The sequence below is a fragment of the Salmo trutta genome, chromosome 13 (assembly GCF_901001165.1).
Source record: "Salmo trutta chromosome 13, fSalTru1.1, whole genome shotgun sequence".
In the NCBI taxonomy this organism is placed as follows: domain Eukaryota; kingdom Metazoa; phylum Chordata; class Actinopteri; order Salmoniformes; family Salmonidae; genus Salmo; species Salmo trutta.
The window spans coordinates 3012541-3120504 of record NC_042969.1 but is presented as its reverse complement, the minus strand read 5'-3'; the positions used below and the strand labels follow the sequence as shown (position 1 = coordinate 3120504).

At 42.5% G+C, this 107964-nt stretch overlaps 9 protein-coding genes and 1 non-coding gene across 16 annotated transcripts; 6 read left to right on the top strand and 4 right to left on the bottom strand.

The window, feature by feature from the left end:
- Nucleotides 1–1393: 1393 nt before the first annotated feature.
- Nucleotides 1394–9387, bottom strand: zbtb33 (zinc finger and BTB domain containing 33). Its single transcript, XM_029770641.1, has 2 exons — nt 9306–9387; nt 1394–3475 (listed from the first exon to the last, which is right to left on the bottom strand). Exon 2 carries the CDS (start codon nt 3471–3473, stop codon nt 1554–1556), a length of 1920 nt encoding a protein of 639 aa, XP_029626501.1. The 5' UTR covers nt 3474–3475; nt 9306–9387; the 3' UTR covers nt 1394–1553.
- Nucleotides 9388–13370: 3983 nt separating this feature from the next.
- Nucleotides 13371–19505, top strand: nkap (NFKB activating protein). The gene is made up of 8 exons (XM_029770640.1): nt 13371–13885; nt 15888–15968; nt 16086–16150; nt 16351–16446; nt 16543–16579; nt 18254–18439; nt 18642–18791; nt 18900–19505. The coding sequence occupies exons 1-8, from the start codon at nt 13521–13523 to the stop codon at nt 19072–19074; spliced, it is 1155 nt and encodes a 384-aa protein (XP_029626500.1). The 5' UTR covers nt 13371–13520; the 3' UTR covers nt 19075–19505.
- Nucleotides 19506–34291: 14786 nt separating this feature from the next.
- On the bottom strand, nt 34292–35031 carry LOC115205062 (NADH dehydrogenase [ubiquinone] 1 alpha subcomplex subunit 1). Its single transcript, XM_029770638.1, has 3 exons — nt 34753–35031; nt 34511–34600; nt 34292–34393 (listed from the first exon to the last, which is right to left on the bottom strand). The coding sequence occupies exons 1-3, from the start codon at nt 34852–34854 to the stop codon at nt 34373–34375; spliced, it is 213 nt and encodes a 70-aa protein (XP_029626498.1). The 5' UTR covers nt 34855–35031; the 3' UTR covers nt 34292–34372.
- Nucleotides 35032–36728: 1697 nt separating this feature from the next.
- Nucleotides 36729–41560, top strand: LOC115205060 (regulator of nonsense transcripts 3B). Its single transcript, XM_029770636.1, has 10 exons — nt 36729–37009; nt 37406–37512; nt 37595–37701; nt 38682–38780; nt 38879–38989; nt 39132–39175; nt 39278–39466; nt 39578–39735; nt 39827–40157; nt 40367–41560. Exons 1-10 carry the CDS (start codon nt 36896–36898, stop codon nt 40475–40477), a joined length of 1371 nt encoding a protein of 456 aa, XP_029626496.1. The 5' UTR covers nt 36729–36895; the 3' UTR covers nt 40478–41560.
- A 165-nt stretch (nt 41561–41725) lies between these two features.
- Nucleotides 41726–46349, top strand: LOC115205061 (60S ribosomal protein L39). The gene is made up of 3 exons (XM_029770637.1): nt 41726–41843; nt 42199–42302; nt 46096–46349. Exons 1-3 carry the CDS (start codon nt 41841–41843, stop codon nt 46142–46144), a joined length of 156 nt encoding a protein of 51 aa, XP_029626497.1. The 5' UTR covers nt 41726–41840; the 3' UTR covers nt 46145–46349.
- LOC115206897 (small nucleolar RNA SNORA69) lies at nt 42399–42532 on the top strand. Its single transcript, XR_003880876.1, has one exon. It is a non-coding gene; the product is annotated as a small nucleolar RNA SNORA69 (small nucleolar RNA).
- Nucleotides 46350–52926: 6577 nt separating the features above from the next.
- pttg1 (PTTG1 regulator of sister chromatid separation, securin) lies at nt 52927–54548 on the bottom strand. The gene is made up of 6 exons (XM_029770635.1): nt 54443–54548; nt 53977–54064; nt 53615–53754; nt 53417–53498; nt 53166–53327; nt 52927–53084 (listed from the first exon to the last, which is right to left on the bottom strand). The coding sequence occupies exons 2-6, from the start codon at nt 54059–54061 to the stop codon at nt 52999–53001; spliced, it is 555 nt and encodes a 184-aa protein (XP_029626495.1). The 5' UTR covers nt 54062–54064; nt 54443–54548; the 3' UTR covers nt 52927–52998.
- A 5233-nt stretch (nt 54549–59781) lies between these two features.
- On the top strand, nt 59782–87473 carry LOC115205057 (septin-6). Of its 6 annotated transcripts, none has more exons than XM_029770632.1 (13): nt 59782–59872; nt 62094–62208; nt 64165–64360; nt 64971–65116; nt 65331–65397; nt 65812–65998; nt 69591–69752; nt 72103–72199; nt 72823–72991; nt 75982–76114; nt 76311–76501; nt 79470–79518; nt 83077–87473. In XM_029770632.1, exons 1-12 carry the CDS (start codon nt 59843–59845, stop codon nt 79471–79473), a joined length of 1497 nt encoding a protein of 498 aa, XP_029626492.1. In that variant the 5' UTR covers nt 59782–59842; the 3' UTR covers nt 79474–79518; nt 83077–87473. The 6 variants fall into 6 exon arrangements, with proteins under 6 accessions (XP_029626492.1, XP_029626493.1, XP_029626490.1 ...); XM_029770633.1 differs by having other exon boundaries at nt 81801–87473; XM_029770630.1 differs by lacking the exon at nt 79470–79518.
- A 2999-nt stretch (nt 87474–90472) lies between these two features.
- On the top strand, nt 90473–95599 carry LOC115205056 (NF-kappa-B-repressing factor). 2 transcript variants are annotated; one of them, XM_029770628.1, is made up of 3 exons: nt 90473–90816; nt 92347–92471; nt 92661–95599. In XM_029770628.1, exons 2-3 carry the CDS (start codon nt 92381–92383, stop codon nt 94922–94924), a joined length of 2355 nt encoding a protein of 784 aa, XP_029626488.1. In that variant the 5' UTR covers nt 90473–90816; nt 92347–92380; the 3' UTR covers nt 94925–95599. The 2 variants fall into 2 exon arrangements, with proteins under 2 accessions (XP_029626488.1, XP_029626487.1); XM_029770627.1 differs by having other exon boundaries at nt 90473–90857.
- Nucleotides 95600–96522: 923 nt separating this feature from the next.
- On the bottom strand, nt 96523–100646 carry LOC115205055 (ubiquitin-conjugating enzyme E2 A). The gene is made up of 7 exons (XM_029770625.1): nt 100585–100646; nt 100176–100219; nt 99800–99880; nt 99490–99515; nt 98176–98265; nt 97929–98017; nt 96523–97724 (listed from the first exon to the last, which is right to left on the bottom strand). The coding sequence occupies exons 2-7, from the start codon at nt 100217–100219 to the stop codon at nt 97596–97598; spliced, it is 459 nt and encodes a 152-aa protein (XP_029626485.1). The 5' UTR covers nt 100585–100646; the 3' UTR covers nt 96523–97595.
- Nucleotides 100647–107964: the final 7318 nt, after the last annotated feature.

Sequence of the window (107964 nt, the reverse complement as noted above, 5' to 3'; positions counted from 1 at the left end):
CAACGCTTAAAAAAATATAAACGATGAAATGCTTACCTTGTACCTATGTTTGTCCTCTGTGGTTGTGTGCCTTTCTTTGTTTTCTGAAATCCATACTTTTTAATAAAAGGTTAGTCAAATACAACCATTGACCGTTTCCTTGTTGAGGTTCATCTTATAGCAACAGAAATGAGGAAACAGTCTGTGGTTGTTTTTAATTAAAGTTTTTTTTTTTTAAGTGTGGATTTCAGAAAACAAAGGGATGAATGACATCCATCAATATCCAGCATCCTGATCCAATCTCTGTTCAAACAACAAACATCAACTGTTACCATTCAGCACCACTGTACATTTTATCTTCCCAAAGGCATAAGGTAATTTGACTCCTGATAACAAAAATATATTTCATAAAAAATAAAGATCTAACAATAAATAAATGCATATGCCTAGATTTAGGGTCCTTCTGTTGAACTGTATGAGCACTCCAGACAGAGTACTCACAAATATTGACCATTAAAAAGGGTAAGTAGAAATACAATGAGCGCCAATACATAGTTCAATGACAAGCGCTTGATAAGAACAAAAGTCACATTACACTCCAGATGGGCTAGCTAGAGCACATAGGAATTTCCTAAAAACAACTACACTTAACAAAAATATGAACACAAGATGTAAAGTGTTGGTCCTGTGTTTCATGAGCTGAAATAAAAAATCTCAGATATTGTCTATAAGCACCAAAAGCGTATTTCTCTACAATGTTGTGCACAAATTTGTTTACATCCCTGTTATTGAGCATTTCTCCTTTGCCAAGATAATCCATCCACCTGACAGGTGTGGCATACCAAGAAGCTGATTAAATAGCATGATCATTACACAGGTGCGCCTTGTGCTGGGGACAATAAAAGGCCACTTTAAAAATGTGAAGTTTTGTCACAATACCACAGATGTCTCAAGTTGAGGGAACGTGCAATTGGCATGCTGACTGCAGAAATGTCCACCAGAGCTGTTGCCAGAGAATTGAATGTTCATTTTTCCACCTTAAGCCACCACCAATGTCGTTTTAGAGAATTTGGCAGTACGTCCAACCGGCTTTACAACCGCAGACCACATGTAACCATGCCAGCCCAGGACCTCCACATCCAGCTTCTTCACCTGCCAGATCATCTGAATGAGGGTGAGGTGGGGGTGGTCACAGGGTGCTGAGGAGTATTTCTGTTTGTAATAAAAACCTTTTTCTGAATGGCTGGTCCTGGCTCCCCAGTGGATGGTCCTGGCTCCCCAGTGGGTGGGCCTATGCCCTCCCAGGCCCACCCATGGCTGACCTTGCCCAGTCATGTGAAATCCATGTATTAGAGCCTAATGAATTTATTTCAATTGATTGATTTCCTTATATGAACTGTAACTCAGCACAATATTTGAAATGGTTGTATGTTGCGTTTATATATTTTTTTCAGCACAGTTTAGCTAAAACAACTGTTTAACATTTGAAAAAGACAACATTTGACGTGGACCCAGGAAACAAAATTCAAATAGGGGGACCCACTGACAAGGCATAGATCACAGAGCCACCCTGCTCAGTACGTCTCTGGTATGACAAACTCAAACTCAGAAGAGCCTGGGGGAGGTTGGATAGGGCGGCTCCCTGGCCGGTGGGCACCTGATCCAGGCTGTGCCTCTGGCTCCACAAAGATGTCATCCCAGTTCAACATCTTGCCCTGGGTGGACTGTAACTGTATTGGGTTGGCCAGGTGCCCCCTTCCAGGGTTAATGTGCTGGACGCTCCCATCCTCTTGGATAATAGGGACCCCTCGTGAATCTGAATCGTCTGTCTCATATGAGTAGGTCTTGAACTGCACCGTTTTGCAAGGGAGAAGGCGGTACAAGTTGTTGTCAGTGTCGTCCTTTTGTTTCCTCCCGGATGGGTCCTGGTTGTGGGCCTGTTTGCAGTGAGTCGACAGTAGCTGGTAGTTGATTAACATCTCGTTGCACAGCAGGCACTGGTACCGCCGCTCCCCTGTGTGGTGGATCTCGTGTTTGGTCCGATACTCGGCCAGGGCAAACACCTTGTCACAGTAGTGGCACGGGTACTTCTTCTCCCAGGAGTGGGTGTTGAAGTGGCGCCGGAGGCTCGTCAAGCACACGTAGGGACGCTTGCAGACCATGCACACAAAGAAAGTCTTCCCGTCCATGATGAGCTCGTAGTGATCTTGCTGCTCTGTTTTGGTCTTCTTGATCGAGGCACCCTGTGGCAGTGGAGCGGTGTTGAAAGGTTGAAGAGGGGTAGCCATCAGAGACCTCTTTCCCCCTCTACTGTTTTTAGAATCTCCCTCCCCGGGGTCGTCCTTCATGGGGACAATGTCATATGTGTTTTCCCCAATATTGGCATACACCTTGCAGCCTGGAGAAAACGAGTCGATCTCTGAGGCTTTATCTAGTGTTATCGTCTTTTTTGTGGTTGCGGACATTTGGGGAATGTTGAGGCCTGCCTCGTTGATGAATCCGCCGGGTGACTTGACGGCCGAGAGCTTGATTTTTAAGTCACTCTGTCGAGCTAGTGAAACCTGCTTCTTGTGGATTCCTATTATCTTGTGGTTTTCTGAGGGCAGGGAGGTGCTGATGGGTTCGGGGGTGAAAGTGCCAATTCTAGCCGGCGTAGTGGGTGTGCTGCAAGAGGAGGCTCCAGTGGGTGAAGGTGGAATATCTGAGCTTGTGTCAGGGGACACCATGGGTCTGATCAAAGGACTTTGGCCTCGCAAGGTCTGCGAGGAGCTGTTGAGGTGCGGGGCTGCTTTGACTGTTTTCTCTTGGTCCTTTGTCAAAGCGAGTCTGGCCTCTCCCGGTTGCTTTGTCACAGAGTCTTCCTCTGTATTGGGTCCATCCAAATCGATGATTTCGCAGGGCTTGCATTTCTTGGTGGCGTCCGTTTTGGATACAAACATAATGTCATCATCGTCTGAGTCCTGATTCTTGTTTGCACTTTTGTCAGTTTGACTGAACTCCTCTGCAGACAGTGAAAAGGACTCGGTGACAATGGGCATCATCATCCCCATTGAGTCTGTACTGCTTTTCTCCACGGAGCTTACTTCATTGTTTTCTGTGTCTTTTGACAGACCAGGTAGGCCCTTGACTTGTGAGAGCGGTACGCCTAGATTCGCAATGAACTTCACGCCCAACACCTGCCCAGCATTGATAAGCTCATTGAGCATGTCGGAACGAACGCGGACAATTTTGGAACTGTAAATGTAATTCAGGACTTCCTCAAAGATTTCCGCTTTGATGAAATTCAACTCGATCACCTGTCCAGCCACTGAGAAGAGTTGGTGGAAATAAGTACTTGACGCGGACAAAATGTTTTTGTGTGCTCTAAATTTACGGTCCTGTATAATTATGGTGACATCACAGAACAATCCATTATTTCGCTGTCTATTCATCGACTTCAGCACCGTTCCTGAATACCGGGTGTCAGTTGCAGAGATCAGCTTTAGGCCCGACATCCCTGTGGAGTGAAGACAAAAGCAATGAATGACAAATGCATTCACTTGACAGTCTTTCTATCAATATAAAACATTCCCCCCCCCCCAGTAAGTCTTACAGTTGCTTGACTGCACTACTACCAGTAAATGTAAAATCGCCTTTCACTTCTTGTTGGGTAACCTAATCATGCATTCATAGTAGCCAGAGAGGAAGAGGCGAAGCGAGAGGATTCACGCTCGTCAGAATCTGTCCAAAATAAGCACAATGCGTTTCTATGGGCTTATTTTGGACCTAAGGTTGTCGCATGCCTTCCTGCCTTTGGGACAACGACTCCCATTGTTAGGGTGGAGACATCAGTATCTCGTCATCATTTAATGATCTCTGTAGTAGCTCATTGTTTTAAAGGGCGACTACACTTCCTTATTTGGCCTCATTTTAGATTTGGTTCATTAAAGGGTAACTCTCAACCCCAATTTAGCATTTGTCCAACCCCTTCAAATGTTAAAAAAATGCATTCAGGTGAGAAGTTGTGGGTGAGGGGAATTGCTAATAAATATTAACTTTGGGGGGGTGTGGGGCACAAAAAATATATTTGAAATATGGACTCACGTTTATTGCAGTATTGTGTTGGGAAGAAAAGTGCAATCATCCCCTTGAAAATGAAGATTAGAGGCTCAATTCAATCCAACTCGCATTGCAGTATTTATGCAGTAGCTCTTTTCCAAATGGTCAAATTAACTCACAGATTAGTCTTACTGTATAAAAACCTACAACTACTACTACCACCAGGGTGACCCCTTCTCACAGGTATGATTTCACTCTTTTGACTTAGAAGTGTGTGGGCATTGGATGAATACTGTAAAGGATTTGGAGAGAAAAAAGATATCTGCCCCCATGTGGAATTAGAACTCACATCTATTTCTTGTTACTTTGGATGTAGCTACGAATATAAACATATAATCCTTATAGCCTACATGTTTTTTTTTCTTTGTAAAAGCACAGATGAAACGGTAAGCAAAAACGTTGAATTTGGTCATAAGCAGAAATGTGATTTACAGCCATTTTAATTTTGTGTAACGTCAGTTGTCTTGTCAAGGAAGCATCATGCAAAAATATATTGGCACACTCCACTTATCAAGACCATTGACAAATAAGGCGCCCTGTCACCTGATTTTATAGTAAGGCTTGAGGTGGTACCACCCAGTACATCCAAAACCGAACCCTCCCTTGAGATGACGTAACTACATCATGATTTCAATGGTAGAGTTGAACTGCTAGTGGCAAAGAGCTAGATTTACAACTAAAAGACCAAAATATATCACTTTTGCAACAAACTGTCAAAATTAAGACCAGAATTTACGTGTTTCACTATAACTAAGCGTAAAACATCTGTGTTTTGATCATAAAAAATAATAATATTAAAGGCTAGCAGCCTTGACCGAATTCAAACGCGAGTTGGTTTCGGGGTGTGGTTTGATGTGGATGTCTCGTGTGTTTACAGGTGGGAAGAGTTAGCCAAATTATTTAGCCAATTAGCTTCAGCTGGCTTGCCGTGGCAAAGTTAGTTTGACTATGGATAGCCTTTCTCTAAGGCTAGTTAGGGACCGTCAATGAATTACAAAATGGAAATCTGACGATATTTTCATCTTTTAGTTGTCTCAAATGCTTCAATATTTGTATATGAATTATTACATTTTATAGTTGGAGGTTTTTAGGTCATTAAAATTTGGAGCTACTGACCTTTAAAAATATTGTCCCATGTACATTGTGTGATTTACTGATGGTCCCTATCTAACCCCATAGGGATATCGAATGTCAAACCAAATTGACCATGGACATTACAGGTCGCATGAAGCTGCGCTCCAAATGTATGATTACTTGGGTGCTGCCAGCTGTGGACAGGATTAAAATAAACCCAACCCACGGAAAACTGTTATGGTAACCTTCATTCCGTGACAAACAATTTTTTCCTATCATTTCGCAAATCTCAGTTTTAAACAAGACTGACTTTATGACCAAAAATGCTCCTATTTACACTTTGTAGTCAATTTTGACACTAGAATAAATGTTTCTGACTCATATTGATGGCATATATGCCATTTTCAATGTGAGAAGTTACTTTTTAGGGGCAGTCACTCTTTAAAAGCAGGTAGGAGTCAGCTACCTATTATACTAGCTGTTCTACAAGCTAGAGTGGTAAATAAAATATTTGGCAAACTAACTACACTGCTAGCTAGCTAACTAACTATAGCCTTAATTGAAAATAAAAGTCAAGATCGATACAATAGTGAAGTGCCGTTCGAGAACGATTCGTTATTTTTGAACTACTCTTTTTACTGACTTGAGAGTCATGATTCGTTTTACTGATTTGTTTTACTCAATTTAGTCGTTTGTTTGACCTGCTAGTGGTGGCTGCAATGAATCCTACAACAGAATGAATACACGCCCCTCTGGTTCAGCGACTCCTGAGACGTGCTCCGACCACCAACTGTAATTTTTTTACAGACGCACACATACATCCACGATATCACCCCTGCCCAGAACCACCTGCTCACACCCCCATTTCCAGCACCTGTATCACTCATGCCATGTCTTGAAATATGCAGACAGACAGATTAATAGTAAATTTACATTGTAATACAACTTTCTAACGCTGCCCATAACTTTGGACTTTCCAGCATTCCCAGACAGCATGGATTATTGAGTCATTGTTATTTTTATACTTAAGACCTGACTGGCGATGTGTTGTAGAATTTGTGAAATTTGTCTTGTGTAATAAATACTAGACAGTTTGTACTGGATTAAGTGTACATTTTCGTTAACTGCAATTTCGTTAGTTATGTTCCAACATTCCCTCCATCTTGTGCCAATATCAGTTATTTTCAAGTCTTGGTTCCAGTAGTTAATTTTTTTGTAAGAAATTGTTAGTTTTCTACACTACCGTTCAAAGGTTTGGGGTCACTTAGAAATGTCCCTGTTTTTGAAAGAAAAGCACTTTTTTTTGTCCATTAAAATAACATCAAATTGATCAGAAATACAGTGTAGACATTGTTAAATGTTTTGGGGCAGCAGGTTAAAGCGTTGGACTTGTAACCGAAAGGTTGCAAGATCAAATCCCCGAGCTGACAAGGTAAAAATCTGTCGTTCTGCCCCTGAACAAGGGGCTCCAGATACTCAACTAGTCTAAAGGCCAGTTTTATTGCTTCTTTAATCAGAACAACAGTTTTCAGCTGTGCTAACATAATTGCAAAAGGGTTTTCTAATGATCAATTAGCCTTTTAAAATTATAAACTTGAATTTGCTACCACAACGTGCCATTGGAACACAGGCGTGATGGTTGCTGATAACGGGCCTCTGTAAATCAGCCGTTTCCAGGTACAATAGTCATTTACAACATTAACAATGTCTACACTGTATTTCTGATCAATTTGATGTTATTTTAAATGGACACATTTTTTTTCAAAAGCAAGGACATTTCTAACACGGAACCCAAGCCGGCTGCGCGCATAAATGTATTTTGTCCCCCTACACCAAACACAATCACGACACGTAGGTTAAAATATCAAAACAAACTGAACCAATTTCATTCATTTGGGAACAGGTCAAAAAGCATTAAACATTTATGGCAATTTAGCTAGTTAGCTTGCACTTGCTAGCTAATGTGTCCTATTTAGCTAGCTTGCTGTTGCTAGCTAATTTGTCCTGGGATATAAACATTGAGTTGTTATTTTACCTGAAATGCACAAAGTCCTCTACTCCGACAATTAATCCACACATAAAACGGTAAACCGAATCTTTTCTATTCATCTCTCCTCCTTCCAAGCTTTTTCATCTTTTAACTTATATGGTGATTGGCATCTAAACTTTCATAGTATTACTACACCGACCGGCAACACAGTTCATCTTTCAATCACCCACGTGGGTATAACCAATGAGGAGATGACACGTGGGTACCTGCTTTCTATAAACCAACGAGGAGATGGGAGAGGCAGGACTTGCAGCGCGATCTGCATCAGAAATAGAAAGGACTTCTATTTTAGCCCTTGGCAACGCAGACGCTCGTTGGCGCTCGCGAGCAGTGTGGGTGCAATAATTGAATAACATCGATTTCTGAATTTATTTTGCAACGCCCGCGAGCAGTGTGGTCAGCCTATTAGTGACCCCAAACGTTTGAACGGTAGTGTAGGCTCTCTGCAAGGTTTTGTATATCCAGTGGTGGAAAAAGTACCCAATTATCATACTTGAGTAAAAGTAAAGGTACCTTAAAAGAAAATGACTCAAGTAAAAGTGAGTCACCGAATTAAATACTACATGAGTAAAAGTCTAAAAGTATTTGGTTTTAAATATACTACAGTATAAAAAGTAAATGGAATTGCTAAAAGTACAAATAATTTCAAATTGCTTATATTAAGCAAACCAGACGGCACCATTTTCTTGTTTTATTTACGGATAGCCTGGGGCACACTCCAACACTCAGACATCATTTACAAACGAAGCATGTGTTCAGTGAGTCCGCCAGATCAGAGACAGTAGGGATGTTCTCTTGATAAAAGTGTGTGAATTGAACCATTTTCCTGTCCTGCTAAGCATTCAAGCATGCTAGGCTCCCGAGTGACGCAGCGGTCTAAGGCACTGCATCTCAGTGCAAGAGGCGTCACTACAGTCCCTGGTTCGAATGCAGGCTGATTCACATCCGGCTGTGATTGGGAGTCCCATAGGGCGGCGCACAATTGGCCGAGCGTCGTCCGGGTTTGGCCGGGGATAGGCCGTCATTGAAAATAAGAATTTGTTCTTAACTGACTTACCTAGATGAATAAAATAAAAGTAGAAATGTAACGAGTACTTTTGCGTGTCAGGGAAAATATATGGAGTAAAAAGTACATAATTTTCTTCAGGAATGTAGAAGTAAAAGTTGTCCGGAATATAAATAGTAAAGTACAAATTCCCCCAAAAAACTAAAGCAGTACTTTCTAGTATTTTTACACCACTGTGTATATCTTACCTATCATACAAATATCATTTTCTGACTCAAATAGGGTTCCCTCAAGTTGCTCAGATGTCCAAAAGATTTTCAAATAAAAATGTATTGATATTAAAAACTTTTAAGTTGCATGTATTTGAAAAGATCAAATTCATTTGAAATGTTGGCCTATCATGAAATAATGTTATTTGTATGCCTAGCAATCAACAAATGTTAATAAGTCTCAGTCACAAATGACCACTCCAATAAGGCCCCTATAGTGAACGAGAGGCATGTAGAATGTAATCCTTCGAGTTTTCAGTTCATCGTTCGCCGGTAGGGGGTCCTGCGTGCTCTGGGCATTACTGACTCAAATTAGCGAAATGAGTCGAAAGATTCGTTTGTTTGTTTTTTACTTTACGAGTCAAAACGATCCGAGTCAGTAATGAGCCGAACTGCTCATCACTACTGCAGAATCAATTTTGTAGGAATGAGCGAACGAGAATCTGCATTGTTTGTAGCTTACTGGCTAGTTAACGTTAGCCTAACACCATTCACTAACACAAGGCCGGTCTACACAATTGAGTCTTGCATGCCAATCACATAAATGTGATTTAAAGCAGCCTAGTATCTATACAATCTATTCGCTCACATGCATATTAGGGGAGATACAACTTAGTATTGGTTGATTATTGTGGATAACTTATATGAAAAGGATCTACAGTAGCTTTAGCTTAACGTTAGTTGGCTACTTATTAGCAGGGGAGGGATGTTAGCTTCCTGGTTCGCGGCAGGTTGCAGCGTTTTTGCTAAACGCTGATCCATCATGACAACATTTTTGGATGAGGCCAATATACGAGGTTGGCTTCTATAAGTTACACTTGTTATTTACCTGCAGCGCCAAGCCTTATGATTGATTGTTCTTCCCAAACGAAGTATTTTCTTCTTTTATGGTATTATTGCGGTCCCCAAACAGTCCTTAGAGGTGCCTGCCGCCACCTACAGCACGGGTGGTAAACTATAGAAGAAAATCCATTGTAGGAAGGGGATAAACCAACATCATCAAAAATATAAAAAATATGGCACATAAAAAAAACATCCCACTCCTTCAGTCACATTCCAATTCAAGTCACATCCCTATACAGGCTCAGGGGCCTGTGAGGGCGGAACATCCTTTGACAGGATTTATTGCAATGCCTCAGCTGTAAACTCAAAATAAGCCCACTTCTTGTTACTCTCACTGATGCCACTTCAACCAACACACCCATGACATTTAACGAAACTTCCAAAGGATCGTCCAGGTTACGTTGGTCCAAAACCTTCACTCAGAAAAAAAAGAAAGTCTAGGGGTTTCCTCCACAACTTAGACTTTCCTTTCCGCCAGTGTAACCCATTCATTCTTACTCTCTGTCCTCTCATCTTCGCCTAACTCGCCAACAGTTTCAAACAATACATCTGTTTCCGCCATCTTTCTTCCACTCTTCTCAGAGGTCATGTCTAGATGCATGGAAGAGTATTAGGGCCAAGTGAAGAGAAAAAAACGGTTCAGAGTTTGTTTTGATATTTAAACCTGCATGTCCAGATTGCGTCTGGTGTAGGTGAACAAAATCAACATACGCGTAAGCGGTCTGGTCATACAAAACAATTTTCCTTAAATTCGCAAAAGGCTGAATGTATATCTCACCGGAGAAAGCATACGAGCAAGCAAAACAGTGCCCCACTGTCACTATATGTGTAGGCCATCTATCTGATGCTGTCTGGTCCAAACGAGTATGACATTGTTGCCGCCCGTAGCGTTGAATGAAATACTAGGGAAGCCACCGAGCATTTGGCCTCCCTTGATAAAAAATGTGCCAATCAGCGTTGAGCAAAACTGAGCGAGTTCAACTATGAATGGTCTTGGCACACCAAAACAAAGTGTCAAGGGAAGCCAGCTTGGATATTGGCTTCACTCCTATCAAAATCGCATTTTGAGCATACGTCATTGATAGAAAGAACTTGAATTCTTGTATCTCGTTGTGTTGTCTTCCGGTGGCTAGCTAGCTAAAGTTGTGCCTTTACTAAATTAGCCATGGTTGGAGATAGGGATTTGGACTTGTGGTTTTACTTAATTATCTGTACTGGCCAATGATTATAACGGCGATTCTGATCCAACCATTAATTCATACATTGTTGTGCCCCTGGCCTGAGAGGATGGAAGTTCAATATGTAGCTAGATGTAAAAGGCTAATGTTAACTAGCTAACGTTGCCCATGAATGGAAGTTAGGCTAACAAGCAAGCATTTTAGTCTAGGACAACTAAAAATAAAAGTGTGTACTGTAAGACAGAGTGATAGACCGTTTCGTCAACATGAAAGAGAGGAGGAGGACATTGGCGTTTTTCTGCAAGTAGGGCGAGTCATCATGTCAAATCAAATTTTATTTGTCACATGCGCCGAATATAACAGGTGTAGACCTCACAGTGAAATGCAACTTACAAGCCCTTAACCAACAATGCAGTTAAGAGAAATAAGTGTTAAGTAAAAAAAATGTATTAAGGAGCAGCAGTAAAATAACAGTAGCGAGACTATGTATAGGAGGTACCGGTACATTAAGTTTACCGTCTGCAAACTTAATGATGGTGTTGGAGTCGTGCCTGGCCATGCAGTCATGAGTGAACAGGGAGTACAGGAGGGGACTGAGCACACACCCCTGATGGGCCCCCGTGTTGAGGATCAGCGTGGCAGGTGTGTTGTTACCTACCCCTACCCTGGTTCGTCGGAGGGCATAGCGGGATTTCTTATAAGCTTTCAGGTTAGAGTCCCGCTCCTTGAAAGTGGCAGCTGTACTCTTTAGCTCAGTGCGGATGTTGCCTGTAATCCATGGCTTGTGGTTGGGGTATGTATTTACAGTTACTGTGGGGACGACGTCATAGATGCACTTATTGATGAAGCCAATGACTGATGTGGTGTACTCCTCAATGCCATAGGAAGAATCACGGAATGTATTCCAGTCTGTGCTAGCAACACAGTCCTGTAGCTTAGTATCTGCGTCATCTGACCACTTCTTTATTGACCAAGTCACTGGTGCTTCCTGCTTTAGTTTTTGCTTGTTAGCAGGAATCAGGAGGATAGAATTATGGTCAGATTTGCCAAATGGAGGGCGAGGGAGAGCTATGTACACGTCTCTGTGTGTGGAGTAAAGGTGGTCTAGAGTTTCTTTTCCTCTGGTTGCACATTTAACATGCTGGTAGAAATGAGGTGAAACGGATTTAAGTTTCCCTGCATTAAAGTACCCCGCCAACTGGGAGCGCCGCCTCTGGATGAGCATTTTCCTGTTTGCTTTTGGCCATATACAGCTCAATCAGTGAGGTCTTAGTGCCAGCATTGGTTTGTAGTGGTAAATAGACACCTACGAAGAATATAGATGAAAACTCTCTTGGTAAATAGTGTGGTCTACAGCTTATCATGAGATACTCTACCTTAGTTGAGCAAAACCTCGAGACTTCCTTACTGTTAGATTTCGTGCACCAGCTGTTGTTTACAAATTTACACAGACTGCCACCCTTTGTCTTACCAGAGACGGCTGTTCTATCCTGCCGATGCGGTTTAAATCCCGCCAGCTGTATGTTATTCATGTCGTCGTTCACCCACGACTCAGTGAAACATAAGATATTACAGTTTTTAATGTCCCGTTAGTAGGATATTCGTGATCGTAGTTCATCTTTTGCTATCCAGTGATTGTATGTTGGCTAATAGGAATGATGGTAGAGGCAGATTACCCAATTGCTGTCGGATTCTTACAAGGATCCCCGATATCGCTGTCTCTCATGTTTTTCTACTTGCACACACAAATTCAGAAATCAGAACGATGGACAGCCACAACATATTTGCTTACATTGATTGGACTAAATTGTTTTTGGTATCTTTTAGTTGGCACTGTATTAGACTAAACAGAGGTGATTTGATGATGTTGCTATCCGGTTTTGTGATAAAACAAAGGTGTGTTTGAATTATTGTCTCAGCCTTTAGGTTTATAATTCATATGAATTGCGACCGCGGTATAAGAGGTTATGAAGCAAACAACGCAATTATCAAAACGCTTAGGTTTTAATATGGCTTTTTTCTGGCTTCCCTAGTGATTTTACCCACGAATCTCGAATGGGCTTCAGCCTGCCCTCCGAATTCGCTACAACATTCTGCTGCGTAGCCTATGCGAACATCTTGCAAACAATCTGTGCATAGTGGAAACTATTACGTTTCAATGTCACATGCACAAGTACAGTAAAATGCCTTTCTTGTAAACTCAAAACCCAACAATGCAATAACCGATAACAATGTATTACTAGAAGAACAAAAAAACATAAGAAATACACAATTAAGTAAGCATACTAAATACAGGAAATATTTATAAAGTCAGTTCAAATAACATATTTACATGTGCAGGGATACTGGATTGTTGGAGGTAGATATGCATAGGGCCAAGGGGACAAGGCAACAGGATATAAGATACAGAGTATCAGCAGCTTGCATGTGAGTGGGTGTGTAGAGTCAGTATACACAACTTTATCCGTGGTGCAGTAATATGTCCCCGTTATGGCAACTATCCTTCTAACGTCTGTAAGCTACGTGAGCACACCCCATACAACGAATTCTCTTGGGATCCTGGAGACCGGAGGCTATGGGTGTGTCCCATGTCAGCTGCTCTCCAAATTCGGGACAAACAACCTGCTGCTAGATCATACATGGCCAACAGGAGTCGTAACATTTGTGTCAAAACAGTTGCATCTGGTGTGATATCTACACATTTGCCTCAGTTCAAAACGTTTCAAACTAGATATGTTCAACGGCATTATTTGACATAATCAATACAGCCCACAATTCAAATGTTTTAAGACAGCAACATTGGCTCGAGCGTCTGCTAACTACGCGGAACTAAAGAGCATTGTGCTGCATGTTTCAAGGGGGACCTGTTTACAGTCCCACTGACCCAATCATTTCCCGTTTCTTAACTCACGTAGAAACAACGCTGTGTGGCCTAAACAGTAGATTAGGTAGCTCGTCTTGTTTATTCTTCACCCACATATAGAATTTAGGCTGTTCGTATTAGTGGACATAAAACGAAAGCGATGCCTCTGTCCGATCAAGAACAGAGAGGCCCCAGAAGACGACGACGGAGCCGATCTGGCAGCGGCAGTCGATCTCGCGACTCCAGTCCAGTCTTTGGGCCCATGCCCAAGGCCCCCAGATATGAAGAAGAGCTTAAACCTCCCCGAATGTCCGAGAGAGAAAGAGAAATGAGAGAGAGAAATGCCAAAAGGTTTCGTACGGAAAACCCCCGCAGTCGTTCTAGATCTCGAGAGAGGTACAGTAACCACAGCTGGTCCGATCAGCGCGGTGGCGGCGCTGGTCGATACGGAGGTGGTGGTGGCAGGAATGATTACTACGAACGGGATGATGCTCAACGCCAGAGACAAGACGCCTTCATCTCCAGGTAAATGGAGTTAGCGCGCACAAGTTAATTGGTTACAACCGTGTCTCAGCTGTTTAGATATTTGTGCACAGCTAACTAGTATCCGTGCAAATGCAACGCTTGACCCACACTAGCTAGCAAACGACAAATTGTTTCAAGGGTTTGTGAAGTCCTGTTTAAAATGAGCCAAATCAGAGATGACCCCCCCCCCCCGGGGCCGCAGATTGTTGGCTTTTGTTCCAGCCCAAGATGCCAATACACCTGACTCAACTAATCACAGCCTTGATCATTTGATTCAGGTGTGTTAACTCTGGACTAAGTGGAGTCCACGCTGTTGGAACTTGCACATCCTGTGCCTCTAGCCTGGGACAAAGATTGTCTATTATATTGACAAAGTATTCGATTAGATGAGTTTATTAGTCACATGCACAGGGTCGCAGATGTAATTGCAGGGTACAGTGACATTCTTAAGCTATTCGAGCGACCGCTCTAACAATGATGGGAGGAGGCAAGATCTTTTTCTATGGTATATTGGCAATCACACAATTTAATGTGCATCCCGCCACCTACTGTGCAGGATGGAAACAGGATTCCCAAAAATAAACAATAACACAACCAATAAACTACATCAAACTTTTCTGTTAAAATTAAAACAGATCTGATACCTACACAGGCTCAAGGGGAACCTGGGAGGGTTCGATTGACTGCTCAAACTTTTGCCACCTCAATCTCCTTCACCCTTTCAGGGCACTCCAGGAACTCAGGATCATGATTCCCCCACCACAATTGCAACACCGTCGTCATTCTACACACCGTTCTTCAATATACTCTGTTTGCACACACTTGAAACATGGCCAAATCCTTTACAATTCTTACACTGCAATGGTTTGGGGACGAAAGCTCTTACAGCGTATCTTACATAACCAAGCTTCACATCTTTATCAAAAAACAACAGGAGCGAGAGACCTTCTTTTTCTCCATTCACCCAGCGGGTCAGACGCCGGGCACCAACCACACCAGGAATTCTCTTCAGGTATTCAACCTGAACATCTGTCATCACCCATGAGATGACTCTTTTGATGGGTGCTCTACTCCGAAGTTCAAAACACAACTTCTGTTGTTCGGATTCTTTTGAGGCTCACTGCAATCTGCAATTAATCGAAATAAGACCACTCCTGGTCACTCTGACAGACTCCACTTTTCCCAGCGCATACTTCACCATTTAACACCTCAAACGGGTTTCCCACATGCATCCTTACTCAACAAACGCATCCCAACAACAAGCAATTCATTATCATTCATACACGTATCCTCCACTCCAATTTTAAACAATTCCCTTTTTGTTCCAGTTTTCGCTACTACAGTTGTCCATTCAGAACATTAGTCTTTACCAACTTTGCTCGGCTCAAACTCAACATCCACTTCTACCATATTTTTCCTGAACCGGAACCGTAGTCCCAGGAGGCGAGATCAGGTGAGACCGTTCTAGCCAATGAGAGGGCAGATAGTGTGAACAACAGGCTATACAGAGAGAGGAATCATCTTTGCAGTGCATTTTCTTCTTCTTTCGCTAATTGCACCCAACTCAGAGCAATCCCCACCCAGTTGACTACTTTAAATGGTGGAAGCTCTCAATGGCAATGTCCATGCTAAAGCAGGTTATATCCATGATGAATCCTATCTATCTCTTTGACAACAGGCAGAACTCGAATATAAAGTTGTTTTTGGGTAAGTTGCGAAGTGCCACATGAGTCCACTTATATCAGTACATTCGTAACAACCTAACCATTACAAACCTTCTATTAGATTAAATAAGCCTCACACAGCAAATTAGCAATTACATTTTTTGTTGACCAAATTCGACCTCCATACAAAATTTCCTCACTTCGTGGGCTTGTTTTTGTGGACAGATTTTGGCTGGTGAAAACTTCTCGGTTCGCCTCTTCCTCTGCCTAGGACTAGAATTGGTCACAGGGTTTAATGTATTTCTTGTATATTTCTAATGATATGAATTCTATTCCAGGCGGCTACAAGAGAGGGAGAGAATTGGTGAACTTGGATCACCTGAAGTCTGGGGCTATTCACCAAGAGTAATGGCACCAGAGTAAGTAATTGTGCATCTGATCTGACTAATCAAGTACAAGAGTTCAAAGAGTTGGGCTATACACACCAACTACCAAATTATCTACATTTAGATCATTTTGTGTCCTTTTTCAATAAGCTCTGATGAACATACCCCAGTTGAAGAGGATGTGAAAAACAGCAGCTCAGATTCAAGCTCATCCGGTGAGTATGCTGAATTAGCTTAATAATCCTTCTATAAAAGTCTGTTCTCAGTTAGCCTACATCTGACTGAATGACATGCATTGACTAGTCAAGAACAAAGTGTAACCTGGGCATACTATATTACGTAGTAAGTCAAATGTATGTTCTGATTACACCCTTGAATTGGTGAGAGATCAAGACAAGTGCACTATAATTCATAGATGATAAGAAGAAGAAAAAGAAGAAGAAGAAGAAATCCAAAAAGAAGAAGAACAAGAAACACTCCAATGACAGCGAGTCAGAGTCGGACTCTGGTGGTGAGAAATGTTTCACCTTAAAAAAAAAAAAATTCAAGTACAAAGGCTGCTTGTCCAGCTAAGTTTATTTCACCCTCTAATTTAGTTGTCTTTCAGACGAGGAAGTGAAAAAGAAGAAAAAGAAGAGCAAAAAGTAAGTTCACTCATATCTACATTCTACCTCTACAGTCGTGGCCAAAAGTTTTGAGAATGACACAAATATTAATTTTCACAAAGTCTGCTGTCTCAGTTTGTATGTTGAAAATTTCCATATACTCCAAAATGTTAGGAAGAGTGATCAGATGAATTGCAATTTATTGCAAAGTCCCTCTTTGCCATGCAAATGAACTGAATCCCCCCCAAAAAATTCCACTGCATTTCAGCCCTGCCACAAAAGGACCAGCTGACATCATGTCAGTGATCCTTTCGTTAACACAGGTGTGAGTGTTGACGAGGACAAGGCTGGAGATCACTCTGTCATGTTGATTGAGTTCGAATAACAGACTGGAAGCTTCAAAAGGAGGGTGGTGCTTGGAATCATTGTTCTTCCTCTGTCAAACATGGTTACCTGCAAGGAAACACGTGCCGTCATCATTGCTTTGCACAAAAAGGGCTTCACAGGCAAGGATATTGCTGCCAGTAAGATTGCACCTAAATCAACCATTTATTGGATCACCAAGAACTTCAAGGAGAGCAGTTCAAATGTTGTGAAGAAGGCTTCAGGGTGCCCAAGAAAGTCCAGCAAGCGCCAGGACCGTCTCCCAAAGTTGATTCAGCTGCGGGATCGGGGCACCACCAGTACAGAGCTTGCTCAGGAATGGCAGCAGGCAGGTGTGAGTGCATCTGCATGCACAGTGAGGTGAAGACTTTTGGAGGATGGCCTGGTGTCAAGAAGGGCAGCAAAGAAGCCACTTCTCTCCAGGAAAAACATCAGGGACAGACTGATATTCTGCAAAATTTACAAGGATTGGACTGCTGAGGACTGGGGTAAAGTCATTTTCTCTGATGAATCCCCTTTCCGATTGTTTGGGGCATCCGGAAAAAAGCTTGTCCGGAGAAGAAAAGGTGATTGCTACCATCAGTCCTGTGTCATGCCAACAGTAAGCATCCTGAGACCATTCATGTGTGGGGTTGCTTCTCAGCCAAGGGAGTGGGCTCACTCACAATTTTGTCTAAGAACACAGCCATGAATAAAGAATGGTACCAGCACATCCTCCAAGAGCAACTTCTCCCAACCATCCAGGAACAGTTGGTGACGAACAATGCCTTTTCCAGCATGATGGAGCACCTTGCCATAAGGCAAAAGTAATAACTAAGTGGCTCGGGGAACAAAACATCGATATTTTGGGTATGGCCAGGAAACTCCCCAGACCTTAATCCCATTGAGAACTTGTGGTCAATCCTCAAGAGGCGGGTAGACAAACAAAAACCCACAAATTCTGACAAACTCCAAGCATTGATTATGCAAGAATGGGCTGCCATCAGTCAGGATGTGGCCCAGAAGTTAATTGACACATGCCAGGGTGGATTGCAGAGGCCTTGAAAAAGAAGGGTCAACACTGCAGATATTGACTCTTTGCATCAACTTCATGTAATTGTCAATAAAAGCCTTTGACACTTATGAAATGCTTGTAATTATACTTCAGTATTCCATAGTAACATCTGACAAAAATATCTAAAGACACTGAAGCAGCAAACTTTGTGGAAATTAATATTTGTGTCATTCTCAAAACCTTAGGCCACGACTGTAGTCAACCGTCCATAACGAATACATGACATACCTATACACAATTGTTTTCCTCAACCGTGTTTTGGCTTCTCCTCACAGGTCCAAGAAGTCCAAGAAGAGGAAGGCGAAGAAGAACCGCAAGCAGTCAGCGAGCGACTCCAGCAGCGACGGGTCGGAGGAGGACGCCAACGGGGATCTGTGGGTGGAAAGGACCTGCATCGACGAACACATGGTGGGCCCTGAGGCCCCACTCACTCACCTGTCCCAGGACGACAAGCCTCTCGAGTGAGTATCTTTTTTTACATAGAAGGATCTTTCTTACATTCAAGAATATGACCTGTTTTAGTCTGTCGCTTGGTATATACGACTGGCTTCCACATTTGGTCAGGATATTACCACACTATATTCAGCTTTTAAAATTCAGTTTTATTCTTTATTTTTCATTATCAATGAATGGCCAAATGATTTACATACCTTTTCCCACTAGTTTTGGTCATGCACTGCTGCCAGGTGAGGGTGCCGCTATGGCAGAGTATGTGAAAGCAGGTAAGCGTATCCCAAGAAGAGGTGAAATTGGATTGACCAGCAACGAAATCGCAACCTTTGAGATGTCTGGGTTTGTGATGAGCGGTAGCAGGTACATTAGTACTCTTCTGTTTACATTTTGGCATTTCAAATATTTCATCATATTTTACACATTTGGTTGACGGCTTTGTAACGCTCATTGCAATATTGCAACCCCCAGACATCGTCGTATGGAGGCTGTGCGTCTGAGAAAGGAAAACCAGATCTACAGTGCTGATGAAAAGAGAGCCCTGGCATCTTTCAACCAGGAGGAAAGGAGAAAGAGGGAGAGCAAAATCCTCTCTAGCTTCAGAGAAATGGTGTACAGGAAAACTAAAGGCAAAGAGGAGAAATGAACCCTTTTGTTTCTCTCCTTTCAGAACTTTCAGCTTCGGAGACCATTTTTTTACCAACATTATCTTTTGTTGTTTAGTTTCCCATCGTTTCATGATTTGATAATGTATTTTTTTCCCCTCTTTGTATTGTGAATTAGGCCTATATTTTAAGCATCTGATACAGTGGACTATTTTGTTTATGTAGAAAGTTGTCGGAAAATGAATATTGGAATGGGCTTGTTTTCCTGTTTCAAAGCAAACACAAGAATGGACCAGGAAGCTATACTTAGCCTAATACAAAATGTTTCTGTACACTATTACAATATTGTGCATCCCAACATAAATCCAATCCATCCCTGAACCTTCTACCTATTGATGTAACTTTTAATGTTGGAAAAGTGCCTGTAAAATCACAAGTTACGTGTTCAGGATTAATAAATCAATTAAAAATAGTGGGGTTTTATGCTTTATTTAATAGGTACATTTAGTTGTTTAAAATTAGGTTTGATTTTCTCTGGGAAATGCATTTTAGATATTGGTTATTCTATCTTGACTTAAAATCGTTCCTGTTATTATTCTAAACCTTGATGCCAGGGAGATGTGCATTTATTTAACTGGCACTGGCTTCAGTCAATACAAAGTCTATAGACTGGAAGAATTGTAATTCTTTGGCACGATGTGCTTTAGGAAGCGGAAGGAAAATGGGGTCAATATAGCAATGAGGGTTTGTTTAAATGCAAGCTTCCAACCCTCTCTTGTCTAAGTATCCTACTGTTTCGTTAGCTGCAGCCCAACTGCTGGCAAAGGCCTAGCACTGAAAACCAAACCAAGCCATTCATCTTGTAAACAACATTCAAATGTCCTGGTGGTAGGAGACTAGTTCATTGTTTTACCCTATTAAACAAATTTGCTTTGCTATATTTCTACAGAAGTGCATTTCTGTACATAAGACACTGTTGGTATGGCATTTCAAGGAAACCACAAGGCATAACACCCTCATCTCTAACAATTAGATGTTTTATTTTTTTATGTATTTGTCCTGTCATACTGAGACCATGGTCTCTTTTACAGATGAGCCTTGAATTACAGAAATTACTGAAAATACACACATCAAAATATAAATACAAAATGCAAGCAGAAAGAAAAACATTGCCATAAAAAACAAGCACATTCATTAGTAATAAGGTCCTCAATCAGCTCTCTGAATTGCCCTAGAGAGGCACCATAACATCAGATTTAAGGACATTTTGAACATTGTTCCACAAATAAGGTGCAATAACTAAAAGCTGATTTACCTAACTCAGATACCAAAGGAATTTCCAGAGTGAGCCATCCCCGAGACCGGGTGTGGTAACTCATGTCTAAAGTTTAGTAATGATAGGTACAGCGGGACTTTTTGTAAAAGGGCTTTATGAATGAAAACATAGCGATGTATCAACCTATGTGACTTCGAAGAGGGACAACCAACTTTATGGTAGAGCATGCAGTGATGAGTACTAAAACTGACTAATGAAGTGGCAGCCATAGCCTAGGACAGATGGGAACGTCGACTGAATACTCAACTTTCTACTATTTAGCGAGAGGCATGACCTATTTCTATTGAAGTAGCCCATTTTTATTCTCAGCTTCTTAACTCATGAATATGCTTTTCCTCAAAAAATAGCTTTTCCTCAATCCAGATGCCCAGATATTTGTAAGCAGGGACACAATCAATATGTACACAATCCAAAGTACATATTTCTAAATCATCAGTTATTTTTATGCGCTCTAGAGAACAACATATACTTAGTTTTACCTGTATGCAATACTCATTTCAGGTCAAAAAAGTTTTAATGTAATACAATGAAGGCAGATTGTAGTTACAGCCTGGTCAACCGTGGGGACAATAGCATACACAACAGTATCATTGGCATACAAGTGCAGGTTATATTTATTTTACAGACAAGTCAATATTGTTAATGTAAACAGTAAAAAGTACAGGACCCAGAATCGACCCCAGCTTTCATAATATCCAGGAAACCTGATTTAACACCATCAGTAGATACACATTGAGTTCTATCTAAGTCATTTTTAAAGCAGTTACATGCAGCCTGGTCTAGGCCAATTGAGAAATGCCTCTGAATTAGCAGTGAGTGATCAACAGTATCAAAGGCCTTTGACAGGTCAATGAAGGGAGAGGGCAGCACTATGTTGCTTTTTATCCATACAGTTAAGCACATCATTTCTAATTAGGGATGCAGCAGAGATAGTGCTGTGACCTGGTCTAAAACCCGACTGATGTACATTTAGAATAAATAAGATAAGAAAGGTCTTACCTGAGAATGAATCAAGGTTTCTAATATTTTAGCTCAGCAAGAAAGTTTAGAAATAGGGAGATAAAGATTCAGGTCACAAGGGTCAACACCTTGGGAAGGGGGAGTATATGGGCCACCTTCCCACCCTTGGGGATAGTGCCAGATATAATTGTCAGGTAAAAAATATGGGTTAATGATTCAGCAATCAGGGGGGCAAAGAACTGCAGCAAATATGGTTCTAGAATATCAGCCCCAGTGAAGGCATCTAGCTCATCACAGGTAGTAAACTGTTGAAATGAAAACAAAGATTCACTAGAAGTTGACGGGTTAACTCCCAAGTCAGCGAGAGGCTACCAGAGGGAAGAGCAGTTGATTGATTGACCAGGGTCAATTAAACCACAGTTTCTCTCAAATAAAAGCCTGCCGAGATAAAATTATGATTAAAAGCATCGCTGCATTAAAAGCATAATTTTCCAGCTATTTTCATTTCATTGTTGGCCTTGTGGAGGTCTGTGTGCCAAGCATTTGGATGGTCAGTGTAGAACAGAAGGTCTGATTTGATTTCCTTGTTTGATTTCAGGATAAAGTCTGCCCTCAGTCTCAGTGGATTCACTTAGCACTTTACTTTTGAATTTATTTCTTCCTGACAGTTGTAAGATTTTTAGGATAAATTATAACAAGATCTCTGAAACAATGGATGCGGTAATGGAGTCAATGGAACACAGACCGTTCCATTGACCAGATTGGCGCACATTCAACAAATCTGATGTTACAAAGTGGATATTCGTCAATTCCGTCATGGTTCATGTATTGTAACAGGGCCACAATGTGGTTACTTAAGTCCGATTTGGATATATTTAACTCTTTTCGCAGCATAACATTTAAAAGTTGTCCCTTTTCAGGTTTAGAATAAGTGACTGCTAAATGCTAACTCCCGTTCGTATAAGCTGGTTAGCATAGCTAGCATACAGAAATTGTTGGTGGTAGTAACAAAGTCATTTTTAACTGTAATGCAGTTGATTGGTGACGATGACATGAATGTGAGTTGGGGTTGACATCCATACAAGCATTATACTCTGATTTCTACCTCAACATAGTGTGAAACACACATACACTGAGTGTACAAAACATTAGGAACTCCTGCTCTTTCCATGACATAGACTGACCAGGTGAATCAAGGTGAAAGCTATGATCCCTTATTGATATCACCTGTTAAATCTACTTCAATCAGTGTAAATGAAGGGACAGCCTTGAGACAATTGAGACATGGATTGTGTATGTGTGCCATTCAGAGGTTGAATGGGCAAGACAAAATATGTATGTAAGTGTCTTTGAACAGGGTATGGTAGTAGGAGTCAGGCACAACGGTTTGTGTCAAGAACTACAACCCTTCTGGATTTTGCACACTCAACAGTTTCCCGTGTGTATCAAGAATGGTCCACCACCCAATAGACATCCAGCCAACTAGACACAACTGTGGGAAGCATTGGGGTCAACATGGGCCAGCATCCCTGTGTAACGCTTTCGACAACTTGTAGAGTCCATTCCCCGATAAATTGAGGCTATTCGGAGGGGAAAAGGGGGTGCAACAATATAGAGGGCATGCAGTTGACGTACAACACCTCCTGGCCATGTTGGCATGAATTCTTCTGACAACAACAGCCGAGTGGCACCCGAAACTGCATGATAACAAATCAAATCAAATTATATTTGTCACGTGCGCCGAATACAACAGGTGTAGTAGACCTTACAGTGAAATGCTTACTTACAAGCCCTTAACCAACAATGCAGTTTTAAGAAAGAAAATAAAGAAATATAACATAATTAAGGAGCAACAATAAAATAACAGTAGAGGGGCTATATACAGGGGGTTCCGGTACAGAGTCAATGTGCAGGGGCACTGGTTAGTCGAGGTAATTAAGGTCATATGTACATGTAGGTAGAGGTAAAGTGACTATGCATGGATAATCAACAGAAGAGCAGCAGCGTAAAAATTGAGGGTGGGGTGGGGACAATGCAAATAGTCCGGGTAGCCATTTGGTTAAGTGTTCAAGAGTCTTATGGCTTGGGGTAACAGTGCCTAAAACTAGTTGATTCATCACCATGGTCATTTTCTGTAGCGTATTTGGCTGCTCTAACAAGGTAGGAAAGACAACAGTAAAAAATATGTTTACAGATTACCCACAATCATGAAACACCATTGGTGATACCAATGAGATAAGACTCAAGACCTGTCAGAAAAGCAAAGAAACCTTTTCGCCCGTCAACCTGAACCCAGACAGCTGTCAGTAAAGGGTCTGCTACGATCATTTCATCACTGGTAAGTCAAGTCTAATCGATTTTGAGTTTAGTTTAGCTGTTATGCTAACCAGGTGTAAACAACAAAACTACAGTAAGTTAGCCAACATTAGCTAGCTAGATACAGTTGAAGTTGGAAGTTTACACACACCTTAGCCAAATCCATTTCAATTCCTGACATTTAATCCTAGTAAAAATTCCCTGTCTTAGGTCAGTTAGGATCACCACTTTATTTTAAGAATGTGAAATGTCAGAATAATAGTAGAGAGAATTATTTATTTCAGCTTTTATTTTTTTCATCACATTCCCAGTGGGTCAGAAGTTTACATACACTCAATTAGTATTTGGTAGCATTGCCTTTAAATTGTTTAACTTGGGTCAAACATTTCAGGTAGCCTTCAACAACCTTCCCACAAGAAGTTGGGTGAATTTTGGCCCATTCCTTCTGACAGAGCTGGTGTAACTGAGTCAGGTTTGAAGGCCTCCTTGCTCGCACACACTTTTTCAGTTCTGGCCACAAATTTTCTATAGGATTGAGGTCAGGGCTTTGTGATGGTCACTCCAATACCTTGACTTTGTTGGACTTAAGCCATTTTGCCACAACTTTAGAAGTATGCTTGAGGTCATGTCCATTTGGAAGACCCATTTGCGACCAAGCTTTAACTTCCTGACTGATGTCTTGAGATGTTGCTTCATTATATCCACATAATCTTCCATCCTCATGATGCCATCTATGTTGTGAAGTGCACCAGTCCCTCCTGCAGCAAAGCACCCCCACAACATGATGCTGCCACCCCCGTCCTTCACGGTTGGGATGGTGTTCTTCGGCTTGCAAGCCTCCCCCTTTTTCCTCCAAACATAATGATGGTCATTATGGCCAAACAGTTCTACTTTTGTTTCATCAGACCAGAGGACATTTCTCCAAAAAGTATGATCTTTGTCCCCATGTGCAGTTGCAAACTGTAGTCTGGCTTTTTTATGGCAGTTTTGGAGCAGCGGCTTCTTCCTTGTTGAGCAGCCTTTCAGGTTATGTCGATATAGGACACGTTTTACTGTGGATGTCGATACTTTTGTACCTGTTTCCTCCAGCATCTTCAAAACTATAGTTTGTTAACAAGAAATTTGTGGAGTGGTTGAAAAACGAGTTTTAATGACTCCAACCTAAGTGTATGTAAACTTCCGACTTCAACTGTACAGTAGTTTGTAGTCTTATCATGTGTCGCGTAAGTTTCAAGTTTTGGTGAAGCAATTTTTTCAGCATAAAAATGATTTATACAGTGGTGGAAAAAGTACTCAATTGTCATACTTGAGTAAAAGTAAAGATACCTTAATAGAAAATGACTCAAGTAAAAGTGAAAGTCACCCAGTAAAATACTACTTGACTAAAAGACTAAAAGTATTTGGTTTTAAATATACTTAACTATCAAAAGCAACCAGACAGCACTATTTTCTTGTTTTTTGTTTATTTATGGATAGCTGGGGCACACTCCAGCAATCAGACATCATTTACAAATAAAGCATTTGTCTTTAGTGAGTCTGCCAGATCAGAGGCAGTAGGGATGACCAGGGATGTTCTCTTGATAAGTGTGTGAATTGGACCATTTCCCTGTGCTGCTAAGCATTCAAAATGTAACGAGTACTTTTGGGTGTCAGGGAAAATGTATGGAGTAAAAAGTACATACTTTTCTTTAGGAATGTAGTGAAGTAAAAGTAAAAGTTGTCAAAAATATAAATAGTAAAGTACAGATACTCAAAAAAACGACTTATGTAGTTCTTTAAAGTATTTTTACTTAGGTACTTCACACCACTGCCTTTATAACAAAGGATTGCATGCCTCCATCATCACATTTGCAAACTAATGTAAGCCTACTATTCCTAATGTGATGAGTAGACTATTAATAAGCACGTGTCACACTCTGATCTGTTTCACCTGTCTTTGTGCTTGTCTCCTACCCCCTCCAGGTGTCGCCCATCTTCCTCATTATCCCCAGTGTATTTATATCTTTGTTCTCTGTTTGTCTGTTGTTAGTTTGTCTTGTCTTGTCGGGTCTTACCATCATGTTTTCCCGTCTCCCTGCTTTCTCAAATTCTGTTTCCTAGTTTCCCCGGTTCTGACCATTCTGCCTGCCCTGACCCCGAGCCTGCCTGCCGTTCTGTACTTGCCTGTCTCTGACCCATTTACGAACCTCTGCCTGTCCTGACCCCGAGCCTGCCTGCTGTTCTGTACCTTTTTGACTCTGACCTGGATTACGGACCTCTGCCTGCCTTTGACCTGTCTTTTGCCTGCCCCCTGTTTGGGTCAATAAACATATGTGACTCTATCTGTCTGCACCTGGGTCTTATCCTGAGTTCTGATGGTACGAACTGGCCATGACTGACCCAGCAGACTCAGACCAGCTCCACAATGCTGTCTCCCTGCAAGGAGCCACAATTTGAAGACACGGGGAGTTACTGCAATGTCTTATTGAGGGGATCCACACCCTGGATGAACGCCATGACCAGGCGTTCGATACATTGCTGGAGACATTTTTTGTATTCCCCACTGGGCAGCAGGTCACACCCGTAATCTCCCAGCCTACCCCAGTGTCCCAAGAACCCCGCTCTGGGAGGTGTTCAGTAAGGCCCGGGCCACTTCGCTTCCGCCACACCGACCCTATGACTGCGGGATCGACCTTCTCCCAGGCACCACTCTGCCCCGGGGATGACTGTACTCTCTGTCAGGTCCGGAGACCAAGGCTATGGAGACCTACACTGAGGACTCCCTAGCTGCAGGGTTCATCTGTCCTTCTGCCTCCCGCGCCAGCGAAGGATTCTTCTTTGTGGACCTACAGAACGCCTACCACCTGGTGCGGATATGGGAAGGGGACCAGTGGAAGACTGCCTTCAACACGGCCAGAGGTCACTACAAGTATCTGGTCATGCTATTTGGCCTTACGAATGCCCCTGCTATGTTCCAGGCAATAGTGAATGATGTTCTATGTGACATGTTGAACCAGTTCATCTTCGTCCACCTCGACGACCTTCTCGTCTTCACCCGCTCCGCCCAAGAACACACGCTCCACGTCCGACAGGTTCTCCAACACCTCCTGGAGAAGCAGATTTTTGTGTAAGCAGAGAAGTGCGAATTCCACTGCTCCACCATCCCCTTCCTGGGTTACAACATCGCTGCAGGGAGTGTACAGATTGATCCTGAGGGCGGCGGTGGATTGGCCCCAGCCTATGTCCAAAGTGCAACTGCAACGTTTCCTGGGATTCGCCAACTTCTATCGCCTCTTTAACCAGGGTTACAGCACCCTGGATTCCCCCCTGTCTGCACTCACCTCTCTCTACATTCTGTTCACGTGGTCCCCAGCTGCTGACCGGGCGTTCAGGGACCTCAACACTATTTCACCACAGCTCCCATCTTGGTTCATCCTGACCCGTCCCACCAGTTCGTGGTGGAGGCCGATGCTTCGGAGTTAGGGCTGTCCTGTCCCAGTGTTTTGCCCTGGACCTCAAGTTACATCCCTGCACCTTCTTCTCACATCGCCTCAACGCCACAGAGAGGAACTACAATGTGGGGAATCGTGAGCTTCTCGTGGTGAAGATGGAGTTGGAGGAGTGGAGGCACTGGCTGGAGGGGGCGGAACTTCCGTTCATTGTGTGGAACCTGGAATATCTCTGCACCGCCAAGCGTCTCAACTCCAGACAAGCTAGGTGGGCCCTGCTTTTCACACGGTTCAACTTCTCCATCTCATACTGACCGGGATCCAAGAATGTCAAGCTGGATGGACTGTCACGCCGCTATAGCCCCATGGCTACACCCCCTGAACCGGAGACCATCCTTCCCACCTCGTGCCTGGCGACGGCACTCAGCTGGGGAATAGGGAAGCAGGTTTGTGAGGTGCAGTGTTCCCAGCCAAACCCCCGGGGGGGGGGGGGGGCCTAATAACCGGCTGTTTGTTCCTGACGCAGTCCGCTCCTCGGTTCTGGAGTGTGTCCACTCCTCCAAGCTTGCCTACCACCCGGGCTCCCGTCAGACCCTGGCCTTTGTGCGACAACGCTTTTGGTGGCCGAACATGGTTCCTGACATCTCCGTATTTGTCGCCGCATGCACGATCTGTGCGCAGAACAAGACTCCCCGGCAAGCTCCGGCTGGTCTCCTTCAACCTCTGCCTGTTCCTCACCGTCCCTGGTCTCACATCTCCCTGGACTTTCTCACAGTTCATCCCGTCTGATGGCAATACCACCATCCTGACAGTAGTGGACCAGTTTTCCAAAGCCGCCCACTTCATTCCTTTCCCCAAGCTACCCTTTGCCAACGAGACGTCCCAGCTCATGGTGCAGCACGTCTTCCGGATCCATGGACTCCCAGTGAATATGGTCTCCGACCAGGGTCCTTAGTTCTCATCTTAGTTCTGGAAGGCGTTCTGCACACTCATTGGGTCGTCGGTCAGTCTGTCCTCCGGGTTCCACCCCCAGTTCAACGGACAGTCGGAGCGAGCCAACCAAGACCTGGAGACGACTCTTTGCTGCCTGGTCTCTGCCAAACCCCACCACCTGGAGCCAGCATCTAGTGTGTGTCGAATATGCCCGTAACACCCTTCCTTATTCTGCCACGGGTCTCTCGCCCTTTGAGTGTTCCCTGGGTTGTCAGGGAACCCCTCAGGGTGGAGTCCCGCAAACTTTCCCCCCGGTTTATCGGCCCTTTCCCCATCTCTAAGATCATTAGCCTCTCTGCTGTTCATCTTCTGTTGCTCCGTATACATCCCACTTTTCACGTGTCTAGGATCAAACCCATGTCTCACAGCCCTTTGTCTCCTGTTTCCCACCTAGAGGACATTATTGTCCAAAAAACTCCAGTGGTTATCATGTATTCATATAATAACCAAATGATAGTTTGTTGAGAAATGTATTCATAAGAGGAGGGAAAATATATGGACATAGGCCAAAGGCCTCAATGGGATGGGCAACCTGCTGTGTTGACTATTGGTTGTTCCAGCCCAACAATAGATGTAATCTTTATATGACACTAAAACACATGAATTAATTAAACACAACCAAACACTTAAGTGCCCTGGTGGTATAGGTGACCTAAAGAAGTGATGTTCTAACATCAGGAGTGCTTTTAATTTGTTTATGTACTACTATAGGTTCACCAGCTGACCTCTATCAAGACACCCATGTTGACTGGATTCCCCCTGTGAAGATGAGCAATGCTGCAGTAGCATCAGATTGTACTTCTACTTTGTTCTTTTCCAGATATGAAAGGAGACTTCCCTCAGTTTGGACTATCTGAATGATTCTGTTGTGCCATTTGAGTAGAGAGCACCTTCACCTTGTCATCATGACAAAAGTGCCACCTTAAACCGTTTGAATATATAAAATGTAATTTGGAACGTATAAAATACTATTGTTTGATATTGTAAACATACTGTACTTTAATAATAGGCTATATTATTGTATGGGTGAAATGAAAAGTATCTCTGCTTTGCCTAGCCCCATTGAATACAGTTTTTTTCTTATAGCCTAAATTTTCTTTCTTTGACAATTTAAACACATTTCGCATAGACAATGTAATTGTTGTGGTAGTCTTAGGCAAACCATGTTCATTATTACAGTAGCACCTCCGAGTGCCACTCAGAACGTCTGTATGTTTTAAGCTAAGGATCCCATGTGTTTGATGTATTTGATACATTCCACTGATTGAGCTCCAGCCAATCCTCCCCTGTCCTTCCCAATTAAGGTGCCACCAACCTCTTGCGGTCTACTGGTGTTGTTTTTAAATTAAGAACATATAGCTGAACAATATGTAAACAACGTGTGAGTTAAGCTATTCTCTGATTCAGTTGCACAATGTCAAGGGGTGCATTGCAAATGACATCAGACTGTAGGCCAGTGGTTCCCAACTCCGGTCCTCGAGTACCCCCAACACACCTGATTCAACTTGTCCGCTAATCATCTGTAAAGGTTAGACATTTTAGTAACAAATAGGCTATTATTAATAAAGCAACATTTCAGGTGAGCAAAAGAAAGCCTATCATAGGTGGCTAACCTTGCTCCACTGATCCCTGATCTATGGGGGGAGCAGCCTTCTGTTACATCCCAGCAATAGCACTCTTGATAATTAACTCATTAGGTTTGACACATTGAATCATGTGTGTTAGTGCTGGGCTGGAACAGAAGCCTGCACACCCAGCAGCCTCCTGCATCCACCCAGGCTTGGCCTGCTGCAGTTGTAGTAGGTTTATACATTGTGTGCGACTTTTAAACTGTATTTTTGTTCACAAAATGTGCTAACATACAGTGCATTTGGAAAGTATTCAGACTCCTTCACTTTTTCCACAATTTGTTACGTTACAGCCTTATTCTAAAATGGATTAAATAAAATAAATTCTCATCAATCTACACACAATGTCTGCAGCATTGAAGGTCCCCAGGAACACAGTGGCCTCCATCACTCTTAAATGGAAGAAGTTTGGAACCACCAAGACTCTTCCTGGAGCTGGCCGCCCGGCCAAACTGAGCAATCGGGGGAGAAGGGCCTTGGTCAGGGAGGTGACCAAGAACCCGATAGTCCCTCTGAAAGAGCTCCAGAGTTCCTCTGTGGAGATGGGAGAACCTTCCAGAAGGACAACCATCTCTGCAGCACTCAACCAATTAGGCCTTTATGGTAGAGTGGCCAGACGGAAGCTACTCCTCAGTAAACGGCACATGAAAGCCCGCTTGAAGTTTGCCAAAAGGCACTTAAAGGACTCTCAGACCATGAGAAACAAGATTCTCTAGTATGATGAAACCAAGATTGAACTCTTTGGCCTGAATGCCAAGCGTCACATCAGGAAGAAACCTGGCACCATCCCTACGGTGAAGCATGGTGGTGGCAGCATCATGCTGTGGGAATGTTTTTCAGGGCCAGGGACTAGGAGACTTGTTAGGATCAAGGGAAAGATGAACGGAGCAAAGTACAGAGAGATCCTTGATGAAAATCAGCTGGAAAAGGTCACGGCCAACAAATTGGTGTTACGCACTCTAACACAAGACTACGCACAACAATTTTTACAGAGGCCTTCCACTCTTGGTGCTGTTGAACCCAATTGAAGCCTCATGTTGTAAGTTCTAGCTTTCAGCTTGCTTGTGAATACGGTAGTATAACACAGTTTAAATTCTGTGCTACCCTGTTGGCTAATTATATTATGTTGCATCCTGTGGTGGATACAAGGAGGTTGGACGAGATGGAGACCCGCACTGTCGAAAAAAGGAATAAATCCAAAACTGAGGGACGAATGCAAAATAAAGATGATTATTAAAAAAATCATATTGCAAGAAAGTGTACCATTGATGAGACCTCAACCAGAAGGAATACAAGTAAGAAAACCCATTAATGTGTCTGTACCACTACATATTCTCATTTGAGCGATGACATCAAGGGAGAGATTTAGAAACATTGGAATGTGCTCATGGCTGACCCTCTTCTCTTTTCACACTATAGGGCCAGGAATGTCAGGGACTTCATTGTTCGGGCTGACACTCATGTCCCTCGGGGACAAAATGATGGAAGACTGGATGTTGTGACGGGCTTCTACCCCTGCTGCCGTAGTTGTGTGGCATGTAGGGATTCCTGTAAAAAAAGTGAGTGTATTCAACAGCTCTGCCACTGGCATACAATACACTATCAAACAGTTCCTCACATGCAGCTCTTCTAACGTCATATACCTTATCTCTTGTCCTTGCAATAAGCAATACATGGGCAAAACCAGCAGACAGCTAAGAACACGTATTATAGAACACAAGAGTGCTGTTAGGAGAAATGACCCTAAATCCCCTATTGCACGTTATTTCTCAGATGCTGGTCACCCCATCTCCTCCATGTCCTTCTGTGTTATACAGCAGATACAATGTTCACGTAGGTGTGGTAATCTTGAACTTGGTTTTCTCCAGACAGAATGTAGGTGGATGTTCTGTTAAAAGCTCTCCACCCATCAGGGATGAATGAAGAATTGGTATTGAAGTGTTTTCTGTAACTAGTATATTTATTTTTATTGGTGTAAGATATACCACTAGATGGGTGTCTCTCGCTCACTACTCTTACAATCCTGCGTTATTTATCCTGAGGAAAAGTTCACATGGTAAATGTAAAAGCAATAATTTATGATATTTCTCTGTCCGCTTCTGTATATACTGTATGTACTGATTCAATAATTTTCTGACGTTTTCATGCTTGATCATCTGACATATGCAGTTAACAAGAAGCCAGGGGTGTGTGCCAACGATTTACACTGATGAAACGTTTGTGTTTTGTTTTCACCTTTCATTTATGCACTACGTTTTAAAAACATCTTTCTCTTGCATGCAAGCCTCAGTTTTGGGTTTATACATTTCTTCGTCAGTGTGCCGGTCTCCATCTTTTCCAGTATTCTTATTTTGACTCCTATGTACCTGAAACAGACACTGATCAGTAGTAAGGACCTTAAAATAGCGCAGACAGCCTCTTATCATTTTTGGATACAAGGCGGTCCCAGGGTCTCATCTGGATTAAGTTAAATGGTGAGTTATCCCACTCTGTTGTCCGAACAACCCCTTTGGTACAGCCTCTCCCATAGGTTGTTTGGCAAACCATTACGAAACAAAAGAGACATTTGGGTTATGGATGTAACCTTGGTTCTCTGAGTAGAGTAATAGTCGCCAAGCTTTCATATTGTTCCTCCACCTCCATGGGATTCGAGTTTAGTAATAGACAGTAAACATCTTTGATATTAAGCATGCCAAATCACATTGTGTGAAGGGGAACGAGTTCCCATAGGTCGTTTGGCAATCCGTTACTCTACACAGAGAACTAAGGTTACATCTGTAACCCAACGTTTTGTATCTCCTTATGTCCGCTGTTAGATCATTCGCAGGGTACCAATCCAAAAACGACTAATATCTCCATATGTAGGTTACATATGGACATTGCACAAAAGTTTCCCATCTTGAGTGCAGATTCATTTATCAACTCAAAATCGATGAGTGTGTTCATGTTAAAAAGACAAAACATTTTATGCTGTAAATATATTGTGCTTATATAAAAGGTAGTATGCCTACACTTACCTAGCATAATAAAAAAATCCCCATCAAAATCCGTCTGCTAGAAATATCATACTTTTTGCATTGGATGCGTCTCAATAATGTAGTAACCAAAAGAGTGATAAACAAATCTAAATATATTGTACATTTGAGATTCTTCAAAGTAGCCACCCTTTGCCTTGATGACAGCTTTGCACACTCTTGGCATTCTCTCAATCAGTTTCATGAGCTAGTCACCTGGAATGCCTTTCAATTAACAGGTGTGCCTTGTTATGTTCATTGGTGGAATTTCTTTCCTTCTTTATGCGTTTGAGCTAATCAGTTGTGTTGTGACAAGGTAGGGTTAGTATACAGAATATAGCCCTATTTGGTAAAATACCAAGTCCATATTATGGCAAGAACAGCTCAAACAAGCAAAGAGAAATGACAGTCCATTATTATTTCAAGACATGGAGGTCAGTCAATCCAGAAAATGTCAAAAATGTGCAGTCGTAAAAACCATCAAGCGCTATGATGAAACTGGCTCTCATGAGGACCGCCACAGGAAGGGAAGACCCAGAGTCTGCTGCTGAGGATAAGTTCATAAGAGTTACCAGCCTCAGAAATCGGCAATTAACTGCACCTCAGATTGCAGCCCAAATAAATGCTTCACAGAGTTCAGCAATGGACATTAGACCGGTGGAAACCTGTAATTTGGTCTGATGACTCCAAATTTTAGATTTTTGGTTCAAACCGCTGTGTCTTTGTGAGACGCCGAGTAGGTGAACAGATGATCTCAGCATGTGTAGTTCCCACCGTGAAGCATGGAGGAGGTGTGATGGTACTTTGATGGTGACACTGTCAGTGCTTTATTTAGAATTCCAAGGCACACTTAACCAGCATGGCTACCACAGCATTCTGCAGCGATACGACATCCCATCTGGTTTGCACTTAGTGGGATTGTCATTTGTTTTTCAACAGGACAATGACCCAAAACACACTTCCAGGCTGTGTAAGGGCTATTTGACCAAGGAGGAGAGTGATGGAGTGCTGCATCAGATGACCTGGCCTCCACTTTCACCTGACCTCAACCCAAATTAGATGGTTTGGGACAGTTTGGACCGCAGAGTGAAGTAAAAGCAGCCAACAAGTGCTCAGCATATGTGGGAACTCCTTCAAGACTGTTGGAAAAGTATTCCAGGTGACTACCTCATGAAGCTGGTTGAGAGAATCCCAAAAGTGTACAAAGCTGTCATCAAGGCAAAGGGTGGCTACTTAGAAGAATCTCAAATATATTTAGATTTGTTTAACACTTTTTTGGGGGTACTACATGATTCCATATGTATTATTTCATAGTTTTGAGGTCTTCACTATTATTCTACAATGTAGAAAATAGGAAAAATAAAAACCCTTGAATAAGTAGGTGTCCAAACGTTTGACTGGTACTGTATATACACATCATTGGTTCAGACAGACATAACATGTTATGAATATCAGTGAATAGGAGTAAATCCTTAGGAGTAATAAATGTTACAATAGCCTATTGAATACACTGAACTGTAAACCCAATTTGTTTTTTCGTCAGGTTTTCAACATAATGAGTAGTAACTACAAAAAGAAAATGATTAATTCGGACAATATAGAACTTTATTAACGTACAACAAATTAAGACAGATTAGAATTCCATTCATAGGTGAGATCTGGGATTAGTGGATGTTCTCAAGTCCCTGTAAAGAAGAAATAGTTAGTTAGGCCTAAGCAATGGCTGACTGCTGGTCAATTGTAATAACGTTACAGTACTAAATTACTGCATTGACGTTTGAATTAATCGCGTCGCTATTTACCTTCGATTTGTAATACAAATCCACTCCCGACACTCGTCTGTCTCTCTCCATCAGATACCACTGGTATGGAACCCTGGCGATTCTCTTTTCCTAAGCAAAGGTTAAGGATAATACCTGTTAACGCAGCTAATTTACTGCTAGTATACAAAACTAGTTAATTGTATAACTTCAACCAGTTTAAAAATGAATATTTAGCTAGCTACTGCATTAATTCATAACATTGGTAAGCAACATTCTCTCACCTTCCCCCCGTTGGTCAATTTATGGATCTGTGCAGTGAAAACCCCAGGAAGGATGAGACAAGCAGTCATGACGCCAAGACCGGGAAGAATTTCGTACCACATAATTGTAATGTGGGTGAAGCAAGTGACAACCACGTTTATTTGTCAAACAGTTTTATGTGAATGTCTGGCGACCAAATACGCCAGTTTATTTTGCTAACTTCTGGTAGCCTTAAGAAAGGCTAAAGGCTACCAAAATGTTGACGGTCATTCGTTCATTTCCGGAACTTGAAGCTGTTTTTTGATTTTCTATCACAGCGCCATCCTACGGCATTGAAGTTTCAGTGTAGTACATACAGAATATAATACTTTTCCAATAAATTACATAGCTAGTCACATATATTGAACAAAAATATAAACCCAACATGTAAAGTGTTGGTTTCATGAGCTTAAATAAAATATCCTATACATTTTCCATATGCACAAAAAGGTTATTTATGGGGCAATAAAAGGCTACTCTAAAGTGTGCAATTTTGTCACACAACACAATGCCACAGATGTGTCAAGTTTGAGGGAGCGTACAATTGGCAGGAATGTCCACCAGAGCTGTTGCCAGAATTTAATGTTCATTTCTCTACCATAAGCCACCTCCAACATCATTTTAGAGAATTTGACAGTACGTCCAACAGGCTTCACAACAGCAGACCATGTGCAGCCACACCAGCCCAGGACCTCCACATCCGGCTTTTTCACCTGGGGATTGTCTGAGATCAGCCACCCAGACAGCTGATGAGACTGTGGGTTTGCACAATGAAGAATTTCTGCGCAAACTGCCAGAACCCGTCTCAGGGAAGCTTATCTGGGTACTCATTGCCCTCACCAGTGTCTTGACCTGACTGCAGTTCGGCGTCACAATTGACTTCAGTGGGCAAATGCTCACCTTCGAATGTCACTGGCACGCTGGAGAAGTGTGCTCTTCATGGATGAATCCCAGTTTCAACTCTACTGGGGAGATGGCAGAGCGTGTATGGCGTCATGTGGGAGAGCAGTTTGTTGATGTCAACGTTGTGAACAGAGTGCCCCATGGTAGCGGTGGGGTTATGGTATGGGCAGGCATAAGCTACGGATAACAAACACAATTGCATTTTATCGCTGGCAATTTGAATACACAGATACCGTGACGAGATCCTGAGGCCCATTGTCATGCCATTCATCCGCCTCCATCACCTCGTGCTTCAGCATGATAATGCATGGCCCCATGTCACAAGGATCTGTACACAATTAATGGAATCTGAAAATGTCCCAATTCTTCCTTGGCCTGCATACTCACCAGACATGTTACCCATTAAGCACGTTTGGGATGCTCTAGATCGACATGTACCACAGTTTGTTCCTGTTAATATCCAGCAACTTTGCACAGCCATTGAAGAGGAGTGGGGCAACATGCTACAGGCCTCAACCAACAGTCTGATCAACTCTATGTGAAGGAGATGCGTCAAGTTGCATGAGGCAAATGGTGGTCACACCATATACTGACTGGTTTTCTGATCCACATCCCTTTTTTTTAAGGTATCTGTGACCAACATATGCATATCTGCATTCCCAGTCATGTGAAATCCATAGAGTAGGGCTTAATTTATTTATTTCAATTGACTGACTTTCGTTATATGAAATTGTTGCACGTTGCGTTCATATTATTGTTCAGTGTACTTACACCTACACTGCTGTTATTTACTTGGTACTTTGCATCCACTGTCTTACATTATATGTAAATATTTGTGGCCAAAGTAAACCACATTGTTGCCTATCGACCCCCTCTTCTTAAATTTAGATTTTAAACCTAACCCTAACCACACTGATAATTTAAGGTTAAGCATAAGGTTAAGACAAATAAGCTAATTTTAGTTTTTCATACATTTTTACGATATAGCCAATTTTGACTTTGTGGCTGTGGTAACTAGTGGACACCACCCCGCACCATCACTGACGCGACACACTTTCCTTTCAAGTGTCGCAGAACGTCTTTCCCAGAGTCTCCTAGCAGCCAATCAACAAGCAGTTTTTGTTGTTGACGAATAGAAGGAACTAGCTAGCAGCAAGTTAGCAATCAAGCAATTAAAAAAGTTTATACAGGTCTGCAGATTGCTTTGTTTATGGCATAAATATGAAAGACGATAAGGAAAACACTCGTCAGAGGGAGAAAAGGATGGAGATAAAATGCGAAAACATTGAAAAAACGGAGAAGCCAAAGCAGGAGAAGAAAGAATTAATGACCAAGGTAACGTTACGCCATCTATTCTATTTTGCTAGCGAAACCAAAATGGCTAGCTACACGGATTTAATCTGGCAAGCTACTCCTGTATTGCTGGCTAGCTAGTAGATCAGGTGTAATTAGCCTGTAATTGAATTTAGCTGGCTAGTTATCTTTTGAATGTTGCCTATTGAAGAGTAACGTTAACAGATATGTCTAAGTTAGTGAACCTGTTATAGCCAGCTAAACTAGCTAGTTACCGTTATTTTTTTTTATTTCACCTTTATTTAACCAGGTAGGCAAGTTGAGAACAAGTTCTCATTTACAATTGCGACCTGGAAACCAACGCTTAGAGGCTGAATCTGCTATTTTAACTATCTGGCTTGGATATTATTTTCATAAATTAACATTTGAGTGCCACAGATCATTATCCGACGTCTGCCTCCAAGCATAACCAAGGAGGAACTGGAGGTGCAATTGCAGCCACTTCCAGAAGTGGACTACTTAGAATTTTTCTCCAATGACAGCAGGTGCGTTAGTCTGCTGAACGATTGTCAGTCAGAATCACATATTTGGTACCCTGGTTACTTACTTAGTTTTTCTTCTATACAGCATGTACCCCCATGTCTTCGCCAGAGCATACATCAACTTCAAGATTCAGGAAGATATTGTACTTTTCAGAGACCGGTTTGATGGATATGTGTTCGTTGATAATGGAGGTGTGATGCATTTAATTTCATTAAGCTATTGACATCTAATAAGTGCTGAGCGATTAAACCAACATTGCATTTTTTCCCCTGGTTATTAAACGACTAATTGACTGACGTCTGTTAAATTACTTTAATTCCGTTTTGTTTTTTTGTGAGCCCAACGTAGCGTTTCTCTAGAGAGAAGTCAAATAATTCATGAGATGGATTGTCAAACTATTTGGGACACTGGGCGGAAGGGAGTTGTAGTTTTCATCAAGCAAATATTCAACCTATCTCAGCGCAGAAATGCCGTAATTTAATACAATGACCATAATCCATTGCGCCTGTCTTTTTCCGGTTCAGACAGTGACAGATATCCTTGCACCTGCTACTTAGGTTAGATAAACACAGACCGCATGAGAGAGAAATGTACACAACGACGAGGGAGATGGACAGTTTGTGAAAGCACGTCTAATCTACTTTAAAGCACTTGTAAAATTATTTCGTCAGACAGCTATGCAGCATACTTACAGGCAAGCTAAATAGGATGACAAAAGACAGTACAGTATAGAGAGCACAGACAGAGATTAGATGGTCAGGGCTGCTTCTGCTTGAGATGATGACTTTTTAAGGAATTAAAAATAATAGCCATAAACTAAATAATATACACAACCTAAATATTTTATTATTTCCTATTTTTCTATTGATGTCTACCCAATGTGGACCTGACAGACAATGAAATATTTTCAATGTTTTGACAATTTAATGTTCATTGTTTTTGTCTTTGGAACTTCAATTTGAAAGATTTAAAATAATTGAATTTCATAATGCATTTAATGTCTTAAAATGTTTTTATCAAAATGGAAAACTGTGATTCTTTAAAATAATTGAACCGACCTCAAAGCACTAATAGCTTAGAACTAATAACGACCACGCAATATTAGCCTAGGCTATTGCAACAGCTTCTGATTGCCTTATGTGTTAATGATGTGGCTTATTTTGTTTAACAGGGCAGGAGTATCCAGCCATTGTTGAATTTGCTCCTTTTCAAAAGATTGCCAAAAGAAGGAGTAAGAAAAAGGATGTTAAAAGTGGAACAATAGATGAAGGTGAAAATGTTACATGAGACATTTTATGGTTGGTTGCAATTGCACACCATTTAGATCCTCTAGCTCGAACGTACCACTGAGACACTTTGTTCTTTTAGATGCTGACTATAAGAAATTCCTGGAGATTTATAATGGCGACGATGAAAAGTTTACATCCACCCCTGAGACTCTACTGGAGGAAATAGAGGCGAAAACAAAGGAACTAGTAGGTATGTAAACATATTTTCTGGTTACATTTGGTTGACATCAAAGCCAGTTGAAACACTCTAGATGCGTGTCAATGTGAAATCAAGTAGTGTTCCATGTGAAAGGGATATTTCAGTAATGGATGAGGCATGATTCCCCCCCCAGCTAAGAAAATGACTCCCCTCTTGGACTTCTTAAAGAACAAACAGGTATGTGTAGCCTGTAGGAAATAATTATATATTTTAGCTGTGTTCTTGCATGATATGAGGCTGGATAGACTATTCATGTGGCTTTTGTCTGCTGATGGTCAGAGAATCCGTGAGGAAAAGAGAGAGGAAAGGAGGAGACGAGAACTCGACCGTAAGCGCCTGAGGGACGAGGAACGTCGCAGGTGGAGGGAGGAGGACAGGAGAAAGCGCAACGAAGCAGAGAAGTTCAAGAAAGGAGACAAACCTTCCGAGAAGGATAAAGACCAAGCGAAGGAGGTGCCAAAAATCAAGGTATGGAAAGGAGAAGAAATCCTGTCAAACTACTGGACTGTATGATACAGGTGATCCCGAAGAATAACAGACTGCTCTTTTCATGTTTATGCGGTTTCTGTCTCCGTTCAGCTCTTGCGAAAACCAGACAGAGGAGATGATGTGGAGAAGCCTAAAGAGAAGTTAAAGAAACCTGAGAAGGACAAGATGAAAGATGACAGAGCTCCAGGGTGTCCTGATATGACAAAACGCCAAAACTTCGAAACCAGGGAGGATAGGGTATCGCAGAAGTGAGGGGTCATCACCATTCATCTCTTAGATGTTACAGGTCTTTAACATAAAGGCTTGCATTGTATTCATGTAAATGTTCTTGTCTTTCAGAGCTGATGAAGATGGACACAAAGACTTCAGAGAGCGTGACGTAGAAAGGGACAGAAACCGTGAACGAGACAAGGAGAGGGAGCGGCGGCAGAAAGAGAAGGAGCGCATCAGACGACAAGACGAGGATCGACGAAGGAGGAGGGAAAGGCACGATGGAGAGAACTCCTACAGAAAGCGAGAGGAAGAAGGGAAAAAGAAGAAAGGAGATCGTGTCTGGGAAAAGAGAAGGGGCGAGAATGCCGGGGACTCCGCAAGCCATACTGATAAGCCTAAAAAGTCGGAAGAAACCCTGAGGGAGGAGAAAGCTAAAAGAGATTGTTTAAGAAACAAGGTAATAACTTCAGTCTTTCTTGGTATATAGTCAAATATGCATTTTTCCAGATCAATCAATTCCTTGGGTTAATCGGGATATTCTATTACATTTGTTCCCTTTTCTCCTGATTTCTTATGTTGATCTGATCACATTCCTCAATAGTTTTGTTGTATTTATTTTTTGTTGTTGTCTCTTAACCACAGCCATTTCGTTCCCTTGTACATCAGGATCGGCCTACCATTCAGCTATACCAGCCAGGTGCCAGGAACCGAGGAGGAGAATCTCATGCTGGGGAGCGGAAGTTGGAGCGAGACCAAGAAAAGGGAGTTGAAGGATAAAAAAATGACCACAAATAAAGAATGTTAAAACGATTGAGAGGAATCTGCTCTGAGCCAAGCAAACTGGTGCCAGAGAGGCTGCTGCAGTAGTGCTTCTCCTGCAGAGCCACATCCCGTCTTCCCACTCCCAACCAGAGGAAGGGATGTGACCATGGTGTCCCCCCTCAGTGCCTGAAGGTGCCCCTCTTTTAGTTTTGTTTATGGAGAAAAGCAAGGGAAAGTTGGCGCTTTAATGTTTGCAGGAGTTTGGCTATGGGGCAGCAGGTAGCCTAGTGGTTAGAGCGTTGGACTTGTAACCGAAAGGTTGCAAGATCGAATCCCCACGCTGACAAGGTAAAAATCTGTCGTTCAGCCCCTGTTCCTAGGCCGTCAATTGAAAGTAAGAATTTGGACCACATGAATTTAAAGTGACCTTACAGTATTGGTCTGCTACGCAGTTGCAGTTCTTATATTAAATGGGCTTTCACCCTCATTAGTTGTTCATATGTTAAAAATAAATCACATACAATATGTTATTTAATTTAGAAACAGTGTAGGAGTCTACTGGTTTTACACAGTTGCGAAGCACAGTTCTTATATTAAATGGGCTTTCACCCTCATTAGTTGTTCATACGTTAAAAATAAATCACATACAATATGTTATTTCATTTAGAAACAGTGTAGGAGTCTACTGGTTTAACTTCTTTCAAAAACTAGGCATTTTAGGTTTATACTCTGTACATTTAGAAGTTTGTTTTCTATTTCCCCAACAAGTCCTCAATACTCTGTACAGGTAAAAAAATAATATTAAGCTGTTATTTCACCCATTAAACAATTCAGGGGAATTAAAAAGCCATTTCATTTATAAATATAGAACTGTGAGCTATGCCTTGACTTGAGACTGCACGCAACCCCTAATGGGTGACTATTAAGTTGTAGCCTTCTCTGTCGTACTCGTATACATCTTCATACATAAACAATGCTACAGTATGGTAACAACATTCTCATTGGAATAAGCATATATACCTTCATTTTTATTCCTGTTTCATGAGCCTTGCTAAACAAGAGTTACAAATGAGCGCAATAAAGAAAATATTGTTCTAAGTTGTGTATGGTATTTATTCAACACTCCAGATAGTTTTTTTTGGTTTTATGACAAACTACTGTAAATACAATTTGAAAGAACCAATCACTAATACTTTTTGCAAGTGGTACAGAAGCGTCATGTTGATGCAATGCGGGAGTGGTCCACTTGATGACGCTGTGTGCGCGGAGCGCAAGACTTTGCTACACTTTGATTGGTTGGGATTGCCTACATCACCAACGCTTCCCCTCCTTCTTTCTCTTCGGCCTCCGCCATTGTGGTGTAAGGACTGCGGACAAAATGGTAAGGAAAAATCTTATAACATCCTTGTCTACATGAGTGAAATGCATTATTGTTCATGGCATTTGCATAAAGCGTTTTTAAGGGCAACACCGAAAGCTTTTATATTGTCTTCAATACCAGTATTGAATTCCTAAAAAGTAACGTTTTAGTAGCGTGTGGCCGGGTTGTCGGTAAAATTGACTTGACTTATATAAGTATACTTCCTGCCTATAGTAATCTAGCTGTAACTGAAGTGCAACGAGTTAGTTGGCAGGTTTACCTAACGTAAGTGTAGCATGCCATGAAGGAAATGTAGGTTTGCGTGTGATGTATGCTACCCTAGTTAACTAACACAGCCCCATCCTCTTAATTTCAGTCGTCCCACAAGACTTTCCGGATCAAGCGCTTTCTCGCTAAGAAACAGAAGCAGAACAGGCCCATCCCACAGTGGATCAGAATGAAGACTGGCAACAAGATCAGGTATGTGTGTAGCTACATTCCTAGCATCCCGCTATCCCGTACAACGCATAAAATGGTCTAATGTTAACTAGTGCTGAATGGATGCGCTGACCGTCTAAAGCAGGTCTGCAATTACAGTACTCCAATCAGTGGGTGTGCTGTCATTAATCCTGCTGAGAGTAACATTCTGCTTTGGAGTTCACACCTGGTCACATCACCTGTGATGGGGATTCTCTTTAGTATTGACAGTGCAATTAAGACTACAGTATCATAGTTGCCTGACAGGGCTCAAAGCTCCGACCGTTTGACTTGAGTTACAGTTCGACACCAATTTTTGTTCATAATTTGCAATTTTTTTAATATACATTGCTCAAAAAAATAAAGGGAACACTAAAATAACACATCCTAGATCTGAATGAATGAAATAATCTTATGAAATACTTTTTTCTTTACATACTTGACTGTGCTGACAACAAAATCACACAAATTGGATTTCCATTGATTATTTTTATCAACCCATGGAGGTCTGGATTTGGAGTCACATTCAAAATTAAAGTGGAAAACCACACTACAGGCTGATCAAATTTTGATGTAATGTCCTTAAAACAAGTCAAAATGAGGCTCAGTAGTGTGTGGCCTCCACGTGCCTGTATGACCTCCCTACAACGCCTGGGCATGCTCCTGATGATGTGGGGGATGGTCTCCTGAGGGATCTCCTCCCAGACCTGGACTAAAGCATCCACCAACTCCTGGACAGTCTGTGGTGTAATGTGGCGTTGGTGGATGGAGCAAGACATGATGTCCCAGATGTGCTCAATTGGATTTAGGTCTGGGGAACGGGCGGGCCAGTCCATAGCATCAATGCCTTCCTCTTGCAGGAACTGCTGACACACTCCAGCCACATGAGGTCTAGCATTGTCTTGCATTAGGAGGAACCCAGGGCCAACAACACCAGCATATGGTCTCACAAGGGGTCTGAGAATCTCATCTCGGTACCTAATGGCAGTCAGGCTACCTCTGGCGAGCACATGGAGGGCTGTGCGGCCCCCCCAAAGAAATGCCACCCCACACCATGACTGACCCACCGCCAAACCGGTCATGCTGGAGGATGTTGCAGGCAGCAGAACGTTCTCCACGGCGTCTCCAGGCTCTGTCACGTCTGTCACATGTGCTCAGTGTGAACCTGCTTTCTTCTGGGAAGAGCACAGGGCGCCAGTGGCGAATTTGCCAATCTTGGTGTTCTCTGGCAAATGCCAAACGTCCTGCACGGTGTTGGGCTGTAAGCACAACCCCCACCTGTGGATGTCGGGCCCTCATACCACCCTCATGGAGTCTGTTTCTGACCGTTTGAGCAGACACATGCACATTTGTGGCCTGCTGGAGGTCATTTTGCAGGGCTCTGGCAGTGCTCCTCCTGCTCCTCCTTGCACAAAGGCGGAGGTAGCGGTCCTGCTGCTGGGTTGTTGCCCTCCTACGGCCTCCTCCACGTCTCCTGATGTACTGGCCTGTCTCCTGGTAGCGCCTCCATGCTCTGGACACTACGCTGACAGACACAGCAAACCTTCTTGCCACAGCTTGCATTGATGTGCCATTCTGGATGAGCTGCACTACCTGAGCCACTTGTGTGGGTTGTAGACTCCGTCTCATGCTACCACTAGAGTGAAAGCACCGCCAGCATTCAAAAGTGACCAAAACATCAGCCAGGAAGCATAGGAACTGAGAAGTGGTCTGTGGTCTCCACCTGCAGAACCACTCCTTTATTGGGGGTGTCTTGCTAATTGCCTATAATTTCCACCTGTTGTCTATTCCATTTGCACAACAGCATGTGAAATGTATTGTCAATCAGTGTTGCTTCCTAAGTGGACAGTTTAATTTCACAGAAGTGTGATTGACTTGGTGTTACATTGTGTTTAAGTGTTCCCATTATTTTTTTGAGCAGCGTATTTATTCAAACAGCAGTGGGTATGCAACAATGTGTTCAGGCCAGGTATTCAAAGTTTGGTTCGGAGTCTTGGTTGAATACTTGGAAAGTGCAATTCAGTCATGCGCTGTTGGAATACATTTCTGAAGCCCCCCCCCCCAAAAAAAATAACAAATGTAAATGTTGACTGCAAAGTAAGCCTACCTGTCGGAATGATATCATGATTTGTTTCAATCGCTGGACAATTGTTTAGCTAACTCTGCCATCACATGTAGCCGACATTGTACAGTACAAAAACACTACTGGGCAAACACAACGGTCTCTTGCTAGGCTCACAATTTGTATTTAATTTTTTAATTTCACCTTTTTATTTAACCAGGTGGGCTAGTTGAGAACAAGTTCTCATTTACAACTGCGACCTGGCCAAGATAAAGCAAAACAGTGCGACGACAACGACAGAGTTACACATGGGATAAACAAACGTACAGTCAATAGCACAATAGAAAATCTGTATACAGTGTGTGCAAATGGAGTAAGGAATTTACATTTAAGTCATTTAGCAGATGCTCTTATCCAGAGCGACTTACAAATTGGTGCATTCACCTTATGATATCCAGTGGAACAACCACTTTACAATAGTGCATCTAAATCTTTTTTTTGGGGGGGGGGGGGGGGGGTTAGAAGGATTACTTTATCCTATCCCAGGTATTCCTTAAAGAGGTGGGGTTTCAGGTGTCTCCGGAAGGTGGTGATTGACTCCGCTGTCCTGGCGTCGTGAGGGAGCATGTTCCACCATTGGGGTGCCAGTTAAGGCAATAAATAGGCCATAGTAGCGAAGTAATTACAATTTAGGAAGTTAACACTGGAGTGATAGATGTGCAAAAAAGTAAATAAAAAAGCAATATGGGCATGAGGTAGGTAGTTGGAGAGGGCATCTACACTCTCCTTTAATATATTGTTCAGACCTCAAAAGTGGTCTTCTGATGTGGTTTAAGCGTTGTGGACTTTGAGCATCACATTTTTGTAGTTTTGCAACTTTTGAAAGGAACCTCCACAGAATTGACCAAAATATAAAACCTGAATTTTAAAAATGTTTAATTAATAGGGCCTTACAACTGTAGATTGACTGTTCAAAATCGCTAACAATAACGCCCTTTATGAGATTGTTAGAATGTGTATGGAGGGTAGGTTGTTATACGTTACTTGCTTTTCCCGCAAGAATTTAAAATTCCCTTTATAATCAACCGCTTTCCCAGGCCAGTATTCTTTTCATTTGGCGCCAGTAGCTTTCAGTTAGTACTGGCCCAATGTTGCCACTGGCAAATGTACCTTTTAATGTCAAGCCCTGCAAAGGCATGTTACTTTAAAAGCTGTCTAGACATTATTAGCCAGGTTCCATGGAATGCAGGTACATTATGGGACACTGGTCAAGTCATTATTGCCCCAAAATTGGTGTGCCCAAATCACGTGCTGGTGCCATCAACTGAAAGTTGGTAGCAACAGTGCCGCCAGTGGTAGAAGTTAATGTAACTTAATCTGACTGAGGTAATGATGTTCCTATCAAATAGTATGTTTGAATGTCTTTTTGCCATGTTGGGGCTTATTTCTGCTGTGCCTCATTTTCTTGCTTTTGAGCATATGGAATAAACAGCATTTGGTTGATATGCTTTACCAGTCAAATGCAGTTTGTCAGTATTCTCTGGTCTTGAAACGATTTTAATTGGATTTATGCATCTGCTCAGATAAATTGTAAAGAAACAATATGGTGTTTACAACTAAACAAGCCTAAATACAAACGGTCTACTATAGCCCTTGAATGGATTTCAAACTAATGCCACCATGGAGATTGCTTGTGTTGTATTATCATTTATTCCTGGTTTCACTGTGTTCTAGGTACAACTCCAAGAGGAGACACTGGAGGAGGACCAAGCTGGGCTTGTAAATATACAGATCTTCAGATCTCCAGCATCCACAGCATCTTCACCTGCAAAGGCCACCACCTGCTAGAACCTGGAGAGGAAGCCACGCTATCTTGAACGGCAGTCTTTTTGTACAAATACTCTGGTTATGCGCGTGTTTAACAATAAAAGATTTTAGAAGCGAGATGTGGTTGAGTTTGTCTAAACTCAATACGTCCTTTACTCAAATGCTTTTTAAATGCTTCCAGTGCAAGTAAGTGTCTCTTATCCCCAATGTTTGCCTGCCATGTATCATACTGGTGTTACCTACTTTATAACAGGGTTGACATTAGCGCAACGCTCTACATTTGATTACAGGCAGGCATCCCACTCAAGTAAGGGTCACTGGGATTTGACTAAATTACAAACTAGTCGCCCTGTCTGTGTAATTTGTTGAGGATTCAGATTTACTTGGCATAAGCCAAAATGTAAGCTAGTAAAAGATGTATGACCTTGTGAAAGGGTTGAATGGTCCGCTTACTAAGCTCCACCGGAGGGGGAGGAAATGGTGCAATACTTTTTCTGCACTGGTGAGACACATGATGCATTGATCAGTGACTCAGACTTCCCGGAAACAATATTGGAAGCCCAATGTAAAGTCCAATTAGGAATGGGCCGGCGTTAAATGTTAAATCCAAAGGACCCAAAGTGTAACAGAAGTGAAGATTAGTGTTCTGTTTTTATATAATCCTATCAAATGACCACAACACCCTAAGAACAATTAAAAAAATATATGTTTATGCATTATCAAATGTCATTTGTTGCATGATCTGTAAACTGGTGTAGACTAATGGTGAAATATTTATGGGCCCTTCCCAACAATGCAAGGAATAAATACACCATGAGTAAAGGCAACTTTGCTATATACTCAGGGTACTGAGTCGATTTGCAGGAATGTAAGGTAGCTATGTACATTTTAGGTAGGTGTAGAGTGACCAGGCAACAGAATAGATGAGCAGTACCTGCAGCGTATGTGATTTGTCAAGAGTTGGTGCAGATGGTTCTGGTAGCTAATTGGTTAACTATTTAGCGGTCTTATGTCTTGAGTAGAAGTTGTTCAGAATTCTGTTGGTTCCAGATTTGGTGCATCAGTACTGCTTTCTGTGTGGTAGAGAACAGTGACTTGGGTAGTTGACGTCTGACAATTTTTAGGGTCTTTGACACCGCCTGTGACAGAGCTCGGCCCCAGTAATGTACTGGGCTGCACACACTACACTTGAGTGCCTTGCGGTCGGATGCCAAGCAGTTGCCATACCAAGCGGTGATAGTCAAGATGCTCTCAATGGTGCAGCTGTAGAACTTTGAGGGCCCATGCCAAATCTTTTCAGCCTCCTGGGGGAAAAGGCGTGACTTTTTCACGGCGGTTTGTGTGTTTTAAAATTATAAACCTGGGTAGTTCGAGCCCTGAAAGCTGTGGTATATCGGACTTTTTTTTTCTTTTTAAATGACTACTGGTCTAATTACATTGGTAACCAGTTTATAATAGTAATAGAGCTCTGGATTTTATGGTATACAGTGTATAGACAATATACTATGGCTAAGGGCTGTATCCAGGCACTCCCCTGTGTCCTGATTTACAACAGCCCTTAGCCATAATACATTGGACATATACCACACCGCCTCGGGCCTTTATCTAACGTCTCTATAGTTTTGTAGCACTTGCTTACACGACCTGCAGAAGGTGTCAAAATTAGGGTTTCACGAAAGCTTATACAAAATCAGCATAACTCATTTTTGGTGTAGAAACCCTTTTGATCAAAGAGCACACTTGTGCATGCCTTCAATAAAAGTTTAATTTAATGAAATAACATTTTTAAATACAATCAAGTCTAAAACAACACGTTTTTTTGTGCAAGAAACGGTTCCACTGCTGTGCTGCCTATAATCAGATTGATTATTCACCAATTATAAACTGGGTGGTTCGAGCCCTGAAAGCTGAAGGCCGTGGTTTATCAGACTGTGCCTTTAAACAGCTTGGAAAATTCCCGAAAATGATGTCATGGCTTTAAAAGTTTCTGATAGGCTAATTTGAGTCAATTGGTGTACCTGTGGATGTATTTCATGACAGAACATTTCGTTTTACTGGTCTAATTACATTGGTATCCAGTTTATAATAATGCACATTGGGGGCTTGTGATATATGGCCAATATACCACGGCTAAGGGCTGGGTCCTAGTACTCAGTGTTGCGTCCTTCGTAGCCATGGTATATTTGCCATAAACCACACCCCTCGGGCCTTATTGCTTAAGTGGCTTAGCATACTGTGCGTAAAAGCGCAAACGCGTGAAAGTCTTTACAAGCTATGATCAATGTGACTCGTGATAAAGACACTTGCTTTTGCGTTAAAAAAAAAAAAAATTGTGTGGTTATCTGACCTTTAACTTTTGATCACAAAAGACAAGAATGGGGTAAAACAACTTTTTAAATCACCCGCGCCATCTGCCATTCCTCCGAGTCCGATCAAAGTAGACTGGATCGTCTCTCATCACTTAATTCTGGCTTGGGCACTAGCGTGGCACTGCACGCAATGTTGTTATTAGGGGTTTGCAGACGCACCCTACCGTGCGCATCGTCCCAAGTGCTAGGAAGCTCCATCTCCTCTGCGGCGTTGCCCTTCAGATGATTTCATAGTTTCCATCTACAACAGACACCATCCGTACGTGCTGCATGGGGTCCAGAGCCCAAACATCCCATCAACTTCCCTTATTAAAGACGCATTGTAGCATCTTGACAACAGAACACAAATCCACCGGACGAGTTGTTCAATAGTAAGTCTTTCAAGTGTCTTACGCATGGCGGACGAGCGAGCCTCTGCTCCACGGACAACCTCTGAGATGCGTTACTGCTGGTCTCACACACCTCTGGCTGTCTGCTACCTTGATCTTCGTGTCGAAGCATAATTAGCCGTACAGGCAGGGAATGCCCGCACACCCACTCTCTTGTCCATTATCATTATTAGTTGATTCAGATCCAAACTCCAATGCGCATCCGCCTTGTAAGGGTTGGAAATGTGTCGCAGAGTTGTATGCTGTCGTCTTACTGATGGTACTGTTATACACGTTGCTTGACTTACAGTTGAAGTCGGAAGTTTACATACATTTAGGTTGGAGTCATAACTCGTTTTTCAACCACTCCACAAATTTCTTGTTAATAACAAACTATAGTTTTGGCAAGTCGGTTAGGACATCTACTTTGTGCATGACACAAGTCATTTTTCCAACAATTGTTTACAGACAGATTATTTCACTTATAATTCACTGTATCACAATTCCAGTGGGTCATAAGTGTACATACACTAAATTGGCTGTGCCTTTAAATAGCTTAGAAAATTCCTGAAAATTATGTCATGGCTTTAGAAGTTTCTGATAGGCGAATTTACATAATTTGAGTCAATTGGAGGTGTACCTGTGGATGTATTTCAAGGCCTACCTTCAAAGGCAGTGCCTCTTTGCTTGACATCATGGGAAAATCAAAAGAAATCAGCCAAGATCTCAGAAAAATGATTGTAGACCACAAGTCTGGTCCATCCTTGGGAGCAATTTCCAAATGCCTGACGGTACCACGTTCATCAAATCAAATTTATTTATATAGCCCTTCTTACATCAGCTGATATCTCAAAGTGCTGTACAGAAACCCAGCCTAAAACCCCAAACAGCAAGCAATGCAGGTGTAGAAGCACAGTGGCTAGGAAAAACTCCCTAGAAAGGCCGAAACCTAGAGAGGAACCAGGCTATGGGGGGTGGCCAGTCCTCTTCTGGCCACCCCCCATGCCGGGTGGAGATTATCACAGCACATGGCCAAGATGTTCAAATGTTCATAAATGACCAGCATGGTCAAATAATAATCATAGTAGTTGTCGAGGGTGCAACAAGTCAGTAACACAAGAGTAAGTGTCAGTTGGCTTTTTCATAGCCGATCTTTGAGAGTATCTCTACCGCTCCTGCTGTCTCTAGAGAGTTGAAAACAGCAGGTCTGGGACAGGTAGCACGTCCGGTGAACAGGTCAGGGTTCCAGCAGGTCTGGGACAGCAGGTCTGGGACAGGTAGCACGTCCGGTGAACAGGTCAGGGTTCCATAGCCGCAGGCAGAACAGTTGGAACTGGAGCAGCAGCATGGCCAGGTGGACTGGGGACAGCAAGGAGTCATCAAGCCAGGTAGTCCTGAGGCATGGTCCTAGGGCTCAGGTCCTCCGAGAGAGAGAATTAGAGAGAGCATATTTAAATTCACACAGGACACCGGAAAAGACAAGAGAAATACTCCAGATGTGACAGACTGACACTAGCCCCCCGACACAAACTACTGCAGCATAAATACTGGAGGCTGAGACAGGAGGGGTCAGGAGAAACTGTGGCCCCATCCGATGAAACCCCCGGACAGGGCCAAACAGGTAAGATATAACCCCACCCACTTTGCCAAAGCACAGCCCCCACACCACTGTGTGTCATCTGTACAAACAATAGTACGCAAGTATAAACACCATGGGACCACGCAGCCGTCATAGCGCTCAGGAAGGAGACGCATTCTGTCTCCTAGAGATGAACGTACTTTGGTGCGAAAAGTGCAAATCAATTCCAGAACAACAGCAAAGGACCATGTGAAGATGCTGGAGGAAACAGGTACAAAAGTATCTATATCCACAGTAAAACGAGTGCTATATCGACATAACCTGAAAGGCCGCTCAGCAAGGAAGAAGCCACTGCCCCAAAATGGCCATAAAAAAGCCAGACTACGGTTTGCAACTGTACATGGGGACAAAGATCGTACTTTTTGGAGAAATGTCCTCTGGTCTGACAAAACAAAATTAGAACTGTTCAGCCATAATGACCATCGTTATGTTTGGAGGAAAAAGGGGGAGGCTTGCAAGCCAAAGAACACCATCCCAACCATGAAGCACAGGGGTGGCAGCATCATGTTGTGGGGGTGCTTTGCTGCAGGAGGGACTGGTGCACTTCACAAAATAGATGGCATCATGATGGAAAATGATGAGTATATATTTAAGCAACATCTCAAGACAGTCAGGAAGTTAAAGCTTGGTTGCAAATGGGTCTTCCAAATGGACAAAGACCCCAAGCATACTTCCAAAATTGTGGCAAAATGGCTTAAGGACAAAGTCCAGGTATTGGAGTGGCCATCACAAAGCCCTGACCTCAATCCCATATAACATTTGTGGGCAGAACTGAAAAAGCGTGTGCAAGTAAGGAGGCCTACAAACCTGACTCAGTTACATCAGCTCTGTCAAGGAGCAATGGGCCAAAATTCACCCAACTTATTGTGGGAAGCTTGTGGAAAGCAACCCGAAATGTTTGACCCAAGTTAAACAATTTAAAGGCAATGCTACCAAATATGTCTATGTAAACTTCTGACCCACTGGGAATGTGATGAAAGAAATAAAAGCTTAAATAAATAATTCTCTCTATTATTCTGACATTTCACATTCTTAAAATAAAGTGGTGATCCTATCTGACCGAAGACAGGGAATTTTTACTAGGATTAAATGTCAGGAATTGTGAAAAACTGAGTTTAAATGTATTTGGCTAAGGTGTATGTAAACTTCGACTTCAACTGTATATATGGGGCATACAACAATCTCATCTCTGTAGATTTTGCTGCGAAGAGACAATAGATCATTTATTCTGGTATTGCCCCAATGTAGCTTGTTTCTGGTCACAGGTTCAGGAATGAATAAAAAAATTCACTACTTACTTGAAATGAACGTTACAAATAGCAGTGTTGGGCGATTTGGAAAGCCGTAGTCGGTCAATAAATATACTTGTAGGAAAGGTTTATCTTTAGCTCACAATCTGGGGATACTATTGAAAAGGTTCAAAAATTGTAAATCACAGCACAATTGAAAAATACATGGCACATGGAAACCAAAAGATGGTCTATGGTGACAGGTGGGATGGACTGAGGGTTAGGATTATATAGCTTGTGTTTGGTAATGTATTGTTGACTGCTTTATATAAAAGTACCATGTATATGCGCAATATACACTACCATTCAAAAGTTTGGGGTCACTTAAATTGTTTTTGAAAAAGCACTTTAAAAAAAATAAATTGATCAGAAGGACAGTGTAGGAAATTACTATTGTAGCTGGAAACGGCCAATTTTGAATGGAATATCTAGATGGTAGAGGCCCATTATCAGCAACCATCACTCCTGTGTTCCAATGGCACGTTGTGTTAGCCAATCCAAGTTTCATTTTAAAAGGCTAATTGATCATTAGAAAACCCTTTTGCAATTATGTTGGCGCAGCTGAAACCTTGTGCTGATTAAAGCAATTAAACTGGCCTTTAGACTAGTTGCGTGTCTGTAGCGTCAGCATTTGTGGGTTTGATTACAGGCTCAATATGGCCAGAAACTAAGACCTTTGAAACACATCAGTCTATTCTTGTTCTGAGAAATGAAGGCTTTTCTGTGACAATTGTCAAGTAACTGAAGATCTTGTCCAACGCTTTACATAGATTTATGCTAGATCATGTACTTGGTTTAGTTAACTCCTGTTAATAATAGCGTAGTCTACATGAAATCCCTTAGCCTGGCCCCAGTTCTGTTCCCGCAGTCTTGTCAACTCATGGTCATTGGGGCGTCACAATGACCATAGTTACCAACAGCACAGACAAGTCTTGGACCAGGTAAAGAATTCTTGACAGTGCTGCTCACATAGCCATAATGATATGCCTTGAATAGGTACGCAATATTACCAAAATAAGTATCAGATTTGCAGCAGCCAATGCAACACTTATGAAATTAAAAATCAGTAACACTATTCAGGATTTCAAAAATAAGCTTTATTGATAAAAACAGAACAGTAGGTGAGAAACTACAAAGCTATAGACTCAGCATTCATCCATCTCTGGGGGCAGGTCAATGGTCAGCTTATTGATAGTTTGAAGGAATGCATCCAATTCCATAGCACAATTGTCTGAGGAAAATAAAGGAAAGCCACTGAAATGACAAACTGACAATGCCACAGTTTAATTGAACCCCAAATCCTAAAACGAACCTGAGCGTGGTAGGTTCTTCAAAGGAGACAAACATGTGTACGTCCCAAGCACGTCAAAGTCCTCTTCAGGCAGACATGGCATTTCTGGGAGACTTACCAGTCGAGGCAACACAAAATGACTCAGGCAAACCACATCCTCTGGGATGATGTAGTTCTCAAACTCTAGAACCACAAAGAATTTGTAAAAGTTAGTGGGTGGTTATCAGAAAGGTGGTGGGATAGCAAAGGGTAAAACACCAGAGTTGATTTACCAAGTGGGTCATAGGGTATAAACTTCTCAATGTCTGGGTATTCTTCTTCTTTGGTCTGAGGGAGGGTTTTAACTTTTGTTTCCTTAAGAGAGAAAATCATGATTTTCAGTCACAGGGGTTGTCAAGAGCATATATTTTATACAGATCTAGGCACACATCACCTGGCAAAAACAATTTGTGAAATTGTGAGATTATGACCTGTGCCTCAAGGAGTTTGTTCTTCTCTTGTCCATTTACAGCTGGCATTGATGTGATCTTGTTCACTGCCCCCAAAGCCTTGCGACCAGACTGTAAAGGAGCATGAAACTTTTTTCCAGTCACGGGGGTCTTCAGGTTTTCTGTAAGCATACATTTTAAAGGGGTAAATGGGTTGAGCAAAGTATACACTATTGATAACAATCAGGGACAATCGTTTACATTTTACTGTCTCAGATGGTAACAGAAGTGCATGTGTTCTCATGGTTAAAACAACCAATGTAGCCTTGGTTATGAAGCATACAGAGTTCTATCAAAGCAGACGTAAACGAAGGTAAATAATTGACAATTGTAAGGCAGAGTACCTGGAACAGATTGCAACCGCTGGCGCATCTTCAGGGCAGGTGTATGGAGGGTTGCATTTCTCTCAGAGAAGATGATTGAAGCCATTTCCTGTTTGGGCAAGTGGTAATTAGTAAAATCGTGTTAGCTAGCTAATTAGACAGACAATTTGCTACCTAGGCTAGTCATTATCAAATATCAGGGAATCAAAATACGCTTGAGGTTTATGACAACCCGAGTAACGTTAGTGAGGACAGCGTCCAAAGTTCGATCAGATGATCTTCGGTTTGGTTGGTGGAAGGCATGACTAGTTAGCAGCCTTTTTACTCCAGGGATGCCTGTAACGTTACAGGTATCCCGCTGCTAGCTAGCAGGGATGGCTTTTGTCATTCAAAAGCGATAGCAAGATATTTACATTGCTAATAATGTGCAAAATTAGTGTCAATTACTCACGGTTTGCTGGCTAGTGGTCATAGGAGTGCGACTTACCGTTCTCTTGTCCGGTATCTTTAGGCTTGCCCGTTTGTTTTGTTTTGGATAAGCGGAAACGTCTTCGCGGCTTCCTTTTTAAACTGCGCCTCTCGTCGTCCCATTGGTTCACATGCGCACGGGGGAGCCAGTCACATAGGGGAGCGGTAAAAGTGGAATAATGCGATGCCTCTTCTCTCTGCTTGAGATAATAATAAGGCTTTTGTGTAACAGTTACCTCCCAAATGAAAACAGAAACAGACAAACATACATACGCGTGACCAATATTTATATCATTCTTGATCTGAAGAAGTAGCAGCAATTGGGATCAGAAGCTATTTTATAGCTTAGGTCTATGATCATAACGCTATAAACTCAATCACAACAGGCGATGGCTATCAATCAAAATGGTTTGGCTACAAGTCAGACATTTTCAAAAACGTTTCAACAAGACTGGTAATATAACAATTTCATGACAATGATCAGGGCACTACAATGGTAGATTTGCATTCACCTCTACTACAAACAATCTATACATTTTTTCTGTGTGCCTATAACAGTTTATTCACTTATATAAAACAGCCTGATATTATCACTGATGTAAAATATTTTCACTATTTTTTCATCTGTTTCCCCCTTGATATGTCATAATCCTCCTAGTATAAAGTTTAGCATTCGGCGGAATGGCTACTGGCTTTTATGAAAATGCCACCAATTTTAGAAAAATGCCAAGTATTTTATGGCATTTTACTGGTCCAGCCGCTCCAGCCTACCCAGAAGGTTCCAATGAAGGAAAATAGGGGAGAGATCCTATTAGGATGTATGTAATTTTTGAGTTATTCAAACATTAATTGATCAGTTTAACATAGTTTATACTGATATGCCCCACCCTTTTTTTAAAGTTTATATTTCAATTAATTATCTTGCAGTTCTGTAAAAAAAATAAAAAAAATATCGGAGGACAGGTAGGAACATTCTCTCGTGTATGTCTGTTGTACTATGCAGTTTCCATTACCGTTCTCTTGGCAGCGGGATATTATGCTGGCAGCACGATCCCGGATGTTTTTTCAAAAAATAAGAGTCCTACTATAAAGAAATACATGCTACATTTTGGGAATATCGATTTTTGTACTCTAGTGCAGTACAAGTGTGTTTCACAGCATTGAAACCACCTTTAAAGAGTAACTTTCACGAAGAAGAAAAAAATATTCGAAAACAGATGTTTAGGCTTACTTACAGTGAAACACAGTTCGTTGCAAAAGTGATTATATTGCCCTGCCTGTTTCATTACAATATGTTTGTTTTATAGTACTAACTATATCGACCTCTTTTTGCCCCTAGCGGTTCAACTCTACCATTGAAATCGTGATGTTGAGAGAGCCTCGACATCATCTCAAAGGAGTGGTTCGGTATGAAATACGTACACTTCCTTCTAGATGTGCTGGGTGGTACCAACTCAAGGTATTTGGCAATGGTATTGGTCTTTGGAGTGTACCAATATAATCTGCATGACGCTTCCTTGACTAGACTACTGACTGATGTTACACAACATTCAAAAGGCAATAAGGCACTTGACCAGTTTCAACGTTTTTGCTTGCCGTTTCATACACATCTATGTGCTTTTACGAAGAAATGAACCATGTAGGCTATGGGGATTATCGTTAATATTCATAGCTACATCAATCGTAACAAGAAATAGATGACAATGGTGGTCATGTCAACTCGTATTTTTTCTTAACCGCTATGACTGATTGGCGGCACAGACATACTGATCCGCTAAAACAGGTGCCTCATAGTAGAGTGAATGCGGGTCCAGACAGAGATCATTGCAGCGCATTCGGAATATTTCATGCTCGGGTTGGGAGCGGGCGGGTCAGAAAGTCAATTTTGGGATGAAAATATTTTTGTTGTCCCGCAGATTATTTATAAACAGTCATATTTCTGCTTTGTATGTGTTAGCCTACGTATTGTATTAAAAGCACATCTTTGTCGCCTTATTCACACTCAGAATTCGCTGTTTCAAGTTAAGATAACTAAGTGGGACAACCACATATCTCAGTCATAGGGGTACATTTTTCCTCAATAAAGTAGAGATCAGTAAGGTCAGAGCTAGTAGGGGGGGAAAGTCAAGTGCAAGTGTTAGTTCAGGATTATGATTTTTTTGGGGGGTAGGGGTGGGAGGGCCAAGATACCAGAGGTGTCAGAACGGAGTGCTCGGGTTGGGGTGTAGAGTTGGAGCAAAGCCTGAAGTTAGGGAGAGGCAGTTCCTCTTGTTGCTCCTTAGGCAAGTACCATGCATGGTCTTGCGAGCTTTGACTGGAACCTAGTGGAGTGTGCGGAGGAGCGGAGTGACATGGGAGAACTTGGGAAGGTTGAACACCAGGCAGGCTGTGGCGTTCTGGATAAATTGCGGGGTTTTGATGGCACCAGCAGGGAGCCCAGCCAACAGCAAATTGCAGTAATCCAGATATGAGATGACAAGTGCCTGGATTAGGACCTGCGCCGCTTCCTGTGTATGGTAGGGTCGTACTCTATGGATGTTGAAGAGAATGAACTTGCAAGAGCGAGGGGGATGGAAGGGGGATGCCATGGAGTTGTCACCCGTGATGGAGAGGTCTTGGAGTGGGCAAGCCTTCCCAAGGAGGAAGAGGAGCTCCATCTTGTCGAGGTTGAGTTTGAGGTGGTGGACCGACACGCAAGCTGAGATATCTGCCAGGCATGTAGAGATGTGTGTTGCCACCTGGGTGTCAGAACAGGGGAAGGAGAAAAGTAGTTGAGTGTCATCCGTATAGCAATGATCGGAGAGATCATGTGAGGATATAATGGAGCAGAGTGACTTGGAGAGGGCTTAGAGAGGAGAGGGCTTGGAACCAAGCCCTCAGGGACACCAGTAGTGAGAGTACGTGGTGCAGACACAGATCCTCTCCACGTCATCTCGTAGGAGCGGCCTGCCAGGTAGGATGCAATCCAAGTGTGCAGGAGAGGAGGATCTGATGGTTCACAGTGTTGAAGGCAACGGATACATCTAGGAGGATGAGAACAGAGGAGAGAGAGTCAGCTTTGGCCATGTGGATAGCCTCCATGACACAGAGAAGAGCAGTCTCGGTTGAGTGACCCGTCTTGAAGCCTGACTGGTTAGGGTCAAGAAAATCGTTCTGAGAAAGATAGCAAGAGAGTTGGTCAGAGACAACACGCTCAAGGGTTTTGAAAAGGAAAGAAAGAAGGGTTACCGGTCTGTAGTTTTTGACGTCAGAGGAATTTAGTTGGTTTCTTGAGGAGGGGAGTGAATCGGATAATTTTGAAGTCAGAGGGGACTCCAGTGGTCAAGGACGAGTTAATGAGGGAAGTGAGGAATGGGACAAGGTCTCCAGAGATGATCTGGAGAAGGAAGGAGGCAATGGGGTCGAGCGGGGTGGCCGGATGTCACTAGTCGTAAGATTTAATCTGGAGAGAAGTCAAGGCGTCGGGGAGTTCCGTGTGAGTGAGACAAGTGGACTCAATAGGCTGAGTGAATGAGGATGTTGTCAACCTTCTTTTCAAAGTCGTAGATAAAGTCATCCGCATAAACGGAGGAGGGGGGGGGGGGTTGAAGGATTAAGGAGGGAGGAGAAGGTGGAAAATAGTTTCCTAGGGTTAGAGTGATAGAAAGTGGCTTTAGCAGTGGATACAGAGGAAGATAAGGTAGAGAGGAAGGAGTGAAAGGATGATAGGTTCTCCGGAAGTTTAGTTTCCCTCCATTTTCACTCAACTGCCCGATGCCCTGTTCTGTAAACTCACAATGAGTCCCTCAGCCACAGAGCAGGAGGGGAGGGCTGAGCCGGCCGGGAAGAAAGGGGACAGCACGAGTCATAGGATACGTAAAGGGAGGAGAGTAGGGTCGAAGAGGCAGAATCAGAAGACAGGAGGGAAAAGGATTTAGGGAGAGAAGGGTAGGATAGAAGAGGAAAGAGTAGTGGGAGATAAAGAGCAAAGATTGCAACGGCGCATGGGTTACCATCTGGGTAGGGGCTGAGTGGCTAGGGTTGGAGGAAAGCAACACAGAAAAGGGAACAAAGTAGTGATCAGAGACCTGTAGGGGGGTTGCAGTGAGATTACTAGGCAAACAGCCTCTAGTAAAGATGAGGTCAAGCATATTGCCTGCCTTGTGAGTGGGAGGGGACTGGGAAAGGGTGAGGTGAAAAGAGGCAAGGAGGGGAAAGATAGATAGGCGTCGGGAGGTTGAAGTCGGCAAGTATGAAGAGCGGTGAGCCATCATCAGGAAATGAGCTAATCAAGGGGTCAGGCTCATTGTGGAACTCTCTAAGGACACCTGGTGGGCGATTCATGACAACAATGTTAAGCTTGAGTGGCCAAGTGACAGTGACAGCATGGAATTCAAATGAGGAGATTGACAGGGAGAAAGAGAAAATCTCCATTTAGGAGAAATGAGTTCGCCTGTGCCACCACCGCGACGACCAAATGCTTTCGGACTATGAGAGAAAATGTCAGGGCCAAAAAGTCAAGGGACTGAGATAAACTCACCGTTCTTGACCGCAGATCAGTAGTTCCGAACACTGCCAGAGACCAGGAATTCCACATGGGTTGTGCGTGCAGGGTACACTAAATTAGAAGGGTTGCAGCCAAGGGGTGGGGAGCAACTGTAAAGCCTACAGGAAGAGGAGTGAACTGAGATAGGAAACACACACATAGTTGCCAAAGCTACAAAAGAGCAAAATGAGGGCCTCCCGGGTAGCTGTGCCACCAGAGATTCTGGGTTCGAGCCCAGGCTCTGTCGCAGCCGGCCGCGACCGGGAGGCCCATGGGGCGGCGCACAATTGGCCCAGTGTCGTCCTGGTTAGGGAGGGTTTGTCCGGCAGGGATATCCTTGTCTCATCGCGCACTAGCGACTCCTGTGGCGGGATGGGCGCAGTGCATGCCGACCAGGTTGCTAGGTGTACGGTGTTTCCTCCAACACATTGATGCGGCTGGCTTTCGGGTTGGATGTGCATTGTGTCAAGAAGCAGTGCGGCTTGGCTTGGTTGGGTTGTGTTTCGGAGGACGCATGGCTCTCGACCTTCGCCGTACGGGAGTTGCAGAGATGAGACAAGACCCAACTGGGTACTCCCAACCCCACTTTCACATCAGCATAAAGAATAGTTTTTTTTATTTTTTTTACTTTAAGCCCATATTGTCTACAATTCAGTCTGAACATACGCCCCCCCCCCATACATTTCTTCTTGCGTTTGCTTATAAACACCATTAAAATCGACATTGATTAAAATGTTATATATTTTGAATGAGTTATCCACCTTGCGATGTTTTGAAATGCGGGCTTTTATTTTGAACGTTTCGTCATTACCATAGGAAAGTGACGTCATTGGTAGTGTTGCTAGCAGAATAGTAGTGCAGCTTCCTACATAGGGTCTTCATAAAAAAAGAACCATGGCGGCCACTGAAATAGCTCGGCAAGCGGTGAGTACTATAATTAAGGATGATTTTCTAGTTTTTTTGGGGGCTAGGGCACCGTTATAGCTTGCTAAAATTATTCATTTTGATAAGTATTGGGTGAATTTAACTCAAACGGCATGGATAGATATCGGTGGAAAGCCCCACTCGCCATGGTTGTTGCACCGTTTTTTATAGGCTAACTCGATATCAAATTACCTCTATTACAACGTTATTATCGTAATGATACAATGCATCTAGATAAATATCGCTCATTACGTAACCGCATGATTTATTAAAATACACATTATTGGGAACATTCGATAGTCTGCATTCTGCACGCATGCGTTCGCTTTTATGGTTATCGTTGTGATCCAGTATCCTCATAATTTCGCTATTAAACTGTATATACTTCACATTGATATGCTATTTAAGGATATTGTGACTATGTATTTTATTCTGGACATTTCAAATTTCATGCATATCCGCCGTCTATCGTGGGTTCGATTCTGTTAGTAAGTTAGCCTATCGCGTTGTTTCTGGTCCTGTCAGCCCCGTTACTTTGTTTGCTGGGCGTTGTCTGACGTGCAACACGAATCATATAGGGTACAACTGAGTGGGGATGATTCATATTTGTGTATACTATACACCTAAATAATAACGATGGTAATGTGGATTCATCAAAAGGGGTTGAATTAATTTCAGAATGTGAGAGTGAGTAGGCTTGAAAAGTCACCGGGAGAAGGATTGGTAGTAGCCCGATGTCCGGCAGATGGCGACGTTGAGTCGTTTAGACCATCAATACCGGATCAAATATCGCCATCTGCCGGCCTTTGGGCTCGATTGGTAGGCTAACGTAAATCGCCTTTCCGTTTTGTGTGCGGTTAATTCAACCGAAATGTATCAATGAATGGACGAGAACAAACAAGCATTATGTCATTGTGCAACGTAGATGCGTCTTTGATCCCAAGTAGGCCTTGGGTTTGGGAATGCTGCACATGTAGGCCAGCTGAGGAGTGTTTGTTTAGTCAAGGAAAACCATCTGTTTAACTAATAGCCTTTCAGCTGTTTCAACAGAATTCTAACTATACAATTGACAACTGTTTACCCCAGTCTGCTGAACTATTTTCAACCTCTCCCATTTTAACTGAGCGGATTTTGCAGTCTGCCTCAAAGCCACAATATATTTTCAAAACATTTAGGCTTTTTAGTGGTGGGGTTGCTTCAGTTAAGTCACTATTGAGGGCACTCTTGGCAGTTCCATGTAATCTAAATTCCTTGCGTTCCTGCTCACATAACCATCCTGTGCAGTTCTAGAAGCAGAGAATGTGTGATGATGCAACTTCCTTCACGCGCACACACATTTGTTTTACTGTCCTTGTGGGGACCAAACCCCAAAACCTAACCCCTAACCTTCATTTTAACCCAAACCCTAATTGTAACCCTAAGCCTACAGCCTTCTTCCTTGTGGGGACAGGTGAAATGTACCTGAATTTACCTTGTTTTACGATCCTTGTGCGAACTTCTGGTCCTTACAAGGATAGTAACACCAAAAACAGACACATATACACACACATACACACACACATTCATATCCATATTAGACCCTTATGAATTTAGGGCCAGGCCTGAAACAGGAGGATCCATTCCCTCCTGTATCAAGTTGGGTCATTTGTTATGATACATTTATAACATAGAATTGTTACTCTCACACAAACATGCCATCGTTCTACTGTGCATGGTTTGTTTTCAACACCTGTACAGTCTGTAGCTCTTAAAATGTGATGTTTTACTTTCCATATATGGACATTGTGGTTTCAACGGTCTAGACTGTGCTGTATGCAAATATGTTAGCAGGAAACAGGAAGTGTATCACAGCTAGAGTACCAGAGAAATTAGCTGAGGAGTTATCTTCATATAATACAATGGAATGTGTCTGGCAAAAAAAGCTGAATTGTAGCTTAAACCATAGAAGATTGTAGCTATGGTTAACACTTCAGTTTGTGCCTTAAAAACTGCATTACCAGTAGTTGTGGAAGTGAATGTTTGAAATGTCATATTTCTGTGTAGTCTGGTCCTGCATGAAATGTGTAAACTGAAGTGAAATAATAATATTATGGTCAGCCTAAGTTACGATAGCCTTATCCATACCATCCCTGTTTCATATGCATCTGCCATTATACCCGGTGGTTAATGATTAATTACACACTCAGTGTTTCTAATTTCAAAATCATTCTTTTGTCTTTAGGGAGAAGGTGCTCGTGCCGTCCCTCTAGCCGGCCATGTCGGCTTTGATAGCATGCCCGACCAGCTGGTCAACAAGTCTGTCAACCACGGCTTCTGCTTCAACATCCTCTGTGTCGGTGAGTGTGTCGTGCGTAAAACCTCCCTTTTCTTCTCCTCAAGGCAAAATGGGAGCCCTTCTCCGCCGCAATGTAGGCCTATGTCAGGCGTTTCCACTGCAGCTGTAAACCCAATTCATTCTGTCTTTGACCCACTTTGGTTGCTTCTCACTGGTCAGCAGTCAACTGTGATTACCGTAGCTAATTCATCTTCAGTCAGTCAAGCTATCGTCTGGGACTTGGGGTAGAAATGAAGCCCCTAAAATGATTCCAGTCAAGTGTAATTCCGCGTCTCCCCCCAGTAATTTCAAAGCAATAGACAACAGACATGCATGTTTATTTCACTCCCTATATTAGTGTCTGTCTGTTACAGTATTTCAGAATTAAATTCGGATGCCCTAGGCCTCATTTTGAGGTGGTATACAACTTAGCTGAATGGTATTTGGGCATCATTGACAGATAGAGTTGTCATATAGATCTATTATGGTGAAATGGTCTGGTTATGCCTGTCGTCTTTTAGCCTTATTTTGATTTATATGTTTAAACCAAATGGTACATTTTGTAAATTTTTGTTGAAAGTAGGAAACAGAGAATACAATCCCCTCTCCATTTTTACACACTCTGAATTACTTGAAAGCTATCAGTGGCAATCAAAACATTCCAAAGCAATGCTAGAAGCCGAACGATGCTCTATTATTACAGCCTACTCTAAAGTCAGAGAAAGCAAAACAGTTGTAAACTGCACAGACCTACAGCTTAAAGCCCCAGAAATGCGATCCGGAGGCTTGTGGTTGTGGTCTAAACAAAACAGCAAGAACTGAATCGAGAGCAACAACAAAAAATTCAGCGGTAGTGCAGCCCCATTTGGATTCATAACGACTGCAGTTTTTCTTCACGGAAGTTCGATTTTTAAAATGCTGGTACATTCAAATGTGAACCGTTGGATGTCAGGGCCCAATCTTTAGCATGGGGTTCAGCATGGGCCCCTACCAAAGTGAGATGCTCATAGCTTAGTTCAGCGCTGAGAAGTTTCTATAAGGGTGATGAGAGACCTGAGGTGGACGCTCTCTCTCAGACACAGGCACTGTGCTGCTCCATACTATCCCCCTTTGACTATTTAGTGTGCACTGAGTGAAACCCTGATGCGCCGTTGGCAGTCCTCTGCGTGCTCCATGTGTATATGTGGGGTCAGATGAACATAAATAGGCCTGCATCCCAAATGGCACCCTATATAGCGCACTACTACTACTTTTGACCCAAAAGATTTTCTGGCACTGGGAGAGGAAGGCGGCTGACTCACTTGACTCTGATAGCTTTGAACAGTATGAGTTTGTCAGAACGCATCAGGGCAGCCGTGACTCAGACCCATGCTGCCCTTTTTTTTTTTTTGCCATGGTCTGCTCCAGATATCAACCATAGTGAACATAGGATTAGCTTGTTGAAGCGCTGCCCTACTTACTCTTACAGGCACCCGAGATATTAGACGTTTCTTCGGCATATCTTTTTTTATTCCATTGGAAAGCTCCTCTCCTGCCAAAAGAAGCAGACAAGCCAGAAGGGTTCACACGGAACATTTATGAAGATGTGAAAAATGGGAAGTGTCCATATAATTAACATTCTGGTGGCATGGAGAGATCTGCTCTGCAGCCCCCAGTCCAGATTGTAGAACTGCAATCTTTTCAACAGGGATGTACAGTACTTAAATACTGTCATGTACAGTATGCATGCACAGTATGTAATGTGCCTTTTAAGCCCACATTTATTCTGACAATGGCCCAATCTGGGATATTCTCTGCTGTTTAATGGTCATTTCCAATAATGATATACTGTAGCCTAAACCCATTGATTATTGAAGAATAAAGCTTATAAATGCCCAATGAGCTTAGTACAACTGTCTCACACGAACTCAAACTCCAGATACAGAGTCCACAAATTGAAAGGACACAATAGTGAATTAACTGAAGGTGTGTGTTTTAGGGGAAACGGGCCTGGGCAAGTCCACTCTTATGGACACCCTGTTCAACACCAAGTTCGAGGGCGAGCCCACCCAGCACAACCAGCCGGGCGTGCAGCTCAAGTCCAACACATACGAGCTCCAAGAGAGCAACGTGCGCCTCAAGCTGACCGTGGTCAACACTGTGGGCTTCGGAGACCAGATTAACAAAGAGGACAGGTGAGAGACAATGACGTAGATTAACATGAATATAACGTGTGTGTGTGTGTGTGTGTGTGTGTGTGTGTGTGTGTGTGTGTGTGTGTGTGTGTGTGACTTTGGTAAGAGAGCCCCAGGTTCCTCTTCATGTGTCTAAGAGATGTTTAGATTGCACAAGAACTTACGAGTCACATTCATTAGGCACAAAACAGAAGAAAACTGATGAATACGATCCTCGTGTTTCTATACCACTACCAAGAATATGTTATTTTTCACGGCAGTGGTAGTTTGTGAATGTCACTCATTAATTGTGCATGCTTGAGATGCCCCCTATGAAGTGTGGACTTCAGGTCACCCCCTCTGGAGTCTGGTAGAACATTAGGTACCACTCTTATTCCACTTGTGTTATCCCTCTCCCGTACCTTATTGAAACACAATAGAAATATCGATAGTCTGAGACTTGAGCCAGGAGTCTTCAGGGGTAAACCATACAGTGTTTTGTCCGTGGGAAAGGGAGGACTACTCTACCTGTCACTTTCTCCCCTGATGGAAACATTCTAGTCAACATGGGAATCTAATTGTCTCCACTCTCTCGCCCTCCTGTCATGTGATCCTCATTCCTCGTCATGAGCGATCACAGAGAGAAAGGATGGATGATGTCATGTGAGCGCCACGCCAGGCAGCTCTCTCTAACCTCAGTCCGTCCCAGGCCTCTCTATCTGCTCTTGTTAGGGCACCGAGGGGGAGGCTGTGCTACTTACAGGAACCCTCTTGTAGGTCAGTGCTCCAGGTTCACACTGCTTCACATCAGTATCAAATGGTGGATGGATGAATGTGAGCTAAGGGCTAGCAGTTAGCGGCATCCATCACAAAGATGAGGCCAGTTATATGAGCAACCATTCGGCTAGCTTCTTATGAGGAGGAGTGGAGGTGTGTTGGAGGCCGGGGGTTAGACCTGTGTTTAATCAGAGGTTCCATCTCTCCTTCGTAGGTGCGGTGCACCTTTCCCTTCATTGGCGGTGGTATGCCTTTGATGCCTCTCCTCTGCTCCCTGATCCGTGAGCTCCCAAATATCTTCCACCACCAGGTTCTGCCTGATGACTCCCAGCTAATGAGACCCAGCTCAGCTGAATGAGGGATCAGCAGGTTCTTTATAGGGAGCTGAGCTGTACTCACTTAGCGAGCTAGCTACCTCCCACTGACTACACTCTGGGATTAAAGAACAAACTGGTTTTAATCTCTCACTTAAGAGATGCTTTACAACACCTTCTGATATAAGGCGGTGGAAGTGTCTTCATTTTGAGTGAGACATTTAAAAAAAGGCAAAGGTATAGCTACCCTTGAATCCTTCATAGACAATAGTAAGATACTTTCTCTTTTTGGTGCTCCGCTGTCATAAACCTAGTTTCCTTATTACCTGTTTATCATGCGTTTATAACACATTAGTAACACTTATGTTTTTCTCTCCTCAGCTACAAGTCTATTGTTGAGTTTATCGACACCCAGTTCGAGGCCTATCTGCAGGAGGAGCTGAAAATCAAGCGCACGCTACATAGCTACCACGACACACGCATCCACGCCTGCCTGTACTTCATCGCGCCCACCGGACACTCCCTCAAGTCCCTGGACCTGGTAACTATGAAGAAACTGGACAGCAAGGTGAGCTGCAAAGCTAGCTAATTACACTATGATTCCAATGGGTTCAATTCCTGCATGGGCCAGATATAGTAAACCAAGTTGGTCTATATGTGTCACTGTCAATGTTGGCTTTTCTGTAAGTCGCTTTGGCTCAAGATATCTGCTAAATTACCATATTACGCGATCCATTCATTGACCTCTGCTGATTTGAAGTGTCACGTGAAAAGCAGTCTCCCTAATATGATGGTAACCTCAGTTGAAGGGTCATATTTTTGTCATAGCTATTTATAAAATGCAGGGGGGGAAAGAGAAAGCTCTCTAGCCTCAAGATGATGGTGGCTCATAAACTCTTCCACACACTTTGCACGCTCACAGATGCGCTCCTGTCCTGTGACAGCGTCGGCGTAGGTCAGCCGTGAAATGCAGGCCCTTGGTCGTCACGGTGACTGCTCACCCTGTTTTCCTAATGCCACCCCAAAAAGCCCTATTTGCATAGAGACTTCCTGGATTTCGGAGAAAGGGGCTCCTCAGTGTTTTTGCCAGAGCAGCTGTACCCTACCCACCTCTCACAACAGTGTGATCTTTGATCCAGAGCAGAAGCCTCCCTGTGTATACATCACACGGCCCTTAGCATCAGCCAAGCATCATTGCTACTAGCGACTGTGAAGCCCTCAAAGGACTAGTGCTACTGGATGGCGTTTGAGTCCGGGCAAAACTGAGTGGAAAAAAAAGTTGCTTGTGCAGGAGGAAGTGCAGTGTTTCTTGAGTTTATGGGCAACAAGTGGTGGTGGGTGGGTGTTTGACAAAGACCCCCCCTGCCTCCTTGTGCTTCTCCAGTCCTGTGGGCTCCATTTAAAGATATTTGGATATACTGTATCTCTTCCCTCCCTCTCTCTTCATGTTCTGCTTCTGTTTGCACCAAACATGGGGGCTGGAGGAAGTGTTTCTTCTGAGTTAGCTGGATCAGTAGGCTCTCATCATTAACAATGTGTATGGAGAGCTCTTCACGAGATGGAGCATGCGTTGGAGGTTCACTACTACTACTCTCTCTCACTACTCTCTCTGGTAAATGCTTTTACTGCTCTGCGCTGCCAAAAATCTCTACTTTCGTTCCAAGCTCTGATTATGTCAGAAATGCACATAGATAAGCCCGAATCGAAAATGCACAAACATCCCTGAAGCTAGTAGAGACTAGAGGTGTACAGATATAAAAAGACAAGCTACATTTATTTTTTGTTTTCGTATCCGGCTAGATGACCAAGGCATCCAGAGAAACATTAGGAAGGGAGGGAAGACCCATATCTCAGGGTCTATTCATATCCTCTCTTGGCCAGATGTTTACCCACTTGTCTCAGGAGGTTTAGCTAGCTAGCTGTGATGACCTGGCTGCATAGGAGATGCTCGCATGTAAATGTGATTTCAGTTTTTAATTTTTTTATATAAATTAGAAAACATTTCTAAAAACCTTTTTTTGCTTTGTCATTATTGGGTATTGTGTGTAGATAAATGAGGGGGGGGGGGGAAACTATTTAATCCATTTTAGAATAAGGCTGTAACGTAACGAAATGTGGAAAAAGTGAAGGGGTCTTAATACTTTCTGAATGCACTGTATGTGCTTATTATAGATTCATCTTATTCCTATACTTAAAATAATTCTCAGTGTAGAAGCTCCATCAAAGGGCTTTTTAGTCCAGGACTAGGCTTCATCTTTATCTGGGAAACCAACCATTAATGTGTGCAGCTGAGACAGGTTTTGTATGAAATTGGGATAGGGGGCAGTATTGAGAATTTTGGAAAAAATATGTGCCCATTTTTAACTGCCTCCTACACCAACTCAGAAGCTAGAATATGCATATTATTGTTCAGGTTTGGATAGAAAACACTCTGAATTTTCTAAAACTGTTTGAATGGTGTCTGTGAGTATAACATAACTCCTATGGCAGGCAAAAACCTGACAAGGTTTCATGCAGGAAGTACCCTGTCTGACAAGGAGTCGTGCGTCTTGCATCTGTTTATTGAAAAGTAAGGATCTTAGCTGTAACGTGACAATTCCCAGGGCTCCGATAGGCTCTCAGAACCCGGGAAATACCTGAAGGTTGACGAGGCAGCCTCAGGCTGAAACACATTATCGCCTTTGGTAAGTGGCGGATCAGAGGACCTTTGAATGAGGCGCGTGCACGATTCGCTCCTGAGGAGAAATTTAATTCGGCTGTTTAGGCTCAATGCATATTCCCGGTCGGAATATTATCGCTTTTCTACGAGATAAATGGCATAAAAATTGGTTTTAAACAGCGGTTGACATGCTTCGAAGTACGGTAATGGAATATTTAGAATTTTTTTGTCACGCCAATGCGCCATGCGCGAGACCGTGATGTAGCATTCTGATAGTGTCTAGAACTCACGAACAAAACGTCGCTGTTTGGATATAACGATGGATTATTTGGGACCAAACCAACATTTGTTATTGAAGTAGAAGTCCTGGCAGTGTATTCTGACGAAGAACAAGCAAGGTAAGAACATTTTTCTTATAGGAAATGTGATTTTGGTGGAGGCTGACCTGGGTGGGTGTCTAAATAGCTAGCCCTGTGATGCCGGGCTATGTACTTAGATTATTGCAAAATGTGCTTCATCCGAAAAGCTATTTTAAAATCGGACATATCGAGTGCATAGAGGAGTAATGTATCTATAATTCTTAAAATAATTGTTATGCTTTTTGTGAACGTTTATCATGAGTAATTTAGCAAACTGTTAGTAAATTCCCCGGAAGTTTGCGGGGGTTATGCTTTTTCTGAACGTCACATGCTAATGTAAAAAGCTGTTTTTTGATATAAATATGAACTTGATTGAACAGACATGCATGTATTGTATAACACAATGTCCTAGGTGTGTCATCTGATGAAGATCATGAAAGGTTAGTGCTGCATTTAGCTGTGGTTTGGGCTTATGTGACATGATATGCTAGCTTGAAAAATGGGTGTCTGATTATTTCTGGCTGGGCACTCTGCTGACATAATCTAATGTTTTGCTTTCGTTGTAAAGCCTTTTTGAAATCGGTTAGATTAACGAGATTCTTGTCTTTAAATAGCTGTAAAATAGTCATATGTTTGAGAAATTGAAGTAATAGTATTTCTAACGATTCAAAAATCGCGCCACTGGATTTCAGTGGCTGTTACGTAGGTGGGACGAGTTCGTCCCACATGCGCCAGAGAGGTTAATGTGTGCAGCTGAGACAGGTTTTGTATGAAATATAATTATTCATGGCTTCTGTTGGGAAAGTAGACCCCATTTAAACAATTTAGTTTCAGTTGTTGTTTTGTCCTAGTGAAAGTATAGTGTTGTAAATTGCATTTGCCATGAGCCTCAAAGCCAGTCTTTTATTTGGCTATATCCCAAAGTATAGGCATTATTTGCTTGCACCTTGTCATTGTGTCTTCAAAATAATTGTGATTCAGTATGTTTTTATCTTGATGCAAGTCCGTAAGGTATAACAAGATCTGTGTTATTTGTATGTATTTTGATGGATTGTTTTGTATACATGCAGCACACATAATTTCCTCATCAGCAGATAGCCTAATAACCTTTTAGAATCTAATTTAATCTCCTCAAATGAAAGGTCAACATCATCCCCATCATTGCCAAATCTGACGCTATCTCCAAGAGCGAGCTGACCAAGTTCAAGATCAAGATCACCAGTGAGCTGGTCAGCAACGGCGTTCAGATCTACCAGTTCCCCACCGACGACGAGACGGTGGCAGAGATCAACTCCACCATGAACGTAAGCTAACCCTTCTCTGATGCCGCTCATTTTAGTTCAGTAACATTTCAGCAAGTTTTATCAATACGAACTTACTAGTTATAGTTGAGAAGTATAAGTGTGACTGACAAGGTTTGATTAGGGAGAAATATCATATGATACGATACTTGATTGTCTGTTTTCATGGAAGATATTTTTGTGAGGACAGGCACATTTGGGCTCCCGAGTGGCGCAGCGGTCTTAGGCACGGCACCTCAGTGCAAGAGGCGTCACTGCAGTCCCTGGTTCGAGTCCAGGCTGGAGCACATCCGGCCGTGATTGGGAGTCCCATAGGGCGGCGCACAATTGGTCCACCGTCGTCCGGGTTTGGCTGGGCTAGGCCGTCATTGTAAATAAGAATTTGTTCTTAACTGATTTGCCTAGTTAAAAAAAAAAAATTATAACAATAATTAGAAAACAATATACATACAATATAGTGGACAAATACAGTAGATATGGTTGTGTATCTGTACCCCTCATGTGAGAATCCTTTCACTATGAGTTCTGGGTCATTTATTCAGTTAATTCTCAGAACACTAAAACAACATGCAGCACTAGAGCAGGATACGAGCACCATTTGTGTCCACACAGGGAGGGGACAGTGTAGGACAGTCAGCTAGCTCTCAGACAACAGGGCCAAATGAGCGGACAATGACGAGCGAATAGAGAATGCCAATGCTTCTGACTGAGCACTGAGCAGACCCCAGCTGATTTGCGTTTGACAGTTAGCTCGAGGCTCTCGCCCTCCGTTCTTACGACGACGCTAACACTGGCAGAAAGGTAAACAACCCGACCACTGCAGTGAGAAGCACTCCCTGTCTATGAAAATGAGCTATTCTTGTTGGAAGTAGGGAACGAACGTACAGTGCTGCTTGAAAGTATGTGTGAACCCCCCCCCCCGTGCAAGGGGAAGACTATAAAATCATCTCAAAAAGATTTGAGCTCCATCAGTCCACTGTTCTGCAAATCATTTACAAATGGAGAGCCTTTAACATGACAGCAACTCAGCCTAGAAGTGGACACCCTTCCAAAATATCCCCAAGAGCCACAAGAACAATAATACATCAGGTAAAAGCAAACCCAAACATAACATGTAGAGATGTGTAGATCTCCCTTGCTGCATCTTGGATAACTGTGCATGCTTCAATAATAATAAGAACACTGAATCCAAATGCCATTCATGGGAGGGTTGCTAGGAAGAAGCCTCTGCAGAGACCATCTGGACAAACCTGAAGGTTTCTGGAAGTCCATTCTCTGGACCGATGAGTCCAAATTGACCTTTTTGGTCACAATCAACACTGCTATGTTTGGCAAAAACCCAACACTGCCTACTACCAAAATAACCTTATCCCAGCAGTTAAGCATGGTGATGCGAATGTCAAGATCTGGGGCTGCTTTTCCTCCTCTGGACCTGGACGACTCCATCATTAAGGGAACCATGAATTCTGAGGTTCTTAAATTCTGAGATTCTTGAACAGAACGTCAGGCCATCAGTCAAGAAGTTAAAGCTGGGCCGAAAAGTGGGGTCTTCCAACAAGACAACAAATTTACCAAAGAATTTACCTAAATCCAATCGAGATGCTGAAGCGGGCAGTTCATGCCAGACACTCCTCAAAACTCACTCAATTGGCTGAGTTCTGTAAGGAGTGGGCAAAAATCCCTCAAAATCAAATCAAAGTTTATTTGTCACGTGCGCCGAATACAACAGGTGTAGACCTTACAGTGAAATGCTTACTTACAGGCTCTAACCAACAGTGCAAAAAAGGTATTAGGTGAACAATAGGTAAGTAATTAAATAAAAACAACAGTAAAAAAGACAGTGAAAAATAACAGTAGAGAGGCTATATACAGTAGCGAGGCTATAACATGTTTTTACTGCCTATAGGAGACGTTTACTCCAAATTATCGCTGCTAATGGAGGTGCCACAAGCTATTGACTAAAGGGGTTCACATTTTTGCACACATCAAATTTGAGTTTCTGTTAAATAAACCACTTTTGTTAAATAATCAATGAAAATATATAATTTTTTTTGTTTACTTGCAATGTCTTTATTACGAATTGGGGTTTAGATAAGGATCTTATGTTTATTTTAATATTTTATAGCAAAAATAATGACCAGCCCTGTAGGGTTCACATACCTTCAAGCAGCACTGTATATGAATTTGCAATTTTAGGCCTAACATGACATGTCACTTGTAATTCAGTTTGTAACTGGTTCACTCTGTAATTGGTTGGCCTGTCAAGAGATATGCTCCAATTTATCCAAATCTAAACAAATAAATAATGGAGTTATGTAATAGAGTGAATCCTTTCTCCACTACGGCTCTGCAGGGCCATTTGCCGTTCGCCGTTGTGGGAAGCACGGAGGAAGTAAAGATCGGCAACAAGATGGTGAAAGCGCGGCAGTACCCCTGGGGAACGGTGCAGGGTAAGCTAGGTCACGAATCACAGAGGAAATGGTAGGGGGATCCTCCCGCCACCATTTCCCTCCCAATCATTCCGCCCTAACTTCCTAAACAACTGCATTCATACCGTCAAGAGGGAAGCCGTCACTGCTGCTTATGTCATCTCATTCATGTTTGTCTATTTAACGCTATGTGGCTCCACTCTTGCATAAATGTATAACCTACAGCAGCTGTTGCTTGAGTCATGTCACTTAGATGGGGGAAAAACCGAATCCCGTGTCAGAACTTTTTGAGGATTCTACGGATTTATTGATTTCTCTCAAACAAGTCAATAATGCTTGAAAAGTGGTAGATTGTGAAACCTGTGACAATTATCAGAGAATGTTACTGACTTACCATAGGAATGTAAATGTGAAATGTCTCGTTATTTGGTTTCCTATGTTGTGCTCGTACGTATGTCGGTTTAGGCTGTCTGTGGATACGTGGGGGTTAGTATGAACTACACCTAGCCCTGTCCTCACATGGAACACAAATACAATAGTGCTGGCCCGATGCTGTCTCTGACGTTTTGCTCCACACTCTACTCAGTTCACTCTATGGGGCGTGTGTGTCTGTGTGTGCGCGTGTGTGTGTGTGTTGTCGGCAGTGGAGAATGAGAACCACTGTGACTTTGTGAAGCTGCGGGAGATGCTGATCCGGGTAAACATGGAGGACCTGCGGGAGCAGACACACACGCGCCACTATGAGCTCTACCGCCGCTGCAAGCTGGAGGAGATGGGATTCAAGGACACGGACCCCGACTGCAAACCCTTCAGGTGCGGCTGTTTCCCTTCATATTTCCTCCTTATTTCCTGTTTTCTCTTTCCTCCCTACATCCTTCCGAGACTGCGTCACAATTCTCCACCCTGCACACTTCCTGTCATGGATGTAGCTCTTTACACTTGTACCCGTATTCGGGTTGGAAATGGCAGATTTGGATACTGATAAGCACCTAAATTGGAACGCAGTGGATGTACCGTAACATGTTATACATGATGTCAGAGCTCAGGGTCTCCACTTCACAGATCTGTGTGGGTTTTGACTGACAGCCTTTCTGAACTTGAGCACCGCACGCGACAAGAAGTTGCCCCCATCCCTCCTGATAATTGGGCGACTTTTGCTAATGTTTTGTTGTCTGAGTGAGGGAAAAGCTTTAAATTAAGAGGACTCAAATGTATTTTGAAAGATGAGACATTGAGGAATAAAATAAATACTGCTTTGATGTTATACAAGCAAGCCAAACACCCGTGAGTCCAAATGTGCACTCCACATTTCCATATCATAAAACCCATGTAATATATAGGATCACTATGTTAATCACTATGTTTGATGTACAGTTACAAGCATCTGAAAGCACTCATGACTCCATTCCATGCGCACCAAAATTACCATCTGCTTCTCTGAATTGCCTTGTGAAGCCTAACACTGTAAGATCGTATTCAGAATGGACAGATTGCGATTTATAATGGACCATTTTTGGATTGTGTAAACAACAACAGTAATTGTGTAAAGGCGGGGCAGGGCTGTGTTCCAAACAAAACAACTACGAGTGTGCTTACTGTAGTTCCTCAGCGGCACAGCTAGGAGAGCTCAAAAAACTCTTCCTTGAGTCATAAAAGTGCATTGTTGAAATTACTTAGGAACTGTGCACGCTTTGAGAGGTGTGTGGCCACTTGGAAACATTAGTTAAATCTCTCACTCCAATCCGTGTCATTTTTTTGTCTTATGTTGCACCTACCCCAAATTTTCTAAGAATATTCTTATCATGTTACTGAATGTATCCAGAGTATTTTCAGATTTTGTTATCAACAAATGTGGCGAAAAGTACAGTAAATGTTAAATGCACATAAAATCAACAGGTGAATTGTTGTGTCCTCACTTTTTGTCTAATAATTTCCCTAGAATTTCCAAACTGTTCTCTTTTAATTGCCACCATGGTTATACATATGCGTTCCATATTTCTTCTGTAAGAAACATTGAAATTTAGCCCTATCCATATAGGCCAATTCCCACGAGTGAAAGGGGTTTTAACAATGGTTGAAACTTTGGAATCACTACTTTCCACTTCCTACCACCCCCTTAGTTAATCACAACCACTTTTTGCATTCTGATTTCAATTACAGTCTGATGTAATTCACTGTAATGTGAATGTAGGGACATAGTACTAACATACAGTGCCTTCGGAAAGTATTCAGACCCCTTGACTTTTTCCACATTTTGTTATGTTACAGCCTTATTCTAAAATTGATTAAATAAAACAATTTATTCAGCAATCTACACACACACACACACACACACACACACACACACACACACACCCATAATGACAAAGCGAAACAGGTTTCTACTAATTTTAGCTAATATATTAAAAACAAAAAACAGATACCTTATTTACATAAGTATTGAGCTGAGGTGCATCCTGTTTCCATGGATCATCCTTGAGATGTTTCTACAACTTGATTGGAGTCGACCTGTGGTAAATTCAATTGATTGGACATGATGTGGAAAGGCACACACCTGTCTATATACGGTCCCACAGTTGACAGTGCATGTCAGAGCAAAAACCAAGCCGTGAGATCGAAGGAATTGGCCGTAGAGCTCTGAGACAGGATTGTGTTGAGGCACAGATCTAGGGAAGGGTACCAAAACATTTCTGCTGCTTTTAAGGTCCCCAAGAACACAGTGGCTTCCATCATTCTTAAATGGAAGAAGTTTGGAAGCACCAAGACTCTTCTTAGAGCTGGCCTCCCGGCCAAACTGAGCAATCGGTCTGGTCAATCTGACCAGAGTTCCTCTGTGGAGATGGGAGAACCTTCCAGAAGGACAACCATCTCTGCAGCATTCCACCAATTAGGCCTTTATGGTAGAGTGGCCAGACGGAAGCCACTCCTCAGTAAAAGGCACATGACAGCCCGCTTGGAGTTTGCCAAAACGCACTTATAGACTCTCAGACCATGAGAAACAAGATTCTCTGGTATGATGAAACAAAGATTGAACTCTTTGGCCTGAATGCCAAGGAAATGTGGCACCATCCCTACGGTGAAGCATGGTGGTGGTGGCAGCATCATGCTGTGGGGATGTTTTTCAGCACAAGGGACTGGGAGACTAGTCAGGGTCGAGAGAAATCCTTGATGAAAACCTGCTCCAATGCGCTCAGGACCTCAGACTGGGGCAAGCGTTCACCTTCCAACAGGACAACGACCCTAAGCACACAGCCAAGACAACGCAGGAGTGGCTTCGGGACAAGTCTCTGAATGTTCTTGAGTGGCCCAGCCAGAGACAGGACTTGAAACCGATTGAAAATCTCTGAAGAGGCCTGAAAATAGCTGTGCAGCAACACTCCCCATCCAACCTGACAGAGCTTGAGAGGATCTGCAGAGAAGAATGGAAGAAACTCCCCAAATACAGGTGTGCCAAGCTTGTAGCGTCATACCCAAGAAGACTCGAGGCTGTAATTGCTGCCAAAGGTGCTTCAACAAAGTACTGAGTAAAGGGTCTGAATACTTATGTAAATGCGATATTTCAGTTTTTTTTTATGAATTAGCAAACATTTCTAAAAAAAAAAACAACAGTTTTTTGTTTGTCATTATGGGGTATTGTGTGTGGATTGATGAGGGGAAAATGGATTTTAATCAGTTTTAGTATAAGGCTGTAACCTAACAAAACGTGGAAAAGGTCAAGGGGTATGAATACTTTCCGAACGCACTGTATATGACTCATTAGTATGACTTCATTTCTGAATTTCCTCTTCCTGTGTGGACCCCAGTCTGCAGGAGACGTACGAGGCCAAGAGGAACGAGTTCATGGGTGACCTGCAGAAGAAGGAGGAGGAGATGAGGCAGATGTTCGTCCAAAGAGTCAAGGAAAAGGAAGCCGAACTGAAGGAGGCCGAGAAAGAGGTGCGTGTTTGTGTGTGTACAGGAATGTTTCTCCATTACCAATTAAATGCTTTAATTCCGCCACATCATCACCAATCCTACCAACCTCACAAGAACTAGGGTTACATGTGCCACATCTCTATTTGTACTCAAAGCTACAGTTATCACACCTTCTAAATGAGTTTCTGAGATGTGAGTTTTCTCCCTCGCCACACAGCTGCACGAGAAGTTTGACCGGCTCAAGAAGCTGCACCAGGATGAGAAGAAGAAGCTGGAGGACAAGAAGAAATCCCTGGATGACGAGCTCAACGGCTTCAAGCAGAAAAAGACGGCCGCCGAGCTCCTGCAGTCCCAGGCCCAGCAGGCAGGGGGCTCCACCACACTCAAGAGGGACAAGGAGAGGAAAAAGTAAGTATCTCCTTCCACGTTCAACTCCCTCCTCCTCACACAGCAGGTATAGGTGTTCAGGGTAATTTTCATTAGGCACCCAAACAGAAGATAACGTCACGAAACAGGGAGAGACTACCTGGACCTGTCAAATGAGAAACGCACATTTTCATGTTCCATTGCGAAACGTTTTAACACGTTTTCTGTTGCGTGCCCTAATGAACACAACCCAGCTATCCTTGAGGATTCCTTAGGTATACTGGACCGGAGCTGTCTGGATGTTACAACCTGATCTAGGAGGATCAAAGAACAACTGGATAAATTGTCACTATAGTGTTTCCCCTGGATCGTTTTCCAGGTAGGGCGCAAAGGCCCCCAAATCAACATTTAGGGCCTCATTAACCAAAATGAGAGGTGTCCGCCCAAACAATAATACGGGAAACACTAGGTCATTAATTCTACTTAGAATAGATGCCATCTAAATTATTTTTTTCCCCAAAATAATGAGTAAATGTATTATTGTCCCTCCCTATCCCATGTATGCACAGTGGCAAGAAAAAGTATGTGAACCCTTTGGAAATACCTGGATTTCTGCATAAATTGGTAATACAATGTTATCTAAGTCACAACAATAGACAAACACAGTCTGCTTAAACTAATAACACACAAACAATTATACGTTTTCATGTCTTCATTGAACACACCGTGTAAACATTCACAGTCCAGGGTGGGAAAAGTATGTGAACCCTTGGATTTAATAACTGGTTGACCCTCCTTTGGCAGCAATAACCTCAACCAAACGTTTTCTGTAGTTGCGGATCAGACCTGCACAACGGTCTGTACGGTCTTCACAAAACTGTTTCAGTTCAGCAATATTCTTGGGACGTCTGGTTTGAACCGCTCTCTTGAGGTCATGCCACAGCGTCTCAATCGGGTTGAGGTCAGGACTTTTGACTGGGCCACTCCAGAAGGCGTATTTTCTTCTGTTGAAGCCATTCTGTTCATTTACTTCTGTGTTTTGGGTCGTTGTCATGTTGCATCACCCAACTTCTGTTGAGCTTCAGTTGGCGGACAGATAGCCTTACAGATGGCCCTTCCAGCTTTATGCAAGTCAACAGTTTTTAATCTTAGGTTTTCTGTTCGAGGCATGGGTCACATCAGACAATGCTTCTTGTGGATAGCAAACTCAAATTTTGTGAGTGTTTTTTATAGGGCAGGGCAGCTCTAACCAACATCTCCAATCTCGTCTCATTGATTGGACTCCAGATTAGCTGACTCCTGACTCCAATTAGCTTTTGGAGAAGTCATTAGCCTATGGGTTCACATATTTTTCCCAACATACACTGTGAATGTTTAAATGATGTATTCATCATTTGTCTGTTTGTCTGTTGTTGTGACCTAGATGAAGATCAGATACAATTTTATGACCAGTTTATGCAGAAATCCAGGTAATTCCAAAGTGTTCACATGCTTTTTCTTGCCACTGTACATCTGGTGATACAGAAGATGGACTAATCAAAATATAAACGTTGTATGCATGTGGACCACTTTACGGGTGCACGACACTGTACACTGTTGCATCAGCCGCACCTCAGGAATGAAGAGGCCTGGCGCACACCACACGTAAACAAATGACAAAGTCATTGATCAAAGTTTTCATTTGCCTTATGTCGATGCATTTCTAGGAACTCTTTTCCTGACCACCGCTTTGGCTTGTCCCATTAATGTCACCAAGCACTGAGTGGTTTCTCTCCCTAGTCTAATGGATTAGCGATAACTAACGTAGCTGGCTCTGATGACATTGAAATGGAGGAGCAATAGATGAATAGACGCTCCCTAAGGCTTAGTTTAGCAGTTTAGCAAGCGTTTGCTCTTATGCCTTCGTAACTATGGTATAGAGGTGGACTTGCTATTTTTCTCCTCCAAAATGAACACACACATGCACCAGAGATTAGAATCGCTGTCACTTTACTAGGATTTTACATTGTTTTCTATCCACCTTTATTATACAGAGTACTGTAGCTAGTAATATCCTGAACCCTTCTCTGGCCCTCAACGTCAACCAGATACATCTAGATTAGATTTGGTATTACAGTAATCTGATTGTATTGACCCCAGGCTAGTGAGACTGCTGGTATAGGTCTATATCACATAGGAATGTTGGTTCAGTAATTGTGATGTTTTGTTTTACCCGTAGTATCGGGCTACAGTAGTAGGGCCGCGTTGACAGTTAGAGAGGTTGTTGTCGTGGGTCCCTACATGTTGGTAATCACTCCTGGTTGTTTATTCAAACTGATGCGAGCCCTGCCACCTGCCCTGTTAGAAAGGATGAAGACACTTGCACTGAGAAAGGTTTTTTTATTTTTTATTCTAAATTCTTTTCTTTACAGTTCTTCTGTCATTTCTCTCTGCTATCTCTAAACTCTGTAGTTTTTCCTCCTCCCTTTCACTTAATGTTTCTGGGTTACTGATCAAAACATTATTGGCCAGTTTCCCGGACACAGATTAAGCATTGACCTGGACTAAAAAGCCTAGCTTAGTCTTGTCTGAGAAACCGGCCCTATGAATGCTAGTTAGTACTTCCTCATTTGCTAAACCTTTGGATCCCAAACTTGGCCTATCTATTTCCTTATCTTGTTCAAAACATAATCCTGTTGATAGCTTGGGCTACAAAACAATGTTTTATTCAGTCACCAAAGGACATGAGCATGGCATGCTTTAATGAGTGGTGTAGATGTGACATGGAGAATGTGTATGTGTTGCCGTGTTTAAGACCACTCGGAAACTCAGAAATGTCCAACTTGGAAACTTGTTGTAGAAAGATAAGGGCCGAGTTTCCCACTTGGAAAATATCTGAATCAATCAATAGGATGCTCTACACCCATAAAATATGTACATTTGAACTCCGAGGTTCCGAGTTGTCTTGAATGCACCATATGTCTCCCATGAGTCCATGTGTCACCTATGTTGCATCCATGCTGTTTTACAGTTAACTCCTCCCCCCATTTGCTGCATGCTGCATGAGACATCTTGTCCTGGTAAGGCTTGCTCACTCAACTGTTCCCCTGGTAACCAATGACAAAAAGCACATCTATTTAAATACAAAAAAAAACAACAACATGTAAATCAAATGTCAGTTAAACACATATTTGAACTTAAATGAGAAGGACAAGGAAGTCCTTAAATGTAATTACTTTTTAAAATGTATTTAAGTAACAGTATTTTAACTTCTAGTAGCTGTTAGAAATGCAGGCAACATCTGTACAGTAGGCCTACTTTCAAAACATATTAGTTTACATTTTATACTAATCGGACCTGGGTTCAAATACATGTGCATTTGATTATTTGGTATTTCAAATACTTTTGTCTGTGTATTTGAGTATTTTAAAATACATAGCTTAAAACAAATACTTTTATTTCAGTATTTGAATTATTTGTAAAAAAAATATATAATAAAAATAGTCAACCAAATAGTTTTTGAGAGTATTTTCAAATACACTACATGGCCAAAAGTATGTGGACAGCTTCTCGTTGAACATCTCATTCCAAATTCATGGGCCTTAATAGTTGGTCCAACCTTTGCTGCTATAACAGCCTCCACTCTTCTGGGATGGCTTTTCACTAGATGTTGGAACATTGATGGTGGGACTTGCTTCCATTCAGCAACAAGAGCATTAGTGAGCTCGGGCACTGATGTTGGGCGATTAGACCTGGCTCGCAGTCGCCGTTCCAATTCATCCCAAAGGTTTTCGATGGGGTTGAGGTCAGGGCTCTGTGCAGGCCAGTAAAGATCTCGAAACCATTTCTGTAAGGACCTGATTTTGTGCACGGGGGCATTGTCATGCTAAAACAGGAAAGATGTCTAACTTTAATAAATAAAGATCTTTAGGGTTACGGTATATTTTGGAGTGTTATACATTTTCATAAACAATGTGGGATGGCAGTATCAAACTGTTGCCACAAAGTTGGATGCACAGAATTGTCTAGAATGTCACTGTAGCGTTAAGATTTCCCTTCACTGGAACTAAGGGGCCTAGCCCGAACCATGAAAAACAGCCCCAGACCATTGTTCCTCCTCCACCAAACTTTACAGTTTATTTATTTTTATTTTTCCTTTATTTGACTAGGCAAGTCAGTTAAGAACAAATTCTTATTTACAATGACAGCCTAGGACCAGTTAACTGCCTTGTTCAGAGCAGAATTACAGATTTTTACCTTGTTAGCTCAGGGATTCGATCTAGCAACCTTTTGGTTACTGGCCCAACGCTCTAACCACTAGGCTACCTGCCGCCCCACAGCTGGCACTATGCATTGGGGCAGGTAGCGTTCTCCTGGCATCCGCCAAACCCACATTCGTCTGACGGACTGCCAGATGGTGGCACGTGATTCATCACTCCAGAGAATGCATTTCCACTGTTCCAGTGTCCAATGGCGGCGAGCTTTAACACCACTCCAGCCAGCGCTTGGAATTGCACATGGTGACCTTAGGCTTGGACTCCACGGCTGCTCGGCCATGGAAACCCATTTCATGACGCTCCCGACGAACAGTTCTTGTGCTGACATTGCTTCCAGAGGCAGTTTGGAACTCGGTAGTGAGTGTTGCAAGTTTGGCGGAGGAGGAATAATGGTCTGGGGTTGTTTTTCATGGTTCGGCTAGCCCCCTTAATTCCAGCGAAGGGAAATCTTAATGCTGCTGCATACAATAACATTCTGTGCTCCCAATTTTGTGGCAACAGTTTCGGGAAGGCCCTTTCCTGTTTCCGCATGACAATTCCCCCCTGAACAAAGCAAGGTCCATACAGAATTGGTTTGTTGAGATCGGTGTGGAAGAACTTGACTGGCCTGCACAGAGCCCTTACCTCAACCCCATCAAACACATTTGAGATGAATTGGAACGCCGACTGCGAGCCAGGCCTAATCGCCCAACATCAGTGCCTGACCTCGCAAATGCTCTTGTTGCTGAATGGAAGCAAGTCCCACCAGAAATGTTCCAACATCTCGTGGAAAGCCTTCCCAGAACAGTGGAGGCTGTTATAGCTGTAAAGGTTGGACCAACTCCATATTAATGCCCATGATTGTGGAATGAGATGTTCAACGAGCAGGTGTCCACATACTTTTGGTCATGTAGTGTACATTAAAATATTCAACTTGTCTTTTCAAATAAAATATATCTGAATACTTATTCGAATGTATTTGAGATATTTAAAACAGTATTTGAAATCAGGTCTGATACTAATTCAATACAACAAATCTTTGTAACAAATCCTATGACATTTGTGTTCCTACATTTTATTAATGTCTGTATCCACCCACGGCTTAGCTGAAGATGACATCACTGCTGCAGAAGTGGATCATATCCTGTGGTTGGCTGTGCCTGTGCCAGCCTCTAAAAGAGTTTCAAATTAAATCAGCAAGTTTATTAGCCTCTGTCTGATGTGCTGACCCATCTGCCCTCTGAAACCACAACAATCTGCTTTTGTGGTCCGGCCCTGCCTACCCACTACACAAAGAGCATTCAGAGCCCAGCAGAAACTGCAGGATCGCACTAGTGCGCCGTTCCGCCTTAGAGCCAAGTCTTGTGTATGGGGATTTTTTTATAGCATTTTTTTCTTGATCCTTCAGTTATTTGACGCCTAGCTCTTTGATGATTCCATTTTTTTTGTTAAATGAGAGCTACACTTTTCGTACAGATTCAGCCATAGAGGGTGGGAAAGGAAGACATCTGTCTTGCGATTTGTAAACTGCTGCTCCTGGGCTGGCTCATCTTCCAAGACTTTAGTTAAACGTGATGAAAAACAGCCTGCTGTCTCAGCGTTGCTGTGTCATTCTGGACAACGTTCACAGGAAATGAGCAGTGTGAAATGAACAGACAAATCAACCATAGAGAGACACTGCATTTTTCTAAGGCCCTGTAGGAGCAACTTCAGAATGGATTGGTGAACTTTATAATAGTCAATTCAGGATAAATGATCTAGTTTGTAATAATCATGTATCCCTCCCTAGTTAATTTCGGAAACAGAAATGTTGCTAGATAGCAACGTTTATATTCATTTATTTACACTAGACGATTTACCGTGGTTAACATTTACATCTGTGTTAGTCCATTAAGTAAGTAGCCTTACACAAGGCCTGGATGGTTAATAGGAGCAGGAGCCTATCTCCTGTGACTGTAGCGTGAGGCAGCTTGACGTACAAGCAGACCCCCTGGACAGGACGCTAGTTTATCGCAGGGCCTTAACCTCCAATATATCTCCTTAATGCTGAGTGTCAAGCAGAGACGCATCGGGTCCCATCTTTAGTCCTTGCTATGACTCCGACGGGAACTCCAAACCTTCTAATCTCAGGGTGGAAGCTCTTACCACAAGGCCACTGAGTTGGTGTGTTAGCTCTTTAGCACACCAAATAAACGTTCTTTCAACATATACTCTAAATCTCCCCACCTCCATACACTCATAAGTCTTATTAACAGTAACAACCTTAACACATGTTCCTTCCGACATTACATTTGACCAATAACATGAATGATTCTGTCATTTGATTAAAAAGTATGTCTACTAGTGTTGTTAACGCGTAATGGTCCTTCTCTCTATTTCCAGTTCAGGATTCCTGTAGAAAAGTGCTTCCTCCCTCAGCCAGCTGTGAATGAGTTTTCACCCCATCCTTGGCAGTGCCATGCTGTTCTCTGTGCCCTCCTATCCTCCTCCTTTCCCCCCATTCCAACCCCCGCACATGCCCCTGCTCTGAGGAAGAATCCAGCCATTACTGTGAATGGGAATCTTTGACTCGAATGCATGCTTGTTTTTTACATTTTTTACAAGCCATCATTCTGCATTTGCCTGTTGTTGTTTTTTTTATGTTGGAAGGTAGACATTCTCTTTTTGTTGTTAGCCTGTTCCGCATGACTGAGTGTGCTTTTAACTTTAACATGCGCAACTACTGTTTTGACGGGCAGGAGTTTGTGGAGGCTAAGGTGAAACGCACATCAGCTATGGTCTGACCAAGCGAGTGGTGTGTATGTGTGTGTGGCATGTAATCCGTGCTCATTGCATATACTTGGCAGGGGCAACAAATTCACGTCCATGTTTCATACTACCACTATTCTACTCACTCCAGCGGTATCCTAAACCACTCCAGTAGTTTTAGATAATGAAGATGTGCACCGACATCGTATTGGCACACACAATGCACAATTATTGAAAATGAAGACAAAATCGTAGTATGTTTTAAATGAGGGCATGTTGTCCACCGCCCATCAAGAGAGTAGCCTGGTCCCAGATCTGTTTGTGCTTTTTGCCTACTCCAAACATTGCATGACTATCAGTGACAGTTAGTTGGCATAGCGCAAACAAACTGGCGCTGAGGCTATCAAGACAGTGAGTGTTAATAGTGAACCGCTGATGTTATTTCATCTTAGCCTGGTGCATGTGAAGATATTCGTGCTTGTCATCTCTTTGCCATACCTCATTGTTTATAATATACTTTATGTTATCTGCATACTTGTTAGCTTTTGACATTTTACACAAATATGATTTTGTATATTTCTAGTGCAATTGTGACTTTTTGATATATATATATATATATATAAAGCACATTTTAAACAAATAACAATCATGTAGGGATCAGTATTACACTTGTATCAGTGTTACACAAAAATACTTAATATCCAAAGGAAATAAAGCGTGAATTTTACCAAATATTTCAACTGTGGCCACGATTATTGTGTATGAAATGCATAATGAAGCAGTATTTTAAACGTACGGTATGTGAGTGGGTTCTGCAAATGTGAGGATACAAGGGTTTCACATAGATTCTGATTACAGTTGAAAACACTTGGTTTGGTCTAGATACTTAACTCCTTCAAGGGCTTTGAGATATCACGCCATTGTTATTGTCAAAACAACTCTCCTTACAGAGGAAAATTGTCTGCAAACCTGAATTCATAGGGCTGGATTCTAACTTGGACTTTCTTATTAATCATGCCTTGGAAGTCAATAGAACACTTGCATGAGCATTTAAGTTAGGTGCATAAATGGCAAGTTAGTATTCAGCACTGTTTTTGTCCGAACAGAGCCAGTAGTCGTTCTCCATTCCTCCTAGAGAAACGGGATTGGAACATTCCTTTGTTTGGCAGATGAGTGTGAGCGCCAATGAGATTGTTGGTTTTTATTTTCAACTCCACTTCCTTCACATCTGTATCTTGAGGACAGGATGTTGTTTATCAGAAAAATATTTCTAAGAACCCCCACACCACTTTCCACAAATATGTCTGTGTCCTTGCTCAATAAAACCCACATGCCTTTGTATGATGACACAGGTCAGACAGTTGGTCTGATGAGTCAAATGTCCACAGATATAGGTATTTCGTTTTTCGTCTAAATGTATGGAAATGAGTCGCTTACGTACTTACACATTCTTGTACAGTGGTGTAGTAGGTATGGTTTACAACTTCTCACGATCCCTTCTCAAATTGCTCTTTGTCTCAATGTCTCTGGGGAACTGTTGTCCTAAGCTCTATGGGTTGGCAGGGTGTGCCTTGGTGTGTGGTCATTCATACATACTGTGCTTTAGTTCCCCTGCTCACTGCTCTGTGTGTATTTACCTTTCCTTTGCAGTAATCCCTGGCTCTGCACTGAGTAGGTGCTTCCACCCTCAAGCTTTGCTAAGGGACCAGGCTTTGTGGGTAGCGGGTACCCCAAGGCTGAGGAGAGGCATTGTGAACCCACCCTTCTGGGTTAAAAAAAAAAACCATTCATCTGCTTTATGTATTAACAAAAGGATACCCCTATCTGTATTTCATTGCTGCTCTATGTGCTCACTCTGTGGCTAAATCTGTCTTTTGCGTATGGTTATGCTTTTTTGTCATGTCGTGTTCTTGCTGTGCTGACTGACTAATATCAATATTTGCTTTTTGCTTCTGTAGGGATAGATATTTTCTGGACTGTTTTTGTTGTGCACTTCTTGGTAGTTTTTCCATCATTATTAGGTTTAAGATTGTCTGTTTGATTTATTAACTGACACTGAATACCTTTTTTGTATTTACAGAGGACATAATATCTGCTGCAAGCAGTTCTCATAAGCAATTTATTCAATGTTTTAAATCTGTATTATGCTCAAAGTGAATTGGTCAGCTCAAGTACTGTAGTATTGTATTATATGAGTAGTTATTTTTTTAGCTTACCACACAGACATTGCATTTGTAACAGAGTTAGTGTCATTTGAAGTACAGTAGCAACTATACATGCGTTAGGAAAACCCAAATACGTACTAACGTCCTTCCCAAAATGTCAGTAATCCTTCTGGTAGGCACTGTTGCTCTCCCTGACTGCTTGGGCATCTCTTGTAACCTTGCATTTGTCTCCTTTCTCTCTAGCTTCTTTTAATCTGTCTTGGCCACCTGTCTGAAGAGGGGATTGCAGCTTCAACAAGAACTAAGCACCCATTTCCTCTTCCTGTCTTTTCTCACTGCATCAACCTTTTTTAACTTCCATCTCATCTGCTTTGTTGAACATGGCCGTATGTGGACTTCACATGGTATTTTTTGGATAGTTTACCTTTTGCCACCTAATCAAGGTACACTTTGGCAAGTGGGAGTCCTTCACTGATAATATTTTTGCAGATCTGTCTTGGTGTATGAATGAACAAAGCTTTGTTCAGGTGCTCAGGTAGGATTCTAAACAGTTGTTCAAGAGAAAAACATTAAACCAATAGTTTCATCATACCATATGTGGCAGAGCCAAGGCTCTGGATGAATTTATATTTTGCATAAAACTATCAGAACTTAATTGACAGTACATTTTAAGAAAGTCTTTATGTAATAATGTTCAATCATATATTCAGTCCATTTTGAGAAGGACTCTGTTTTGAAATAACCATTACTATTCCAAATAGCCTATTAATGTGCTCATCACTCAAAGGGGGGTTATGATTTTTTTTATTTAACTAGGCAAGTCAGTTAAGAACAAATGTTTATTTACAATGACGGCCTACCCCGGCCATAGCCTAACCCGGACGACGCTGGGCCAATTGTGCGCCGCCCTATGGGACTCCCAGTCACGGCCAATTGTGATACAGCCTGGAATTGAACCAGGGTCTGTAGTGACACCTCTAGCACTGAGATGCAGGGCCTTAGACTGATGCACCACTCGGGAGCCCCTATGAATACAAATAGCACAACCCAGATCTCAATAAAGCACTGATAAACCCGACATATTCAATTGGTGATTGATAGTGTGACGTCTTGCGTGTGAGTAGTAGAAACTTTTGTCAATACGGATTTAAAAACCATAGGACAATTGCGATCCAAATAAATACAGTATTCTTTGTTCACTGCATCGGTTGTTTCATTCGAACTTAGAAGAGCCAAAGACATGTTCATGTCAAGCACTTATTTAGTGAAAACACCTTTTCCATGCTGAAATACCATGTAGGTCACATTTAATGCCCTTTACGCATTGTGCTTTAACTACCATCAGTCTATTCCGTATTTTGCATGTCTTATGCTCTTTTTTTTTATTTCATCACCTCTGTGATCTTGACCTTATGCTCCCCATTGTACTTTTCTCCCCTAACAGTTCTGTTTTGCACTCTTTCACATTTGATGCTCTATTGTTTGGACCAGTTTTATCTTGTTTATTACTAGTTGTTATGTGCAGTTATACCCCTCTCCACAATTTCCGGCACCCATATTGCCAAATATTACAATGAGATGGAGTTGAATCCTAGATACAGATAGATACTCATGCATTTGTATAATTTATAAGGATATATTTTGTGTATGGAAGTGGAGACCTGTTTATGAAATATGACCTTTTGGACGTGACTCTTCTCTCTGTGTAAAGTTACATTTTGGTTATAAGAAATTGCCATAAATTTTTCTAGCATCTGCCATAATCACCCCTCCTAGTCAATTACCTGTCCACACCACAAATTAATGATAAAATATGTGATTGTAGTTTGATTCCATTTATGTAAATTTTCAATAAAATTATGATGATAAAGTGTGTATTTGTTTTTTATGCCAAATGACTTAGTTGTGCAAATAATAAACATTGAGGACAGGTTATAGAGTATAATCACTTATTAAAATGAACCCACATTTTTTGTGCACTATAAAAGTGAAGAGGAAGACTGCCCCCTTCTGGTTAATGGGGGGAGGGGGTAAAACCTATGATTTTTCAAAAAATATTAGCCAGCCAGCTATTTAAAATATATACTGAACAAATATATAAATGCCACATAAAACAATTTCAAAGATTTTGAGTTACAGTTCATATAAGGAAATCAGTCTATTGAAATAAATTCATCAGGCCCTACTCTATGGATTTCACATGACTGGGAATACAGATATGCATCTGTTGGTCACAGATACCTTAAAAGAAATGTTGGGTTGTCAATCAGAAAACCAGTATCTGGTGTGACCACCATGCCTCATCTTTCGCATAGAGTTGATCGGGCTGTTGATGGCCTCTTCAATGGCTGTGCGAAGTTGCTGGATATTGGCAGGAACTGGAACAAGCTGTCATACACGTCGATCCAGAGCATCCCAAACATTCTCAATGGGTGACATGTCTGGTGAGTATGCAGGCCATGGAAGAACTATGACATTTTCAGCTTCCAGGAATTGTGTACAGATCCTTGCGACATGGGGCTGTGCATTATCATGCTACAATAACAAATGATGATCAATAACATCAAAGGCTGTACTGAATTCTAACATTACAGCTCCAACTATCATCTTATTATATAAATGGCACAACAATGGGCCTCAGGATCTCGTCACGGTATCTCTGCGCATTCAAATTGACATCAATAAAATGCAGTTGTGTTCTTGTGTTCGTTGTCTGTAGCTTATGCCTGCCCATACCATAACCCCACCGCCACCATGGGGCATTCGATGTGTTCACGTTGACAATCAGCAAACCACTCGCCCACACGACGCCATACACGTGGTCTGCGGTTGTGAGGCCAGTTGGACATACTGTTAAATTCTCTAAAACGATGGCAGCGGCTTATGGTAAAGAAATTAACATTAAAGTATCTGGCAACAGCTCTGGTGGACATTCGACATTGTGTTGTGTTACAAAACTGCACATTTTAGAGTGGCCTTTCATTGTCCCCAGCATAAGGTGCAATTTGTTTATGATCACACTATTTAATGAGCTTCTTGATATGCCACACCTGTCAGGTGGATGGATTATCTTGACAAAGGAGAAATGCTCACTAACAGGGATGTAAAGTGCCAAACTGTCATCAAGGCAAAGGGCGGCTACCTTGAAGAATCTCCAATATAACATATATTTTGATTTGTTTAACCCTTTTTTGGTAACTAGATGATTCCATATGTGTTACTTTTGACTGGTACTGTATGTATATATACACTACCGGTCAAAAGTTTTAGAGCACATACTCATTCAAGGGTTTTTCTTTATTTTTTACTATTTTCTACATTGTAGAATAATAGTGAAGACATCGAAACTATGAAATAACACATATGGAATCATGCAGTAACCAAAAAAGTGTATATTTATATTTTAGATTCTTCAGAGTAGCCACCCTTTGCCTTGATGACAGCTTTGCACACTCTTGGGATTTTCTCAACCAGCTTCACCTGGAATGCTTTTCCAACAGTCTTGAAGGAGTTCCCACATATGCTGAGCACTTGTTGGCTGCTTTTCCTTCACTCTGCAGTCCAACTCATCCCAAACCACCACAATTGGGTTGAGGTTGGGTGATTGTGGAGGCCAGGTCATCTGATGCAGCACTCCATCGCTCTCCTTCTTGGTCAAATAGCCCATACATAGCCTGGAGGTGTGTTGGGTCATTGTCCTTTTAAAAAACAAATGATAGTCCCACTAAGCCCAAACCAGATAGTTTTGCGTATCGCTGCAGAATGCTGTGGTAGCCATGCTGGTTAAGTGTGCTTTCAATTCTAAATAAATCGTAGACAGTGTCACCAGCAAAGCACCCCCACACCATAACACCTTATCCTCCATGCTTTACGGTGGGAAATACACATGCGGAGATCATCCATTCACCCACACCGCGTCTCACAAAGACACGGCGGTTGGAACCAAAAATCTTCAATTTGGACTCCAGACCAAATGACAAATTTCCACCGGTCTAATGTCCATTGCTCGTGTTTCTTGGCCCAAGCAAGTCTCTTCTTCTTATTGGTGTCCTTTAGTGCTTTCTTTACAGCAATTTCGAGCATGAAGGCCTGATTCACACAGTCTCCCCTGAACAGTTGATGTTGAGATGTGTCTGTTACTTGAACTCGGTGAAGCATTTATTTGGGCTGCAATTTCTGAGGCTGGTAACTCTAATGAACTTATCCTCTGCAGCAGAGGTAACTCTGGGTCTTCCATTCCTGTGGCGGTCCTCATGAGAGCCAGTTTCATCATAGTGCTAGATGGTTTTTGCGACTGCACTTGAAGAAACTTGTTCTTGAAATGTTCCGGATTGACTGACCTTCATGTCGTAAAGTAATGATGGACTGTCATTTCGCTTTTCTTATTTGAGCTGCTCTTGCCATAAAATGGACTTGGTCTTTTACCAAATGTATCTTCTGTATATCCCCCCTACCTTGTCACAACACAACTGATTGGCTCAAATGCAATAAGGTAAGAAATTCCACAAATTAACGTTTAAGAAGGCACACCTGTTAATTGAAACGCATTCCAGGTGAATACCTCATGAAGCTGGTTGAGAGAATGCCAAGAGTTTGCAAAGGGTGGCTATTTGAAGAATCTCAAATCTATTTTTATTTGTTTCAACACTTTTTTGGTTACTACATGATTCCATGTGTTATTTCGTAGTTTATGTCTTCACTCTTATTCTAAAATGTAGAAAATAGTAAAAATAAAGAAAAACCCTTGAATGAGTAGGTGTTCTAAAACTTGTGATGGTAGTGTATATATATACCTAATACACATTAGATAAGATAATACAGTCGACCACCTCCAATAGATTTAGTTACTCTGCCTGTCTGCTACCAGCTCCACGGTTGCATGCGGAAACTGACGCCACGATTTCAGAGGGACAAAAAAAAATGAGGGTTCTTATGGATGGTTGATGCGAGTAGCTACTGTAAATTCACTTTGAGGGAAATTCTGCAATTGCTCAACACATTTCTGAATGCCACATAACGACCAGTCTCAATATAGCTACCAATGCAGCATTCGAGTCTAATCAGCTAGCTAGCTGACAGCGTTGACCCCCCCCGCCGGATGTTATGGTGATGACCGAAGCCTTTGCCGAAGCTGTTAGTTAGCTACGGACATTCAATACGCATTGAACTTGCTAGCCAGCTAACTATTATTGAAAAACTGACATCAAAGGTACAAACAAAGAGACGCTGGACTTGGAACTTCGCATAGAGGTCAGAGTAGCTCAAATAATATTCATTTGAGCTAAAAAATCAATTCGACAATCTGTCTCGTGCTTCATATCACATTTCCGTGCAAGATGATGCATCAATCTTTTTCAATGAGCTAACTAGCTACCGTTAGCCATCTTTGCTCGTTTACTGCGTCACTTGTTTCGCCAGATAACATGTGGTTTACTTTTAGTCAGATAATTGTCTACAGATTAAATCATAACTAAAATGAGCAAATCATGCTTGAACTATTTGAATTTAATGATAACGTAGCTAGCTAGGTAACGTTAGCTGTTGTGCTAGTTGTGTGCATGCTAAATCGGTATACTTCGTAGACATTTTTTTTGATAGATTGTACACGAAATGGAGACCATGATTAAACAGAAATGTAGCCAACGTTAGCATAAATAATTGCAGTTTCCACATTAATGGACGGTTTTGACTGAGGTATCAGTCAGCCTATTGTTATTGATCTATCACTGAGCCCCACAATTCTTAGCGATAGTGGCCATGCTGGCAGCTGGTAATAGTTTTTGCGCAGAGGAAGAGGCGAAGCGAGAGGCATAACTGGGCCCAAAACCTGTCTTCTCCAGCAGGTGGCGTTTTGTTTCTTTCTGCTCTCCAAGCGAGAAGCTTTTCGTTGGAGTTCAATGAGTGTCGAATTTGGTCAACAAAAAAATGTAATGGTTTATTTGCTACATGAGGTTTATTTGATCGAATAGAAGTTTCGTAATGCATAGATTGTTACGACTACGGATATATGTAGGACAGGTGACATCCCGGTAACTTTGAAAGAAAAAAAAACACTATATGGGAGTTGTTCCTGTCGTTCACCCACGTCTCTGCCCTCTCATTGGCTAGAATGGTCCCACCTGATCTTGCCTCCAACCGACTGCCTTCCATTTTTGAAGACATTTATTATCGTTTTTAGAGCGGCCACTTGAGTCTCTGGTCAATATAATGGATAATCTGTGACTGCAGTCTTTAAACTGAGTTTGTTAGCTATCACTAGTTATGTTGGTGCCATCTTCCCAATGTAATGACGACATTTACACAGCCAAATCCCTCTGTCAATGAGTTTCGAAAGTGAGGAACAGTGGTAGGCATATAACAATTTATTGTGAAATTGTATTATCGATGGTTTTGGCAAACAATGTCTTCATCATGGGGTGCAGGTGGGATTTCAGAAGAAGAAAATGACTTGAACTGACTTGAATTTGACCTGAATTTAGAGAACTACTTCATTCCCTCACCCCCCCCCATGTGCTTCTCTGTCCAACAACAAAGTCTATCCTGTCAACTGGATAATGAAATGGGCATCTACCTTGCCTACAGATTTGTTTTTAGTCCTCAATTTGATGTGGGAAGTATAACAACACAAGTTCTCTCCCTAATAGAGTATTTCCGGTAATAAAGTGTCAGTATGTTACTGTGCTAGCATGGAAATACACATTTTGCTTGTTTACCTAATACAGCTCTGTTTTCTTTTAAGGTATGGACCTGATCTGAGGAGAGAGGTGCTGGATATGGCTGAAGGGATTGACATTGGCGAAATGCACTCCTTCGACCTAGTTCCAAGTGCTGAAGCAAAAAAAAGACCCAATTCATCAGATGGCAGTGAGTGATTTTGGCTCTTCAGATTAAACTTCTTGCCAGATCTTAACTAATTTTGGATGTTGTTGAAGTATTTTGCTTATCTACTGGAAGGTGGCAAATAACTTAACTCAACATAATGTATACTATATGCTTATATTATTGTTATATACTTGTAATTGATTGATTCTCTGATTTGTTCTTTAATGTTAGGAGAAGAGCCAATGAGGAAGATGCCGGTGTCCAAATTTTGTTCCAGGCCGCTGTTTGAGCCTGTGCACTTTGTTAGTGGTGGCAGCAGTGGCGGGTCTGGTAATGATGAGAAGGAGAATGACAAGGAGCGCCGGAGGAGTGAGGTGAACGGTTTGAGACAGCGGGACTCTGACCGTCCCTCTTATGGCAGCAACCGAGCTCAGGGCTCCTCTGCAGCTAGACCAGCATTTGACAGAGTTTCATCATACGGTTCTTCTTCTGACTTTTGGAGGGACAGAGATGGACAAAGTGATAGAGAGAGAGATCGAGACATACCCTCAGGTAGCACAAGTGGTTTAGGTTATGGGAGCCGAGGATCCACTTCAAATTATATGACTAAAGTGCAGCAGGACTACTCAGACAGATATGAAGCCCATAGCACTAGGCAGCCGGACTCATACTCTCAGGCCCCTAGGTTTGATGGATATGGAGGGGGCAGTCGGTCAGGGTGCTGGGGGGATTCAGGACGCCAAGGCCTTGGCTTCGGGCATCAGGACAGAGGGCATCAGGACAGACCCTCATCTAGCAGGCCATTCAGCAGAGTCTACAGTAGCCCAGGGAGGAGTAGCCCCTCCTCAGTTTCTGGGTCTTCTTCACAACCCATCCCCATATCTCAAGCCGTACTGGATGAAAAGCAGAGGCTGATCAATAGTGTGGCATCTGCCATAGCTGTCACTTTAAGAGACCCCGCGTTCATGTGTGGAGCTGAATCTCCAAACTACAATTTCATGCTAAGCCGTAGCATCCAGGCCTGTAAGACCAACCCAGAGTACATCTATGTCAACCTCAAAGATATCCCTCCAGCAGACCTACCCAAGAACAGGAAAGTACCAACTGATGGCTATGCCTGTGAGCTGAGATGCCAGTGTGTTTACCTTGCTACTGGATACTCTGGAAGCAAAAACGGTGCCAGGGACCGTGCTTCTGAGCAGGCTATTAAGCTTTTCTTTAAACAGGTGGAGGTCCGTGTAGTGCAGCGCAAATTCAAACACTCCTTGGTCAATGATATTGTGGTCTGCCAGATTAACTGTCCTACCCCTGCTTTTCTACCGGCACTGCGTAATCCAGAGGATAAGCCGACGCCTAGCTCCAAGGGGCAATACGAGCCTGACAAACGCAAGCACTGGACCGATTTTGTCATTGTTGACAACGCTCATGATGCTATCTGCATTCTTAACAACTCTGCCGCCTTCAACCGTATGAAGATTGACTACAAGTTCGATGTGGTTCCCAACAGCAGTGCATGGCAATGTAGCGTGTACCTGCAGGATGAGCTGGTGGCACAGGCCAAGGGAAGTAAGAAGACATCTAAGCATACAGCAGCTGAAGAGGCAGTGAGGAAACTGCGCATGAACCAGGCAGCCCGGCAGCAACAACAACCACAGCAGTTCTCCAGAGGGAACAATCCCTCTGACCCATCGGGTGGCCGTTTCGGTCACCAGGGTGGTAGGAAGAAACACTTGAGTGAGCTGGTCATCCTAGAGAACTCAGACAATGCCATCTGCATCATTAATGACACTGCCCAGTTCAACAAGGTAGCTGCCGATTATAAGTTCACAGTGCTACCAGATCACCGCTGGAGGTGTGAGGTATACCTGGAGGGTCAGTATGTAGCGTCAGGCATTGGACCCAAGAAAACGGTGAAGCACATTGCAGCAGAGGAAGCCCTGGCCACACTCAGGCAGACACAGGCTGTGGTTAAATCTAACCTCAGGAAGGAGGGTAATGCTGACGCCCTCTCTCGCCACCAGATTCTGACGCGCTCTGGTGAGGAGGCCTCGAAACAGGAGATCAAGGAGGATAACATTGGGAATCAGCTACTCCGCAAGATGGGCTGGAAGGGTGGCGGATTGGGCCGGGAAGGGGAGGGCATCTCTGAACCCATAAAGGTCAAAGAGCAGTTCTCCAGAGAAGGACTGGGTATGGACATGGACAAGTCTGGGAATCAGCTCACCAAACGGAACATCGAGGACATCATCCGTAACTATGCCAGTTCAGACCGCCAGGACGACCTGCGCTTCTCCACTGAACTCAACAATGATGAACGCAAGCAGATCCACCAGATATCCCAGAAGTATGGCCTGCGGAGTAAGTCATATGGCCAGGGCAGGCTGCGCTTCCTCATTGTCAGTCGCAAAGTGCACAAAGACCAGCTCATTGGCCAGCTCCTGCAGGAAGGGCAGGTGGGACGCTATGAGCTGGTGAAACCTCAGGCCTCACACTGACTGGATGTAGTATAGCTCCAACAAACTACCGATGACCGATACTTCAGAACAAAAACAGGTGTGCCTGATCTGGGCAAAGGTTGTACTTTTATTGGGGATGTTTCAATCTTCTAGGCTTGTCTTTTGGGGAAATACTTCAGTGTTTTCTGCATTCCATTTCCTACAATTGCATATTTTCTGGCATTGTTTTAACGCTTCTTGTCATTCTACAATTTGGTCTTCTGTCAGCTTCACATTTGCACAATATGCTAGTGATTTGTGCTGTAACAGTTGATTAGTTATGTATCTTGACAAAAAGGCTCAAAACATTTTAGCAAATGTTTTTCATGGCTACAAAAATAGCCTAAACCAGCAGAATGCCCGCCATTTTACCTACACACGTTTCATTAGTAAAAATGTATATGGCATCACATCAAGTGACATCTGTCACTATATGCTGACATTGACTCATCCCTGACATAATACTTTCTATGTTATTATCCCCCCTTAGATAGTTAGATAATTGAAAAATAAAAGCTGCCTCCAAGACTTGTAATATGATCTTTGTCACATGGTAAAAGCGCAAGCTGTGATCCCTTTGAAATGTCAGATGTATACGTCTTAAGTGAATAGTTAACTTGTCTGCTTGTTTTCACAGCTGTAATAACGATCAATAAATTAAGTCTTATAATTGTCTACTGTCTGGACTTCAATACTTGTGAGTTGACTGATGTTTTTACAAATATATTCATCCAAATGCATTGGAATATTGATTTTTATATTAACACTCCCATGAACAATGACTATATTCCAGTTCTGTTCAATGTTTGCAGGTCTGTAAGTTTGTAGCAATATTGTAAAGGTTTTAATTCCACCACTTAGGGGCGGCAGGTAGCCTAGTGGTTAGAGCGTTGGACTAGTAACCAGAAGGTTGCAAGATTGAATCCCCGAGAAGATAGCTCACATACACTAAATGACCAGAAGTATGTGGACACCTCGTCAAACATCTTATTCTAAAATCATGGCATTAATTTGGAGTTGGTCCACCCTTTGCTGCTATAACAGCCTCCTGTGTCCTCCTCCTTCTTGGACCTGTTTCTGTATGGGTTAGGGTTGACCCTAAATCTCTTTCTGTATGGACCTGGCTTTGTGCACGGGGGCATTGGCATGCTGAAACAGGAAAGGGCCTTCCCCAAACTGTTGCCACAAAGTTGGAAGCACAGAATCGTCTAGAATGTCATTGTATGCTGTAGTGTTAAGATTTCCCTTCACTGGAGGTAAGGGGCCTAGCCCGAACCATGACAAACTGCCCCAGACCATTGTTCCTCCTCCACCAAACTTTATAGTTGGGACTATGCATTGGGGCAGGTAGCATTCTCCTGGCATCCGCCAAACCCAGATTCGTCCGCCAGTCAGTGATGCGTGATTCAGATTAACAACTCATCAAGCTTTGATAATTTGAATCAGCTGTGTATTGCTAGGGCAAAAAAACTAAAATGTGCACCCAGGCAGAGCCCCAAAACCAAATTTGGGAAACCCTGGTCCAGTCTACATGAGATTATTATGGACGAGATCGAGAATATTTTTATTTGTCAAATAGCAGTCAAGCATCGATCATGTCATCAGAATAAGACCCTCGATATTTATTGGAAAGCAGCATTAAGCTCATCACATGCACTTTTGCCCCCTGTGAAGTTAATCAGAACTTATTTCAACTGCAGCCTAAAAACTGCCTAAACCGAGTTGTAGTGGGAAGATCACACACACCATATCACCACGACTCCAAATGTACTTTGATATTATGGTTATATCAATATTTACGCATGAAGGCATTGCCACTGCCATTTCCCACATAATTCATTTTACCGACAAAAAAAATCCCACCATGTCAAAGGAACAAATTATCTGGCATTTATAAAATTACACCGAAACATCCTTTTTCTATCACAGCTGTCGTGATTTTTTATATACACACACATACACACATTACTTTACTTGCATAAAACGGTGCATGGGAAACATAGTTTTTTGTTGCAACATACAGTTACACGACTTTCGAAAGTGCACCAAGTATGTTCCTTTCTGAAACACTTGATTCCTGATGTATATCATTCATTGATGAAAGCGCCATTTGACACAAAGCCCCAACAAGAACACGGTTTTTGCATGAAAAAAAGGATAGGATATTGAGATTGACATTGGTTGGGAATAGAAGTCTATGACAGGTGTTCATCATATTGTTTCTTAGTTAATATCATCCTAAAGCTTCAAAAAGGCAAATGGGTGAGAGAAGCTAGAAACAAAATATTCAAAGAATAGAAAATAAGAAAAAAATGTTGATCCACACAGCAAATCACACTGTAGAGGACTTAAAACCACTAAAATGACAAGATACAAAAGTAACTCCAAATGAACATACCTTTTTGTCTCAAGATAAAAAAATATGGGGGTAAATTACATTGTATAGATATAACGTACATTTACTTTAATGAAGATGTGCTCTTGTCCAGGAGGAGCATTCTGCATGAAGTGATACCACAACAACATACAAACCTCACTACAGACACACATAATGCGGAGAAAGATTCAAACCATGATGTGCATTTCATTTCCTTTATGAGATATTTGTCTTCTGTGTTTTCGTTTTGACTTGAGGCTGGATATTGTTCATTCTTTGTGAATGGTGAGGGGGTCAACAATCACGCCAACTCTGTTCCACGATGGCAGACACCCTCTTCTCATACTCCCGCTTGTTCTCCTGGTACAGCTGAGCTGCCTGGCTGTTGGCTGGGCTGTTCGGATTCGGCTCATCCAGTAAAGACTAGGACAATGCAATAAGACACTTTTCAATAACAACAGTATTCCTTTTTTATTTTATTTTTTAAAGAAATTGTTCCTAACATTGAATCAGACAACACCGATATTTGAGGACTAATTAAAGTACATCAAAAGATCTTTACGAGGCAAGAATCCAGTGATTTAAGAGTATTTCCCACTGAAAATCTTTGGAGAATGTTGAGTATACCTGTATTGAAGTTAGGATTGAAGAAACATCATATGTTGGACTCCAGCGGTTCTGAAGAATGTCCAAGCATATACTACCATCTGCATAGACTGCACAATACAAAACATACATTTACTCTTCATAACAATGACTGGTGGATTGACTTGTTGACAAAGATTCAGCTGTTCCATTATAAAAGGATCCTGTAAGCAATAAGCATGTTTCTAAAATGCCGTTCCCACCTCCTATCCAGAAAAGAAAAACGTACCGTTTGGATGAAACATTTTGGAGACAAAACGCACTGTTGGAGGCTTGTTAGGGTACTCCTCTGTGAATTCTATTGTGAGTTTGAAAGTTCCTGAAATGAGAACATGTATAAAGTGGGCACATCACACAAGGTTAACTGGTTAGCTTGACAATGACAACAATGGAGTTGGTATTGGCAAGAGCACAAACGGATCTGGGACCAAGCTAAAACAGAATGGCTTAAATTCAAAGTTGTTCTTGCTGCCAAATGTTTTGAGCAACCAAATAGCATAAGCATACTGTATTTGGCCAATACATTTTTGCAGCTATTCCAATACCAGAGGACATTATCTAGTATACAGAGAAAAAAAATACTAATGTACATAACTGCAACTCAATCACAGACATTCACTAGAACAGAGGATTTACTGGTGGGCCTGATTAGCCCTTGATCACACATAAGAGTCATTAGACGAAGGGGTGTTCTGTAGGGGGCAGTTTTGTTAAGATCCCAGACGCTCGATCAGAACATTAACATGCATCGCGGTTTTGGAAGCATAAGGACCCTCCCTGCACACCTCGATAGGGGTTAGGGTTAGTGTTTCCACACAGACATATCTCCATGTTACAGGGCTTGTTTACGGAAAACAAATGGCAGACAAGAGACGACTAATTAGCAATCTAGCATGCGCCGAACACCTGTGTGTAAGTGGAACTCTGAATGTGTAGTTTTGTCAGATGGAGGCACACATAGCTGTATGGATCTGTGCTAAACTGCTAAGTGTAGCTTTTAATTTTAAGCATTCTTTCTCGCTGATGAAAGACATGGGCCATATGTTTCAAAAGCCGTATTACAATAAATGATTACCGACTTTTCTAAACGTTAAAACAGTGTAGGGAATCTAGTTCACGAGGCAGTCGTGGGCAAAGCTAATGGCTGAACTGTAGTGAGATGGCAGAATGCCACCTAGAGTTTGAGAGCTAGGGTCTGATAAGGCATATTCACTGACTGACATGTCATAAACAGATACAATCTCCTGGTTTTGACCCAAAAACCCAAGGGTTAACCCATTCACAGGCGTCATTCACTTGCTGGCAGGCAGTAATCTCAGCTCAACCATGCAACAGGTGAAAGAACCTCATTTAGCTGGATTGCTGTACTTTTCCGATAAGACACCACCTGGTCTAAAATGTACTGTTCCAACTAGCAGGTCTCTCCCAATTAATTAGCCATTATCATGGTACTGATCACTTCCATTTGAGTTATCAAACATATACACCAAAATGTAGCAACGACAGAAAGTCAACACACAGCTAGCTAACGTTAGCTACTTACCATCTTCAAAAGGGGTTCCCTCTGGGCTGGGGGAAGAGAGAAAACAATTTCAATATAGCTAATCACCTGTGTCAACTAGCTTGATAACTTTAAATGCTTCGGCTAACAGCTGTACTATAAGTAAATTGCTTGAAAATGAACAGAAAGTTCATGGCTAATAATACTCTACTTTGGATACACGTTGACATGTCATTATAAAGGTGAAATAAAAATAAATAAAAAATTGATGTGCGGGTACCGGCGTTTCTGTACCACACAACTCTACTTGTTCTAGCTAGTTAGTTACTACTTTTAAAGTCCAGTCGCTTACCCAAAAATTACGGCATTCCACACCATGATATTGTTTTCAGAAGGGGCTCCACTAACTCCAGCAGGAGGGTCCTCTTGAAGCCTGATAATACGTTTATTTTCGATGGTTAGCATTAGTTAGCAGTTAGCTAGCTAATTAAATAGGCTAACTATAGAGCTAACTGGCATGGCTAGCTAACGTTCGCTACAACTTGAAACGGTTAACCTGTAACGTTATCTTTACGTTAACAATCCAAGTATTAGCTAGTAACTTAAGTTATCCAGTAGCAGCTACGTTTGATAAAATAAAAGTTAACATTTAGCCAGCTAGCTGTGAAGTGAGCTAGCTAGCTTAACAGATTCACCTAGCCCTAACTAACGTTACTCTTCCCACGTACCGTTTAAAATCTCTCATTAAACGCCGTCTTGCTGGAGTTGACATCTTATTCAGTTGAAAAAAAAGAGGTATGGATACAGTTAGAAGTTACACGTTTTAAAACAAACGAATTTCACAGTAATTATTATATTTTCAAAGATAGGGTTCCGCAATCTTTAGCTGGCTAGCCAAATATGTTTGTTTCTCGCTAGGAGTACGTTAGTAGGACATGATCTAGGCTAGGCACTACGCCGCGAAAGGGGGGTGAATACGAGGGCATAGTGAGTTTTGCCTGTCTTCGATTAGTTTAAATTAATCTGTAATTAAAATATACAAATAACGTATATTATTCAGTGAATATTCAACATAAAAATGTATTTGTACAAAAAACTTCCAAATTTCAATGGTGAAGTATGTTTGAATGTAGCTACCTTCACTCTCACGTTTGTTGTTCCCCTGTAACAATTACGTCAGGTTTAGCGTGGGGTTGTTACCACAGCCACAAAGTCAAAATTGGCTATATCGTAAAATTTCATGAAAACAAAAATGTGATTTTTGGTCTTAATTTAAGGTTATGTTTAGGGATACGGTTAAAATTGTGGTTAAGGGTAGGTTTGAAACAGTGGTATTCAAACATTTTCAGCGGGGACCCCATTTGTTCTGACTGAAATTCTGGGGACACCACACCAAATCTAATGACACAACCTTAAAATAGGTACATTTGGATTTTTAAATCAACAAATAACCTTGAATAAATAATTGCATTTTCATCTCTTAGCAAAATGATGTAGCCTACGCTTCATTTGTTTTGTTCCTAAAAATAAATACAATAATTCTTATTATTATTTTGGCAAAATATTGGTGACCCAACTGCAGGTCCTCCGTGACCCCCGAATACCGCTGGTTTAAAATCAGATTTAAGAAGATAAATTGTAAATAGTCGGGTTAAACCATAATTACGACTTTGTGGCTGTGATAACTAGTGACGACCTTAGCATGGGTGTGCAAGGTAAATTCCAGAATGTGCGTAACAGTTATTGTAAACTGTAAATCAATCTGGGTGCAGTCACATTCATTTAGCCTACTCTAAAAAGCAGTTGGTGATAATCATTGGTGATCCACCAATGAGTATTATGGGGTATTATTATGTGAACTGAGTGACAGGTTATGACCAAGATGCTGTGCCAGAGATGCTAGCAGCAGTTTACAACTTTGATGGGGGTGGGGGCCACCAAAAATCTGAATTCATCATGGAGGGCTGCAGTGGCTTGTGTTGGGCCAGTAACCGAAAGGTCACTCGTTCGAATCCCCGGTCAGACTTGCTAAAAAAAATGAACCAGACTTGTGGAGGTCTATCATTTTTTTTCTGAGGGGTCTTGGCTGATTTCTTTTGATTTTCCCATGATGTCAAGCAAAGAGGCATTGAGTTTAAAGGTAGGCCTTGAAATACATCACAGGTACACCGCCAATTGACTCAAATGATGGATGTCAATTAGCCTATCAGAAGCTTTTAAAGCCATGACATAATTTTCGGGAAATTTTCCAAGCTGTTTAAAGGCACAGTCAATTTAGTGTATGTAAACTTCTGACCCACTGGAATTGTGATACACTGAATTATAAGTGAAATAATCTGTCTGTAAACAATTGTCGGAAAAATGACTTGTGTCATAAACAAAGTAGATGTTCTAACCGACTTGCCAAAACTATAGTTTGTTTACAAGAAATTTGCCGTCGTTGAAAAACGAGTTTTAATTAACTCCAACCTAAGTGTATTGTGAAGTTCCGTGTATGTAAACTTCCGACTTCAACTGTATGTCGAAAGAGGTTACAGAAGATGAAAATGCAAAAAGTGTCCCACTTTTTCAGAATTCACCCTACAATAGTTCTGTTTGGTGCCATTGCACTCTGGAATACATGTAACTTAAACAGGATGACAGTACTACAAGAACCAGAGCCCTGCCTAACCTAAGTACAGTGGGTCCGTAATGTAAACTGGATCTCTTTTCTCCATTGGAAAGCCTATAAGACTGTCCCACTTTAGCTACTCCATGCTGTCTATGGTTGGTAAAGAAGGACAACCAAAATAATGACTCAATTACAACATTTAGACATAATAATGGCAACTTTGTTGTTTATTTTGATGCGCCAGTACATATTATGCACAGTTATATCACAATTTGGCCCTGTGCATTATTTATGACAGTTTTACAATCTTAACATCAAAACAGAAAAAAAGCTATGTCACTGATCTTACCATGTTCTTCATGGCGGCGAGCTTCCTGTTTGAAGCTTGCGTTACCCCCTCTATGATGTCACACCAATGAAGTGATGTGATATTCATAATATGGTTTCTCTGCAAGGGCTTAGAAACAATAGTTTTGATTGTCACTAGTCAGACCAAGAAATAAACGCGTCAGGATTAAGCTGTCCCAGTTTAAATGATGTTCCACTTTTTCTGAATTCACCCTGATTGAATTGTTGACAATATACTATATGATGCAACATAAATCTGTTGAACGGCATATCATGCCTTGGGGTCAATTATGCCTTGGGGTCAATTCATTCTCTGTAGCTCAGTTGGTAGCGGTGCGTGGGTAAAATCACCGGGGAAGCCCCCCCCAAAAAGCCATATTACAACCTATGTGTTGTGGTAATTGCATGATTTTCTCTATAACCTGTTAGTTCATATGCCTTGAAACAGTGATACAGTATATAGGTTTAAGGCCGAGACTATAAGAAGACACAGTGGCAGAATAAATTCAACCACACGTTTCATTACAAAACCAGAGAGCAACATCTGTCCGGTGAAGTCCACAAAACATATTGCATGTAACAAACAGTTACATGACTTACAGCATGGTCATGCAAGGTAATGTTTCCCACATTTTCAGACTACTAAACAACTATTGATTTAGAACCACTCAAAGAAAACAGCAGCTGCCGCCACTATTCCAGCACCATTTCAACATCATCTAATTACCTATGCTTAGTCTAATACAGTGACAACTAAAACATACCAAAAACAATTTAGTCCAATCAATGTAAGCTAAATATGATGTGGCTGTCCATGGTATTGATTTCTGTGTGTGTGTGTGCATGCGTGCGTGCATGCGTGCGTGCATGCAAGTAGTAAAAACATGTCATCCTCATCTTTCATGTTGCCTAAACGGTCTATGACTCTGTCATACAGTACACGCTTTTAGTTTTTGTTGTCCTAGGCTATTGGCTATTCTTTAAAAAAACAAATATCAAGGGAGGCAAAATGCCAGCTGGCTTCCCTTGCATTCAATGCTCACGGGCAGCAACAATGTCATACTCTTTCTAACCAGAAAGAATCAGATAGATACGCTACACATAAACAGAGGGGCGCTGTTTGGGGCGCCCAGAGGACTGGGTGCCAGTGGAGAGGGGTGACATGAGGGAACATGGGAAAGTTGAAAACCAGGTGGGCTGCAGCGTTCTGGATAAGTTGCAGGGATTTGATGGCACAAGCGGGAGCCCAGCCAACAGCGAGTTGCAGTGGTCCAGATGAGAGAGGACAAGTGCCTGGATTAGGATCTGTGCCACTTCCTGTGTGAGGTAGGGTCATACTCTAACGATTTTGTAGAGCATGAACCTGCAGGAGCGAGTCACTGCTTTGATGTTTTCAGAGAATGACAGGGTGTTGTCCAGGGTCACGCCAAGATTCTTTGCACTCTGGGAGGGCGACACTGTGGAGTTGTCAACTGTGATGGAGAGGTCTTTGAGGGGGCAGGCCTTTCCCAGGAGGAAGAGCAGCTCCGTCTTGTCGAGGTTGAGCTTGAGGTGGTAGGCCGACATCCAAGTTGAGATACTATATCTGCAAGGCACACAGAGATGTGTGTTGCCACCTGTGTGTCAGAAGGGGGGAAGGAGAAAAGTAGTTGAGTGTCATCCGTATAGCAATGATGGGAGACACCATGTGAGGATATGATTGAGCCGAGTGACTTGGTGCATAGAGAGAAAAGAAGAGGGCCTAGAACCGAGCCCTGGGGGACACCAGTAGTGAGAGTACATTGTGCAGACACAGATCCTCTCCACGTCACCTAGTAGGAGCGACCTGCCAGGTAAAATACAATCCAAGAGTGTGCAGAGCCTGAGACGCCAAGCCCTGAGAGGGTGTAAAAGAAGGATCTGATGGTTCACGGTGTCGAAGGCAGTGGATACATCTAGGAGAATGAGAACAGAGGAGAGAGAGTCAGCTTTGGCAGTGTGGAGAGCCTCCGTGACACAGAGAAGAGAAGTCTCGGTTGAGTGACCCGACTTGAAGCCTGACTGGTTAGGGTCAAGAAGATCGTTCTGAGAGAGATAAGAAGAATGGCTCTCCACACTGCCAAAGCTGACTCTATCTGCTCTGTTCTCATACCAGGTGACATGGAGAGGATCTGTGTCTGCACCATGTACTCTCACTACTGGTGTCCCCCTGGGCTCGGTTCTAGGCCCTCTTCTCTGAGGAGTGGAGCAACTCGGGCCATTTTGAAGTCAGAGGGGACGTAGCCAGTGTTCAAGGATGAGGAAAGTGAGGAATGGGAGAAGGTCTCCAGAGATTGTTTGGAGAAGGGAGGAGGGGATGGGGTCGAGCGGGCAGGTTGTCGGGCGTCCAGGCCTCACTAGTCGCAGGATTTCACCTGGAGAGAGAGGGGAGAAAGAGGTCAAGGCGTAGGGTAGGTCTGTGTGAGTGAGACCAGTGGACTCGATAGGCTGAGTGAATGAGTAGTGGATGTCGTCAACCCCTCTTTTCAAAGTGGTTGACGAAGTCATCTGCAGAGAGGGAGGGGGTGGAGGATTAAGGAGGGAGAAGAAGGTGAAAAATAGTTTCCTAGGGTTAGAGGCAGAAGCTTGAAATTTAGAGTGGTAGAAAGTGGCTTTAGCAGTGGATACAGACGAGGTAGAGAGAAGGGAGTGAAAGGAGGATAGGTCCTCTGGATGTTTAGTTTTCCTCCATTTTTGCTCAGCTGACCGTACCCGTGTTCTGTAAGCTCCCTTGGCATCCATGAATACCCGCCACTGGTTGGTAGAGCATGGCGCTTTGGTGCTTGCATTTAACCAGAGAGGAAGAGAGGCCCAAAATCTCCCTCCAGCAGTTGACGTTTTGTTGTTGTTTCGACCACCAAGCAAGGAGTTTTTGTATGAAGGTCAATGAGAGAGTGTCGAATTTGGTCATCAAAAAAATTTATGGCTTATTTGCTACGTGAGGTTTATTTGATCAAATAGAAGTTTAGTAGTGCTTAAGTTGTCACGAGTGTAGTGATATAAGTAGGACACACGACCCCCGGTAACTTTGAGAAAAAACACTTTATATCGGAGTTGTCTCAAGATGGCTATGCATATTAATGGTATGAGGCTAGTAGGATAGTATGGACAACATAGCATGACGTCAACCGCCTGTATTCAATGGAGAGAGAACTCCATTGAATTCAGGCAGTTGACGTCAACAACCCTCATCGAATATTCAAAAAAGCATTACAATAATGAGATGTATCCACAAATTCAAAGAAAGGATCGGCGGGAGGTAGACAGCCCGCCGTGCCGCTTTGTGGACAATGACTCCAATTGTTAGGGCGGAGAGACATGTATCTTGTCAGTATATCCATCATCTTTGACTTAACTCAGATAAGGCTGTAAAACATGTCCAATCACCATCCAGTTGTCCATGTTTCATAAGCCAAGCATGTGTAGCTTCTCCTTCTTTGAAAGAAGGACACAAGTAATAGCGTCGCACCATCTTTCGAAAGATGGAGGGGTGCGAAGCTATTGGTTGACACAGCCAACCACCTTAAAAAAAAAGAACGACTTCCAGACAGTGCATGATCGAAACAGAACTGTAGCTAGCTAGCTAGCCAACCTTTTCCATTTTCTCCTGGACTATCACCTTTTCATACAACAAGGTAAGATCAAAAACATGAATTATACTGCAATGGTGATAATAATCAGAGCCAACTTGTTTTCCAACAGTACGTGCAAAGACACTGCTTTCGTGCTCACTGCTGTGAGAGGATTTAAAGGACACATATTTCTTGTTTCAGATTTAGCACTTTGTGTGTGCTCTTTTTGTTCACTTAGTTGAGAATTCGCTGTAAGAAACATGGAAGCCCAACTAGCCTAGCTAGCCTAGCTGGCCGGCAGTCTCAAATGGAGGTCGCTGTTGAATGTTTTCAATGCTGCAGGAGCTGTGTTTATTTTGCTTGATTCCGGGACAATGTGGACCTCCCGGACATTCAATGTAGCAACTGTTTGCTTGCAGAGGACTACAGGGGCAAAGTGGCTACTCTTACATGCTGACCACACCGCTCACCTGGTGTGCGAGAGCGTTGCAAAATAAATGTACACATGCATGTTATTCAATCATTGCACCCACACTGGCCGTGGGCGTCAGCGAGCATCTGCGTGGGCAGGCGCTAAAATAGAAATTGATTTGTGACGCTCAATGCGCTGCAAGTATTGGCCTCTCCCATATCCTCGTTGGTTTTTAGGAGCATATACCCATGTGGGTGATTGAAAGATGAATTTAGGTCCACAGTCTGGTAGGTTGTAGTAATACTGTAAAGTTGGTTGCCAACCGCCATATTAAGTCCAAAGAAGAAAAATAAGCCTTAAGGAAGGAGGAGATATGATGAGAAACGAATTCCGTTTACCGTTTTATCTGTGGATTAATTGTCGGAGTTGAGGACCTTGTGTGCTTCCGGTTTGGTCAGCATGTCCGGTTTGGTCAGCATATTAGCAAACAAACAGAGAATTTACACAAGCTACTGGGGAATCCACACCTGACTACGTTTTCTTTCTCCGCCACCTCAGTAGCTGGGCGCCACTCTGGGCGAGTGTCGCCGCCGTGTCTGCTTTCCACAGCCAACTGGCCAGTGCTCGGCAGAGATCCCTCCCCGAATGTGTCTCCCTCTTCCCTGGAGAATGGAGTCAGTAAGCTGCTTCTGGATGACTTGGTGGATGTTCCTGTTCTTGATACTATCAACCAGCCATAAAGATACGTCACTCATTGTTGAAGTCGAAAGCAGCGGCATCTGGCAATGGGGGCTTCCTTGGCAATGGGAAGCCCGGACCAGACACAGACTTCAAACAGCTTCGCCGCCTTGGATCCAGAGGTTCCGGCGTCTTCATCACTGGGGGCTTCCGCTTCAAGATCGGATCTGGAGGTACCTGTGCCTTCATCCTCTGTTCTCTCTGTTCGGTGGCTTCTAACTCGGTTTCAGATTTGCAGAGCTCCCCCGTCATCAGACCATGAGGGTGTCTGAGACTCCGGCCGTCCATCAGCCACAATGGATTCTACAGCCCCACAGCCTATCGATCCTCAGTGGGTCTGCGAGGCCACTCGAGGCGGAAGAGCGGCCGCGCCTCCTCAGCTTTTGCACCAGCTGTCATCATCGGCAGCTCAATGGTGAGAATTATCTTGGTTCCTGGTGCAGAAACCCTCAGTTATCCTGGAGCACAAGCACAGGACATTTCAAGGCTGCTTCCTACCATTCTACGACAGATGCCTGGGGCTGACGCTGTTGTAGTCCATGTAGGGTCTAACAACATTAGGAGGGCTAGCTCGGAACTGCTGAAAAAAGGATTTTAAAGGACTGATTCTAGCTCTGAAAGTTTCCAAAAAGCTGTAACGATGTGCGCTGAGAGTCGGAAGCAAGTTCAGGGAGTGAGTGTTTTAATAAATAAAAGCAACATAATACAAAACAAGAAACACGAACAACGCACAGACGTGAAACAGAAACAATAATGCCTGGGGAAGGAACCAAAGAGTGCCATATATAGGGAAGGTGATCAGGGAAGTGATGGAGTCC

What these genes read in the sequence shown, in the direction of transcription:
- zbtb33 (XM_029770641.1), bottom strand. Translation starts at nt 3,473, where the DNA reads ATGTCGGGCCTAAAGCTGATCTCTGCAACTGACACCCGGTATTCAGGA.
- nkap (XM_029770640.1), top strand. Translation starts at nt 13,521, where the DNA reads ATGCCTCTGTCCGATCAAGAACAGAGAGGCCCCAGAAGACGACGACGG. An exon ending in AAGAAAAAGAAGAGCAAAAA is followed by an intron (nt 16,580 to 18,253) that starts GTAAGTTCACTC and finishes TTCTCCTCACAG; the next exon opens with GTCCAAGAAGTCCAAGAAGA. An exon ending in CAGGACGACAAGCCTCTCGA is followed by an intron (nt 18,440 to 18,641) that starts GTGAGTATCTTT and finishes TTTTCCCACTAG; the next exon opens with TTTTGGTCATGCACTGCTGC.
- LOC115205062 (XM_029770638.1), bottom strand. Translation starts at nt 34,854, where the DNA reads ATGTGGTACGAAATTCTTCCCGGTCTTGGCGTCATGACTGCTTGTCTC. An exon ending in AATTGACCAACGGGGGGAAG is followed by an intron (nt 34,601 to 34,752) that starts GTGAGAGAATGT and finishes ACCTTTGCTTAG; the next exon opens with GAAAAGAGAATCGCCAGGGT. An exon ending in ATTTGTATTACAAATCGAAG is followed by an intron (nt 34,394 to 34,510) that starts GTAAATAGCGAC and finishes TCTTCTTTACAG; the next exon opens with GGACTTGAGAACATCCACTA.
- LOC115205060 (XM_029770636.1), top strand. Translation starts at nt 36,896, where the DNA reads ATGAAAGACGATAAGGAAAACACTCGTCAGAGGGAGAAAAGGATGGAG. An exon ending in AGAAAGAATTAATGACCAAG is followed by an intron (nt 37,010 to 37,405) that starts GTAACGTTACGC and finishes TGAGTGCCACAG; the next exon opens with ATCATTATCCGACGTCTGCC. An exon ending in GAAAACAAAGGAACTAGTAG is followed by an intron (nt 38,990 to 39,131) that starts GTATGTAAACAT and finishes TTCCCCCCCCAG; the next exon opens with CTAAGAAAATGACTCCCCTC.
- LOC115205061 (XM_029770637.1), top strand. An exon ending in AAGACTGGCAACAAGATCAG is followed by an intron (nt 42,303 to 46,095) that starts GTATGTGTGTAG and finishes ACTGTGTTCTAG; the next exon opens with GTACAACTCCAAGAGGAGAC.
- pttg1 (XM_029770635.1), bottom strand. Translation starts at nt 54,061, where the DNA reads ATGGCTTCAATCATCTTCTCTGAGAGAAATGCAACCCTCCATACACCT. An exon ending in ACAAACTCCTTGAGGCACAG is followed by an intron (nt 53,499 to 53,614) that starts GTCATAATCTCA and finishes TTCTCTCTTAAG; the next exon opens with GAAACAAAAGTTAAAACCCT. An exon ending in GAAGAACCTACCACGCTCAG is followed by an intron (nt 53,085 to 53,165) that starts GTTCGTTTTAGG and finishes TATTTTCCTCAG; the next exon opens with ACAATTGTGCTATGGAATTG.
- LOC115205057 (XM_029770629.1), top strand. Translation starts at nt 59,843, where the DNA reads ATGGCGGCCACTGAAATAGCTCGGCAAGCG. An exon ending in TGAAGAAACTGGACAGCAAG is followed by an intron (nt 65,999 to 69,590) that starts GTGAGCTGCAAA and finishes CTCAAATGAAAG; the next exon opens with GTCAACATCATCCCCATCAT. An exon ending in AGGGACAAGGAGAGGAAAAA is followed by an intron (nt 76,502 to 85,092) that starts GTAAGTATCTCC and finishes TTTCCTTTGCAG; the next exon opens with TAATCCCTGGCTCTGCACTG.
- LOC115205056 (XM_029770628.1), top strand. Translation starts at nt 92,381, where the DNA reads ATGGCTGAAGGGATTGACATTGGCGAAATGCACTCCTTCGACCTAGTT. An exon ending in ACCCAATTCATCAGATGGCA is followed by an intron (nt 92,472 to 92,660) that starts GTGAGTGATTTT and finishes CTTTAATGTTAG; the next exon opens with GAGAAGAGCCAATGAGGAAG.
- LOC115205055 (XM_029770625.1), bottom strand. Translation starts at nt 100,219, where the DNA reads ATGTCAACTCCAGCAAGACGGCGTTTAATGAGAGATTTTAAACG. An exon ending in TTAATGAGAGATTTTAAACG is followed by an intron (nt 99,881 to 100,175) that starts GTACGTGGGAAG and finishes ACGTATTATCAG; the next exon opens with GCTTCAAGAGGACCCTCCTG. An exon ending in TGGAATGCCGTAATTTTTGG is followed by an intron (nt 99,516 to 99,799) that starts GTAAGCGACTGG and finishes CTCTTCCCCCAG; the next exon opens with CCCAGAGGGAACCCCTTTTG.